This window comes from Schistocerca serialis, chromosome 3 (assembly GCF_023864345.2).
Source record: "Schistocerca serialis cubense isolate TAMUIC-IGC-003099 chromosome 3, iqSchSeri2.2, whole genome shotgun sequence".
Taxonomy (NCBI): domain Eukaryota; kingdom Metazoa; phylum Arthropoda; class Insecta; order Orthoptera; family Acrididae; genus Schistocerca; species Schistocerca serialis.
In genome coordinates, this window is record NC_064640.1 from 865880421 (window position 1) to 866024599 (window position 144179).

General features: G+C 44.6%; 1 protein-coding gene across 1 annotated transcript; it reads left to right on the forward strand.

Annotated features, from left to right (window-relative positions):
• Window positions 1-18151: 18151 nt before the first annotated feature.
• LOC126471277 (activating signal cointegrator 1 complex subunit 2 homolog) lies at window positions 18152-113177 on the forward strand. The gene is made up of 3 exons (XM_050099396.1): window positions 18152-18597; window positions 29245-29427; window positions 113072-113177. Exons 1-3 carry the CDS (start codon window positions 18152-18154, stop codon window positions 113175-113177), a joined length of 735 nt encoding a protein of 244 aa, XP_049955353.1.
• Window positions 113178-144179: the final 31002 nt, after the last annotated feature.

The window sequence follows — 144179 nt, forward strand, 5'->3', positions numbered from 1 at the left end:
TGGGCTAGCGCTTGGATGGGTGAGCATCCGGTCTGCCGAGCGCTGTTGGTAAGCGGGGTACACTCAGTCCTTGTGAGGCAAACTGAGGAGCTACTTAACTGAGAAGTAGCGGCTCCGTTCTCGGAAAGTGAAATACGGCCGGGAGAGCAATGTGCTGACCACATGCCCCTCCATATCCGCATCCGGTGACACTTGTGGGCTGCGAATGACAAGGAGGCCGATTGGTACCGTTGGGCCTTTATGACCTGTTCAGGCGGTGTTTAGTTTTTAGTTTTAGTTCCAAAAATATTGCGTCTGTATGGAGTATGTTTAAGGGCTTTCCAGTGAAACTTCTTCAGCGTAGTCGGAACAACAAGCACATCACCGCCGGGAAAGTCAAGATGGCCTTTCTCTTTCATTACAAGGGGCCGGTCCTCAATGACTTTCTGGAAAACTGTGCCACCTTTATCGCTCAGCAGGACGTGGACACTGCAGCAATTGAAGAGTACCATCAAATACAAACGCCCAGTATTATTGAAGGACGGCATGATTCCGTTGCAGGAACATGCCAAGGTTGTTTCATTTCACTCTACCTAAACAGGAAGATCCTCCTCCCTTTCTTTGTATTCCTATTTACAGCCGTATACAGTGATGCTGTAACTGTCTTATGATCACCGAGCCGTTGTTCTACGCTGAGTCAAAAAGTTCGGGTCTGTTTGCACCAGTATGTTTAAGATTTTGTGGCTCCGTAAACTTTCCCGGCGTAATAATTTGTTGTATTCATATCGGGCGCAGATGACGAGATGTTCCGGCTGGAGACCCGATATGAATACAACAAATTACACTCCTGGAAATTGAAATACGAACACCGTGAATTCATTGTCCCAGGAAGGGGAAACTTTATTGACACATTCCTGGGGTCAGATACATCACATGATCACACTGACAGAACCACAGGCACATAGACACAGGCAACAGAGCATGCACAATGTCGGCACTAGTACAGTGTATATCCACCTTTCGCAGCAATGCAGGCTGCTATTCTCCCATGGAGACGATCGTAGAGATGCTGGATGTAGTCCTGTGGAACGGCTTGCCATGCCATTTCCACCTGGCGCCTCAGTTGGACCAGCGTTCGTGCTGGACGTGCAGACCGCGTGAGACGACGCTTCATCCAGTCCCAAACATGCTCAATGGGGGACAGGTCCGGAGATCTTGCTGGCCAGGGTAGTTGACGTACACCTTCTAGAGCACGTTGGGTGGCACGGGATACATGCGGACGTGCATTGTCCTGTTGGAACAGCAAGTTCCCTTGCCGGTCTAGGAATGGTAGAACGATGGGTTCGATGACGGTTTGGATGTACCGTGCACTATTCAGTGTCCCCTCGACGATCACCAGTGGTGTACGGCCAGTGTAGGAGATCGCTCCCCACACCATGATGCTGGGTGTTGGCCCTGTGTGCCTCGGTCGTATGCAGTCCTGATTGTGGCGCTCACCTGCACGGCGCCAAACACGCATACGACCATCATTGGCACCAAGGCAGAAGCGACTCTCATCGCTGAAGACGACACGTCTCCATTCGTCCCTCCATTCACGCCTGTCGCGACACCACTGGAGGCGGGCTGCACGATGTTGGGGCGTGAGCGGAAGACGGCCTAACGGTGTGCGGGACCGTAGCCCAGCTTCATGGAGACGGTTGCGAATGGTCCTCGCCGATACCCCAGGAGCAACAGTGTCCCTAATTTGCTGGGAAGTGGCGGTGCGGTCCCCTACGGCACTGCGTAGGATCCTACGGTCTTGGCGTGCATCCGTGCGTCGCTGCGGTCCGGTCCCAGGTCGACGGGCACGTGCACCTTCCGCCGACCACTGGCGACAACATCGATGTACTGTGGAGACCTCACGCCCCACGTGTTGAGCAATTCGGCGGTACGTCCACCCGGCCTCCCGCATGCCCACTATACGCCCTCGCTCAAAGTCCGTCAACTGCACATACGGTTCACGTCCACGCTGTCGCGGCATGCTACCAGTGTTAAAGACTGCGATGGAGCTCCGTATGCCACGGCAAACTGGCTGACACTGACGGCGGCGGTGCACAAATGCTGCGCAGCTAGCGCCATTCGACGGCCAACACCGCGGTTCCTGGTGTGTCCGCTGTGCCGTGCGTGTGATCATTGCTTGTACAGCCCTCTCGCAGTGTCCGGAGCAAGTATGGTGGGTCTGACACACCGGTGTCAATGTGTTCTTTTTTCCATTTCCAGGAGTGTATTACGCCGGGAAAATTTACGGAGCTACATCAAGAGCCTCAACGGGGAGAAGATGTTTGAACGTGTAAGGAAGTTTCATAAACTTCGTAAGAAGAAGGGGAAGTTACTGATCGCCCTCGCTTTTCTGCTGGGATGCCGGAATGAAGGTATAATAGCTAAATTTCGCAGAATTGTTCATTACATTGGGACAAGAATAGCCCTTAGTAAGGGAGCCCATTCGTTTTACACGAAGACAACAGGATTTCATATCCAAGGATTTATTTTGTTTGCATTTGGAAGTTTCGGCGTTGCTGTCTGCTGCATCCTGGGATTGGGTTGACAGTTCGTCCTGGAAAATATCAGAGTGGCTCCCTGCAAACGCCGTCAGTAAGCAGTCTTCGAAGTTTCAGCGACTTTCTTAACAGTCTACAATAATGGATGATGGTACTCGTCGACATGTCGTGATCAATCGCACAACCAAACAACTGGACGATGCTATGCTGGCAGTATTAGAAAAGGGATTGAATTTAGCACCTACAACCAGGAATGTTCCCATTACGGAATTCATTTTCGTCGTTGAACAAGCAGTGTCCAGGTTTCCCGACGATCTAGCTGATGAGGTTAGGCAAGAGGTCTCTCATACGTTGCGCCAGGCGCCACCCTCCCGACGTAACATCTCCTCACTTGAAAGAGCCACGATCCGTTCCATCAGAGAAGACCAGGATTTAGTAATTCTTCCAGCATACCAGGGCAATGCAACGGTTCTTCTTTCGCGTGACGATTATGTGGATAAAATGGATCTTTTGCTTGAAGACTCGGCATACCGAAGATCGAAAAACGATTACACTGAACGTAAAAAACGCAAGACGCTTTCACTTTTGAAGAAGAGTTCATTATCTGACGATGTTCTTAAAAAACTTCGACCTGGTGCCGCAGTCCCGCGAGATTATACGGTTTACCTAAGGTACACAGGCGGGGAGTTTCCCTTCGGCCTATTATCAGCACTTTGGGCGTCCCTACCTACAACGTAGCCAAGTATATAGCGTCCATTCTCAGTCCCCATGTCGGAAAATGCGGACACCATATTTCCAATTCTCTGTTTTTTATTCAGCGTTTGAAGTTTTTGGGATTAAGTCCCACGAATTTGCTCGTTAGTTTTGATGCTGTGTGTCTGTTTACCAGAGTTCCTCTTGAAGATTCATTGCAGTTGATTGGAGAAAAATTGGACGAAGAAACAACTAAGCTTTTTCGCCATGTGTTGATGTCGACGAATTTTTTGTTTATTCAAATGTACTTTGAACAAACTGACGGAGTGGCTATGGGGAGTCCATTATCCCCCATAGTCGCCAATTGGTTTATGGACGATTTTGAGGACATGGCGCTGAAGATGGCGTTCTTAAAACCAACTTATATCTGGAGATACGTCGACGATCCGTTTATGGTACGGCCACATGGGAGGAATGCTCTAGATCGTTTCAAAAAGTGTTCAAATGAGTGTGAAATCATATGGGACTTAACTCCTAAGGTCGTCAGTCCCTAAGCTTACACATTACTTAACCTTAATTATCCTAAGGACAAACACGCACACGCATGCCCGAGGGAGGACTCGAACCTCCGCCGGGACCAGCCGCACAGTCCATTACTGCAGCGCCTTAGACCGGTAGGCTAATCCGGCGCGGCTCTAGATCGTTTCCTAGAACATTATAATTGCCTGCATCCCAATATTAAGTTCACGATGGAAGTTAAAAAGGATAGAAAACTTCCGTTTTTAGATGTCTTGGTCCACAGGAGGGATGATGAGACATTAGAACATAGTGTTTATCGTAAGCGCATGCATATGGACCGATATCTTCATGCATCAACTTGTCATCCATCGTACCAATGCAACGGGGCCCTACGTACATTGGTAAAAAGAGCTTACGCCATCTCAGATGCAGATAGTTTGACACAAGAACTGGACCATCTAAAAGCTGTGTTCAAGCAGAATGGTTATACTGACAATCATATCCGTCGTGCTCTACAGACTGGACCTCCGCGGGAACCAACGGAAGATACAAGCAAACTTTTGCGGGGAGCATATCTTCAAAAATAGGTAATATGTTAAACAAATTTAATATTAAAACTGTAACCCGTCCACCAGCTAAGACCAGAGCCCTGTTGGGCTCAGTGAAGGATGATTTAGGTTTGAGAAATCGTCGAGTCTACAAGATTCCCTGCCATTGCAGGAAATTGGACAAGCAGTTCGTACGGTCCACGATCGTTGCGTGGATCATCATCGCCACACTCGTTTATTTCAGCCAGAAAAATCTGCGGTGGCGGAACACTGTCTTACGGAAGGTCATAAAATGTTGTACGATGAGACATAAGTGCTCGCCCCTCCGTCACGGTATTGGGACTGTGTATTGAAAGAAGCCATTGAAATCCGATTATCCGACAATATTATAAACAGAGATAAGGGATATCCTTTGGGTAATAGTTGGAACCCTGTCCAGTTTGACATAAAGAAACAACGGTCCTTGTCTCGGTCTTCAAAAACTGTCAGTAGTGTTTGATATCGATTTATCGTTACTGCGAGCTTTCACCACCAGTGCGCTGTTGTGCCTGCCGCCAGAGGGCAGTTATTTTCGCGCAAACGCGGTGGACCCACAGTTGGCGTATAAAGAAACCGCCGCGGCGTGCTTGATTTCAGTTTGGCGAGATAGTGCGACGGCCTACTCACCTGAAGATGGCGGCCAGGCGACGAGATGTTCCGGCTGGAGACCCGATATTAATACAACATGTATAAGATATTACTTTCATGAGTCGTATCTCTGATTAAATGCTCAAGCTTATTTTCGGATGAGTCACTTGGAACAATTTCACACGATTTCCTGTCTCTACTACCCTACATAATCACTTTAATCTCCTAGTCTGTAGCTGGTAAGTTGAAATCTTCATCTAAAACTGTAACGTGATAAGAAAATTTACGCAAAACATTTCTAGGTTTTCCCCTCAAATGTTCTGCCACTACCTATCTACGCGATTAAGGAAACTATCATTCCCAGCTCCAACCTGTACCTTGCCCTGTCTGATATAATGTTAATACTTCAATTAGTTTATAGGACGTATGCCTGATATAACTTTAGACTGTCAAGGTAGAAGCTGTCTCTCGAGGAAGATGTCCAACAATCTATAGATGCATACGTATGCCAAACCGAAAAACTGGGCACTTGGTGCACTGGTAAGTCTGTTTTTCGTTTCTGCAGACAAGAATATACACTACGCAACAAAACTAAAGAGCCACTTTTTAATCCTGTCATTTTCTCCAGTTGCGTACCACAAGTTCCAAATTTGGATCGAAGGTCTCTGCAACCTCTCTTTATAATGGTGCAAAAGAGTAGCACCATGTGACGTCACCCTCGGGTTCGGCACCGGTTTAAACAGCAAGTTGTTGCCACTAGCAAAAAAAGGCCAGAGATCAGACTCTCATGTGTTGTGTAAGCTGGGTTAATCATGTCACATTGGCACCAAGTTTCAGTACTGCTCTGCTCAGCGTCACGATGGACGTTTCACACCATGGGAAAATCGTCCCTATTTCCCTTGCTCAAATCTCAGCATTTCTCTTGACGCCTCTTACGACGTGAGTCAAACCCGCGACGCCCAACGTAGAAATCACGCAGTTTTCTGCTGAAGGGGGGCGAAGAAAACATTTCGGATACATCGTTGCACAGAATCGACACGAAAATACCTCAGGATGTGTCATAGATAGCATGAATGATTCCACCCCTTCGGGTAATTGAACATGTATCAATAATTACAGATTTCTGTAGTTGTATATATACGTTTGGATGTAGCTGTATTGCGTTCACGTACTGATGGATATTGTGTGGTATGACTCCTGTGGTTGATAGTATAATTGGTATGATGTCAACTTTATCCTGATGCCACATGTCCTTGACTTCCTCAGCCAGTTGGATGTATTTTTCAATTTTTTCTCCTGTTTTTTTTGTGTATTTGTTGTATTGGGTATGGATATTTAGATTAGTTGTGTTAATTTCTTCTTTTTATTAGTGAGTATGATGTCAAGTCTGTTATGTGGTGTTGTTTTACCTGTTATAATGGTTCTGTTCCAGTACAATTTGTATTCATCATTCTCCAGTACATTTTGTAGTGCAAACTTGTATGTGGGAACGTGTTGTTTTATTAGTTTATGTTGTATGGCAAGTTGTTGATGTATTATTTTTGCTACATTGTCATGTCTTCTGGGGTATTCTGTATTTGCTAGTATTGTACATCCGCTTGTGATGTAATCTACTGTTTCTATTTGTTTTTTGCAAAGTCTGCATTTATCTGTCGTGGTATTGGAATCTTTAGTAATATGCTTGCTGTAATATCTGGTGTTTATTGTTTGATCCTGTATTGCAATCATGAATCCTTCCGTCTCACTGTATATATTGCCTTTTCTTAGCCATGTGTTGGATGCGTCTTGATCGATGTGTGGCTGTGTTAGATGATACAGGTGCTTGCCATGTAGTGTTTTCTTTTTCCAATTTACTTTCTTCGTATCTGTTGATGTTATGTGATCTAAAGGGTTGTAGAAGTGGTTATGAAATTTCAATGGTGTAGCCGATGTATTTATATAAGTGATTGATTTGTGTATTTTGCTAGTTTCTGCTCGTTCTAGAAAGAATTTGCTTAAATTGTCTACCTGTCCATAATGTAGGTTTTTTATGTCGATAAATCCCCTTCCTCCTTCCCATCTGCTTAATGTGAATCTTTCTGTTGCTGAATGTATGTGATGTATTCTACATTTGTGGTAGTGTGATCGTGTAAGTGTATTGAGTGCTTCTAGGTCTGTGTTACTCCATTTCACTACTCCAAATGAGTAGGTTAATATTAGTATAGCATAAGTATTTATAGCTTTTGTCTCGTTTCTTGCTGTCAATTCTGTTTTCAGTATTTTTGTTAGTCTTTGTCTATATTTTTCTTTTAGTTCTTCTTCAATATTTGTATTATCTAGTCCTATTTTTCGACCGTATCCTAGATATTTATAGGAATCTGTTTTTTCCATCGCTTCTGTGCAGTCGCTGTGGTTATCCAATATGTAATCTTCTTGTTTAGTGTGTTTTCCCTTGACTATGCTATTTTTCTTACATTTGTCTGTTCAAAAAGCCATATTTATATCATTGCTGAATACTTCTGTTATCTTTAGTAATTTGTTGAGTTGTTGATTTGTTGCTGCCAGTAGTTTTAGATCATCCATGTATAGCAAATGTGTGATTTTATGTGGGTATGTTCCAGTAATATTGTATCCATAATTTGTATTATTTAGCATGTTGGATAGTGGGTTCAGAGCAAGGCAGAACCAGAAAGGACTTAATGAGTCTCCTTGGTACATTCCACGCTTAATCTGTATTGGCTGTGATGTGATATTATTTGAACTTGTTTGGATATTAAGTGTGGTTTTCCAATTTTTCATTACTATGTTTAGGAACTGTATCAATTTAGGATCTACTTTGTATATTTCCAATATTTGTAGTAGCCATGAGTGGGGTACACTATCAAAAGCTTTTTGGTAATCAATGTATGCGTAGTGTAGCGACCTTTGTTTAGTTTTAGCTTGATATGTCACCTCTGCATCTATTATCAGTTGCTCTTTACATCCTCGTGCACCTTTGTATCAGCCTTTTTGTTTTTCATTTATAATTTTGTTGTGTGTTGTATGTGTCATTAATTTCTGTGTAATGACTGATGTTAATATTTTGTATATTGTTGGTAGGCATGTTATGGGGCGATATTTTGCTGGGTTTGCTGTGTCTGCTTGATCTTTAGGTTTCAGATAAGTTATTCCACGTGTAAGTGTATCAGGGAATGTGTATGGGTCTGCAGTGTAACTGTTAAATAATTTAGTTAGATGTGAATGTGTTGAGGTGAACTTCTTTAGCCAGAAATTTGCTATTTTATCTTTTCCAGGGGCTTTCCAATTGTGCGTAGAATTAATTGCTCGGGTGACTTCATGTTGCAAAATTATCACTTCAGGCATTTGTGGTATCATCTTGTATGTGTCTGTTTCTGCTTGTATCCACCGTGCATGTCTGTTATGTTGTACCGGGTTTGACCATATGTTGCTCCAGAAGTGTTCCATGTCTGTTATGTTTGGTGGATTGTCTATTTTAATGTGTGTGTTATCTATTGTCTGATAAAATTTCTTTTGGTTTGTGTTGAATGTTTGGTTTTGTTTCCTTCTATTTTCACTTTTTTTGTATCTTCTAAGTCGTTTGGCCAATGTTTGTAATTTCTGCTTCTTTTCATCTAATTGCTCTATCGCTTCTTGTTGTGAGATTTTACCTAACCTTTTTCGTTTTTTGTCTGATATTTCATTTCTTATAAATTGTGTTAGCTGTCTGATGTCTTTTCTCAGTTTTTCTATTCTGATCTGTAGCCTGTGTTGCCATGCTGGTTTTGTGGGTTTCTTCTGTGTGTTGGTTTGTTCTGATCTCTGCCTAGTGTGTACACTCCTGGAAATTGAAATAAGAACACCGTGAATTCATTGTCCCAGGAAGGGGAAACTTTATTGACACATTCCTGGGGTCAGATACATCACATGATCACACTGACAGAACCACAGGCACATACACACAGGCAACAGAGCATGCACAATGTCGGCACTAGTACAGTGTATATCCACCTTTCGCAGCAATGCAGGCTGCTATTCTCCCATGGAGACGATCGTAGAGATGCTGGATGTAGTCCTGTGGAACGGCTTGCCATGCCATTTCCACCTGGCGCCTCAGTTGGACCAGCGTTCGTGCTGGACGTGCAGACCGCGTGAGACGACGCTTCATCCAGTCCCAAACATGCTCAATGGGGGACAGATCCGGAGATCTTGCTGGCCAGGGTAGTTGACTTACACCTTCTAGAGCACGTTGGGTGGCACGGGATACATGCGGACGTGCATTGTCCTGTTGGAACAGCAAGTTCCCTTGCCGGTCTAGGAATGGTAGAACGATGGGTTCGATGACGGTTTGGATGTACCGTGCACTATTCAGTGTCCCCTCGATGATCACCAGTGGTGTACGGCCAGTGTAGGAGATCGCTCCCCACACCATGATGCCGGGTGTTGGCCCTGTGTGCCTCGGTCGTATGCAGTCCTGATTGTGGCGCTCACCTGCACGGCGCCAAACACGCATACGACCATCATTGGCACCAAGGCAGAAGCGACTCTCATCGCTGAAGACGACACGTCTCCATTCGTCCCTCCATTCACGCCTGTCGCGACACCACTGGACGCGGGCTGCACGATGTTCGGGCGTGAGCGGAAGACGGCCTAACGGTGTGCGGGACCGTAGCCCAGCTTCATGGAGACGGTTGCGAATGGTCCTCGCCGATACCCCAGGAGCAACAGTGTCCCTAATTTGCTGGGAAGTGGCGGCGCGGTCCCCTACGGCACTGCGTAGGATCCTATGGTCTTGGCGTGCATCCGTGCGTCGCTGCGGTCCGGTCCCAGGTCGACGGGCACGTGCACCTTCCGCCGACCACTGGCGACAACATCGATGTACTGTGGAGACCTCACGCCCCACGTGTTGAGCAATTCGGCGGTACGTCCACCCGGCCTCCCGCATGCCCACTATACGCCCTCGCTCAAAGTCCGTCAACTGCACATACGGTTCACGTCCACGCTGTCGCGGCATGCTACCAGTGTTAAAGACTGCGATGGAGCTCCGTATGCCACGGCAAACTGGCTGACACTGACGGCGGCGGTGCACAAATGCTGCGCAGCTAGCGCCATTCGACGGCCAACACCGCGGTTCCTGGTGTGTCCGCTGTGCCGTGCGTGTGATCATTGCTTGTACAGCCCTCTCGCAGTGTCCGGAGCAAGTATGGTGGGTCTGACACACTGGTGTCAATGTGTTCTTTTTTCCATTTCCAGGAGTGTATATTTAGTGTAGTGAGTGCTCCTATATAAACCAGTAGCTGTAACTCTTACATAGTTGTATTTTCATTTATTTTGTTGTGTATAATTGTGTTGATAGTTGTTATTGTTGTTTCGACTTTTGGGTTATTTGGTGGTCTATGCAAGAATGGTCTAATGTCTGTATTTGTGTCTTTGTATTCTATATATGTTAGCTGAAATTTTTCTTCTATATCTAACATGTGTGTCACTTCGTGTACTATTTGTGCTTGTTTTGGTGGCTGTCTTAAGATTTCGTTTTACTCTGATTGTTTAATTGGTGCGTGGTGTTCTTTGTTTGTTTGCTCTGGGATGTTTGAGTCCATTACTGTATTTTCTTCTTCTTCTGATTGCACATTATTTTGTTCCAGTATTTGTTCTACTTGTTGTTTGATGTTTTCTAATTCTGACTGGGGTATCCTGTTATTTTTGATTATTACACGGATCTGATCAGCTAGTCGTTGTTCTGTTAAAAATTTTAATTATGGGTATCTGGTAATAAATTTTATGTATACTTGTGATCTGTATCCAGTTGTGTTGGTTCCTAAGTTTGTTGCTTGGTAATAACAGAACATGAGGTGTCGGTTAACTTCATCTGACCATCTCATCCTCTGTCTTTGTTTTCCTTCTAGAGTGGTTGCAGGAAGCATATCCTGCAAAACACCTCTATTTGGATTTAAATCATTTTCCGTGTGGCTAGCAGTGTCGTTACCATTGTGGACGGGCATAGGGTTCAAGCGTCGTCCCCGACCATGACAGCGCTTGTCCAAGGCTTCATTAATTCTGTCCTGAACCAACTAATCACTCTAAAAGGGGTGTTAGCCCTATTAGTGGTTTCTTCTTTTCGTCGCCTTTCACGACTGGCGGAATATTATTATTACAGGTGAACTAACGACATTAACACAATTCAAGCCTTTATCTATTAAGATTAATTTCTCAAAGCAATAGTAACACAGCAGGAATTCACCGGCAAATGAGTATTCTTGTTCTGAATTTTTCGATACTTTCTAGTCAGATTTAGTGTGAGCTGCCGAGATCTTCACCCACTGATTAAAGATAGTGTCTATTTTGGGTGGGATGACATAATTCAAACTGCAGTGGTTATTCTTGTAGTATTAGGATTTGTAATTGAGCATACACATGCTCAGTTCACATACCTAGGTAACTCACACCTACATTACAGTTGTAGTTACACAATATACAGGGTGTCCCAGAAACGTCGCGGCAAACATCGACAGGTTGTAAAGAGTATCTTGGGGAGCCAGTGCAGGACAGGAACCCGTGTTCGGAAATTTCATTAAACGGCGCTACAGGGCGTTGAAGGTGTGGCTACCGACGCCTGTCACTAGGCCACCACTTCGGCAACAAAAGTAATTTTGTACGCTGACAGGCCACAGTCAGAACACATCGCGCTGTTGTTTGTTATACAGTGATCGCGACTGACTGATACGAACATCAGTGGAGAAGATGGAGCTAGCTACTGCGTATACAGGACTTGTCTCCTATGAATGTCATGTTCTGTTGCCTTCATGGATGACGCTTTCGGACACGGGTTTCCATCAAGAGTCTATTTCCCTCCTGTACACCGAAAAACATTGGAGATTTTAGAGGGTCCCCAGAGAAAAATAAACTGTCGATGGAAAGCTGTGTCTGACACCGTTATCCACAAAGGCAATAGAGTGTCGCATTCACAGGAGACATGTAATATCTATTCATCAGCTAGCTCCATCTTCCCACTGATGATCGCGGCGATCAGTCGCAATCACTGAATAACAAACAACACTGCCAGACGTTCCGTCTGTGGTCCGTCAGGGTACAAAGTCATGTTTGCTGCCGAAGGATGTCCTAGTGGCAGGCGATGGCACCTTTAACTTCGCCGATCTGTAGCGTCGTTGGATGACGTTTCCAGAGATGCGTTTCTATCCTCCATTTGTTTCTCAACACACCTTCTATAGTCGCACGAAGTTTCGCGAAACATTTCTGAGACAACCTGTATACTGTTACCTATGTTACTGCAACTAAATAGTTGAATTGTAGCACAACGTAAATGGGCCATGCAGCCCAAAATATGAGCGGTCGTCAGATAAGGTCAGGACTGTGAAGACAAGGTAAATAAGGGCCTGTACCGAAGCATATACACTAATCAGCCAGAATGAACTACCTATATAAAGCCACCCACGTGACAGCTGTGTCACCTGGTGAGGAATATCTCCTTGACAGACACACGCACGGTGCATGTACTATCAATGAGCCTGCTGCCTATTTGTAGAATGGGGGAGGCGCATGTTCTATCTGCGTCAGACTGACAGAATATTGTGATGGCCTGGAGCCTCCGGACAAGCATTTTGGAAACAGGTCGACTTGCCGGTGATCGAGTAGTGCTGTGGCGAGTGTCTTCAACACGTGGCAAAAGTAAGGTGGAAACACGTCCAGACGTCGTGGGATTGGGCGGCCATCCCTTATTACAGATGTCGAACGTCGTAGGCTGGGCAGACTGGTAAAACGGGACAGGTGGCAAACTGTGGTGGAACTAACACCAAACATTAGTGCTGGGCGGAGTAAAAGTGTGTCTGAACACACACTAGACCGAGCACTCCTAACGATCGACCTCCGCAGCCGGCGACATATGCGTGTGTCAATTTTAACACAACGACATCGGCAACTACCACTGAAATGGGCACGTCCCAATCGGCACTGGATGTTGGGACAGTGGAAGAGCGTTGCCTGATCTGATGAATCCCGACACCTTCTTCATCAAGCCGATGGGAGGGCGCGAATCCCTTGTCTTCCAGCGGAACAGCTCCGTGACACCTGAACTGCGAGACGGAGACAAGCTGGCGGCGGCTCCATCATGCTCTGGAGAACATTCACGTGGGAATCCATGAGTCCAGTGCAGCTCGTGCAAGGCACCTTGACGGTCAAGGGGTATCGTACAATGGTTGCAGACCACATACACCACTTCATAATGATCACATTTCCCAACGGCAGTGGAATTTTTCAACAGGATAATGGACTATATCACAAGGCCAAGAGTGTCACGCAGAGTGGTTAGAGGAACACAGTGAGTAGACTGGTGAAAAAGGAAAGGCGGCGAACTGTAGTGGAACTAACATCATACTTTAATGCTGGACAGAGTACAAGTGTGCCTGAGCACTCCTAACTATTGCCTCCGCAGCCGACAACCGAGGCATGTGTCAATCTTAACGCAATGAGATCGATAACTACGACTTAAATGGGCACGTGACCATCGGCAGTGAATATTGGCGCAGTGGCAGAGCATTGCATGGTCTGACGAAACGCAATACTTTCTTCATCATGCCGCTGGGAGGGTGCAAACCTGTCGTTTTCCAGGGGAACATATCCTTGATACCTCAACTGCGGGACGGAGACAATCTAGCGGCGGCTCCATTATGCTCTGGGGAACATTAACGTGGGTGTCCATGGCTCCAGTGGAGCTTGTTCAAGGTACCATGACTGGGCGTAGACCACGTAGTTCCGTTCATTAAGATCATGTTCCCCGATGGCAATAGCATTTTCCAGCAAGATAATGAGCCACGTCACACGGCCATCAGTGTAATGGAGTGATATGAGGAACACAGTGGCGAGTTCCAATTGATGTTCTGGCCCCAAACTCACCATATCTGAACCTGATCAAACACATCTGGTATGTGACTGAACGTGACGTCAGAGCTCATCGCACCCATCCCCGGAATAGTATGAGAATTAAGTGACTTATGTTTGCAAATGTGGTGCCAACCCCATCCAGCGACCTAGCAAGGCCTCATTGCTTCCATACCACGACATCTCGCCGCTGATGTCCGAGCCAAAGGTGGACATACCGGTAATTAGGTAAGTGGTCATAATGTTCTGACTGATCAGAGTAGACAGTCGCTTTTCTGCGGCTCCTTTATAGAGTGGAAAAGGAATGGTACAGGGTACCGTCTGTCCCACATTGTATGGTAGCCTGTGGAGTTTGTATGTGGATGTAGGTGAAGACGTAGACGAAGAAAGTGTAAGCAGAGAAATGGCATTCTGATACTGCGCACTGGGTAGATCAATCTCTTTTTTCTAAAGGGCCACAGACTCAGTTGCATGCAACGTCTACGTCTACACCTGCTGCTGTCAGCCAATAAGTTTGTTGTATTTTTATGGCTATCTCTTTCCTACGCAGCATAATATCGCAGTCTCAAGACATGACTTGTCCTAGGAGAGTATTTTATAATCAGGCACCTGAATTTGTACACAGAACACAGTACTTCTGTTCTTTCCGCATTACACTGCAGGTGCTGTCAACGGAACCGCCAACACCCCCTTCCCCAGCTGAACTGTCGGTGCAGCTACTGGCCGAGCTATACTGCACACATCCTACTCTGCAGAAGACTGCTGCTTCACATCCCAACGGCTGCACGCAGCAACGTGGGTAGCATAATTGGTCGCCGCTTGCTGCCGCAGCAGCCATGCGTTGCGTGCTGCTCATTACGGCCCGCCGTAACTAGCCCCGAGTGAGCAGTCTGATGAACTCACATGATACCGCCATCGACAGCCTGATCTCTCCACGGAAGCTCAGCGTGTCGAAATTCCAACTCGGGAGCTATTCTCTTTGGAAATCCCATCCGACATAATCATGTTTCGTTTCTTATTTAATCTTATTATGATAATAAATTGAATTTGTTCACTCCGAGACACAGCAGTGGATTTTGGTTAATTGACATTTTCAGTATCCTATCTAATACAACGCCCTCTGGTGAATTTTATTTTGCGGCCAGATGTACTTCCTGACGTCACAGTAGTCGACTTAATCTATCGGGGGGGGGGGGGGGGGGGAGGAAGTCGTGTGGTGCCATCTGCCTGTGAATTGTGTACACTTTGTTCTGTATGCGAGAGTGTGCTGGAAAGTAATGCCTCCGAATTTTAATGTGAAAACTCTTAAGGCTTCATAAATACGACAAACGTTATTAACATTCTACATCTTTTTCTTTATGTCTACATATTTGTAGGATTCTCCCGCTAGAGGGCTCTGAATTGTAGCGGGTAACATGGCGGTATGTAACGTAAGTACGTCAGTGCGTGAGCAACCGCTTACTGTAGTCGAGTTTCGAATTCGAAGAAATCGTCCTTATATGAAGCACCCCCTCCTCCACCATGACAATGCCAGACCACACACGAGCGCTGCAACATCTGCTACAATCCGAGGCCTTGGGCTCGCTGTCATCGATCATCTCCCGTACAATCCCGACTTGCCTCCATGCGATTTTCATCTGTTTCCAAATCTTAAAGAACATCGTTCAGGACTTCACTTTGATACTGATGAAACGGTGCAAGGAGAGGTGAGGCAGTGGCTCTGTCAAGAACGTCAAACATTCTACAGTGAGTGTTATACCGGAGCCAAGGTAACCCCTGAAGGCCAGCAACCTATATAACACCTCAGAGAACGAGATTGTCTATGGCCAAAGGCGTACCCAAAAGAACCAGGATAAACAGCGGGTATTTGCACACAAGATAATGAAAACAGACATTCGGAGTACTACTTCCTCCTGGGGGGCAAGGAGGGGGGGGGGGGGGGGGGGGGGAAACCGGCCGCTGTGGCAGTGCGGTTCTAGGCGCTACAGTCAGGAACGGCGTGACCGCTACGGTCGCAGGTTCGAATCCTGCCTCGTGCATGGATGTGTGTGATGTCCTTAGGTTAGTTAGGTTTAAATAATTCTAAGTTCTAGGGGACTTATGACCACAGCAGTTGAGTCCCATAGTGCTCAGAGCCATTTGAACCATTTTTTTGCTGGGGGGGAGCTCCAGCCACGTCCTGCAGGAAGTATCACTGACTGACTGGAGACAGCTATTTAGGGGCTAGAACCAGGCCCAAAGTTCAGTTCACGCCAGATGCCGACCTCGTGTACTTCAACAGTCGAAGATTATGTCTTCGTCTCGGACTTGGACTGTTACTACTGCGTGAGTGTGTTACCACGAACCTTTGTAGAAAATAAGAAGTGAACTTTTGTTTGCCTCAATTAGGAGACTTTTTTTTGTTATTGTTACCTTTCGTTTGTATGTTCAGACATCAACCTTGTGAACTTACATCACTATTAGTTGTGTTGTGAAAAGTTGCGAATTTTCAGTTACAACACAAGTGATGACGAGTTGGTGCCTGCGTGTGTCTTCCTCATTGCGGAAGAACTCTCAGGACACGCAGGGACGTTTATTTACGGAACACTTGCAAAACCGCACGGATCCTCCGCCCCCTCCGTTTCCCTCTTTCAACGAGAATGCTGAAGACTGAGAAACATACGAGAAGCGGCTCCAGCAGCATTTTCAAATCCACCAGGTTGTCCAGGAGGCTGCTCGTCGTTCCTACGTTTTTCCTGGAACCAGTCCAAAGTGTATGTTCTCTTGACGAAACTCCAACCTCAAGCTCCGAATTCTTTGACTTTCTCCAGGATTTGTGAGGTTCTCGCAGCTTACTATCGACGACAGTTCCACGTGTTGGCTGCACGTGTCGAATTTTAGCAGTGTCGCAAGAAGGCTGGCCAATCCCATCACCAGTGGGCAGCGGAACTGCAAGGTCTCAGCCGGAAATGTCACTTCAGGACACGAGTATCCAAATACACTACTGGCCATTAGAATTGCTACACCAAGAAGAAATGCAGACGATAAACTGGTATTCATTGGAAAAATATATTATACTACAACTGACATGTGATTACATTTTCACGCAATTTGGGTGCATAGATCCTGAGAAATCAGTGCCCAGAACATCCGCGGCTGGCCGTAATAACGGCTTTGATACGCCTGAGCATTGAGTTAAACAGAGCTTGGATGGCGTGTACTGGTACAGCTGCCCATGCAGCTTCAACACGATACCACAGTCCATCAAGAGTAGTGACAAGCGTTTTGTGACGAGCCAGTTGCTCGGCCACCATTGACCAGACGTTTTCAATTGGTGAGAGATCTGGAGAATGTGCTGGCCATGGCAGCAGTCTAACATTTTCTGTATCCAGAAAGGCCCGTGCAGGACCTGCAACATGCGGTCGTGCATTATCCTACTGAAATGTAGGGTTTTGCTGTCATCGAATGAAGGGTAGAGCCACGGGTCGTAACACATCTGAAATGTAACGCCCACTGATCAAAGTGCCGTCAGTACGAACAAGAGATGACCGAGACGTGTAATCAATGGCACCCCATACCGGGTGATACGCCAGTATGGCGATGACGAATACACGATTCCAATGTGCTTTCACCGCGATGTCGCCAAACACGGATGCGACCATTATGATGCTGTAAACAGAACCTGGATTCATCCGAAAAAATGACGTTTTGCCATTCGTGTACCCAGGTTTGTCATCGAGTCCACCATCGCAGGCACTCCTGTCTATGATGCAGTGTCAAGGGTAACCGCAGCCATGGTCTCCGAGCTGATAGTCCATGCTGCTGCAAACGTTGTCTAACTGTTCGTGCAGATGGTTGTTGTCTTGCAAACGTCCCCATCTGTTGACTCAGGGACCGAGACGTGGCTCCACGATCCGTTACAGCCATGCCGATAAGATTCCTGTTACCTCCATTGCTAGTGATACGAGGGCGTTCCGTATTACCCTCCTGAACCCACCGATTCCATATTCTGCTAACAGTCATTGGACCTCGACCAATGCGAGCAACAATGTCGCGATACGATAAACCGCATTTGCGATAGGCTATAATCCGACCTTTGTCAAAGTCGGAAACGTGATGGTAGGCGTTTCTCCTCCTTACACGAGGCATCACAACAACGTTTCACCAGGCAACGCCGGTCAACTGCTGTTTGTGTATGAGAAATCGGTTGGAAACTTTGCTCATGTCAGCAGGTTGTATGCGCCGGCACCGACGCCAACCTTGTGTGAATGCTCTGAAAAGCTAATCATTTGCATATCACAGCATCTTCTTCCTGTCGGTTAAATTTCGCGTCTGTAGCGCGTCATCTTCGTGGTGTAGCAATTTAAAAGACCAGTAGTGTAATCCTACGCGGACGAGATGGTCTGCAACCACCTCATCCAGGCCGCCCCTAACGCGGGTTTCCGGCGCGACGCCCTCAGAGTCGACGATCCTACTCTGGACCAGGTCATTGATCAAGCATTCAAGTACGAAGTCTCTACGGCGGCCAACAAGCGTTTGGAATCCTGGGCAGAAGTAGCGGCCCTACGCGACCACGACGCATCGGAGCCCGTAGCGTCACTGGCGGAGGTCGAAGACGTTGCCGCCGTCCGTTGCGATGACCGGCGCAGGCCATCCTGTTCTGCACAGCGTCGACAGGGCAGCCGCCCTGTGCAGGAATTCGCGCCCTCTGACTGCTCCGGGGGTCCGGCGCAGACCGTCAGTGCACGGAGGCCCCCGCGCTCTCACCAGCGCCGCGAGCCCCTCCTCCTGCCGTCCTGCCCAGAATGCTTTAAGAACTACGCACGGGAATACTGCCCTGACAGGTGGGCGTATTGTGCAGTGTGTACCCGTAACGGACATGTCAGCTCGGTCTCGACAGCCCCCTCCTCTCACAGCCAATGACCGTCGGGGGCCTATACCCATGGATGTCAACCAGGTGCAGTCTTCGGGTTCTTCCAAGCTGATGATCGACGTACAGGTCAACGGTCGGCCGCTGCAGATGCGGGTGGATACTGGAGCAGCAATCTCGCTGATGAACTATTCCTCTTATGCGAAGACTGGAGCGCCCCCCCCCCCCCTTCCGGGCGCCCACACCTCGGTGCCTCCTTATTTATAATAAGCAAGCGATCGCCCTCTTGGGTCAGTTCACGGCTTCCGTCTTGTATAAATCGGTTCGCCGGGAAGTTACCTTCCTTGTGGTTAGCAAAAATGGTTCAAATGGCTCTGACCACTATGGGACTTAACATCTGAGGTCATCAGTCCCCTAGAACTTAAGAACTACTTAAACCTAACTAACCTAAGTACATCACACACATCCATGCCCGAGGCAGGACTCGAACCTGCGACCGTAGCGGTCATGCGGTTCCAGACTGAAGCGCATAGAACCGCTCGGCCACCAACGGCCGGTTGTGGTTAACAATGCGGCCATGGCGGATTTCTTCAGGTTGGATGCCTTCCGGGCTTTTGGCTTCGTTATCGACGACAATGTTCGTCTGATGTCTTCCCAGGTTCCGTTCCCTGCAGTCGATACCTTGTGCTCGGAATGTCTGTTTCCATTATCTTGTGTGTAAATAGCCGGTGTTTACCCTGGTGCTTTTGGGTACGCCTTTGGGCACAGACAATCTCGTCCTCTGTGGTGTTATATGGGTTGCCAGCCCTCAGGGGCTACCTTGGCTCCGGTATAACAGTGAGTGTATCAACAAACTGGTCTCTCGTTGGGAGAGATGTGTTTATCGTTGAGAAATAAATATGTAGATATATATAATAAAGATTTAGAACATTAATAAGGTTTATTTTATTTAAAACGCATAAAGAATCTTCACATAAAAAATTCAGAGTCGTTACTTTTCACCCTTCCTTGTGGTATTGTACTTTAACTGTTTGCGTATAGTATTCTCTGAGGCAGAATGTGGCGATCAGCCCAGCATTTGTCTAAATGAGCGCGAAAATCGGCTAAAATCCACACTAAGACCTGCCCGACGCAGGATTCGAGCCTGCGACCGTAGCGGTCACGCGGTTCCAGACTGAAGCGCCTAGAACCGCACGGCCACACCAGCCGGCCACAAACAAGTAGTTGCATGTTTTAATCGTACAAGTGGTTTAATTATCACCTAGAAAAAACTCAAGCTGCTACCATGAAATATACTGATCTTCTAGGTATTTTTTCACCAACGGCCTTGCCACGGTGCTAACACCAGTTCCCATCAGATCACCGAAGTTAAGTGCTGTTGGGCTTGCCTAGCACTAGAATGGGTCAGAGTGCACCCTGCCCTCTTTGGGCCAATTGAGGAGCTACTTGATCTATAAGTAATGGCACCAGTCACGAAAACTGACTACAGCCAGGACAGGAGTGTGCTGAGCACACGCTCCTCTCTATCTGCATCCGGTGACATCTGAGGTGTGATGATGACATGGTAGCCGGTCAGTACTGTTGGGCTTTCATGGCCTGTTAAGATGCTTGTTTGTTTGTTTGTTTGTAGGAAATTCTTTACATATTCAACTTTTACTTCGACACATTTTTCTCAACAATGGATGAACTGGTGCAGACCTCACTTTTAGAAGCCTGCATTTTGGGTAGCCATGAAACTTTCAATCTCAAAAATCATCTCGTTGTCATTCTGGAAATGCCTACCACGCAAGTGTTCCTTTGTCCGTGGAAAGAGGAAGAAATCACTGTGAGCTGTGTCAGGTGAATACGGAGGTGGCACATTGAAGAAGCGTGTGTAACTGTCAAGTGCAGAATGAGCTTGGCATGGTTGTGGAGTAAAAACGCCCTCTTGGACAGCTTCCCGCGACTCTTCGCCTCCACAGCCTCTCGTAAGCTCATCAGGAGACTATGGCACTATGCCCCTGTGACAAATTGTCCCTTTCAAGAGGAGTCTGTTAGCATGACATTGTGGTAGTCCCAAAAATTACTCAGCATCACCTTACCCCATGATCAAAAGGTCTTCACTTTTCTTGGCAGTGGTAAATCCATATGTCTCTACTGCTTGCTTTACTTCTTTGTCTCAGAGTCATAATAACAGACCCAGCATTTGTGCATGGTGACTGTGCGGCTAAGGAGGCCATAATCATTGACCAGACACAAGTGCAACATTTCTGCTGCTGCCTCAGTTCAACGGAATTTCGTTGGGTGCGAGCAGTTGCGGAACTCTATCGTGTTCTAAATGTCGTATAATAACTTGAAAACTTATATTTGGCTAGTTTTCTGGTTTTTCATCATCACATTGATTGTGATGTGGCGGTTATCGAATACCTGGTCCTCAACTTCTATTGCCAATCTGGGTCTTTCACAGAGAGGTGGTTTACCACTTTGTTCTTCGCCATTCAGAATATTTTGACCACATTCGAAGCATCTGTGGCACCAAATCCCTTTCATATTATTGCTGCAAAATTCCATTTATCGATGCTTAGCTTTGGTCATGCTGCGCTTAGTCTTTTGAATACGTCCTCCAAACGTTGTAAATTCCCTCCCATGTCCTCTGAAAACACTATTTTGTCATCCAGATAGATTAAACATTGTTTTGGTTTCAATCCTCTATGTACACCATCCAATAATCTCTGAAAAGTGGCGTGTGCATTCTTTGAGTCCTAATGGCACTTGATCGATCCTCTGGTTGTGTCCTAATGGCATTTGACGATATTGGAAATGCTCCCTTGGGACAGGAAAAGCTGCCTTTGATCGATCCTCTGGTGCTGCTTCTATTTGATGTTACCTGCTCTTGAAATCCATTGTGGAGAAGTAGTTACACTGAGCCAAATTGTCGACAGTCTCTGTTATGTTTGGTATTGGATATGCATCAGTGATGGTTCATGCGTTGAGGAACCAGTAACCACAGTAAAATCTGTACTTTAAGTGCCATCTGGTGGCTTTTTTTGGGACCAAAATTACGGATGCTTCCCAGGAGCTATCACTATACTCAATAATATCATCAGCAAGCTGCTGGTAGATAAATTATTCCATTATCAGTTTCATACATTTTGGAACTCGATATGGGTTCTTGTACAATGGAACATTATTCCCTGTTGGTATTATGCGTTGCATGAGAAGCGTTGGTGGTAATGGATCGTTTGGATTAAATAAATTATATAAATCAATGAACTGCAGTAGCAAAGCTTCCTTCGCTTCTCTATCATTTCCTTGTATATGTTCCACTTTCTCATGTAATGCAGATGCGTTGACAGTTGCTTGCGGTAGAGGTCCTCACTTGACCAGTCCTAGTCATTTTCCTCCAAAACATTCAAATTATCAGTTAGTAAACCATTTGGCAGATTCAGTTGTCCTTGCCAAAATTATCAAGACTGACTAGCGTCATAAAATCTCAACCCACATCACTGACACTTATTATACCTCTGCGTACAAAATAGTGTCACTTATCCAATTCTCCGTACGTTCCAATGGCTCCACAACACATAATAAATCCTTAGGTAGGTCCTGATCTGTGCTCACTCGGATCAACTTCCCTGTACCTTGCGATAGCATATCACGCGAACTGATCTTTAAAGCCTGTGTCCGCAGCTTATTGGGTATCACCTACATGGCCGGTGAACCTTACGACAGTGAAACACTAGTTTGAATGTACGCTGCAAAAGGTGAATTTTTGTGTGATGTTAAGCAAAAAGTAGAATCCTAAAATAGCATAATACACGCGGCAATACTTCTACATGTTCTCGAAAACTCTTGTTTCCCACCTTAAAACTGAATAACGTTGTCCCCAATGGCTTCACGTCATTGCCACCTACTCCAATTACCCAACAGCCTCTTTCTATCGAAGAGATCCAGAATGACTACTGAAACGTGAGCCCCTGTGTCCACCAGAAATTTATATACTGTACCTTTTACTTTGCGTAGAAAACAACACTCCGTCTCTGCATACGTTTCTGCAGTCTCATGTTCTACTAGGAATGACATCCGACGGTAAGGCACCCCTGTTTCCGTTTAACGACCGGTTATTAGGACGATGCTTGTCCCGTGCTTTAATCCTACAATCACGCGCTTTATGGCCCATCTCTCCACATTCATAACATTCGGGTTGACATTAGTCCCCGACTAGTTCCTGATATGGCCCGTGCACTCTCATGTACACTACTGGCCATTAAAATTGCTACACCACGAACATGACGTGCTACAGACGCGACATTTAGCCGACAGGAAGAAGATGCTGTGATATGCAAATGATTAGCTTTTCAGAGCATTCACACAAGGTTGGCGCCGGTGGCGAAACGTACAACGTGCTGACATGAGGAAAGTTTCCAACCGATTTCTCATACACAAACAGCAGTTGACCGGCGTTGCCCGGTGAAACGTTGTTGTGATGCCTCGTGTAAGGAGGAGAAATGCGTACCATCATGTTTCCGACTTTGATAAAGGTCGGATTGTAGCCTATCGCGATTGTGGTTTATCGTATCGCGACATTGCTGCTCGCGTTGACTGTTAGCAGGATATGGAATCGGTGGGTTCAGGATGGTAATACGGAACGCCGTCCTGGATTCCAACGGCCTCGTATCACCAGCAGTCGAGATGACAGTCCCTGAGTCAACAGATGGGGACATTTGCAAGGCAACAACCATGTGCACGAACAGTTCGACGACGTTTGCAGCAGCATGGACTATCAGCTCGGAGACCATGGCTGCGGTTACCCTTGACGTTGCATCAGAGACAGGAGAGCCTGCGATGGCGTACTCAACGACGAACCTGGGTGCACGAATGGCAAAACGTCATTTTCTGCTTGCAGCATCATGATGGTAGCAACTGTGTTTGGCGACATCGCGGTGAACGCACATTGGAATCGTGTATTCGTCATCGCCATACTGGCGTATCACCCGGCATGATGGTATAGGGTGCCATTGGTTACACGTCTCGGTCACCTCTTGTTCGCATTGACGGCACTTTGAACAGTGGACGTTACATTTCAGATGTGTTACGACCCGTGGCTTTCCCCTTCATTCGGTTCCTGCGAAACCCTACATTTCAGCAGGATAATGCACGACAGCATGTTGCGGGTCCTGTACGATCGTTTCTGAATACAGAAAATGTTCGACTGCTGCCTGGCCAGCACATTCTCCAGATCTCTCACCAATTGAAAACGTCTGGTCAATGGTGGCCGAGCAACTGGCTCGTTACAATACGCCAGTCACTACTCTTGATGAACTGTGGTATCGTGTTGAAGCTTCATGGGCAGCTGTACCTGCACACGCCATCCACGCTCTGTTTGACTCAATGCCCAGGCGTATCAAGGCCGTTATTACGGCCAGGGGTGGTTGTTCTGGGTACTGATTTCGCAGGATCTATGCACCCAAACTGCGTGAAAATGTAATCACATGTCAGTTCTAGTACAATATATTTTTACAATGAATATCATCTGCATTTCTTCTTGGTGTAGCTATTTTAATGGCCAGTAGTGTAACAAAACTCCCTGCAGAAGCATAAACACCACGATCACTCTGTCGCCGATCTTCTCCAATTGTGCAGCAACCCTTATGGCAGCAGATAACTCAGCTGGGTTCTCCATACGTCCTTCCTTGACATATCAGCAGAAATATCCCTTAGAAACACATCCAGAGCCCCATTCGCTGCCTCACGCAGGAACACTCTATCGGCCTCTGCATTCTGCGTTAGTTCATACGTTTGCGAATTCGGTTTCCTAATTCTTAGAGAAAGATTCCACTGATTCACCGTACTTCTGCGATGATCCAATGATTTGTTCCCTAAAGAGCTTCTCGCTGTTCTGCTTCCGATAGCGCTGTATTAGGCCGTTAGACAGCCATCAAACGTTTGGACCTTACTGAGTGTCTCGTGGTACATGAGGTAAGTTCCCACGTCAACCACTAATCTAGATCTAGAGATGTTCAAGAACGTTTCTTCCGACTATTTTCCCAATTTGACGTCAGTGTGTGCCGGCAGGTGTGGCCGAGCGGTTCTAGGCTCTACAGTCTGGGCATAGATGTGTCTGATGTCCTTAGGTTAGTTAGGCTTAAGTTGTTCTAAGTTCTAGGGGACTGATGACCTCAAACGTTAAGTCCCATAGTGCTCAGAGCCATTTGAACCATTTGTCAGCCTGTACATCATTAATAAAAGTAGATACATCCTGGCTGGTTTTCCCGAAAATGGCGCCCTGAGGTTAGCTGCTGGTACACTAAACTCGGTTTTATTTTCTTCTGAGTCCAGTAGTGCTTGGCCCCCAACGGTTTCCCATTGCTCTATTTTCCTACACAATGCTTCATTGTCTTACCCCATTTGCGACATAGTTTGTAACAACGCGGCTATTGGCCCATTCAAAGATTCCACGGTTTCATTCAGAATTGGTGCTCGTGTTTCTCGCATTTGTGTGAACTCCATCTGACGCTTTACCAGAACAGAAAGAAACTACTCACACAATGGGCAAAAACAGGAATTTACCTACACTTAATCTTTACGCCATAGCCCATCGACATTCTGTGCACCGGTGTACTCCGTTACCAACCCTTCTACACGAACTAATGATAGCACACACAGCTTGAACATATGGCAACTCATCCACAGACAAATCACCGTACAGACGCCTCACTGAGTAGACCGAGCGGGGTGGCGCAGTGGTTAGCACACTGGACTCGCATTCGGGAGGACGACGGTTCAATCCCGCGTCCGGCCATCCTGATTTAGGTTTTCTGTGATTTCCCTAAATCGCTCCAGGAAAATGCCGGGAAGGTGCCTTTGAAAGGGCACGGTTGACATCCTTCCCCATCCTTCCCTAATCCGATGAGATCGATGACCTCGCTGTCTGGTCTCCTCCCCCAAACAACCCAACCCAGCCTCACTGAGTGCAAGTAAACTTCTCTAATGTTCTCACGGAACTGAGACAACACTGTAGGTTCCTGCATTCTAACATACGACACTTTTAACATACTGTGAATGTCCCTATGACTCAACTTTGCCATAACAAAATACACAACAAGAATGCAAACAAATACTACTCACTCACCACACTGCATTGTTACGAACTTCAACTTGTCGCCGTTGACCTCGCGTCAGAGCGGCCTAAACAGCCGTCCTAGATGTGTGGGTGGGGCATCAGGCGTAGGCATTTCTACCCATGGCAACCATTAGCTGACACCAGATATAGGACTCCAGTTTCAGTCTCCTACAGTCGTCAGGAGAGACCCCGGCGGGATGCGGTTGTGAGGATCTACTTAAGCTCGAGAGCGCAAGGGAAGCATCATTGACAATAACAAAAACTTTACCTTTTTTCTGCTGTCTCGTCACCTGAATAGTTATTGTATCAAGCATTCCTTAAAAAACTTTGCTTTGTCATTAGTATGACGATATCTGTAAGCTTCCATGATGTCATTCTACTTCGCTTGCAGACTTGGTCGCTCGGTCTTCCCCCCGTGCTGTGATACCTTCCGTGTTTGCCGGAATTCGTTCAGCATTTCCCGCTAGCGGGCAGCCTACTGCTCACTGACACAGGCGGTTTGACTCCTTGGAGCTGTCAAGGTACAACTTGGACGATCTTTTAGTGTCCGCCGGCAATACTATCCTGGGGCGTAACAGGAAGTAAGCTATAGGAAAAGATGGTTAATATGCAGTAAGTACAAGAACCAGGAGGAAACAAAAGACTGGAAGACGAAGATTAAAGAGCTCACATTAAAAGGAATGTGGGTCAGGGATGAAGTCTTTCACCACTACTTTCAATCTGTAAACCGGAAAAGCAGTGACAGCAAATAAAAGAAAAGATTCAAGGATGAGACCAAAGTTCGAGGTGAAAGGATATCAGTGATAAAATTTGCTGATGACGTTGCTATCCTTACAAGGGAACCTCCCCATCGCACCCCCCTCAGATGTAGTTGTAAGTTGGCACAGTGGATAGGCCTTGAAAAACTGAACACAGATCAATCGAGAAAACAGGAAGAAGTTGTGTGGAACTATGAAAAAATAAGCAAAATGTACAAACTGAGTAGTCCATGAGTAACATAGGCCACATCAAGGATGATTTGAGGTCAGGAGCGCCGTGGTCCAGTGGTTAGCGTGAGCGGCTGGGGGGCGAGAGATCCTTGGTTCAAGTCTTCCCTCGAGTGAAAAGTTTAAATTTTTATTTTCAGACAATTACCAGAGTTCAGGCACTCACACATAATCAACTTCGCTCTCCAAAATCCCAGGACATGTTCCGATTTGCTTGGACATATGCAGGATTTGACGGTCTACACAAGGAAAAATTTGAAAACGTTAAAAACATATGTTTTGACAGAGCACAGAGAAAACTGTGCGACTGTGAAACTGTTGCATTCATTTGTTGCAGTTTATGTGACACACTCTTATGTTTTCATCACTTTTTGGGAGTGATTATCACATCCACATCCACAAGAAAACCTAAATCGGGCAAGGTAGAAGAATCTTTTTACCTATTCGCCAAGTGTGCAAGTTAGGTGGGTCGACAACATATTCCTGTCATGTGACGCAAATGCCGTCACCAGTGTCGTATAGAATATATCAGACGTGTTTTCCTGGATCAAATGTTTTCGGTTCCCATTGGAGAGGCACGTCCTTTCGTCTACTAATCGCACGGTTTTTCGGTGCAGTTTCAAAACACATACACTAGACTTATTACAGTGAACAGAGACGTCAATGAACGAAGGCACAAATCATAACTTTGCAAAAATAAGGTAAGTAAACTTTTCGCTCGAGGGAAGACTTGAACCAAGGACCTCTCGCTCCGCAGCTCCTCACGCTTACCACGGGACCACGGCGCTCCCGGACTCAGATTATCCTTGATGTTGCCTATGTTACCCATGAACTACTCAGTTTGTATATTTTGCTTATTTTTTCATAGTTCCACACAACTTCTTCCTGTTTTCTCGATTGATCTGTGTTCAGTTTTTCAAGGCCTCTCCACTGTGCCAAATTATAACTAAATCTGAGGGGGGTGCGATGGGGAGGTTCCCTTGTTAGTAAAGGTGAAGAAGAATTACAAGACCTGTTGAACGGAATTACTAGTGCAATGAGTACAGAATACAAAATGAGTGTAAACCTGGGCCGGCCAAAGGCTGCACAGTGTGCAGACGTGCGGAAGTGCTGCACATGTGCGCACGTGTGCGACAGCGAGCGACAGCGACATCTGTTATTAGACCTGTGTCCTAAATGAACGGCGGCGGCTCCACTTCCCTGTTTATGTGGTACAAGCAAGAGCGCAACGTACTCAGTCTCGTTTACCCCTGGTGACCGTAACTTGAACAGAGAAGTACTGAGAAATGGATGGTACTGAGAAAAAGCAAAGGACGGAAGATCTATGTTGTCAGACGTTTCGATCAAGCATCAGTGATGAAAATCTCCCGCAACTGCTTGCGTTTGTCAGTGATCCGTGCTTTTGTGCCCGATATTAACTGTATCATTTCTCATGACCAGTGATAAACGTGTTTGGATTTATTCCTTTCATAATTAAAAATTATTGTTTACTATCTGTGCATTATTGCCTCATTCTGCTCCATGTTACATTATTATCAGGAAAATTGGTCATTAAACCGATTGTTGTATACTTACATTTAGGGTCTTTTTTTTTAATGTGTGAAGGGCTACGCTCAGCTGAAGTCCATAAAACATAACATCCATCTAATTGTCGGTTATTATACAGATTTCACACGGAACTGATGAAAGATATAGCAATAATGGTACAGGTCATCATCGAGAGGTCTGCGGTTGTCATTCTGTTACGAGGTCAGTGAGGCAGAAATTATGTGGGTGTAGCTGATGGCACCGAGAATTAGTTATAGGAAACCTTGCATTGGTTTAATGTTATTTGAAATCATCACTAAGGCTTGTTGGAAGTCGCTAAGTGCTCTCTTCCTTAAATACTAGATCAAAAACATTACGCGTATTTACGTGCCGTCAGTCAAGCTGCCTTAATAAAAACCCACGGTTGTTAACTGTATTACTTGTCTTACTGGGTTAAATTGTTAACATAAAAGTAGACGTCTCAATGAGTAGACTGTGACAGTATTTTAAATGTTTAATACGCGAAATACCTTCCTATGGTTGGCTTGCAAGCTGTGGAAAGAGCACTAGAATGCGCCGGTGCAGAGTATCTCAGCAAGTGGATAAAGCGACATCTGTGCGTAGAAACATGCACTACGTGAACGCTGACTGCTGCGGCGTGCACGCTGTGACCCGGAAGTTGCACATGTGCAGGAGCACCGCACGCGTGCAGAATTTCTGGCCGGCCCTGGTGTAAACTAAAGAATGACGAAAGTAATGAGAAATAGCAGAAATGAGAATAGCGAGAAGCTTAATATCGAAATTGATAATCATGAAGTAGATGGACGTAAGAAATTCTACTACATCGGAACCAAAATAAGCTACAACAGGTGAAGCAAGAAGGACATAAAAAGCAGACTACCACAGTCAAAGACGACATCTCCGGCGGTACACCGAAAGGTTGCCGCCCTTCGATAGTGCGATTCCAGCGCTCATCGAAGTGCTAGGTGTTCCAGGTGCCAGCCAGCCAGCCAGCCAGCCAGCCCAGCAGAGCCGCCGCGGTCCAGCAGCAGCAGCAGCAGCAGCAGCAGCAACAACGCTGGTCCCGTTCCCGGTCCCGGCCTGCAGCAGCGGTCCCACCGGCAGCAGCCAGCCAGCCAGCCAGCCAGCCAGCCAGCCTCCTGTGGCAGCAGCAGCAGCAGCAGCAGCGGTCCAGCCAGCAGCAGCAGCAGCAGCAGCCCCGGCCCCGTCCGCGGCAGCAGCAGCTGCGGCGTTCCTGCCGCCCGCCGTCGCCGTCGCCGTCGCCGTCGCCGTCGCCGTCGCCGTCGCCGTCGCCGTCGCCGTCGCCGTCGCCGTCGCCGTCGCCGTCGCCGTCGCCGTCGCCGTCGCCGTCGCCGTCGCCGTCGCCGTCGCCGTCCGACCCTGGTCGTCCGACCCTGGTCTTCGTTCGTCTGCGTCTGCGTCTGCGTCTGCGTCTGCGTCTGCGTCTTCGTCTTCGTCTGTTCCCAGTTTGTGTCCTTTCCTTTTCGTGCTGTGCGTTTTTTCTCCCTGTCGTCATGTCCGCCCCCACCACCACCGCCACCACTACCACCACCGCCATCGTCTATACCTCACCTTCCGCCGCTTCCACTACTATAACTTGGTGTGCCCAATCACACCCCCCTCCTTCCATCCCACCTCTCCTCACTCTCCCTTCGCCCTCGCTGTTTGTCGCCCCCTCTCCCCCTTCTTCCTCTCGTTCTGATCCTTTCCCCCCACTCCCCCAGCCTGTCACTGCAGCTCCGGCTAGGGTGGTGGCCCGTCGGGACACTGTCCATGCCCAGCTCTCCCCGTCGCCTTCGCCATCACCGCCACCACCGTCATCATCGTCGCAGTCACCGTCGCCTTCACCGTCACCGTCACCATCTCCGGCGCCGACTGCTGCGTCCACGCCGGGACCTGTCCCTTCCCACCACCTCCCCATCGCTCCCATCCCTCATGTCACCACGCGTCCTTCTGCCGCCGTCAAACGCCCTAGTGGCACCCCCACCTCCTCCCCTCCCAAAAAGGCCCCGCCCCGACCTCCTTCCCCCCCCCCCCACGGTGCCATGGATGTCTCCCCGCCTGGCCCTGCTCCCACCTCCTCCTCCTCCTCCTCCTCCCCCCCCGGTTTATACAAGTATCTCCTGTCCCATCCCGATCCTTCCTTTCTCGAGGCCCAGAACCTCTCCCTCCTCCTCCGCCATCATTTCCCTGGTGCCCCCATCTCTCTCCTTACTCCCAGACGGGATTCTGTTCTCATCTCCTCCCCCAGCCCAACCCTCCATACTGACATCCTCTCCCGTCTCCCCATCTCCCGTTTTGGTCCCAATGCCTCACTTACCCCTGCTCCTTCTCCATCTCCTACCCACCAACCCCAACCCCCGCGTCGCCTGCCGACCCTCACCGCCGTGATCACGCGGTTCAGTCCGTCGATCACGGAGGAGGAGGTGTTGGCGGAGCTCAAGGCCCATCCCACGCTGGAGGTGCGGGCGGTCCGCCGCATTTTCAACTCGGCCGGCCCCACCCGCCTCATGCGGGTTTTCTCTGAGGACGCCCCCTCCATTGACCGTCTCCTGAAGGAGGGTGCCCTCCTCTTCCACCAGTGGTACAAGGTCGACCCCTCCCGTTCCCCTCCTCAATCCCTGCGCTGCCAGAGGTTTCTGCGCTATAATGCGCACCCCACAGCTGAGTGCCGCGAGGCCCCCACCTGCCCGCATTGTCGGCAAGCGCACTTCCTCCGGCAGTGCCCTAACCTCCAATCCCCTCCCTCCTGTAATACCTGCAATCTCCCCCATCCCACCTACTCCCAAAAGTGTAAAGCCCGACCCCCTCCAACCACTCCTGAACTCACCGTACCTGTCCGTCCTCTGGACGCCCCCACCCCTCCTGGCAATTCCCTTCGTCCCCCCCCCCCCACCGCTGAGGACATCATCAGGTTCCTCACCATCGTCCTCCAGAATGTTTATCCCTTTCAGCGCCCCCACACCCTCCAACAGATCTCCCTCGCCGCCCGTTCCATTTTTCACCTTAAAATGTACGCCACCTATTCCAACAACCAGGCCCATTTCACCTTCTCCCATCTTGACACCCTCGTCTAAATCCCTGTCATGGCGCGACAGCACCGTATCCTTTTCAACAACATCCGCTCCCTTCCCGCCAACAAGAACCTCTTCCTGCACACCCTTGCTACCCACCGTGTGGATGCCTTCCTCCTCAATGAAACCTTCCTCCAACCTCACCACTCCATCCACACCTCCCCCTATCTCCTCCACCGCTCCGATAATCCCCTCCCAGTTGCGCGTGGCGGAGTTGCCATTGGTCACCACCACCAGATCCCCGTTCGGCTCCAACCTCTCCTTCCCGACCCCACCGGACACCTGATCCTTAGTCTCTTCTTCCCCGGCCTTCCCGTTACCTGCGCCACCATCTATGTCCGCCCTAACGCCCCTATTCCCTTCGACTTCCTCTCCCACATTGACCGTACCTTCTCCTCCTACGTGATCGTCGCCGACCTCAACATCCATAGTCGTTCCACCGCCCAGTTACGGCGGTGGCATCGGTTCCTCTCCTCCCTTCAAGGCGACCTCATCCCCATCCCCCAGCCCACCCGTCCCGAATCCAACTCCACTCCTGATGTTATCCTCTCCTCCCCCAACCTCCTTGGCCGCATAACGGTGGAAGTCCTGGAGCCTATTGGTAGCGACCATCTTCCTGTCCTCCTCACCGTTTCAGACGGTCGTCGCCCTCGCCCCGACCCTCGTACTGACCCTCCCTAAGTATGTCCACGACTATTCCCGTGCCAACTGGAATGCCTACCGGGATACCCCTTCCACCCAGGTCGATAGCCACCCCTTCACCTACCACCACCCTGACGATGTCACCCATGCCGCCTCCTTTCTCCAGCAGACCTTGTCTGAGGCCGTGGAGGCCCACGTCCCTACTGTCGCCATCCACCCCCACCGTCCTACCTTACCCCCACAGGCCGTTCTCCTCCTCCGTGAATCCCGTCGTCTCTACCGTGCCTTCCTCCGCACGCGTGACCCGGACACAATACGATGCCACCGGCAACTCCAGCGACACATTCGTAATTTGCTCGCGGCTAAGAAACGCCGGGACTGGCGACAGACATGCACCTCTTTAAATGCTACCCTGCCAATCAACTCGTCCAAGTTCTGGTCGGCCTTCCGTCTGCTTACCGGAACTAAACCCTCCCCCTATTATCCTCTTCTCCATGATGATCACCCTTTCCCTGACACCCTTAGTAAGGCCAATCACTTTGCCTCCTACCTCTCCGATGTCTTTTCCATCCCCTATGATCCCCAGTTCGATTACTCCCTCTTCCCGGATGTCCGCGATCGAACTGACACCTCCGTCCCTCCCCTCGTCTCGGGTTTCCAGTACTTGGACAACATTGCACACACGGAACTCAATGCCCCTATCACTACACAGGATCTCATTGCTACACTCCGCACAAAACGCAACACCGCTCCTGGTCATGATCGTGTCACCTACCGTCACCTTCGTGAAGCTCCTGTCTCTTTTCTCTCCACCCTGGCCAGGCTCTACAATGTAGTCCTGTCCACCAGTTACTACCCCGACCTGTGGAAAACCTCCCGTATCCTCATGTTCCTTAAACCCGGCAAACCACCGTCCGCCGTCTCCTCCTACCGTCCCATCAGCCTTACTTCGGTCTTCAGCAAGGTCCTGGAATCTATCCTCACCCAACGCATCCACCAGCATCTCCGCCAGCACTGCCTCCTTCCCGTTACCCAGTGTGGCTTTCGGCCGTCCTTCTCTTCCGACGATCTTCTCCTTCACCTCACTCATCTCCTTTCCGAACAGCTCAATTCCCGTCGCTCCGCAATCTTCCTCTCTCTTGACCTCGAACGCGCTTATGACCGCGTATGGCATTCCGGTCTCCTCTTCAAGCTCCAAACCTTCGCCCTTCCCATTAACTACGTCCGTCTGATCGGTTCCTTTCTCTCCCGCCGTCCTTCCTATGTCACCATCCATAACACCGATTCCTACACCTTTTTCCCCTCCGCCGGTGTGCCCCAAGGCTCCGTCCTCTCCCACCTTCTGTACCTTTTGTACACGGCGGACATGCCACCGCCGTCACCCCCTGTCCACCTTCTCCAGTTTGCCGATGACACCGCCTTCCTTGCCCTTGCCCCCACCCTGCAACGCTCCCAACGCCTTCTCCAATCCCATCTTGACCGGTTCACCGCTTGGTGCAACCAGTGGTTGCTCAAGGTCAATCCTTCCAAAACCCAGGCGATCATTGTAGGCAAAACCACCCCTTCCTTCCGCCTCGTTGATTTCTATCTCACCGTCTATGGCCATCCCATCGCCCTCACTCCCACCCTTAAGTACCTTGGCGTCACCCTCGACCGTCGCCTCTCCTGGACTCCCCATCTCCAGACAATCCAAGCCAAGGCACGTTCCCACCTCCGTCTCCTCAAGCTCCTTTCCGGCCGCACGTGGGGTCTGGACCCCTCCACCATCCTCCACACCTATAAATCCCTCATCCGCCCTATCCTTTGTTATGCCCATCCAGCATGTATCTCCGCTCCCCCTATCTTTTATAAATCCCTCCAAATCCTGGAACGCCATGCTCTCCGCCTCGCCTATCGCATCCGTCTCCCCTCCCCCACACAGATCCTGTATGATCTCATCCCCTTCCCCCACCTCCTCCTTTTCCTTGAAAGGATACGGATCCTGTACACCTCCCGTAAACTTGATCCTCCTCATCCGCTCGTCTCCCCGATCCTCTCCCACCCCCGCCCGCTTGCGCGCCTGTATTCCCATGTCCCGCCCGGTCTCCATCTCTCCACCCTCCTTACCCTCTCCCAAGGTGGCTTCCGCCAGCTCCCTCTCCCTGATGATGCCCTCCTCCCCTCCATCTACCCCTCCTACCAACTTTGATCCTCCCGCCCTCCTCCTGTGCTTACTCCTCTGGGCACCCTCCCTCCCTTTTCCCTCCCTCCTCCCTTTCTCCCCCCTCGTCCCCCGGGCCTCTCCTCCCCTGTCCCTCTCCTCCTGTCCCCGTCTCCTAAGCCATGGCATCCTCTTTTCCTCCCCTCTCCCCCTCCTCACCCCTGTTCCCCTCGTGGCAGGTCCCCGGACTCGCAGACACTCAGTGGACATTTGCGCGCCGGAGATCACCGCCATCAGTGTATCGTGTGTGCCGTCATGTTTAGTGTTCAGTTTCGCCGTCACGCTCCATTGTTCACCAGTGCCATCGTCTTCTTGAGTGTTTGTGCGTCGGGTCTACAGTTCGTAGTGTGGATTGTCATCAAGTGTGAACGGCTTCTTGTGCTTTTATGTTCTTGTGTCTCCTGTTTTTACCCGCCGTTTTTCTAAGTGATGTCTCTTCTTTTTTTATCTCCATGCACTCTCTTCGGCTAAAGAGCAGCGTATTGTGCTGCTGCCAGCCTACCTGATTGTTCAGGTGTCAAAATAACAATAAAGTAAAAAAAAAAAAAAAGAAAAGTCAAAGACGACTTTCTTGGCAAAGACATCTCTTCTAGTACCAATTACAGACCTTAATTTGAGGACGAAATTTCTGAGAATGTACGTTTGGAGCACAGCACTGTACGTTAGTGAATCATGGACAGTGGTTGAACTGGAACGGAAGAGAATCGTAGTGTTTGAGATGTGGTGCTACAGAAGATCATTGAAAATTAGATGGACTGATAAGACAAGGAATGAGGAGGTGCTCCACAGAATCGGCAAGAAAGGAACTTATGAAAAGCAGCGAGAAGAAGAAGGGGAATGATGACACGTGTTAAGACATAAGTGAATAACTTCCATGGTAGTAGAGGGATACGTAGCGGGCAAAAACCGTAGGAGGAGACAGAGACAGGAATACAGCCAACAAAAAATTGAGAACAAAGGGACCAAGTGCTACTTTGAGATGAATTAGCTGGTAGAGAAGAGGAATTTGTCGCGGGCCACACCAACCACTCAGATAAACTAAATCAGAAATAAAGCCGTTCTTAGGTCTGCCTTCTTGTATTTTGTATATAGGATCATTCGGCTAGCTCCTTCGTCTTGGAATTTTGATTATCCCACCATTTTATACATAGGGAAACTAGAATTTTTTGAATTTCCTGCCATTTTATACATAGTGAAGTTGGGCTATGATGTCACGGAGGGGGGGGGGGGGGAAATCTGATAACAGTGCATGGTGCCATCATTTAGGAGATCATCAGAAATCTAGCAACAATGTGTAGTGGACCATAAGGTACTGAGGTATAATACACCAAACTATCGAATTTGCACTTTGGATGTGCTTAAATATTCAACTGAAAACCGTAACGATGTAATATTTAATCACCTGACGGCGAAGACATGTTTTTATATCAATTTCACTGTCAAATTGCATTCGTAATAAGTAATTAAATGGCCCGAAAAATTCAAATTACGAAAATCTAGTGAACACTTAAGCCGAAACCATCTTAATGTTGCCCTAAAGTAGTTGAAAAAGTAAGCAAGCTCAATCACGTCTTCGAAAATGTTGCAATATAATGAGTTACAGAACGTAAACATAAGTTCCTGTCTTTGTACAGCAGACAGATTTAAAACTTCAACTTTATTTACATCTTGCACCAGTGAGAAATAACCTATTATATTCCGACTGCTCGGAGACAGAATCATGATGGCGAACACCACAGGTCGCACACATTTTACAAAATAAAACATATGAACACACAAAATTCCCTAAATTTACTGATCACACAAATTCAGAAGCACATCCTCAAAAATATTCAAAATTGCTCACATAACAGCAAAAAAGAAAAGAAAAAAAGACAATATCAGAAATATGAAAATTCTGCTCGTCCGCTTTTCACTCAGTAAACAACCGTGAATTCGTAGTCCGCCTGTCAACATTCACGTTTCTGATCACAAGAAAAACTATTTAACTGTATTTATAACCGTTTACACTATCCTAACGTGCGTGAAACTACATTATCTTGCTAATGAAAACTATAAAACCCATCAGCTTTTGCCATTCACGTCACATCAGCGAATTCATGCCAGCCAGGCAAGTAACAGTCACAGCTTTCCAACATATACATTGTCAGCAGTAGGTAGCTTGTAGCATTTCACGAGACTCACACTATTTGAATCATTCCAATCGTTTTTCCCACAATGTTCATGGCATTAAGAAATCTGTACTCTTCTCATATTTAAGTGTTCGGCAGTATCTGGCATTCTTTGCATTATGACATAACACAGTCCTGCTTTTTTGGAGATATCTAAGGTTATTATATGCAACCACGTTTTTTAAAATTTTGAGCCGGCCGGAGTGGCCGAGCGGTTTTAGGCGCTACAGTCTGGAACCGCGCGATCGCTACGGTCGCAGGTTCGAATCCTGCCTCGGGCTTGGATGTGTGTGATGTCCTTAGGTTGATTAGGTTTAAGTAGTTCTAAGTTCTAGGGGACTGATGACCTCAGAAGTTAAGTCCCATAGTGCTCAGAGCCATTTGAACCATTTTTTTTTTAATTTTGATACGATTTATGATTTATTTTCTGTACCATGAACTAGTTTTCGAGCACTGCAGGCTCATCATCAGATGGAAATGTTATATAAACATTGTCTGGATTAGCATTATGTGGCAGTGTAGCTATGGCCGTAGTGCTGTCGAAAATAATGGAAATTTAGTGAGGCGGCGTGCAGCGAGGGCGAACTGTTGCAAACTGCAAACGCGTGGCGGCGCGGCGACAGCGCGAAAATATTAAACAGCCACCAAGGGTCAAATTGTCCTACGTGAGCGCGCATGCGCGAGGTATCATGCGACGCGCGATACGACGAACCGGGCCCGATCAGTTGGTTTGATATTTACTCAAGGAATGGACGCGGTTTGCGGTCTGTATTTCAACTTAGAATGCAAGATATTTCGATCACTACTGTGTAGCGACGTTTTATCTATTGGAAGTAGACAAATAAAAATTATAATAACACTATAATATCGTACCGAGAATGTGAGGAAGATGTCACAATAATTGGTACAAGAAGTAAGTACGTATAAAGACTGATTTACACGACGACACTAGGTTGCAGGCAACTGCACTACCGGCCACTGCGCATGCGCGCTGCGCATTTGCCCAACACATTGGTGAAACTAAACACTTTCGGTGAGTTCCAACTTTAGCGACACTTGTTGCATGAGTTTTGGGGTTATGTGTGTTCGTATAGTGTAGACAAACTGATATATGAAGTGGGGAACGGAGAATAATGTTCGCTTTTGGGACATCTGTGCTTTGCATAGGTGTTTGTGGGATGTCAATGATGATTACAAAAATAAGCAACATATTGCTGCCGCTGAGAACGTCATGTGCAATCATAACATAGATGGTTTGACAATATTTGAGCTGCAGGGCAAAATTTATTGAGTTAGGAGCACATATACAACTGTGTTAAGAAAAATACAAGCAATCGTAATCCTAAGTTGTGGAATGCTCTAGTCTACAAGACTAAAATCTCATCGTTCGAGTTGGCCAACTCTTTGTTGAGGAATATTGTTGACAGGAGGGAAGACTATACAAATTCACGAAGCTGCATTCTTTATTCAATATTCATGTATTTAAAACGTCGCTGCACTGCTCCCTATTCACATATGTTAGTATTTTGAAATATTGTTACTGTACAGATCTACGACCAAGAGAGTAGTTTGCAAACCATTCTCCTCTTAATGCGGCCTGCTTCGAATAATTATTGTTGCTAGTGTTAATAATTATTACTAAAACCGTATCTTACAGCATGCCGAGTGTTCTCGATTGTAATGCATGCAACATATGTAATTTCAGTTCTGGCGTCAGTGTTTCATGCATTACAGTATCTTTATTCCTTATCGTATAATTAACTATTTAGAAGAAACGTGAACAGTTCTGGTGACATTCTAGGATAATTAAAAGAACTTCTTGGATTTTTCGTTATAAATTATTTCAGCAAGGATGCTAAACAACTTAGTTGACGTCTTTTCTTCATCCAGCCACGAATCGAAACACGTTTCTTATTTTTTTCTTATGCAGCGATACCACGCAACAAGCTTTAACTACACCACAACCCGTGCGACGTGCAGCTGCCAAAACTTTCATTTCAAACACGAATCAGGGACTCACAAAACGATGAAACTGAAGTGTATATTGGTGTCGTCGTGTCTACAGTCATATATGAAACCACCTGCGTGCAACTCATTCCACGCAGCGAGTGGCGCAACCCAATGTTGTCGTGTAAACTAGGCTTAACAGGCAACAGTTGCACGGAGGCATAAACGTAAAGAAAAAGAAGACGGTCTACGAGCACTTCCCGAATTAGAAAGACAGAATATTAAAAATATGCTTTAGGATCAAGAAGATAACAATGACGAAGACCTTCTCTGGTTCAAGTCGACATTGCCATTTATCAAAGAGTTGCCATTATTAAATAAATTACATTTTAGAATGCAGATGCAGAAGTCGCTACTAAAACATTTGTCGAAACTAAATACGCCACAATTGTGGCACCTAGATTATTTAGATCTTATTAAACTTTACGAAATGTAAAATAGAAAATACCCATATTGTTATCAGAATAAAGAAATAAAAGAACTGGATTACTATTTATTTGTTTTCTTACTTTAAAGTTACCACCAACCTTTGTTAAACGGAAATATGTCACTGGAATTTAGTTGAATTTTGTAGAACGGGTTTTATAGCATCCACAATATAATCAAACGCTGTAGATAGTATTTGAGCATACTCCTTAAACAGCAAACGCTGACATTCCAAATCTTTATACAAATAGTGAAATTCTCCATACATATGCCTTTTCAAATACATGATATTAATTTCAGTCCTTTGTCGTAGACATTGTTTCTTGACTACCTGATAATTTAGATAAAAGTTTTCCATTATAAATCACTTTCGTCTAATAATAATGAATGCGTTGTGATGACCGGGTGTGAGTGCTCAATGTAGAATAATGCGTCTGGTTCCAGGAATTGTTCACAACTGAGCTGCAGGCTACTTGCACTTGACACACTCAGGCAGCGTGCTCGCTACCAGTTTGCTCAAATAAAATTCCCAGTTTCTTTTTTCTCCATACTGTAGTCAGATATGGCTTTCGTTTCAGCTTCAAAACAATTGCAATATGTCAGCTCCGTTTGGTACGTTGCAATACATCACCAAAAATGAGCCAAACGTAAACTAGCCAGCTAGCACGTTATTCACTGTAAACCGCTCAAATTTTACGCGGTACTTTACTTAGAAATTAAGTATCACAAAACATATGATTAATATCGAAAAAATAGACACTTCATCATCAGGTTGTCATGTGAAATTATCAGATAGGAAAAGAGTCAATTTCGTGTGACAGTTATGTTCCTTAGAATCGAATGAGAAGTATTTGATAGTAAAGAAAACACACATTTTTCTCACGTATCGGTAGCAAGTCGGTGCGCGGCTGGGCTACAGACGTAGGACAGGGAAACTGCATCGCACCACTTCGCGATGGATCGCTCGCCTATTTGCGCGAACCCGCGCAGCGCCGCGTTCGCATCAGACCACTCACGTAGGACGAGGTGTTACCGGCAGCGAAATGTTTATGAAACGAAATGATTGCTATGTTTTGCCTCATGGCATCCTTGATGAATTCTTTCTAACAATGGATATTATGCAGGTTGTACACCCATATGCACAGTTTTCAGCTGCACTTGGTTTCGTACTCATTGCCAGTAAATCACACTGGACGTAAGTACAAAGAATATGAACGGACTAGATATCACACTTTGCCCTAGAACGATCTTTAACCTGAGATACAATAGAATAAATATTTACAGCCATTAATAACGGATGTAAGTGAACATTGCAAGCTGCAAGAGTGTTCATATGCATATAATACGCAAATAATATGAATGGGTCACTACGATCTGTAACAGAGCTTTTTTTCGTAGAGCCATGGCACCGTAAATAATTAAGTTTAAAACAGTTTTCATTAAACAAACAAAGTGACATAGTTGTTTCATGAGTAAGAAAATAATAATTTATGCAGAATGATGAATATATTTTTTAAGGTGTTTGATGTTATTTTGGAAATTCTGGAACATAAAGTTCTGAGTTAATTCAGCTTGGTCGATAAGGATTTTCTGATGTGATTTTAGTTTCCGATTGTAAATATCTACCTGCTCAAGGAGATTCATCCGTAACCCTTTTTCAGAAACGTGTAACACATGAAAATTATAAATTAGTGTCGGAAGTTCCATGCGGCTTTTCGCGGATGATGCTGTAGTATACAGAGAAGTTGCAGCATTAGAAAATTGTAGCGAAATGCAGGAAGATCTGCAGCGGATAGGCACTTGGTGCAGGGAGTGGCAACTGTCCCTTAACATAGACAAATGTAATGTATTGCGAATACATAGAAAGAAGGATCCTTTATTGTATGATTATATGATAGCGGAACAAACACTGGTAGCAGTTACTTCTGTAAAATATCTGGGAGTATGCGTGCGGAACGATTTGAAGTGGAATGATCATATAAAATTAATTGTTGGTAAGGCGGGTACCAGGTTGAGATTCATTGGGAGAGTGCTTAGAAAATGTAGTCCATCAACAAAGAAGGTGGCTTACAAAACACTCGTTCGACCTATACTTGAGTATTGCTCATCAGTGTGGGATCCGTACCAGATCGGTTTGACGGAGGAGATAGAGAAGATCCAAAGAAGAGCGGCGCGTTTCGTCACAGGGTTATTTGGTAACCGTGATAGCGTTACGGAGATGTTTAATAAACTCAAGTGGCAGACTCTGCAAGAGAGGCGCTCTGCATCGCGGTGTAGCTTGCTCGCCAGGTTTCGAGAGGGTGCGTTTCTGGATGAGGTATCGAATATATTGCTTCCCCCTACTTATACCTCCCGAGGAGATCACGAATGTAAAATCAGAGAGATTAGAGCGCGCACGGAGGCTTTCAGACAGTCGTTCTTCCCGCGAACCATACGCGACTGGAACAGGAAAGGGAGGTAATGACAGTGGCACGTAAAGTGCCCTCCGCCACACACCGTTGGGTGGCTTGCGGAGTATAAATTTAGATGTAGATGTAGATGAACAGGGTGATCAAGATGGCCAATGTGTGATGCAACGTTGGACTTGTTTCAGCTTTTGAGTCAGAGGTCACCAATAAGGTCTTTTTAGTCAGTTGCAAAGTTTCGCTCTATTTGTCCTACACAGGCACAGGAACAAGGGCAAGTGAGTGGAAAAAAATGGTTCAAATGGCTCTGAGCACTATGGAACTTAACTGCTGTGGTCATCAGTCCCCTAGAACTTAGAGCTACTTAAACCTAACTAACCTAAGGACATCACACACATCCATGCCCGAGGCAGGATTCGAACCTGCGACCGTAGCGGTCGCGCGGTTCCAGTCTGTAGCGCCTATAACCGCTCGGCCACTCCGACCGGCACGTGAGTGGACTTTCGAAGCCATTCTCTAGCGGATTTATTACTCTGAAGAATTTTATTTTCTAGTTTATTGCCTGTAATGAAGGATATTTTAATATTACGTGGTCTGCAAAACTTTCCTGGTTCGAATGACACTTTCCCAAAGAATGGAAGACAGACTAAATTTTGCACTTCATTTTTAGCATGCACTGGCGATGGTTGTTCTTTCAGTTTATTTTGTATTTGCTCAAGTAGGATGTTTATGTTGGCGGAATGGTATCTACTGTTTTGGGCTATAGATTTTAGTATATTCATTTTATTACAGTAATCTGCTTCACTGACAGGGATGTAGAGCATACAGAACACAGCTGACCCGAAGAAAATGATTTTATGTTGGTTCAGGTGGCATAAGGTGCTGTTAATGACAAAATCGGTGGTAGTGAGTTTTCTGTAGATTTGGAAAGTATATTTGTTGTTTTCGTGGTCTTCAGACTGGTTTGATCCAGCTCTCCATGCTACTGATCCTGTGCAAGTCTCTTGATCTCCGAACTACAACTGCAACCCACATCCTTCTGAAACTGCTTACCGTATTGATCACTTGGTCTCCCTCTACGATCCCTTCCCCCACCCCTGACCTAATCCCTTGGTACCTCATAATGTGTCCTATCAGTGAGCCCTTCTTCTTGTCAGGTTGTGCCACAACTTTCTTTCCTCATCACTCAAGTGTTCTGCCCATCTAATCTTTAGCATTCTTCTGTAGAATCGTATTTTAAAAGCTTCTGTTCTCTTCTTGTCTGAACTGTTTATTGCCAACGTTTCACTTCCATACATTTTTATTCTGTGTTAACAAATTTCTGTTCTTAAGAAACGCTTTTCTTGTCATTGTCAATCTACATTTTATATCCTCACTACTTCGGCCATGATCAGTTATTTTGCTGCCCAAATAGGAAAACTCTACTACTTTAAGGGTCTCGTTTCCTAATCTAATTCCCTCAGCATCATCTGATTTAATTCCACTACATTTCGTTATCCTTGTTTTGCTTTTGGTGATGTTCATCTTATATCCTCTTTCAAAGACACTGTCCATACCGTTCAACTACTCTTCCAAGTACTTTGCTGTCTCCGAGATAATTACAATGACATCGGCAAACCTGAAGGTTTTCATTTCTCTTCTATGGGCTGTAATCCCTACTCCAAATTTTGCTTTGGTTTCCTTTACTGCTTGCTCAAAGTGCAGATTGAATAACATCGGGGATGGGCTACAACCCTGTCTCATTCCCTTCTCAACCACTGCTTCCCTTTAATACCCCTCGACTCTTATAACTGCCGTCTGCCTTCTGTACAAGTTGTAAATAGCCTTTCGCTCCCTGCATTTTACCCCTGCTACCTTCAGAGTTTCAAAGAGAGTATTCCAGTCAACATAGCCATAAGGTTTATCTAATTGTACAAATGCTGTAAACGTTGGTTTGCCTTTCCTTAACCTGTCTTCTAAAAGAAGTACACGACTGGCCATTAAAATTGCTACACCACGAGGATGACGTGCTACAGACGCGAAATTTAACCGACAGGAAGAAGACGCTGTGATATGCAAATCATTAGCTTTTCAGCGCATTCACACAAGGTTGGCGCCGGTGGCGACACCTACAACGTGCTGACACGAGGAAAGCTTCCAACCGATTTCTCATACACAAACTGCAGTTGACCGGCGTTGCCTGGTGAAACGTTGTTGTGATGCTTCGTGTAAGGAGGAGAAATGCGTACCATCACATTTCCGACTTTGATAAAGGTCAGATTGTAGCCTATCCCGATTGCGGTTTATCGTATCGCGACATTGCTGCTCATGTTGGTCGAGATCCAATGACTGTTAGCAGAATATGGAATCGGTGGATTCAGGAGGGTAATACAGAACGCCGTGCTGGATCCCAACGGCCTCGTATCACTAGCAGTCGAGATGACAGGCATCTTATCCGCATGGCTGTAACGGATCGTGCAGCCACGTTTCGGTCCCTGAGTCAACAGATGGGGACGTTTGCAAGACAACAACCATCTGCACGAACAGTTCGACGAAGTTTGCAGCAGCACGGACTATCAGCTCAAAGACCATGGCTGCGGTTACCCTTGACGCTGCATCACAGACAGGAGCACATGCGATGGTGTACTCAACGACGAACCTGGGTGTACGAATGGCAAAACGTCATTTTTTCGGATGAATCTAGGTTCTGTTTACAGCATCATGATGGCCGCATCCATGTTTGGCGACATCGTGGTGAACGCACATCGGATGTGTGTATTCGTCATCGCCATACCGGCGTGATGGTATGTGGTGCCATTGGTTACACGTCTCGGTCACCTCTTGTTCACACTGACGCCACTTTGAACAGTGGACGTTACATTTCAGATGTGTTACGACCCCTGGCTCTACCCTTCATTCGATCCCTGCGAAACCTTACATTTCTGCAGGATAATGCACGACCACATGTTGCAGGTCCTGTACGGGCCTTTCTGGATTCAGAAAATGTTCGACTGCTGCCCTGGGCAGCACATTCTCCAGATCTCTCACCAATTGAAAACGTCTGGTAAATGGTGGCCGAGCAACTGGCTCGCCACAATACGCCAGTCACTACTCTTGATGAACTGTGGTATCGTGTTGAAGCTGCATGGTCAGCTGTACCTGTACACGTCATCCAAGCTCTGTTTGACTCAATGCCCAGGCGTATCAAGGCCGTTATTACGGTCAGAGGTGGTTGTTCTGGCTACTGATTTCTCAGGATCTATGCACCCAAACTGCGTGAAAATGTAATCACATGTCAGTTCCAGTATAATATATTTGTCCAATAAATACTGAACACCCGTTTATCATCTGCATTTCTTCTTGGTGTAACAATTTTAATGGCCAGTGCTGTATTAGGATCAGTATTTCCACGCCTGATCCTACATTTCTTCTGAATCCAACCTGATCTTCCCCGAGGTAAGCTTATACCAGTTTTTCCATTCTCCTACAAATATTTCGCCCAGTGTTTTGCAACCGTAACTTATTATACTGGTAGATCGTTAATAGTCACACTTTTTCGCACCTTCTTTCTGTGGAATTGCAATTATTATATTCTTCTTGAAGCGTGAGGGGACTTCGCCTGTCTGATACATCTTGCACACCGGATGGAAAAGCTTTGTCATGGTTGGCTCTCCAAAGGCCATCATTAGGCCTGACGGAATGCCGTCTATCCCCAGTATCTTCTTTCGACTAAGATCTTTCAGAGCTCTGTCAAATTCTTCTCGCAGTATATCTCCCATCTCATATTCACCTCCGTCCTCTTCCATTTCTGTAACATTTCTCTCAAGTGCATCTTCCTTCTATGGACCCTCTGTATACTCCTTCCATATTTCAGCTTTCCCTTCGTTGCTTAAGACTTGTTTTACATCTGACCTCTTGATATTCACAGAACTGCTTCTCTTTTATCCAGAGGCCTCTTTAATTTTCCTATAAGTGTTAGCCACCTTTCCCCCTCTAAGATGCCTCTAAACTCTTAAATTTGTCCTCTAGCCATTCCTGCTTAGCCATATTGCATTTCCTATCAGTCTCATTTCTTAGACGTTTGTATTCCCTTTCGCCTGCTTAATGTACTGCATTTTTATAGTTTCTCCTTTCATCAACTAATTTCAATATAACCTGTCTTATCCACAGATTTCTCCTGGGGCTGGTCTTTTTACTGGGTGACAATTATTGAACTGTATGAAAAAAACGTAAATTAGTTACAAACTACAGCGTGCACCCCCTTTATTCAACATGTAAACGTCACTACAGATATTGGGATTTACATTATGACATGTTCGAAATGCCTGCCATCATTGGCGATGATGTGGCGTAGACTAATAGCGACGTTCTGCATGACCCGCTGAAGTGTCAGAACATCGATGCTGTCTGTCACCTCGTGAATGGCTGTCTTCACTTCAGCAACGGTTTTGGAATTATTGCTGTACACCTTGTCTTTAATATAACTTCACAAAAAGGAGTCGCATGTACTCAGATCCAGAGAATATGAAGGTCAATCGACGCTCATGCCAGTGGCCTCTGAGTATCCCAGAGCCCGAATGCTGTTCTTAAAGTGCCCCTCCAGGACATCAAATACTCTTATGCTTCGATGGAGTCGAGCTCCGTCTTGCGTAAACCACATGTTCTCGAAATCAGGGTCACTTTGGATAATGGGGATCAAATCATCTTCGAAAACCTTCACATACCGTTCGGTAGTCACCATGCCATCAACGAATATCAAAAAATGGTTCAAATGGCTCTGAGCACTATGGGACTTAACATCTATGGTCATCAGTCCCATAGAACTTAGAACTACTTAAACCTAACTAACCTAAGGACATCGCACAACACCCAGTCATCACGAGGCAGAGAAAATCCCTGACCCCGCCGGGAATCGAACCCGGGAACCCGGGCGCGGGAAGCGAGAACGCTACCGCACGACCATGAGCTGCGCACTCAACGAATATCGCACCGATTATTCCGTGACTGGACACTGCACACCATACAACCACCCGTTGAGGGTGAAGAGACGTATCGACCGGGAAATGTGGATTCTCAGTCGCTCAAATGGGCCAGTTTTGCTTATTGACGAACCAATCCAAATGGAAGTGGACTTCGTCGCTAAACCAAACCATACTCACATCACAGTCCTGTTCGCCAATTCTGTGGACTATAGTGTTGGCGAAACACTACAAACTGGAGTTTGAATTTTGTATGGGAAGAGATGCAGGTCTTCAACAACTATTTGTCGCAGTGTCTCCCGGTTGATTCGCACCTGTTGTGCAGCTCGTCTGATCGATTTCCTGGGGCTGGTTTGGAACACAGTGCGTGTCTTCTTGATGTTTTCAGGCGTTTTCAACATTTTTGGATGACCGACATTGCCAACACTCTTATCACGAACACAACCCATTCTCTCAAACTTTCGAATCAAACTCTTGATCGCACACTTGGACCGGCTATTTTCAGCCTTAACTCGGTCACAAACCTCCTTTGAGCCTCAGTTGGGCTGTTATTGCGCGCATAGTCGGCTTTCGCTGTACCGTGACGATATCAAGTGCAAATGGCCGACAACAACAAGGCGCGTGCGTATGTGAATACTAATTCCAATCAGGTCCGGGGGCCAACCGTGGAAAAAGAATGTTCAAATGTGTGTGAAATCTTATGGGACTTAACTGCTAAGGTCATCAGTCCCTAAGCTTACACACTACTCAACCTAAATTATCCTAAGGACAAACACACACACCCATGCCAGAGGGAGGACTCGGGCCTCCGCCGCGATCAGCCGCACTGTCCATGACTGCAGCGCCCCAGACAGCTCGGCTAATCCCGCGCGGCTCCAACAGTGTAGTTTGAACATCCTAAATCAAATCATTCAGGAGTTACGACGATTTTTTTTAGTATAGTTCAATAATTGTCACCTTGTACATGTTTGGTGCCTTCACTATTTTATCTATCACAGTTGCCCATTCGTCTTCTACTGTATTACTTTCCCATGTTCTTGTCTATTGCTGCGTAATACTCCCTCTGAAACTCTCAGCAACATCTGGTTTTGTCAACTTATCCAGTTCCCATCTCCTTAATTTCCTACCTTTTTGCAATTTCTTCAGTTTTAATCTACAGTTCATAACCCGTAGCCGCGCGGAATGACCGTACTGTTTGAGGCGCCATGTTACGGACTACGCGGCCCCTCCCACCGGAAGTTCGAGTCCTCCCTCGGGCATGGGTGTGTGTGTTGTTCTTAGCATAAGTGAGTTTAAGTTAGTTTCAAGTAGTGTGTAGGTCTAGAGACCGATGACCTCAGCATTATGGTACCTTAGGTATTCACACACATTTGAACATTTTTGAACATAACCAGTAAATTGTGGTCCCAGTCGACATCTGCCCTTGGCAATGTCTTAATATTTTAAATCTGGTTCTGAAATCTCTGTCTTACCACTAGACGAGTATAATCACTCTGAAACCTGGTGTCTCCAGGTCTCTTCCATGTGTACAACCTTCTTTCGTGATTCTTAAATCAAGTGCTAACGACGTTAAATTATGCTCTGTACAAGATTCTACCACTCACATCTACTATTTTTCCTTCTCTTCATTTTCCTAGTATGGGATTCCAGTCCCCAATCACTATTAAACTTTCCTACTATTTTTTCTTCTCTTCCTTTTCCTACTATGGAATTCCAGTCCCCAATCACTACTAAATTTTCGTCTCGCTTAGCAATCAGAATAATTTATTTTATCTCATCATACGTTTGGCAACGGCCTTGCCGCAGTGGATACACCGGTTCCCGTGAGATCACCGACGTTAAGGACTGTCGGGCTTGGCCGGCGCTTGGATGGGTGACCATCCAGCCGCCATGCGCTGTTGCCATTTTTCGGGGTGCACTCAGCCTCGTGATGCCAATTGAGGAGCTACTCGACCGAATAGTAGCGGCTCCGGTCAAAGAAAACCATCATAACGACCGGGAGAGCGGTGCGCTGACCACACGCCCCTCCTATCCGCATCCTCACCTGAGGATGACACGGCGGTCGGATGGTCCCGGTGGGCCACTTGTGGCCTGAAGACGGAGTGCATTCATCACACGTTTCTTCAATCTCCAGATCATATAAACTTGTATGACAGTGGTGGATGTGGTTTTCGCGTCTGTCTTGGCTACAATAATGCTTTCACTGTGCAGTTCATCGTAGTTACCCGCATTCTTATTTTCTTACTCATTTTAAACCTGCTCCTGCATTACCCTATTTGATTTGGTATTTGAAACCCTGTACTGACCCGATCAGGAGACCTGCATCTCCTGGCAGGGAACTTCACTAAGTCGCACTATATCTAAATTTAAATTATCCATTTCCTTCCTTTAAATTTTCTATCCTATCTGTCCGATTAAGGGATGTAACATTCAACGCTTCGATCCTTAGAACACCAGTTTTGTTTTTCCTGACGACGACATCCTCCTAAGTAGTCTTCAACCGGATATAGGAATGAAGAACTATTTTGATACCGGAATATTTTACCTAAGGGTTTACCCATACAGTAGAGCTGCATACCCCTGGAAAAAATTACGGTTATCGTTTCCCCTTGCTTTCAGCCATTCGCAGTACCAGCACAGCAAGGCCATTTTGATTGATGTTCGAGGCCAGATCAGTCACTCACCCAGATTGTTGCCCCTGAAATTACTGAAAAGGCTGCTGCTTCTCTTCAGGAACCACACGTTTGTCTGGCCTCTCAACAGATACCTCTCCGTTGTGGTTGCACACACGGTACGGCCATCTGTGTCACTGCGGCACGTAAACCTCCCCACCAACGGCAAAGTCCATGGTTCATGGGGTAGGGGGGATACTGGTTACTGTCACTGTAAACAGTTGTGTCAAGGAAATTAATGCGTTGTGTTAGAATATGCTCTTTGGATGAATTTTACTCATTTCATCAGCTACGTTATTTTGTGCCTACTCTGCGCCTTTGAAAAGTTCTATAGCGTTTATAATTGTATAATGTATAATTTTACCTGTAAATTTTGGACAGATTAAAAAGAAATTTTGTTCTAGGGTATGCATAAATATATCATCAAGAAGGCCTGCAATACTGCTGTCTATTGCAAGATCATTGATTTCCATATAAAAAGTGCCCTTGAAGGAAAAATGCTATGTAAGAGTATAAAATCAAGTAATATGATGTATTCATAAATTTCTGCATTCCTCAGCTGTATGTACTTCATTTAATTCCTTTGTATTAATGAGAGAGTGTGTCCCCAGGGAATATTTATTATATCAAAGGACACAAATGTTGTTGTGGGTGGTACTGCTAGATCTTATGAACTTCTCTTGGTCCTTTGGGCGTGATCTGTTTTTAGTTCTGTAATATCGTTAGCTTCAAAACATTCAAGTGTGTTGTTACTGTAGTCTATTTGGTACACGGCTGTGTTGTTTTTATCTGTCGTTATTGTAAGGCCGTCATGACTGGCTAGATTATTATCTTTGTTTGTAGCAATGTTCTGTTCACTGTGGATTGATATCAGCTCGCCGGCCGGTGTGGCCGAGTGGTTCTAGGCGCGTTAGTCTGGACCCGCGCGACCGCTACGGTCGCAGGTTCGAATCCTGCGTCGGGCAAGGATGTGTGTGATGTCCTTAGGTTAGTTAGGTTTAAGTAGTTCTAAGTTCTAGGGGACTGATGACCTCAGATGTTAAGTCCCATAGTGCTCAGAGCCATTTGAACCATTTTTTTTATATCAGCTCTTGTAATGAAGGCACGTGCCACGTTTACTAGGTCTCCTGCCATCTCCTTCTCCCCCTTTGCCAATCCTCCTGATACAATATTCATTGATAATGTCAGAAATAGTTTTTTATGCTGGATAGTGAAAGCTATGTGCATTTGAATATACAGGGTGTTTCAAAAATGACCGGTATATTTGAAACGGCAATAAAAACTAAACGAGCAGCGATAGAAATACACCGTTTGTTGCAATATGCTTGGGACAACAGTACATTTTCAGGCGGACAAACTTTCGAAATTACAGTAGTTACGATTTTCAACAACAGTAGGCGCTGCAAGTGATGTGAAAGATATAGAAGACAACGCAGTCTGTGGGTGCGCCATTCTGTACGTCGTCTTTCTGCTGTAAGCGTGTGCTGTTCACAACGTGCAAGTGTGCTGTAGACAACATGGTTTATTCCTTAGAACAGAGGATTTTTCTGGTGTTGGAATTCCACCGCCTAGAACACAGTGTTGTTGCAACAAGACGAAGTTTTCAACGGAGGTTTAATGTAACCAAAGGACCGAAAAGCGATACAATAACGGATCTGTTTGAAAAATTTCAACGGCCTGGGAACGTGACTGATGAACGTGCTGGAAAGGTAGGGCGACCACGTACGGCAACCACAGAGGGCAACGCGCAGCTAGTGCAGCAGGTGATCCAACAGCGGCCTCGGGTTTCCGTTCACCGTGTTGCAGCTGCGTTCCAAATGACGCCAACGTCCACGTATCGTCTCATGCGCCAGAGTTTACACCTCTATCCATACAAAATTCAAACGCGGCAACCCCTCAGCGCCGCTACCATTGCTGCACGAGAGACATTCGCTAACGATATAGTGCACAGGATTGATGACGGCGATATGCATGTGGGCAGCATTTGGTTTACTGACGAAGCTTATTTTTACCTGGACGGCTTCGTCAATAAACAGAACTGGCGCATATGGGGAACCGAAAAGCCCAATGTTGCAGTCCCATCGTCCCTGCATCCTCAAAAAGTACTGGTCTGGGCCGCCATTTCTTCCAAAGGAATCATTGGCCCATTTTTCAGATCCGAAACGATTACTGCATCACGCTATCTGGACATTCTTCGTGAATTTGTGGCGGTACAAACTGCCTTAGACGACACTGCGAACACCTCGTGGTTTATGCAAGATGGTGCCCGGCCACATCGCACGGCCGATGTCTTTAATTTCCTGCATGAATATTTCGATGATCGTGTGATTGCTTTGGGCTATCCGAAACATACAGGAGGCGGCGTGGATTGGCCTCCCTATTCGCCAGATATGAACCCCTGTGACTTCTTTCTGTGGGGACACTTGAAAGACCAGGTGTACCGCCAGAATCCAGAAACAATTGAACAGCTGAAGCAGTACATCTCATCTGCATGTGAAGCCATTCCGCCAGACACGTTGTCAAAGGTTTCGGGTAATTTCATTCAGAGACTACGCCATATTATTGCTACGCATGGTGGATATGTGGAAAATATCGTACTATAGGGTTTCCCAGACTGCAGCGCCATCTGTTGTTGACAATTGTAACTACTGTAATTTCGAAAGTTTGTCTGCCTGAAAATGTACTGTTGTCCCAAGCATATTGCAACAAACGGTGTATTTCTATCGCTGCTCGTTTAGTTTTTATTGCCGTTTCAAATATACCGGTCATTTTTGAAACACCCTGTAGGTGAGTAGTGTTGATTTCCTGTACACTGTCTGGTTCCGTTGACTATTGGATTCAAACGTGTAGAGACTAAAACGGGCCATCTTTATGGCTTTCCATATAATGCGTCGTCAATACGTCTATATAAAAAAGTGCCAACTGTAAAAGAGGCTTAATCGAAGTCTTTTCCGCGAACTTCCGAAAAATAACTGGCCATTGCTGGTAGTACTGGAGGTCCTATCGTCTTAAAATGTCCCATTTCCTGATACCTGTTGTTATGCGTCCTTTTAACACATACATGATCAGTGTTATAATTTTCTGAACAAACTGGCTCGCTAGAGCTGCAAAATGTCTTCAATTACCATGTTTGTAAACAACGACTCCACATCCAGACTGACCATAACATCTTCACTCAGACCCTTAGTTATTTCAATAAAGGCCTCCAGAACGCGTACTTGGTGATCACACACATGCTAATATCCGGCCGTTGTGGCCGAGCGGTTCTAGGCCCTTCAGTACGGAACCGCGCTGCTGCTACGGTAACAAGTTCGAATCCTGCCTCGGGCATGGAGGTGTGTGATGTCGTTAGGTTAGTTAGGTTTAAGTAGTTCTAAGTCTAGGGGACTGATGACCTCCGATGTGCTTAGAGCCATTTAAACCACATGCTAATAATGATTCAAACATTTAGAAAGTTTGAGACTTGAAGATACTACAGTGTTGTAAAATGGTCCCGAGCAGCGCCCAGTCTTTATGAATATTTGACAGCCTATAAAGTTTAGGTTGTCGAAAGAGGGTTGTGGTGAGAAGAGGGGGGAGGGGCAGAGGAGGGAGAAGAGAGCAGACGTGGAAATAAGCCCGTGACAGCGTGATCTAGGAGTTTTCGTTCTCGACATGCCATACGGCTGATCGCATCTGAGAACAGTAAATGGTGTTCTAGCACTCGTGACATCAGTTCTTGCATGGAGGAAACAGCTGCAATATTCTGCCTATCAGCCGGAGAGATGAGTAAGTTATCATCTCATACGCTCAAAGATATAAAAGATAAATTTTCGTTAAATTCAGTTCATTCACTCAGATCTGAGTTAGGTGTCTCATTGTTCTATCACTCTTAGAGTAAGAGCAAATTCGAGCTCTTTGTTCAGTGCCAACTGACACTTTAATCGAAATATTTATTCTTCAGCTCAATATCTTTTTGTTATTCACAGTTGGATGCAATTGCTTAGTTCCTGTGGCATGGCTGAAAAATGCTTTTTTTTTTATCTGACAGATATCTTTTACTCAAGCCCATACCCTGCTGAACCCAATCAGAAAGAGGACACTCCCCCATTAAAAACAAATGGCGTTGCACCTTATGATCCATTTAGATTTCATGACCAACATTTTTCTGTGGCGGAAACCACAGGTTGTGCTCTTGTTACAGACCGTACCGAAACAGGACGCATCTTCTCAGAGCGCAGCACCTAAAGGCCGAGCCAAAAAACTCTTTATTATTCTTCTGATGAACATCAGGCAAAAAGTAATAAAGAACCAGGACATTCAAAAACTGCTGCTCCCGTTAATCCGAAACGTTGTCTAAGGATTTTCCATTTTAAACCATTGCCTAAAAGAGGCTATGACTGAAAGGAATGTCAGAATGTTTAAAGTTCAAGTGTTTTAATAACGTTACCTGCAAAGGCAACATTGGTTGTAAGGACGTGCACAACGTGGAACAAGAACATTTAAGACAACAGAGAAACTTCCAACGAAGATATAGTACAGGCCTCTGCACATGATCAGATTTGGGTTGACTGTCGACCAAAAGAATGTATACAATGTTGCAGATGCTAGACCTGAGTTTTGTTGTTGGAAATCCCTGCTTTAAGTTTTTGTTAATTTTCGGCACAATAATCCATTCACTAAATACTATTCAATAGGAAATATCCTGCAGTGTTTAGTTAATATACTGTTTTATACATTACAATGATGAAAATGTATGTATTGTTTTTAAATAAAAATTTATGGAACTAGGCACTATAACAAGAAATCAGATCTAATACTTGCAAAGAAAAACAAACCGCCGGCGGGTGTGGCCGAGCGGTTCTAGGCGCTTCAGTCTGGAACCGCGCGATCGCTACGGTAGTAAGTTCGAATCCTACCTCGGTCATGGATGTGTGAGATGTTCTTAGGTTAGTTAGGTTTAAGTAGTTCTAAGTTCTAGGGGACTGATGACCTCAGATGTTGAGTCCCACAGTGCTCAGAGCCATTTGAACCATTTGAAAAACAAACCGTCTCCATAACGGAGTGGTTAACACTGACGCCGATCTCTTCTGATCGTTTCCATTTACTAGAATTCGGGCATTGGCTTTCGTCCTACTGAACTGCGCTGCGTAGTTGTAATATTACTAGTGAAAAATTATATATACGTCAGGGAAAAGAATACTTTGAAAATTTATAAGGTAAATATTGAACGTGTTTAGTTTAAAAAGGTGTTTAACATACATCCCAACAAATAAAACTAAAATTATCATTTTCTAAACAGGTAATTAAACATTTTCACTTATTTTTTAACTATGTCTGAGGAAACTCACATTGGTGGCGATCCTGCAGCTGTACTAAATTTACAAAATTTAATCGCAATTGCGTATCCTTTCTGGCATTAGCTGCATTAGGTATGAAGATATGTTCATAGCTAATGCAGCTAGTATGCGAAATATTCGGCAATTGCGAATGAATTTCATAAAATTATATTTTTGTTTGTGGCAACACAATGTTACAAAATTTTGAGCCCGTTTATCTTATTAGTAACAGGTTAGTTGAAATATAACCCACTATGTCTAGCGCCTTAACACTCGCCCTTCAGGAGAATGATGCAAAGTTTCCACACCCGGCGAGCAAGATAGCAACAAGTATAAAGGGCTGCGGGCTTAAAAGGAGAGAGACGAATTGCACGCTAGGGGGCTGCGTATACTCGCTAAAGCGGCCACTGTGATTATACAGATTCTTGGAAGCTTATCCAACTCCTTTTCTTTCTCCATAATAGAGCTCGCCATTCCTGGACGTTTTCAAATGAACCCGTCTCTACTTTGCAATGAATTGCTGCAGTATGCAGAAGCCGCCACTCGCATTACTGCATAAATATCTACAGGTAATCCTCCATCATTAAAGACATAAAATAGATAATACACTCTTTATCGTTAACTCATCATTATAATTCGTCACAAACGAATTGAATCGTGTTCCCTGCACAGAAATTGTATGTGAACGTGGAAAAAAAGTGCTTCAGTAATGGCTATATTGAATATAACTTTACTGAAAATCAAAATTTAATAAGAAGTCCGTCAACAGCAAGACGAAGTTCAAGAAATGTACGCTACAGATGATTCCCAAACATATTTTTATTTCTGAATTTATGTATGATTTCAGTTACAGATGCTGAGCCTTGCATATGATCAATCGCCAGAACATTTCCAAGACATACCTGTCAGTAACGTGTAGTTTCTACAGAATCGAAGTACACGCAGGAGCTCATAGGACATACTAACGATAACTTATAAATCTGATGCACTAACATACTAAAATGAACTTTATTGTGGTTAAAAACCTTCTACAATTAGTTATGTAAACAAAAAGAAATGCTCAATTGAAAAAAATTTCACCTGGTTATATATTGTTATAATCACCGTACAGGATAACTTTGTTAGTCCCAAAACGTTCCCAAAAATGACCCATTTTGTGGAAACAGCGTCAATCGGACATGGCATTTGGGAAATATTCCTTGCGGTAGTTGGTGGTGATTTAAGCTATACAGTCTTCACTGTGAAGTGTTATGTAACTTTTGCTACAGAAAGTACACCATAACTTTTTATAACTTGTAAATATTGAAGTCGGATTCATCAGTTTCAAGAAATTGCGATGCGATCTTGAGCTAACAGACACGTATTCATAGTCTCTGGATTTCCCAACGGCTTTGACAGCAGTTGCCTACAGAGCATGCAACCCACCTAACGTTCAATGTTTGCGTGTAGCCTACAGCTCTGTGAGCACTTGCGTAGAACTTTGCCGGTAGAAAAACAAGACTAAAGCCAGTTCAGCCCTCAGACAAGCTTAACTAATTTCTAATGAGACGACTGCGTGTTTTCATTTGTGCAAGCTGGTTGCCGATGGAAAGGAAACTAAGTAAATTTTTTTGACCTAAGCAAACAATGGTCTTAATATAATTCACCTACCGCCCTACTTTGTTTCGACAAAATAGTCTCAAGTTGCTAACGTATATTTTAGCTTTAAGCACAGCAAAGAAGGTGGTAAAACTGCTTTGTTGCCCGTTGCGAGAAACCGTAGCGTAATCACACGAAGTTTCCAACACTTTCCGTGATAATTTCTGTAGTTTTTTTGTAAATTCGTGATAAGATCTTATGGGACCAAACTGCTGAGGTCACCGGTCCCTAAGCCTACACTCAACTTAATCTAATTTAAACTAACTTACGCTAAGGACAGCACACACACACACACACACACCCATGCTCGAGGGAGGACTCGAACCTCTGACGGGGGTAGCCGCGGTGCGAACCGTGACAGGACGCCTAAACCGCGCGGCTACCCCGTGCGGCTGTAGTTCTTTTCTTTTGTTATTTATTGAAAAATATATTTGAAAAAGTCCTTCGTTTCGTTCACGGTCTAGAACTGTTTATGCCTTAGTTAGCAGTTACAATAAAATATTTTTATGTTACTCTCAATATAGGATGGTACAGCAAAGCTCTTCTACTCAAATGTTTCCGGAACCGTTAACCCAGTAAATACCAGTGGTTTCTGCCTGAAACCACCATTTTATTGATTTTGTTTTGAAGTGCAACTGCCTCTAGCATGAGACTGCCGATGGTGTTGCAAAACAGACACATATAATGCTACACTGAGATATTTCTACGAATGTAGTGAATTGTAACAGTCACTTATAGCGTTGAAAGCAACAGTCGACGCGGAGCTTGAGCTACATGATTGAAGGAGTTTGTGACATGAGATGTTTTATAGTAGCCACATTGAGAAGAACCTTCACAATGGAAGTCAGTAGATGTGAAGATATTGTAAATTAAATTTGAGTTTGTATTACTGTGTTTATGAGTTTCGAAATGAAACCACTGGAACAATATGATTAATTTAATAAGAAATTTATTACGTTTTAGACCCATTTTTGCTTGTTGGTCAGGAATATAATTTGCTGTAGACGTTATTAGCTCATTTCGAGCTCACTTACGATTCGTGCAGTTGTATCTAGGAACAGTGTGAATATTCAAATGTGTGTGAATTCCTAAGGGACCAAACTGCTGAGGTCAACGATCCCTAGACTTACACACTACTTAAACTAAATTAAACTAACTTATGCTAAGAACAACACACACCCATGCCCGAGGTAGGACTCGAACCTCCGAAGAGAGGGGTCGCGCAATGAAAAACGCGAATTTGCATTCTAATATATCACATGAGATGATAGATGGTTGAAAATTGTATGTCGTAATGGTTTCGAAGAGAAACCACGTTCTTAAAATAATTGATTCTCTGCTTTTCGACAGTTTCTTCTTGTATTAGTAACTTACTATGATAAAGGTTAATTCCGTGAAAAATTTTAAAATTATATTCGAATTTTTACTGTTGGGACTCAGAGGATTGTACTTGGGTATTAATAACCGCTTCATCTATATTTAGTCCCTTACTATTGGATCACTAACGGTTTCGTAGCACTAAAACATACATCTTCAGGTGAACATATGACTAAAACATTACAGCGGAACAATCATATACCATACGTTCACCTGAAGATGTGGCTTTTAGTGCCACGAAACTGGTAGTGATCCAATAACTAAATAATAAATACAGCTGAAGCGGTTGTTAATATCCAAAAAAATGGCTTTGAGCACTATGGGACTCAACTGTTGAGGTCATTAGTCCCCTAGAACTTAGAACTACTTAAACCTAACTAACCTAAGGACATCACACACATCCATGCTCGAGGCAGGATTCGAGCCTGCGACCATAGCAGCAGCGTGGTTCCGAACTGAAGCGCCTAGAACCGCTCGGCCACAGCGGCCGAGGTCTGAAATATTGTAGTTATGTTTTCACCTAGATAAGTTATGAAAAGGAAATCACTAAATGACGCATAGTATCTTTTCAAATCTATATTAACTTCAGCAATATCGGTATCAACTTCAAATGGAACTATAAGTGTTTCTGCTGGTACTGTCGTAGTTCTAAAACAGACAACTAAACAGCGTTTCACTCTTCAAACTCGATAGCCAACTTGGTACTAATTACAGTACTTATAACTTAGGGTTTCTCTGTTCTGAAGATATAACCGAGTGCTGTTCCTTATGGAAGTTTGTGAATACATTCTCAAATAAGGAAATACGCCACCTCGGGTAAAGGAGAAATCGTGTTACACTACCGGTATATCTGTGTGTGTATGTGTGTGTCTGCCGTTCACGAGTGTCGAGAGAGTTTGAAAAAATGAAAGTATTTTAGACAACCAGAGAAACTACATATGCTACTTCTCTGCGGAGAAAGCAAGACGAATGCAATGAGAACACTTAAGCTGTACTTACAAAGGTATCACGACAAAGGCGTCCAACAAGAAAGACACTTCTTCAAGGTGCCAAAAACTGCTATTGAAAGTATACCCGACTACTGGGCAGAGATTAAGGAGGAAGGCTCCAGTGAGCGGAGCAAACCAGATACACTGACGGGAAAAAGATCGCAACACCAAGGAGGAGTTGTGCGACGTAAAAGAAAATTGGTAGGCGTATTTGTACATCTGAAAGATGATGTCTGTTCTAATTTCACACCAGCCCCGTAAGTCTGCCGCTAGTATCGCTACTATGAGGATGCGAAGCAGGTTTGCTATAAATACGCGCTCTAGTGGTCGTAAGCTTTAGTTACCTATGAGATTGGTCGTGCTGAGTTGATGTTAGTCAAGAATGAATTTAAGGCGACAGTGACGTCATTATCTACACCTCTCTGAGTTTCAACGAGGTCGTGTAATGGGGCAACGAGAAGCTGGATGTTCGATCTGCGATATTGCAGCAAAGGTTAGCAGGAATGTAGCCACTGTACATGACTACTGGCAGCGGTGGTCACGGGAATGTACGGTCGCAAGTAGACACGATTCGGACGCCACGTGGCCCTACTGAGAGGTAAGACCCTCGTAATCCACTTACGTCTCTGGCGCATCGTACTGCATCTGGAGCAGCCATCTGAGCAGCAATAGACACATCAGAGACACAACAAACTGTTAAAGATCGATTACTGGAAGTAGGGTCGTACAAACATACCGCCGTTTGAGTCTCGTACAGGTTCCCGTATGGAGGACATAGTGAAAGACATCCCTGGGGTTGTGAAGCAGCTGAATGGGTTGAAAATAAATAAATCGCCAGGTCCTGATGGGATTCCAATTCGGTTTTACAGAGAGTACTCTACTGCATTGGCTCCTTAGCTTGCATTTATCGCGAATCTCTTGCCCAACGTAAAGTCCCGAGCGACGGAAAAAAAGTGCAGGTGACGCCTGTATATAAGAAGGGTAGAAGGAAACATCCTCAAAATTACAGACCAATATCCTTAACATCGGTTTGTTGCAGGATTCTCGAACATATTCTCAGTTCCAATATAATGAATTTCCTTGAGACAGAGAAGTTGCTGTCCATGAGTAAGCACGGCTTTAGAAAGCATCGCTCCTGCGAAACGCAACTCGCCCTTTTTTCATATGATATCTTGCGAACCATGGATGTAGGGTATCAGACGGATGCCGTATTCCTTAACTTCCGGAAAGCGTTTGACTCGGTGCCCCACTGCAGACTCCTAACTAAGATACGAGCATATGGGATTGGTTCCCAAGTATGTGAGTGGCTCTAGAGTAATAGAACCCAGTACGTTGTCCTCGATGGTGAGTGTTCATCGGAGGTGAGGGTATCATCTGGAGAGCCACAGGGAAGTGTGGTAGGTCCACTGTTGTTTTCTATCTACATAAATGATCTTTTCGATAGGGTGGATAGCAATGTGCGGCTGTTTGCTGATGATGCTCTGGTGTACGGGAAGCCGTCGTCGTTGAGTAACTGTAGGAGGATACAAGACTAATTGGACAGGATTTGTGATTGGTGTAAAGAATGACAGCTAACTCTAAATATAGATAAGTGTAAATTAATGCAGATGAATAGGAAAAAGAATCCTGTAATGTTTGAATACTCCATTAGCAGTGTAGCGCTTGACACAGTCACGTCGATTAAATATTTGGGCTTAACACTGCAGAGCGATATGAAGTGGGACAAGTATGTAATGGCAGTTGTGGGGATGGCGGATAGTCGTCTTCGGTTCATTGGTAGAATTTTGGGAAGATGTGGTTCATCTGTAAAGGAGACCACTTATACAACGCTGGTGCGACCTATTCTTGAGTACTGCTCGAGCGTTTGGGATCCCTATCAGGTCGGATTAAGGGAGGACATAGAAGCAATTCAGAGGCGGGCTGCTAGATTTGTTATTGGTAGGTTTGATCATCACGCGAGTGTTACGGAAATGCTTCAGGAACTCGGCTAGGAGTCTCTAGAGGAAAGGAGGCGTTCTTTTCGTGAATCGCTTCTGAGGAAATTGAGAGAATCAGCATCTGAGGCTGACTGCAGCACAATTTTACTGCCGCCAACTTACATTTCGCGGAAAAACCACAAAGACAAGATAAGAGAGATTAGGGCTCGTACAAAGGCATATAGGCAGTCATTTTTCCCTCGTTCTGTTTGGGAGTGGAACAGGGAGAGAAGATGCTAGTTGTGGTACGAGGCACCCTCCGCCACGCACCGTATGGTGGTTTGCGGAATACGCATGTAGATGTAGATGTAGACAGCTCCGAATCAGGCGCCTGTAGTGTGTATTCCACTCACCCCAAACCGCCGCTATTTGCAACTTCAGTGGTGTCAAGCGAAAGTTCATTGGAGAGCAAGGTGGAGGTTTGTTGTGTTTTCTGATGAAAGCTGGTTCTGACTCGGTGCCAGTGACGGCCGTTTGTTGGTTAGGAGGCGGCCAGTGGAAGGCCTGCAACCAACATAGCTGCGTCCCGGACATACTGGGCCTAACACTTGGACTTATAGTCTGGGGTGCGATTTCTTACGATAACAAGAGTACTCGCACGGTTATCCCACTCACCCTGACTACCAATTTGTGCGTCAGTCTGGTGATTCGACTTGTTGTGCTGCCATTCATGAACAGCATTCTAGGATCTGTCTTACAATAAGAAAACGCCCGCCAACATACCGCTGTTGTGACCCAACATGCTCTGAAGAGTGTCGCCATGCTGCCTTGGCCTGCGCGATCACCAGATCTGTCTCCAGTCGAGCACATAAGGGACACCATTGAACGACAACTCCAGCGTCATCCACAACCAGCATTAACCGTCCCTTTATTGACCGACCAAGTGCAACAGACGTGAAACTGTACCCCACAGGTTGAAAGCCGGCACCTATAGTACACAATGCAGGCACTTTTGCATCCTTGCACTCAAAATTCTTGAGGTTACACCGGTTTTTAATGTACCAGAATTACATACTTACAATGGCTTACCTCGCGCTTAATTAACCTGTGATCTTGCAATGTTAATCACTCGAATATGTTGCCTAGACAAACGTATTCCAGAAATTTCATGGCGCAACATTTCTGTTGAGATTTTTTCCGTTAGTGTAGATGTTCTGGCAGCTGTTGCATTATCCAGGTGTTAGCTCCAGAGAAATTTTGAATGCTTATGAAATAATAGCAGAACTAAGACACCAAGGCATAACAGACATTGGGTGCATGCAAGCTTTGATTTAAATCGATGAAATAAGTTGAAAATAAGTACCAGACTGAAATTCGAAACTCGGGTCTCCCGCTTACTAGACAGAAGTTCTGACCACTGCCACATCCGGACACAGCGGTCATTGCAACTGCACGGATTACTCAAACTCGCCTTAACCAAGTTGTTAACTTATCTACAAACTACTACTGTAGTTCCACTTGCCCTGCGGCATTTTGCCAAGTCCCGTAAGAGTTAGAGGCTAGAGTGCGTCTGCGCTGAAGATATCGTTGGCCGTCTCACCTTAATTATAAAGAGTGTCTGTTCGTTCGGACATGCCCAAAAGCCAAAAGAACAGATTATAGGATGAGTCAAGAGGAAAGGCACATGCTTTGACGGGTGATACTAGAGGTGATTCTAAACAAAAAAACTCCTGATTAACATATGCCCTTTTCTTTACCATTTCCTGTAAACCAATGAAAACAACTAGGCACGGGAAACGTGTAGCGTCGTCCTTATTAGTAAGTTCACTTGCGCATGGTGCAGTTGTTTACTTCAAGCCTCAGTCCGACAGTGCTTGTCGTAGTGCACGGTACTATAGTGTTGTTACGTAAATATCAAATATAGTTTTGTGCAGTGAAAATGCCACGGATTTTCACAAAAAATGTTTCAGATGGCTCCGAGCAGTATGGGACTTAACATCTGAGGTCATCAGTCCCCAAGACGTAGAACTACTTAAACCTAACTAACCTAAGGACATCACACACATCCATGCCCTAGGCAGGATTCGAACCTGCGACCGTAGCCGTCGCGCGGTTCCAGACTGAAGCGCCTAGAAGCGCTCGGCCACAACGGCCGGCCGGATTTTCACATATGCAGAGTATGCTGACATGGTGTTTGTCTATGGTTTGTCCAATGTGAATTCCAGAGCTGCTGTGCGAGAATAACAACAACGATTTCCGAATCGCAGAGTGCCAGATAGCAGGGTGTTTAGCAGTGTGTTTCACGGATTGCGTGAGCGTGGTACGCTTCCCAACGTAAATGTTGTCTCTGAACGTCCCGTACAACAAACTCTTAATGAAGTTGAGAACATTCTTCAAGTAGTGGAAAGCAACCCTACTACTAGCTCTAGAAGAATTGCTGCCCAACTTGGTAGTCGACAAACACGTGTGATATGCACAGTACACGATCACGGTCTGTATCCCTTTCATCGCCAGAGTGTACAATACCTGCATGAAGGAGATGCTGCCACCCGGCAACGCAGAACCCATTTATTTTAATGATTGCCATCCCATTTCGCTTATCACATCCGCGACGCTCTCTTTCCTATTTCACAATAGTATAAGACGAGCTGGCCTTCTTAGAGCATTTTCGAGGTCATCCAAATTTCCTATCTGATAAGAATCCCACACCGTGCAGCAACACTCCAGAAGGGGACGGATAAGCGTAGTGTAGGCCATCTTTTTTGCAGATCTGTTGCATATTCCAAGTGTTCTACGAATAACACACAGTCCTTTATTCGTCTTCCCCACAGCTGCAGCATGGGCGGCTCCTGGTCTACGGAGACTTGTATCAAGAACGACACATAGTGTTTACTTTTACATAGGGAGTTTATATATGTATCTAGTTTCTAGTGTGGAACAGTCATCTCGTTTTCCAGAATCCATAAGTCACTGCTTATGACAATACTCTGGAATAACCATGGTCTCAGTGTCCACATATGAAAAGTGTCTCATTCTGTCAATATGAATTACGTATGACATTTTATTCTGTGATTCCTTACATCATTGTTCCATTGGACTGTATAACAAACGATCCTGCTCCCACATATACTACTGGCCATTAAAATTGCTACACTAACAAGAAATGCAGATGATAAACGGGTATTCATTGCACAAATATATTATGCTACAACTGACATGTGATTACATTTTCACGCAATTTGGGTGCATAGATCCTGTGAAATCAGTACCCAGAACAACCACCTCTGGCGGTAATAACGGCCTTGATACGCCTGGGCATTGAGTCAAACAGAGCTTGGATGGCGTGTACAGGTACAGCTGCCCATGCAGCTTCAACACGATACCACAGTTCATCAAGGGTAGTGACTGGCATATTGTGGCGAGCCAGTTGCTCGGCCACCATTGACCAGACGTTTTCAGTTTGTGAGAGATTTGGATAACGTGCTGGCCAGGGCAGCAGTCGAACATTTTCTGTATCCAGAAAGGCCCGTACAGGATCTGCAACATGCGGTCGTGCATTATCCTGCTGAAATGTAGGGTTTCGCTGGGATCGGATGAAGGGTAGAGCCACGGTTCGTAACACATCTGAAATGCAACGTCCACTGTTCAAAGTGCCGTCAATGCGAACAAGAGGTGACCGAGATGTGTAACCAATGGCACCCCATACTATCACGCCGGGTGATACGCCAGTATAGTGATGACGAATACACGATTCTAATGTGCGTTCACCGCGATGTCGCCAAACACGGATGCGACCATCATGATACTGTAAACAGAACCAGGATTCATCCGAAAAACGACGTTTTGCCATTCGTGCACCCAGGTGCAACCAGATGGTTGTTGTCTTGCAAACGTTCCCATCTGTTGACTCATGGATCGAGACGTGGCTGCACGATCCGTTACAGCCATGCGGATAAGATGCCTGTCATCTCGACTGCTACTGATACGAGGCCGTTGGGATCCAGCACGGCATTCCGTATTAACCTCCTGATCCCACCTATTCCATATTCTGGTAACAGTCATTGGATCTCGACCAACGCGAGCAGCAATGTCGCGATACGATAAACCGCAATCGCGATAGGCTACAATCCGACCTTTATCAAAGTCGGAAACGTGATGGTACGCATTTCTCCTCCTTACACGAGGCATCACAACAACTTTTCACCAGGCATCGCCGGTCAACTGCTGTTTGTGTATGAAAAATCAGTTGGAAACTTTCCTCATGTCAGCACGTTGTAGGTGTCGCCACCGGCGCCAACTTTGTGTGAATGTTCTGAAAAGCTAATCATTTGCATATCACAGCATCATCTTCGCGTCTGTATACGTGATCTTCGTGGTGTAGCAATTTAGTGGCCAGTAGTGTGATTTATTATGAGGATGTGTCCTGCCGTTTGGCAGTTGTATATCAATCAAATGTTTTTTGTTATGATCTGAAAATCGCTTGTAGACAAGCCAAAACTAGCAGTCAATAAAATTACATTTGCGATCTTGAGTATTAAGGGTGTTTCTGAATTCAAATCTTTATTCTATTTCTTCCCACTATTTCAGTCCAACGTTGGCTAATGCTTTTTTTGAAACTCTCCATAATCTCTGGATTCTTCAATTTATCCAGGTCTCATTTCCTTAATGTCTTCCATGTTGTATTCTCTTTAGCCGCTTTTATGTCGTCTAGTTGTCTCTGTAGGGCTGTACCTTGTGAAGCTAGGAGAGGATGTTGGTTGGTGCGCGGTATCCTCGTTCTATAACACAAAATGCACGCAATTAATAACTGGATTGTTTCTTCGTAAAGAAAGAGCTACTTAACTTAAGTTTCCATGTGCTGTGGTACAAGCTCTCTTCTGTATAGCCCACGCAGCCTCCACAGCGTACAGGCTAACTAACTGGGGTAAAAGGCTCGAACTGGCTAAACTGACTGGCTAACTGGCCCTCCGGTCCGTGGCGGCGACCCTCATAACTGGCGGTTGAGAGAGCGTTGGCGGCACGTTTCCAGCGAGTCTTGTCGTTGGCCTCTTTCGATACTCTCGTAACCTCTGTGTTTCTTGGTGTGCTGGCGCCATCATATACCACCCACCCCACCCCCTCCCCCCTCCGAAATTCGGCACCGTTGTCGTGTAGTGAGGATGCGAACAGCAGCGGGGAGGGAGGCAGAACGCTGGACGTCGTGATGGGCCTCGAGCCGTGACTGTAGAGGACGGTGGACTCCCGAACTCACCCCATCATCTCCCTTTATTCCTAAATATATGATACATAAACAACCCACCACCTTCAACAATTAGTGGGTCCTAATTGATACAATTCAAGTGTTATTACTAGAGCTTACTCTATGGTTAGTTCTTCTGCTCACACTATGGGCACTATTGTTATGTTTAGATTATGTTATCTTATTTCTACTTATGCTAATCTACTTCTACCTGCAGCGTTACAGGTGTGCCAGCGTTGTATAAACCTGCATTGTTGGCCGTGTTCACCGAGCTAATCCGGGTGAACATGCCCCTGGCACCGGGCTGGCCCAATTGTTGATGGCTGCAGTACTATACTAATGTTGCTATCCTAACTTATCCTACATCTAACCTAATATTTAACCTAGTGTCGAATTCGGTGAGTGTCTGAATCGGTAAGAAAGGTGCACCATCCCCCTAATCACAGACGTGGCGGGTTCCAGCCGTGAAGCGGCTGGCGAAGTCCACGCCACGGCGGAACGGGACATGTGCACGGAGTCAAGTCGGTAGTAATGTGAAGTCTTAATTGTTGTTCCTTAGGAATTCCTCTATGACTTTGTGTGAGATCTCGTTTGCCAATTTGTTCAAGATTGAGAAGTGGTTCTCATGCCTGAGCAGATGGTACGTGTCATGGTTGGGTAACTCATGTAATTGTGCCGCTACGTCGTCGAAGAGGTGGCACTCATACACCACATGTTCTGGGGTGCCTGGTGTGGCCCCACAGTCACACGCTGGTGTAGCCCATTTCCCGAACCAGCATAGGTATGCTTAGGGTCCATGACCCATAAGAAAGTGCAGCAGTCCTCGTGAAGGTTTGAAATATTTTAATTGCAGTCGCTCCCTGATATTGGGCAGTAGTTCATGTGTTCTGCGACCGGTTTCTTCATTGTCCCATTCATCTGGCTTGAAAGGCAAAAGAAACATCATCCAGAAAACTGCTTCCAGGGCACACGTCCAGGCCTGAGGGCGTGTGCTGGAACGACGGTGACGGCGGGTCCAGGTCCATGGGTCGGCGAGCGGGGACGTCGGGGCCGAGGCCGCATCGTCCTTCCGTTTCTCCTGGGGTGCCTTGGTGGCACCAGCGGGCGGCCGCGAAGGCCGCGCGGTCCAAAAATGCTTCAAATGGCTCTAAGCACTATGGGACTTAACATGGGACGTCATCAGTCCCCTAGACTTAGAACTACTCGAACCTAACTAACCTAAGGACATCACACACATCCATGCCCGAGGCAAGATTCGAACCTGCAACTGTAGCAGCAGCGCGGCCCGGACTGAAGCGCCTAGAACCACTCGGCCACAGCGGCCGGCGCTGCTCGGTCCTGTGAAGCCATGGATCTGGAGGAAGAAGAGCAGAATCACGGGGCAAATGACATGCGCGTATTTGGTTTTGGTGACGGCACTGCAAACCGCCGGGACCTGCAATTAAGTATCGGGTGATCAAAAAGTCAGTATAAATCTGAAAACTTAATAAAACACGGAATAATGTAGATAGAGAGGTAAAAATTGACACACATGCTTGGAATGACATGGGGTTTTATTAGAACCACCCCATATTGCTGGACGCATGAAAGATCTCTTGCGGTCGTCGTTTGGTAATGATCGTGTGCTCAGCCGCAACTTTCGTCATGCTTGGCCTCCCACGTCCCCAGACCTCAGTCCGTGCAATTATTGGCTTTGGGGTTACCTGAAGTCGCAAGTGTATCGCGATCGACCGACATCTCTAGGGATGCTGAAAGACAACATCCGACGCCAATGCCTCACCATAACTCCGGACATGCTTTACAGTGCGGTTCACAACATTATTCCTCGACTACAGCTATTGTTGAGGAATGATGGTGGACATATTGAGCATTTCCTGGAAAGAACATCATCTTTGCTTTGTCTTACTTTGCTATGCTAATTATTGCTATTCTTATCAGATGGAGCGCCATCTGTCGGACATTTTTTGAACTTTTGTATTTTTTTGGTTCTAATAAAACCCCACGTCATTCCAAGAATGTGTGTCAAATTGTACCTCTCTATCTACATTATTCCGTGATTTACTCAGTTTTCAAATTTATACTGACTTTTTGATCACCCGATACATACATGAGCCAATGCGTTCCTGGATTACACCTCTTTCCCAGCACTCACGGTTGCCATAAACCCTGAAAATAACAAGAGCGTGCGGCGCAAAGCGATACTTGCGGACCATTGGCGGTGCCGGATGCTGTGGTGGGTGTAGCAAGTGTAGCAGCGTCGTATGGCGGCGGCCATGCAGAAGTTCCGCCGGTGATGGTCCGTCTCATGGGTGGGAGCGGCAAGAGGCAAGGAAGAGTTGCAGCGCCTGTTCCCGTGTGTAGGTGATGAGAAGCTTGGCCACTGTTGCTGGAAAGTGCGTACGAAGCGTTCTGCTTCTCCGTTGGACGGCGGGTGAAACGAAGCACTTGTTAGATGACGAATGCCCTTGCGTTCTCAAAACTGTTCAAAGTCACGTGAAGTGAACTGTGGTCCGTTGTCCGATACAATTACTTCTGGCAAACCTAACTAAAACATTGAGGACAACGCTTTAATGGTGCGACGTGATATGTTAGAAGCCATAGGCACCGCAAATGGTAACTTGCTAAAGGAGTCTACCACTATGAGCCAACGAGTGTTCCAAAACGGTCCTGCAAAGTCAATATGCACTCGTTGCCATGGCGATTGAGTCTTAGACCAAGTTGATGATGGATGTAGTGGAGCGGATCGGTTCTTCGCGCATGTGCGACACTGACGTCATCTGTTCAATGTGGGAGTCCATGCCCTGCCAAGTACAGTGACGGCGCGCTCACTGTTTAATGCGAACAATTCCCCAAATTTCTTGGTGGTGCGCCGGCCGCTGTGGCCGAGCGGTTCGAGGCGCTCCAGTCCGGAACCGCACTGCTGCTACGGTCGCAGGTTCGAATCTTGCCTCGGGCATGGATGTGTGTGATGTCCTTACGTTAGTTAGGTTTAAGTAGTTCTAAGTCTAGGGAACTATTGTTAAGTCCCATAGTGCTTAGAGCCATTTGAACGATTTTCCTTGGTGGAAGAATCGCTAGACATCCTTTTGAAACACTTTGGGAATAAGCACAAGGGATTGTCCACTGTTTTCAACTAGAATCACACCCTGTTGAACTGAAAAGCATTGCCGACATGCAGAATATCGGCGCACAACTTAGTTCTGGATACTGTTCAATGAACGAGGCCAAGACGTGCGAATATAATGCAACAAAATCTTGAGGTCTGGGTCTGATTCCGTGGCCTGTGCAATTTTTCTGTGGTGTAAGGGAAAAGGTTCCAACATTTCAGAGTCCTGCGCATCGATTTGGCAACAAGATGCGGCAGATGCATCAAAATTAGAGTCTGGGTCAATCGAAAGGCGAGATGGGGCGTCTGTATTGCCGTGCTTTGCCAAAGGTCTGTACACAATTTCATACTGATACTGCGAAAGCAACAAAGCCCAAGTTGCAATTTTTGAGCAGTGCGTGTAGGAAGCGGCTTTGACGGATGAAAGAAGGGCTGCAAAGGCTTATGACATGTCACTAAATACAACATGCGACCATAAAAATAGTGATGGAATTTTGTCACACTATACACAATAGCAAGAGCTTTTTCAATTTGAGAATAATTGTAGTGAGTTCGAGTTAACAACTTTGAGGTAAAAGCAATAGGTCTGTTTTGTTCACCAATTATGTGTGAAAGCACAGCGCCGGATTGCGAAACTGCTGGCTTAACAGGGTCGAAATGCACTAAACATCTGTTACTAAGCAAAGCGTTTTTGAGTTTCTGAAATGCGTCTTGATAATCTTTAGTCCACACAAAAGGCACATTTTTGCGACGCAAGCAGTGCTATGGAGAAGCGATCTGAGCGGCATTCGGTATGAACGGAATGTAGTACGTCATCTTGCCTAGTACTGACTGCAGTGCAGACACATTGCGTAGAACCGGCAGGTCACGGATTGCAAGCAAATGAGATTGCAGGGTGTGCACACCCTGATTCTTTATCACATGATATAAGCACTGTAGTTCAGTCTGAAGAAAGTCACACTTTTTGAGACGACACTTGAGTCCTGCGTCTGACAACACTGGAAAAAAAGAGTGTTCCTCTGCTGCACGATCTGAGACGACAATATCGTCGAGGTAGTTTGAACAAAATGGCACTTTAGCAGTAAATTGTTCCAAGTGACGTTGAAAAATGGCGGGTGCGGAAGCACTGCCGAAGGGTAAATGCAAATAATCGAACAGTCCTAAGTGTGTATTTACAACAAACACTTTCTGTGATTCTTCACCCAATGGAGTTAACGAGTAGGCATCACGCAAATATATCTTAGAAAAGTAACGTCTTGCACCAATACTGTCCATGAGTTCCTCAGGGCGAGGTAATGGGTCAGTGTCAACTACTGTCGGTGGGTTGACTGTAGACTTGAAGTCAACACAAATGCGAAGGCTTAGGCAACAAAACGGGTGGATGGGCCCATTGATTAGCTTGAATGGGACTAATTACACCATTATCTTTCAATTCTTTCTATCCACTTGCTACTTTGTCTCTTAAATCAATTGGAACGGGGTGGGCTCGACTACACTTTGGCTGTGCTTTGACTTTCAATGTAACAAGCGGTACAAAGTTATTAGCTTTTATCATTCCCTCGGTCAGTAGTTCAGGAAATTCTTTAAGCAAGCCAGCTACACTGGCTTTCGGATGAAAAGCCGATATAGAAAGTACCGGGTGATCAAAAAGTCAGTATAAATTTGAAAACTGAATAAATCACGGAATAATGTAGATAGAGAGGTAGAAATTGACACACATGCTTGGAATGACATGAAGTTTTATTAGAACCAAAAAAATACAAAAGTTCAAACAATGTTCGACAGATGACGCATCATCTGATCAGAATAGCAATAATTAGCATAACAAAGTAAGACAAAGCAAAGATGATGTTCTTAACAGGAAATGCTCAATATGTCCAGCACCATTCCTCAGCAATAATGTTGTGAACAGTACTATAAAGCATGTCCGGAGTTATGGTGGGGCATTGGCGTCGGATGTTGGCTTCCAGCATCCTTAGAGATGTCGGTCGATCACGATACACTTGCGACCTCAGGTAACCCCAAAGCCAGTAATCGCATGGACTGAGGTCTGGGGACCAGGGAGGCCAAGCATGACGAAATTGGCGGCTGAGTACATGATCATCACCAAACGCCGCGCATCTGTCGGACATTTTGTGAACTTTGTTTTCTTTCGGTTCTAATAAAACCCCATGTCATCCCAAGCATGTCTGTCAATTTTTACCTCTCTACATTATTCCGTGGTTTATTAGGTTTTCAAATTTATACTGACTTTTTGATCACCCGGTGCATTGTCTTGGATGCTAAGCTCAAACAAATGAAAGGCGTCTAAACCGAAAATGTTCTCATTGTCAGTAGACTTCAGCATCGTAAAATTCACTGTCCTGGTGCGACATTTTTATGTAGCTAGCAAACTACACTGTCTAAGCACTGGAATTTTCTGACCGTTGTAAGCAGTGAGGTGCTTGCTACATTTAGAAAGACGTGGTGAGATCTGAGTTTCTCCTGGCGTATACAACTTTCAAATAACTTCCGGGAATTCAGCCAGGTATCACTTTCAGCAACCGCCGATATTTCGGCGGGAGAACACCCCGCCATAGTTTGCCTTGAAAATGGCGGGGTGTTCTCCCGCCGAAATATCGGCGGTCGCTGAAAGTGTTACCTGGTTGAATTCCCGGAAGTTATTTGAAAGGCGTGGTGATATTAACTGTTCGTACGTAGCATGATTAAGCAAGGGTACTGAGGTACAGGCAATGCGTAGTGAGACAAATAGTTTGTTAGAACGTTGTTGCACAGCACTAGGGTGAGAATGAGGCACAACCTTAATCTTACTTTTCTCAGAACCTGTTGAAGGTTTGTAAAACACAACGTCCACTGCATTTGCACAAGTCTGTTTTTTCTAGGAGCGGGCAAAATTGGCGTGTTTGTGCAGTTGTAAACAAACTGCTTGGACATGGCCTTTTTTTTCCACACGTGCAACACGTTGCGTTACATGATGGGTTATCTTGTCTTCTATGGCGAGCAAAATATCTGGAGCAAGACTTCACTAACAAGGGGAGGCCGCCAATTGTGAAATTCAGATTCGATTCATACTGCGCATAATAAAAGCTCATGGCCAGAGGTGTAATGTGGCAAAGCACCAAGATGCACTTCTCAGCCGTTGTCGAGAAAATCTACAGTTAAAAGTAACCGTTGCGGTGAAATACTCTCTACGATTAATAATTTTCTACAGCGTGGTGGCGCAGCGGTAAGCGCTCGGGTTCGTAAGCCGAAGGTCACCGGATCGAATCTCGGGCCATGCAATTTTTTTTGTTATTAGTTTTTGTTATTCATATATATATATATATATATATATATATGAATAACAAAAACTAATAATAAAAAAATTATATATATATATATATAATTCCCGGGAATCAGTTGCAACAATTATGCATATAATAAGATGTTGAAAGTCGTTTGTCGTGGAAAAACTGGCTACTTCAAACATCATTATGTTTTCCGCAAACAAAGTTGTATTTCACAAATGTTATTAATTGTCTTCATAATGTTAACCACGTATAGTTAACGAAGACGTAGAAACGATATTCCCAAACGAATACTTATAGCGTAAGTCAAACGTTCGAATTTGAATAGAGACCCCACGAACACAAATTTGCTGTGGCAGGTATGAAATATAAACTCCGTTACTTGCTCGTTACACTTGAAGGACAGATGTTGAATGGGCCGAAACGAGCAGCCGCATAACAGCGTAGTTGCCTGCTAACTTCGAAAGAAGGTAGATGCGGTCCCTAGCGCAACTTATAACATCGTCGAAAATCAGTGCGGACGTGAGAGCTTTGGTACACCCTGTTAAACAAACGGAAAAATGGAGGCGCTGCAATTGGAGAGCGATCCGCCTTCACCAACATGCATAAGCAATACATTAATGTTTGAATTACAAAAAACTAATAATAAAAAAAAATTGCATCCGGCGACCTTCGGATTACGAACCCGAGCGCTTACCGCTGCGCCACGACGCTGTAGAAGATTATCAATCGTAGAGAGTATTTCACCGCAACGGTTACTTTTAACTGTCGATTTTGTCGACAACGGCTGAGAAGTGCATCTTGGTGCTTTGCCACATTACACCTATGGCCATGAGCTTTTATTATGCGCAGTATGAATCGAATCTGAATTTCACAATTGGCGGCCTCCCCTTGTAAGTTCACAGGTCTGTTTACATGGCCTCGCGGGCTTAGCCGAGCGGTCTGAGGCGCTGCAGTCATGGACTGTGCGGCTGGTCCCGACGGAGGTTCGCTTCCTCCCTCGAGCATGGGTGTGTGTGTGTTTGTCCTTAGGATAATTTAGGTTAAGTAGTGTATAAGCTTAGGGACTGATGACCTTAGCATTTAAGTCCCATAAGACTGCACACACATTTGAACATTTTTTTCTGTTTACATGTTTACGGGGCTGTCCAGGTGGCTGCGTACGCGCTCGCTGTTGTGGCCGATTGGGGCGGTGGTGAGCAAGGGGCGACTCGACTCAACAAATCGGGGCCTGGTCAAACTTTTCGGCCACTATTGCACCTAAATCATATTGCTCTAAGATTTGCAACACTTGAGGAAGTTAAGAATCAGAGTACTTTTGGGTCTGTTCCCGTACTCCACTATCGGGGACATCGAATGTTATATACCTTCTCGAATTGTGAGGTCACTGCAAAAGTTGCCACTGATACACTTAAATTTGCACTTAATGCCCCTTAATTCTGGATAACACTGACGGCACGTATGTTCCGGCTTTTTCTGCAAACGAAAAACCTGATATCTGGCTACAGCTACTTTAACTTGCTGCTCATAGTTCTTGGTTAATGCAGCGATTACTTCATCATAGCTGTGTTCGTCGGGAGACGCCGTTGGGAATTGTTTTTGTGTTAACCTAATCAGTGGGGAGCCAGCAATCGAAAGAAAGTATTGTAGCTTAACAGTACCTTGAACGAGATGAACTGCACAATGGGTTTGGAACTGTGTCAGGTACTCGTGCCATTCATCTTCTGTATCGTCAAATTGTCGGAGCGGTGAAATGTTGGGCTGCGGCACTTACTGGGCGTGTCGGTCGGCCTGTTGTGCGGCCGCCGTTGCTTGTACAGTCAGAAGTCGTTGTACCGTCGTCAGCAAGGCGGCAATTTGTTGCTTCTGAAACTAAAAAGCTTATGTTAGATCCATTACATCGGCCGTCTGAGGCTGAGGCGTGGGAGGAGGGGGCGGAGTAGCCATGGTTTACACAAATACGTTATAGCAGAAAAGCAAGCAAGCAAAGCTTCTGAAAAGAGAAACGGCTCCCCTCCTGGAATACATGCAAGAACACAACAACTTATTTGCAACTAGAAACCCCTTGCAATCTGAAACACGAGAGAAGCAACCAAATTTTTCTTCACATCTAAGTCTACATACATACTCCGCAATCCACCATACGGTGCGTGGCTGAGGGTACCTCGTACCAAAACTAGCATCTTCTCTCTCTGTTCCACTCCCAAACAGATCGAGGGAAAAATGACTGCCTATATGCCTCTGTACGAGCCCTAATCTCTCTTATCTTATCTTTGTGGTCTTTCCGCGAAATGTAAGTTGGCGGCAGTAAAATTGTACAGCAGTCAGCCTCAAATGCTGGTTCTCTAAATTTCCTCAGTAGCGATTCACGAAAAGAACGCCTCCTTTCCTCTAGAGATTCCCACCCTGAAGCATTTCCGTAACACCCGCGTGATGATCAAACCTACCAGTAACAAATCTAGTAGCCCGCCTCTGAATTGCTTCTATGTCCTCCCTCAATCCGACCCGATAGGGATTCCAAACGCTCGAGCAGTACTCAAGAATAGGTCGTATTAGTGTTTTATGAGCGGTCTCCTTTACGGATGAACCACATCTTCTCAAAATTCTACCAATGAACCGAAGACAACTGCCATTGCATGCTTGTCCCACTTCGTATCCCTCTGCAATGTTACGCCCAAATATTTAATGGACGTGACTGTGTCAAGCGCTACACTACTAATGGAGTATTCAAATATTACAGGATTATTTTTCCTATTCATCTGCATTAATTTATATTTATCTATATTTAGAGTTAGCTGTCATTCTTTACACCAATCACAAATCCGGTCCAAACCATCTTGTATCCTCCTACAGTCACTCAACGACGACACCTTCCCGTACACCACAGTATCATCAGCAAACAGCCGCACATTGCTATCCACCCTATCCAAAGGACCATTTATGTAGATAGAAAACAACAGCGGACCCACCACACTTCCTTGGGGCACTCCAGATGATACCCTCACCTCCGATGAACACTCACCATCGAGGACAACGTACTGGGTTTTATTACTTAAGAATTCTTCGAGCCACTCACATACTTGGGAACCAATCTCATATGCTCGTACCTTAGTTAGGAGTCTGTAGTGGGGCACCGAGTCAAACGCTTTCCGAAAGTCAAGGAATATGGCATACGTCTGATACCCTTCATCCATGGTTCGCAAGATATCATGTGAGAAAAGGGCGAGTAGCGTTTGGCAGGAGCGATTCTTTCTAAAGCCGTGCTGATGCATGGACAGCAACTTCTCTGTCTCAAGGAAATTCATTATATTCGAACTGAGAATATGTTCGAGAATCCTGCACAAACCGATGTTAAGGATATTGGTTTGTAATTTTGAGGATCCGCCCTTCTATCCTTCTTATATACAGACGTCATCTGCGCTTTTTCCAGTCGCTCGGGACTTTATGTTGGGCAAAAGATTCGCGATAAATGTAAGCTAAATGAGGAGCCAATGCTGTAGAAATGTTCTCGTCGCCACTGTTGTATTCTTTTTAGCCGCTTTTTGTCGTCTTGTTGTCTCTGTAGAGCTGTATCTTGGAAAGCTAGGAGAGGATGTTGGTTGGTGGCACGTACGCTCATTGTGTAGCACAAACTGCACGCAGTTAATAACTGGCTGCTTTATTCATAAAGAAAGAGCTACTTAGGTTTCCATATGCTGTGGTACAAACTCTGTTCTGTGTAGTCCACGTAGCCTCAATGCTGTTGAAGTAGAAGTCCGCTATGTTCACTATAAGGTCTCTGTGCTAGAGGCTAACTCTGCGTCTCCGTCTCGCTGACACGCTAGAACTCCACGGAGTACAGACTCGAACTAACTGGCTAACTAACTGACTCTCCGGTCCGCTGCGGTGATCCTAAATACTGGCGGCTGAGAGGGCGTTGGCGGCGTGTTTCCAACGAGTCTTGTCGTTGGCCTCTATCGATGTTCTCGTAACCTCTATGCTGCATGGTGTGCTGGCGCCAGCATACGCCATCACATTCCCTGCCCGCAATTCCTTCAGCTGGCAGGTAATGTGATGGCGTACGCTGGCGCCAGCATTAATTTGCAGTTCATAAACAATAAATTACGCTCAGAATCCACATCTGCCCCAGAAAATGACTTACAGTTTAAGATCTGGTTTCGAAATCTCTGCCTTATCGTTATGTGATGAATGTGTAGTCTTGGTGCGTCCCCAGGTGTCTTCCATGTATGCAACCTACTTTTATGATTCTTAAAGCAAGCACTAGCGATAGATAAACTATGCTGTGTGCAAAATTCTACCAGACGGCTTCCTCTTACATTCCTTCCTCGTAGTCCACATTTTTCCAATTTTTTCCCTGCTCTTACTCTTCGTACTACCGAATATCAATCCCCCATCACAATTAAATTTTTCTCTACCTTAGATATCCGAATAATTTCTTTTATCTCATCATACAATCTTAAAATCTCTTCATCATCTGCGGAGCTAGATGGCACATAAACTAGCACTATCGTGGTGGGTGTTGGTTCTGTGTCTATCTTGTTTGCGATAATGCGTTCACTATGCTGTTTATAGCACCTTACTCATATTTCTATTTTATTAGTCATTTTAGGCTTGCCTCTTTCTTAGACGTTCTTCATTCTGTGTTAATAACCTTTTATTGACCTGACCAGGAGTCTTGTTCGTCTTGCCACTGCGCTTCACTAATTCCCACTATGTCTACCAACTGTTTTTAAATTCTCCAACCTGTATACTCGATTAAGGAATCTAAAATTCAACACTCTGGCCCGTATAATGCCAGTTTTGTTTTTCCTGACGACAACATCCAGGTGTTCCCGCCCTGAGATCCGAAAGGAGCACTATTTTAACTCTGGAATATTTTACACATGGGGATGTCATCATTATTAAGTCATACAATAAAGTAGCGTGCCCTCGGGGAAAAATATAGTGCCCTAAGGAAGGAGAGACACACAACAGTCAGTCGCAATCCCATTCTTTTTTATTACTCTTGCGTACCTTGATTTCTGCTGTAAATAGCAATCTTCAGTGCATTTGAGCTACAATCCAACAAACTCGCAGCAGTACATGTCATCGTGTCATCGTATCTGTATACAGGCAGAAGGTAATTGAGTAGTTTCCTTCTGCCTGTACATCGATAAGATCATATGGAGACATGTACTGCCGCGAGTTTTTTGGATTGCAAGTGAAATGCACTGAAGATTGCTATTTAGAGCCGAAATCTGGATATGCAAGAGTAATAAAAACTAATGGGCTTGCGGCTGATAGCTGTGTAGCTTTCCTTCCTTATAGCCTACGGTCGCTGCATTTATGGAATCAAAGTTGGTTAATAGCGGCACTAGTTTGCCCTTGCTTTCAGCCGTTTGCAGCATCAGCGCAGCAAGGCCATGTTGGTGAATTCTACAAGGCCAAATCAATCAATTATGCGGACTATAGCCCTGAGGCTGTTGACCTCCTTCTGGATCCATGGGTTAGTCAAGCCTCTCCACAGATACCCCTCCGTTGTGATAGCATCCACGGTGCAGCTACCTGTATTGGTGAGTCATACAAGCCATCCTACGTCGGCAATGTCCATGGTTCTGGCAGGAATTTTAACTTGTTTGCACAATTTACAGATGACGAAAGGTATATTTTTCCTTTCGCATCCAAAGAAAGACACAAACCTTTTCCACAAGCAGATGAAAACGAATATGGTTCAGGGTCTCATATGACCCGTCATTGACTAATGTGATATCCTACATCTGGGTGCAGTCTCTAAGAGCTACTGATTTCAAAACCACGTTTTATGTTTCTGGATGGATTACATAATCACCAAACGTTTCTGTAATCACACCATCCTTTCCTACACGGATGTAATAGATGGTTCCTCCAGATAAATAGCGACCGGTTCTGTGCCCCATCTCTACCCCGTCCTAGCTAGTGCTCCGTCTGTAATGCCGCAATGACTTCGTCAACCGGACACTGCGTCTTCGTTTCATTGTTTACGGGCGACACAAACTCGAACCTGAGGAGACGTCTTTGAAATATGGTAATTTTTCGAGCTAGAACAATGAGTGGTGGAAGTTTACAAGACAAAAACATATATGGCCACAAACAAGACTCATAACTATAACTAACCCTTTCGTGGTTAAAATTTATTTAAAAAATAAAAGGTCAAAAACTGTCTTCCATTATGATGGGTAATACACATTCAATATGAAACAATATTTAAGTCGAGCAATTCTGAAAATCTGTAAGGTGTGACACGCGTGCGCCACGAACCTAACTAGGTCGACGTTTTCATTTGAACGTAGCATTACAAATTTCAATATTTGTTTGTAGGATGATTTTATCACAAAGCAAAATATGGAGAAAAGTATTACAAATCGGAACCGAAACACATTTATTCTCGTGAAAACGAAAACATAAGATTTCAATATGACTTTGACCTATTTTTTCTAAACTCTAGGACGTCTGCTGTGACCTATACGTCTCACTAAGTGCAAATCATGTACAAACCAGCAGAATTACAGGGAAGTCTAATAATGTTAAAAAACAATGCATAGAATATGTAAGAAAACTCAATAGCTACTTTAGCTACTTGGAACGAAGAATATGATGATTTGAACTGATTTTCGTGAAACAGACGCACTGTGCCAGCTTTAAAACATATGCTGTCCAATTTGACTGCTCACAGCGTTCTACATAGCCACTCCACGGTCCGTAGTTTTTTTTTTTTTTTTTTCAAATTCTGAAAGCTTCTCGGTTGACGGTAGGACTAGACAGATGTGGTATAAAGACGTCCTAACACTCTGAACTGCATATTGCTTTAGTCTTTAGCGGGACATATGGTCCTACCAACCACGAAATGGTTAATGAGAACCTTAAAATTGTAAAGGAAAATAAATCAGTATCGTACGTAACATAATGTTTGAGACTGTGACCGCAGTAAAACAACACAGTAACCAAATATAAGCAAAGAAGTTCTACAATATAAAACAAAGACGAGAAACTGCTCTTGTAATGTGACATTAGCACTGCTTCACTCATAAAGGAGTATGAACTCACAGATTGATTTTCCATACAGACTCTCAATGAGAGACGAATCTCCGACAGGAAAATTTTTGTTTTCTGCCTTCGTATAGTGCAGTTACAAAAAAAATGGTTCAAATGGCTCTGAGCACTATGGGACTCAACTGCTGAGGTCATTAGTCCCCTAGAACTTAGAACTAGTTAAACCTAACTAACCTAAGGACATCACAAACATCCATACCCGAGGCAGGATTCGAACCTGCGACCGTAGCGGTCTTGCGGTTCCAGACTGCAGCGCCTTTAACCGCACGGCCACTTCGGCCGGCGGTGCAGTTACATTCAGTGAGGAAGTGCTCATACAATAACTTGGGCTTTTGATGTTCGTGACAATTAGTATTGCTTTCAGTGCTACCTAATAGACACTACAGCTAGTTTTTAGTTTCTTTTTTCATATTCTGTGCGCATTGTAAATTTATTTTCGTAGATTTATGCTACCTACAACACAACGGTCGGGTAGTTCAACCATTTGTTATTGTGGCCTGCTTGTAATTTCACGGTGGGTGGAGACAGTGCTTGTTGTATGTGGGCAGAAGGGGATTTGGCCGCTATCCAGATACGGATAGAAGCTGCAATGGTCACTGTCGACAGATTTCAGGCTGTTGTGCTAAGGTGCAGCGACGCTAGGTACCTGTGGCGAAAACTGCAATACCTCTGATGCCGCTAGGATCCCCGGGAAACTAAGATGTCACTGCATCTTCAAATACTCAAGATTTGACAGATTAGGCTAAGTTGAGATGTAACGCTCATTGACGCACGCTAATGCCTGATTTAATTTCAAAAGAGTTCGTATGATGAGCGGTAGAGAGCGTTAGTCCACACAGTTACTCTCTCGCAGTCTGGTCCGGTCTCAGAGATAATGTGACCTGGGGTTCAGTGGTGGAGCTACACTATTCATATAATAATTGGAAAATCTACTTTATCTTGGGTAAATTCTCAAGTATGCAAAGTTATTTGGATGAAATTAAAGGACAGTGTAACTCTAATACCATATAAAGAAAAATTGATTGACCTATCTAAAGGATGTGAAAAGTACGCAATGTCTCCTCATTGCATCGGAGTTACCGATAGTAAACATATATGAATACAAAATCCAGAACATTCATGTTCCTTGAAGTTCACTTATAAACTCTTTTTTTCTCTAGTGCTGTCGGCGTTATGCGACTCTGACTATCGCTTTATCTGGGTAGACATTCGCACTTATGGAAAAGACAGCGACTCAAGAATTTTCAGCCGGCCAGTGTGGCCGTACGGTTCTAGGCGCTACAGTCTGGAACCGCGCTACCGCTACGTTCGCAGGTTCGAATCCTGCCACGGGCATGGATGTGTGTGATGTCCTTAGGTTAGTTAGGTTTAAGTACTTCTAAGTTCTAGGGGACTGATGACTTCAGAAGTTAAGTCCCATAGTGCTCAGAGCCAAGAATTTTCAAGGATACCGTTCTATATGAAAAACTAAGTGTAAAATCTTTGGTAGTACTGAAACAAAGACCTTTAAACGAAAACTACAACATGGCACTTTCTTACGCGACCGTAGGCGACGTAACATTTGGTTGATAGAAAATTTAACGAAACCCTACCATGGAAAGCGGCTGACTTATGGAAAAAAGATATTTAACTCTCGGTTAACTTTAGCACGTAGATACGTTGAGTGTACTTTTGGTATAGCGTGTAATAAGTGGAAAATTCTACATCGCCCTTTATATGTTAGTGTAGACTGTGCCGGACACACTGTAAAAACGTTTACAGCGCTTCACTGCTATTTTCGAATGAGAGATAGATTCAAATACGTAGACATCTTAGAAGAAAATCTCACAAGTATAAATGCTAACCACAATGGACGACCCATTTCATCGGCGGATCATATTAGTCCTAAGTTTACCAACTATTTTGTTAGTGCAGGCAGAGTCGAAAATGCAGATCGCATGACAAGAATGAAAGTGTACTTTTTTACAGTACTGCTCTTCTTGCTCATAGTTTTTTCTTTTTTTCTAATCATTTCCCTCACAGAAAGTCAAAACCAACTCTTCCCAAGCTCGCCGCCAGAAAATTTTATTTTTCTACACTTCGGACACTATGTTCCAAAATTCTGGCCGTTTTTCTATTTCGTTCGTTAGCAGCTCATGCCTTCGGTTTCACTTATTTTTGCTAACGTCCAACAAAGAAAAATAACAGATGCACACAGAAAATACATCTGGTTACGATGGAAACACACGGCCAACGGAACAGTACACGGGAGCCATTTATCTTTCTAACTGCACGTCGGCGCGCGTTCGTCTGCGTCTAGAGACCTTTTCCGCTAACGCCTGTCGAAGCGACTTAACGTACGTTCATTTTATCGGCTGCAAGTTGATGTTGGATGTCTGAATGCGTGACTTGAAAAAACGCGTCAGGTTTCCGTCATCTGAATTTAGCCTTAATGGAGTACTTTTACGTGCAATATTTTGATGACAAGTACAGTCGTCTTTGTTGCTGCGGGCCGCGCGGGTTTAGCCGAACGGTCTCAGGCGCTGCAGTCATGGACTGTGCGGCTGGTCCCGGAGGAGGTTCGAGTCCTCGCTCGGACATGGGTGTGTGTGTTCGTGCTTAGGATAATTTAGGTTAACTAGTGTGTAAGCTTAGGGACTGACGACCATAGCAATTAAGTCCCATAAGATTTCACACACTTTTTTTTTTTTTTTTTTTTTTTTTTTTTTTTTTTTTTTTTTTTTTTTTTTGCTGCTGTCTGAGTTGTTATACGTACTCACTGACTACATTCCAACCAGCTTGTGAAGTACTGTTGTTGCCACACCACTGTTTGTAGCCTAGTTCGACCCACGACTGCCGCTATTCCATTTGATGCTCAGTTTTTGTTCTGAACCCGCACTATTTTTTCTTGAAATACGCTTTCCCTCAGCATTTGCCAGTGCTCGTAAATGAGATGGACGACGAGATCTAAGAAAACTGAGTGTTGGACCCAAGACTTGTTCAAATTGAAATCTCATTCACGATTTATAAGTTTTCCCGAGATTTCTATCCCTTAATTAGACTGTCCCAGAAACTTATCGTTTCCACAACGATAGTTGTGGTATTTCATTTCATAATTATATTCGTGAGAGTGCTCAGCGACAAATGATTTACTTGGTTGTTTTCGTTGGATATGTCGCTCGCTGATGTCCCTTGCACCTCCTTCTACTGTTCTAATAGTCTGTCTCATGTAAGACATGCCACGGCCACATATAGTGCGGTACATACACAGCTTTCGGAGACCTAGAGCGTCTTTAACAATACTGGGAAGAGATTTTACACATTACAGGGAAGACATTTTACCGTTTTTACGGTGACAAAATATACTGAATGTTACGTTTCCGTAGGACGTAGGACTCTACCGGTCATTCCGGAGATTGGGCCAGAGTAAGACCGATCAACGATTCTTGTCTTCTCTTTTTAAGTTTTCAGTCTCAACTTCTTTCTCAAGCGTTGTTGGTTTTAATTCCAACTCCCACGCAATCCGTCGTCCGATTGTATTGTATTGTATTGAACTGGGGACCTAGAAACGACGGAGAGGCTTCGTCCCCGCTGTAGCCTCAGTGGTATACAACCCCACAACAGGCTACAGCAGTCCACTTACCCCACACCGAACCCAGCGTTATTGTGGGTGGTAGAGTACTTATGGTGTACGCGTACGTGGAATAAGTGTTTGCGCAGCAATCGTTGACATAGTGTAACTGAGGCGGAATAAGGGGAACCAGCCCGCATTCGCCGAGGGAGATGAAAAACCGCCTTAAAAACCACCCACAGACTGGCCGGCTCACCGCACCTCGACACTAACCCTCAGGGCGGATTCGTGCCGGAGACCGACACGCCTTCCCGCCCAGAAAGCAGTGCGTTAGACTGAACGGCTAACCGGGCAGGCTTCGCCCCGATCACTCATTCCTTCGTTAAACTGTTCGTAGATTCTGTAACTCTTGGATGTGCTCTCGAACCCTGGCAGCGTTCGAAAGCACATCATTAATCAAACACGGCGCGAAAACCTGAGAGTTCGCAAAGATTTGATAGGTTTACCACCAACCGAGGATGGAAGATGGACAGCGGAGTAATCGCAAATCTTTGGACAGAAGGTGAGAAGACGAACATAAGAATTGGCCTCTTCGCTGTTCTCTTCCGCCTTAACAACAAGTACGAGGTGCTACCCCGTGTTGATATGACATCTGAGCCAGCACTAGATGGAGCCGACAAGTCCGGAAGTAAGTCTACTGTACATTAGGTATGTTTGCTGGGAGTTATCTTCCGAAATTTTGTATTTGTCTAATTGAACACATGATATTGTGAAGTAAAAATGTCAAGAAAGCTCTAAATCTCATACCTCTGACAGGTCAGTAAATTAACAGATGTACTGTATGAATCAAGTGTTTCAGAATTCTGTTGTATCTCAAGTAAAGAGATTAGTGACAGGAAAACGTACTGAAAGACAGGCCTTTCCAGTAGTTCTCTTTCTGGTAATGCTGAAAGGAAGTTACCCATCAGAAGAACGGCTACTCTACATTATTTAGGTCCGTTTTACACTGTAGAAGTTCTCTGAGAATAATCGTTACACTGTTGTTTTTCGAGAATGGATGCCAACATTCGTCTGTGTAGCAACATTCAATATAATATTCTTTCTCGTTTACCTTTATAGCATATCTACATGGGGTCGACAAGGCTATTATCGGATTTGACATTGTTAACGCTAGAGAGTGATCGGATTCCATACCCTCGACTATCCCTTTGCGTCGTGCGACGGAATTTATGTATAACAATTGTCTGCATGTAGTTTTATCCATGAGAAAGCGTGCGAACGTTTTCTAAATGTTTGCTAATGCTGTAAGTGATGTGGGACATGGATACAACCCCAGTACTCACCTATTCAGATGTGCGAAACCGCCTAAAATCTAGATACAGGCTGATCAGCACATCCCAACCCACCTGCCAGAAGCAAGGTAGCGGCGTGCTAACACATGTGGCTATCCCGGACATGTGGAGCTCAGTTGATGACGTCAGAGGTTTACTTGGAAGATGTAATGGTTCGTTCGCCGTTGTCTTCAACCATGAAAGCAGATCCTGCCTGCACTACAGTGATGGTCCTTTGCATGCACGACATAGAGATGGTAAGCACTGTCTCGTAGAGTGCATTCGTCCAAGACGCACTGGCTGCACCCCAGGCCTTATTGTCTGGGGTGCGATGAGCTACAACTCTAGTTCACCTTTGGTGTTTCTGGAGGGGACGCTAATCAGCGCTCGGTAGGCACAGAATGTTGTTGTGCCAGTCCTTTTGAGGTTTTTGCAACAGGAAAGTGAAGTGTTGTTCTGATAATGCTCTTGCCCGCATCTCGTGGCCGTGCGGTAGCGTTCTCGCTTCCCACGCCCGGGTTCCCGGGTTCGATTCCCGGCGGAGTCAGGGATTTTCTCTGCCTCGTGATGGCTGGGTGTAGTGTGCTGTCCTTAGCATAGTTAGGTTTAAGTAGTTCTAAGTTCTAGGGGACTGATGACCATAGATGTTAAGTCCCATAGTGCTCAGAGCCATTTTCTGATAATGCTCACCGACATACTGTACATAAGACTTGAGAGAGGACAAGCTACTCTCTCACCTATTTTTCGCATACGGAAAATTATTAAAGATTATATTGCAACCTGATGCACCTTAAGCGAGACTCCAGAATGCTAACAGCCTGAGCAGACGTTGATGGAGCCTGGTAGGGTGCTAAAAGCATGAGGTGTTTTTATGATTCTTAGGTCATAGAAACAGCTTGTTGGGAGTTGAAAGTAATTGGCGGCGGGCCCATTCCTTAGTAAATCTTGCCAGACCGGCTTACAGCCATACAAGGTAGACAGAGCAGCCCCTCATGGAGACAGGGCTCCAGCAGAACAATGCCGCAATACCTGCCACAGTGCCAGCAGAAGCCTGGGATGGGGCGTCAATCTAAAGGAACGCATCTACACAGTACAGTCATAATCCGGGCATTGTGTGCAGAGCCATGTGTAATAAAAATTCACATGTTTTCGACTTCACCGATAGTACAAGTAGGCCAGTTAACGACTTCCCTCGGCCTCTGTTGTATAAGAAAACTCTGGCATCTGAGAAACGTTTAAAGATAGAATCTTTATTACACATCATAGCTAGGACTAACAAGCTCTAAGGCACAGGTGATTTAGATAAAGATCTTTGAGATTGTATCTGTTCACTTATTGCTGTGGGAAAAGACACAACTTCTGAAAAAATCATCTCTTCCCCCTCTGCGAAAACTTAAAAGAGCCAGCAATTGGCGGTTTCTTTTTTTTTTTTTTCTTTTTTTCAGAGACGCAGGTTTCTTAACTCTTGCCCAGGTTGGACATGAGTTTGTGCTGTCGTGCAGGAGGGGAGATTTAGTGCCTCTAGAGCCTTGTGATTGGCTCAAGACGGGGTGAAGGCAGTGTCGTTCGTGCACTTTGTGGGAAAACGGAAATTTTTTCTGGAGAGGTGCGAAGCACTTGGGGTGCGTGAATTTGGTCTGGTAAGCACTTCTGGTCGAAGCTCTGGCATGTGTGGTTGGTACTTGGGACTTGTCCTGAGATAGACTTCACTTGCGAGTAGTTCAGACTGGGCAGCCCGTGGTGAAGTTCTTATTGTAACAACAGTGTGACTTCAAACATCTCAAACTACTCATTTGCGGAGGGCACACTCATTCGTTTTTTGGTTTACCCGTCTTGACGTATTGCATCCTTGTGCACTCTGTCATATAAGTGAGCCAAATTGATCCTTGGTACGACCAGCGAAAGGGTGTGTCACACACTGAAATCTACCGTCATTTCAGAGCTATGGTAGAGAGTTAATTTGCGATCCGTCTGCCTGATCGCTAGACCATGAGATTTTTGCATTTCTTTTGTGCCCGTGATCGATTCACAGGTGCCGCCTCCACGTCTCACCTCTTCTGCCACACACATCTCGCCAGCTGCAAGTCACGTGGCCAAACGAAGTAAACAGGGTAATGTATTGCAGCTCCGGCATTGTCAGGGCATACAGATCACAATCGCCACTTGCTTTCAGCTGCACCTACGTAGAGAAACTTCAGAAGATTTGATGAAGCAAAGTCTGCTCAGCGTCAGATAATTCAGCTTGCGTTATCCACGTTTTTAGGGCCAGAGTACTTGACTCACTGATCACCTAGTTAAACTGTCTTAGCCAACCAGGATCCACCCGGTGAAGTATTAAAGTGTCTCTTAGTTGTTTAGGGAATTGAATCAATAATTCGTTTAGCATAATTTATATATGATTTCAAAAAAATAAATGTTGTTAGTACACTAAATTTTGCCAAAATTCTCAATCAGTTGAATAGTCCAAACAAGGTACCTTTCAGACTCAACGTGCTCTGCAAGACGTGCAGCAACATCCTTGGTTAGCACGATCTCCGGACTTGTCTCCAATTGAGCACGTGTTGGATATCACGGCACGAGAAGTGACTGGTGCGACTTGTCAACCAACAACTCTTACCGAAATACATGAACAGGTTGAGCAGACAGTACTCGTCATCTGTACTGTCGACTGGGTGCCAGAGTCAGCTTCTGCGTTGCCGCCCATGGGGGCTACCTCATGTACTAATATGGGTGTTTCAGCATGAGTCGACACCTGGTACTTCAGAACCGTCTGTAAATGTAATCGATTCATGTACTCCATATGCAGTTTTCCATCAATAAATCTTGAGTGAATTGGAAACCTCTAAACGGGTGTACTAATTTTTTTCCGGCAGTGTATATGTATGTATAGATTGTGTTTCTGTTTGATAAGTATCTTACTTCTGGAAATATGAACATTCTACAAAGAAGACTAAGGAATATTAATCATTTTTCGATGTGTTTCAAGAGTATATGGAATTTTAACGTATTACAGTTATATATCGTTATTGGTAGAATTAGCTTTACTTTGTGCTAATGATGCTAGAGCTGCTGAATAGGACGTTTGCATCAGAGAAATTTCAATTCAAACTTTTTTTTTTTTAAGCAATTTCGCCGGGTATATTTAGTTAACGAATCACACTGAGATAACACAAAATGTCCGTACGAATAGTGTTGATCTAATTGGTTTTTTTTTTTTTTTTGAGCTTCTACTGCAATTTTTCATGATTAGTGGGATGCCCGTGATATAAATGCACTATTCGGATTGGTACCTATATGAGCAGTTTCGTGGGAGTAAATGTGATAAGTGATGACGCTCTACCAATGCTTGAACTCATGAACACTATCATATGAGATGTCATGAATAATTATAAATAACTGGTACACACAAGCTAAGGACAGGATGGCCGCTGTTTACAGATAGCTGTTAACTGACAATTTCTTCACCCAAACAGTATTGCTGATGCAGTGGCATGTCGTAAGGAACATTGCACCGAATTTTTTAATCAGATAGGCACTGCTATTTCATATTTATTCGGCAATACCAGGCTCTCGACTCTCAATAAATATGCCCTTCCTCGACGGGAATACACGTAACGTACGAGTGCGGGTTGTGACACATAGACGACGACATATGTAAGTTTTGATCTAGTCGTGATTCGTGCACAAATAGCCGAAGCGGTGAGGATGCCCACTGGCGTAAAGTGAGAAATTCAGGTGTGAGTCCTGATCTGGCACAAATTTTCACTGTCATCATTCCAATATAAAAGCGTTGGTATTTCGTATTTACAGTTGCGAATACATGTCCTGTATTTCTGGACAGTTGCAGTCGCTGTAGTGCCTGTTCCTTTGGAGATACGTGCATGTCCGGCGGAATATTGCATTGTACTTCTTAATAATACAGGCACTTCTGTTTCGTATGGACTAGATGGGGAAGCCTAAAATACATATTAATCCAAGGCTGCATTACATGTTGAACTGTATAATGGTCTCAACGTAAGACAAATTCAGCCTTAAGATAATAGCAGTATGAAGTGATTGTAATTGAATTTAAACGTGTAAACCCATCTACATCTACATACATACTCCGCAAGCCACCTTATGGTGCGTGGCGTAGGGTAGCCTGTACCACTACTAATCATTTCCTATTTCCTTTTCTGTTCACTCGCAAATAGAGCGAGAAACGACTGTCTATAAGACTCCATACGAACGCGAATCTTTCTAATCTTATCTTCATGGTCCTTACTCGAAATGTACGTTGGTAGCAATAGAATGTTTTACAGTCAGCCTCAAACACCGGTTCTCTTAATTGCCTCAATAGTGCTCCTCGAAAGGAACGCCGCCTTCCCTCGAATGATTCCTATTTGAATTCCAGAAACACCTACGTAATACCTGCATGTTGTTCGAATATACCGGTACCAAATCTAGCAGCCCACTTCTGAAATGCTTCGATGTCTACCTTTAGTCCAGCTTGGTGCGGAAGTATAGCTGTGATGACGGGTCGTGAGTCGTGGTTGGGTAGCTGAGTCGTTGGAGCACTTGCAGTGGGGTGCAAAAGGCACGAGCTCGACTCTACGTTCGGCACACTGATTTTATCTGCTACAAAGTTTCAGCATCATTCGTGTTCTGTGCTTCGCGAATTGACCCACAATTACGCTGGTGTCCCCGTTATTGAATTCCGAGCCGGCCGGAGTGGCTGAGCTGTTCTAGGCGCTACAGTCTCAAACCGCGCGACCGCTACCGTCGCAGGTTCGAATCCTGCCTCGGGCATAGCTGTGTGTGATGTCCTTAGGTTAGTTAGGTTTAAGCACTTCTAAGTTCTAGGGGACTGATGACCTCAGAAGTTAAGTCCCATAGTGCTAAAAAAAATTGAATTCCGAAATATAGTAGAGCTATTACAGCTAGAAAGAAATAAAGCTCTATCTGATAAAATGTGACAAAAACATTACTTTAAAAAACACATAGTACACTGCCTAACGAGCTTTTATCGGTGCAATTTCATTCACACTTTTAGATGAGGATGTAAGGTCTTGTAATAATACGAGAGTTATTCAGAAAGTAAGGAACGATCAAACGAGAAATGGAAAACACAGTGAAAATCTGATGAAGCTTTGCACAGATGTGTTGGGCACTCTGTCTAGTAGGCCCGTCGATCGCATGATGTCGCTCTTTTCATTTCTGAGCTCACAGTGAGAACGCAAAGATGGCTAGAAATTAGCGCCTCCCTCCAAGTATGAGGGCGTGGCGAAAGATTTCGCCTGAAGCTATGCAATCCACGTAACATAACTGTCATGCGGTTCGTTCTACATGACAATTCTCTGCCGCACTCTGCAGGGTCAATGCAGATGCTCCTGCAGCGTTTTCGATAGGAAGTGTTTGATCACCCACTATACAACCTGTAATTGGCTACCCCTGAGGTTCATCTCTGCTCAAATGAACCGCTGGCTACGAAGACAATATTTTGACACAGACAACGAGCTGCAGTCCAGAGCAGAAAATTGTCGAAAAGCACTGGCGGCTGTCTTCTATAACGAGTGAAACGTCCCCTTAGAAAAATTTATGAATTACAGTGCTGATAAACCTCTTACATCATTTGACTTTCAAACAGCTGAGCAGAACTGAACGTACTCAGACATTTCTTCTTTACTTATTCTGATCAACTCTAAACTGACACACAATATTATTTGGCGTAACGCAATCTGACTTTCAATAATACCTACAAAAGAATGGCCCTGACTAACAATAACCTATACCTTTCATGAATCACTTACCTCACAAAAATCTTCGTTACTCGAACTACTGCAATACAGCGAGCGCCAATACTGCCAGCTAAATAAAAGATTCTAACTACTGAAGGCAGTAACTACTGATGGGCATAATTAGCAAATGAAAGATTTTGATAGAGAAGAAACAATGTATTTACCATAATAATATTCAAAAGTCATCATATATATATATATATATATATATATATATATATATATATATATATGATATACAGTATTACAAATTTACTCTTTCTGATGGAAACACGTCCAGATCGTCCGCTCTCAAAATTCTGCCATCTCTCTCCCCACATCAAATGGTTCAAGTGGCTCTGAGCACTATGGGACTTAACATCTGAGGTCATCAGTCCCCTAGAACTTAGAACTACTTTAACCTAACTAACCTAAGGACATCACACACATCCATGCCCGAGGCAGGATTCGAACCTGCGACCTTAGCGGTCGCAAGGTTCCGGACTGAAGCGCCTAGAACCGCATGGCCACCGCGGCCGGCTTCTCTCGCTACATCCACCACTGCTGGCGACTCACCTCGAACTGCGCAACGCTACGCGCTGTTCACATCCAACTGCCCAACAGTACAATAGCAAATATTCCAACAATGCAAACCAGCCACAGACTGCACACAGCACAGTCAGTGATTTTCATACAGAGCGCTACGTGGCGTTACCAACGTAAAAACCTAAACAGAACACGAGGAAATCGAAAAGTTGGTACATCGCTACGACAGATGTCTAAGTCTGAGCGGCGACTGTGTAGGGAACTAACTGGAAGGTGTAGCTAAGCGATGCAAATAAAACAGTTTCGATTTTCACTGTGGTTTCCATTTCGCCACCTATCGTTCCTTTCTTTCCGAATAGCCCTCGTACTTATTCCACGTATTACTATCACAGTCCAAAAACAGCTTGATAACCGAAAACACATACCCTGTTAAACCTTATCGACAGATGTAGGACTAACCGAGGTAGCAACTTTGGAAGGTCTGACCGTAGAACACGCGTCTGCGGCGACCGTGTGTGTCGGATGTAACTCGAACGGAACAGCGGCTGCAGCACGCGGTGTGGCTGAATGCTGGCAGCTGTCTCACACCCCACCATCACCTTCCGCTGTACAGTCAGATCCTTCAAAAGATATCTACAGTTTGGAGCTGCAGTCAGCGCAGCCATATACTGCACATTACGTCTGTAATGCGATGGAAAGCGTTGGTTCTTTTTCTGCTACGAAATAAAATTATTTTACGAGATTATTCGATATTCTTTTAATCGGCATATATTAACAGGAAGAATAGGCAGTACTTCAGCATAGCAAAGCGATCATCGCTATAGAACGTCTCTCTATGATTCTTACGTGTGCGTAGCGGTATAGTCACCCAGCTGCTACGCCTGTGCGGAGTTCTGATCTACCAGAATGTTGAACACAGTGCTAAAGTGTGGTTCACGCCGACTGAGTGCGATGAGTAATGCCGTGATCGATGCTCAGATAACGAATTAGTATGGCCCATGACATCCTCCAGACATCGTCCTACTTGGCATTAAGGTCACTATCTTGGAGATACGTATACATGGGAATGCAACACTCGAGGTTGTTCTGGAGACTCCTCCAATTATTTACTTCATTCAAGTGTTGTCAAAGGGCGCTGATGACCTCGATGTTGAGCGCCCATAAACCCCAACACACACACACACAAGTGTTGTCAAGTGTTATCGAATTGGGCCAAGTAGTTAGAAAATTAAAAATTTCACGAAATTACTTGTTTGCTTCTCTGGATGTACAGTCGTGGACAAAACGAGCGAGACCCCTCGCCTTTTCGTTATGCTGATCCGCACAGCTTTAAAGTCTGCTGCACAGCATAACAGGCAAGGCGACGAAGTGCTACCAACATACTATGCAAGTTCGCTCAGCTGATTTGCTGAGATAGCTAGGAGAAACTCGCGCTTCGCAGACGCCACAGCATCGTCTGCCACCACTTCGCGGGAAACGAAATACCTCAAGTATAAGTCAATGTGTTGTATTCGCATATCTGTGACTACGACTTGGATCTAAAGTGTGGTTATGGATAGTACGTATGCCCAGATTGCGAATCTAACATCATGAATAAAGACAAGGGGAAATGAATTAGGCGTCCTTCCTCTTCCGTAACATCAAATATATTTTAGTTATTCTTTCTTAAATGGACTGAGCAGAAAATCATTCACAAGAAGTGAATAACTTTTTAGTAACAACAGATGATATTAACAGCTTGCCGGCGCGGGTTAGCCGTGCGCTCAACGGCGTCATATCGCGGACCGCGCGGCTCCCTGCTCCGTCAGTTCAAATCCTTCCCCGTGCATAAATGTGTGTTAGGTTAGGTAGGTTGAACTAGTTCTAGATCTAGGGGACTGATGACCTAAGCAGTTTGGTGGCATAGTTCTTAGAGCCATTTTTTGACCTTTCGCGTAAATTTTATTTACATAAATGGCCTATCTTTAGATTACGTTGACATAGCTCACTTTTTGACACCACCCAAGGACCGTATACCGCAGGAACTGCGATACATTTCCGCTTATTATGTCCACCCGTACTCCAGGTAACGGATTTTAAGGGTTGGGTAGACAAATAGACGGCCAAGAAAGTGAGAACACAGTTACTGAAGATGAGGGCGGCATAATAATTTCCCCTACTCTTTATTCGAAATGTTCCAGTTGAAGTCGATGCATCAGCATATTAATCGTAGCTACGCTTTCGTCCAAATCACGTTTACAGGAATGCAAATAAAATCCATTTGCCTAAACACGTGGTAATTCAGATCCCTCTATTAATGCCACAGCGTTTTAGATGTGCGAGCATACCCATTGCTAGCTACCTTATGGAACACTTCGGCTAATGAACGTTTTCTGGCTGTGGCACGTCTAATAGAGAATTCGAAACATTGTAGAACACGTTTGGCAGCTACGTCGCCGTTTATTACCTGGGGTGGTGCAGAATTATCCTACTAAATTTACTCGCTAATAATAGTTTTTTATTTCGATAAACATCTCGAATGACTGTCACATAAGAGGTGACATAAAGGTAGACAATTCATATTTTTGAGTCCAGACTGCTCTATGCAACAGAAACTGCAGATCATTTTGCCATTTTCATTGCGAAATTGCCGGCTTATTCATGTCTGGGGTAATAACAGAGGGCTGTTTGCCTGGTTTGTATGCTGGCGTAGTGAAAGTTGCTTGCTACTGCAAGGGAGGTCTGGTTTGTTTTCGGTTCTAATCTCGATGGAGGCATATAGACTATCAGTAAAGGAATTTTAAGAAATTTTCGCGCCCCCAATACGTTTTATTGCTACCTTTATTCTGTACCGGCGCCCTGTGGATGTCGATATGAAACTCTTGTAGAATTTCATACTTGTTACTGCCTACTTTTTCCGCTTCTGTCAATAATTAAATTGACTTAAGTGTAGCACTGAATGATTTTTAACTGAATTTCGTTATGAATCTTCACTCATTGCTAAATTTGCACACTTTCACGGTAGGTCAGCAACGGTAATCCAGTATGACTGGTCTGAACGTTGACACAGACAATTTCGCGGCCGAATGCGCATAATATTTTGCTAATTCGTAACGATCTGGGGTACCTTGTCTTACTAAAACAGTATTCTCGATAAGCTGAAATTCATTTTTATTAGTGCAGTTCATACTAATTAGCGTTTCGTCTTTCATTTATATCTTATATTTAGTTGTTGTGGTTAACACACTAATCAGCATTAATATAGTCTTACACATGATTGAAAACAGTCTGACAAATTTCGGATCGTTTTCAATTTCACGCCTGTGCATAGTATGTTGTTAGCACTTCGTCGCCTTGCCTGTTATGCAGTGTAGCAGACTTTAAAGCTGTGTGCATCAGCATAACGAAAAGGCGAGGGGTCTCGCTCGTTTTGTCCACGACTGTACTTTAAAACTACAGCAGATACATGACTGGGACATGTTTTATTAGATCCACCAGACCAATGACAACAAAATAAATTGAAATCCTGCTTTACTGAACCTCGTACAGATTTGCGATGGCTTCATATTGGCGAAGTTGCTAAATTTCAGGCAAAATCTTTTATTAGCCATAACTCCGTTACTAAACATTTGCGGACCTATGTTTATATGAACTTTTTTCTTTAGTTTTACTTGCAGAATAACATATAAAATATCTCCACATCATCGTGAATCACCCTGTATTACTGAATGTACCTGCAAAGTTATGCACTGTACAACATATAGTTCGGGAGATATGACGTTTTCTACGTGTGGGTTTGATTTGTTAAAGAATCGGACGTGGGGCTTTGCTGGTAAAGTAAGAAACGAACAAGTTGTCGAAGAAATAAGCAAGGACAGAAGTGCGTTGAAGACCCTTCCCAGAAGAAGAAACAGGTTAGTGGGACATCTGCTGTGGTATAGCTAGTGCTGCAAAGGGGAGCAGAGGGGAAAAATAGAAGTAACAGGCAAAGGCTAGAATATTTAGGACGTAACAATTAAGTAGAGATGACAAAGTTAGCCCAAGATTTGGAAACGTGAAGGACAGGATCAGGCCACTCACGAGACTGATGACTTCAAAGAGAGATCTTGCAGCTAGAATCGATGGAAACGTTGTCTTTAGAAACACGAAATACGTTTCTTACAGGAAGAATTTTCACTTGTCTGCAGCAATTCACACAGCAACGCACTAATTATTATTTCTATTTTACTTATTTGTCAGCTTCCGTGGTATCATGCAAAACAAACGTACGTGGTCATGGATCAAGTCAGTACATAGCTTACGCCAATTTGATCAGAAAATTTACAAACAGAAGACCCTGGTATCCCGAAGGAAGCTGTATATATTCTCTCAGTCCTAAGAATTTAAAATGCTCGACTTCGATGACTATTCGATCACATTTGGACACTAAAAGTCTGCTTTTACAGAACCGTTTTGTAAAATAATCAGACGTATGAAGCTGTTTTACACAACGGAGTAGAAAAAAAAAAGGTTATGGCTGCCTATAGCACACACCGTCGATCGACAGCAAAGGCTATATACTAAATTGTTACTTGGACTGATTTAGCGGTGACGTGATTGGCGCGTAAATAATTGGATTGGCTTGGATTGATTTGGGGGAAGACACCAAACAGCGACATCATCGGTCTCATCGGATTAGGGAAGGAAGTCGGCCATGCCCGGACAAAGGAACAATCTCGGCATTTGCCTAAAGCGATTTAGAGAAATCACGGAAAACCTAAATTAGTATGGCAGGACGCGGGTTTGAACCGTCGTCCTCCCGAATGCGAGTCCAGTGTACTAACCACTGCGCCACCTCGCTCAGTACGCGCGCAAATGATATCACACTGCCTGTAGCTGTCAAACCGGGGCGTATGTGTGTCGTGGCGATGAGGGAGGTCACTTGTGCTGTTGGCGATGTATTGTGCCTCTCTTTCCTTCTCCTGCAAGTTATGAAACCATCTGTTAACTAACTGCTATACACCTTTCGTCATAAGAATAAACCTCATGTAAACATTACACTATGTATTCTTCCACGTTTGCTGGAACCTCATCGGATTTCTTTTACGTTGAGCGGAAGCCAAGCTGTCTCGAGTACAGTCAAGTACGATAATGAGAATATGTTTCAAGCTGTGCGTTACGCGTACGTCGACTCATCGATAATACGGAGCAACAGCTTTACCGCCGCATTTAATTTGGACAGCACTGGCCAGGCAAGTGATCCAACTAACCTGCAGTGATGTGAACAGTTGCAGTAAGGACGTAACAAGAGACGAGCAGAGAAACAATATAGCCTTCAATGTCATTTAATTTTTGAACAGAAGGAAATAACATATGGCAAAACTCAGGTGATACGCTTCTTAGGTGACCGGACGGAAAACACTACGTGTTCCCGATCATAGCTAACATAGTATTGTAATTAAAAACAAGAGCGATGAAATTTCCTGACTTGAACAAGGGTAATTTTCTGCATGAGCTATGTGTGGTATAAAAGGGCGCTGCTGAGCTTTCACCAAGTAGTTGAACCAACTGGAGGTATTACAGTCGTCTGGTAATCTCTGAACTCCATCCATATAGGAGTACATTTCTGTATTGCTACGTTAATAATGAGGCAATCAGTAACAGAATCCCAAGCCACCAAATAGTCCATATTTCCTCCTCCTCTTTTATGACGTGCTGTTCTGCATTTCGCCATATGACGTGTAACAAAGCTTCGTGCATTAGTTCCACTACGTCTGGCAGCTTAAATGTCTTCTTATTTCTCACGACAAATCCGTTAACTTGGCACCAGATCAATTCCACGGGTTTCAGATTGCAGTGTTAAGGTGACAACTGTAAAAATGTACCATTTGTACAATGTGCTCGACGCCGTGAAAATGATTGTTATTCCATGTTTCTACTACACTGATCGCCCTGGCTCGTGTGAGACCATATCCATCCTACAAAACAACGGGCATACTCAAAGAGCATTTAATTTTTGATTTCTTAACTTCAACAATATTTAACAATCTATCACAAAATATTGATAACTAAGAACGTGTATTTGCAATGAAAACCAGAATTTCGCGTGCGATATGTAATTAGAAACTAGAAGACGTGCATTTTTTCTTAAAAAATGATGGTTAATTATGAGTTAATTACCATTTATTTGAGCATTTCCTATACGCCAAGCATATAATTATAATACTATCCGTTATTTTTATTACATACTGTTTCTCGTAAAACGTCAAAGCTTATTTCTCTCTGTAATCACGTGATAAACGTTAACAACAACTTGTTTGTCGCCATTAGCGGCATGCCGCCTGCATGTTTCACTACCAAGCAGCAAGCATCTACATCTACATCTACATCTATACTCCGCAAGCTACCTGGCGGTGTGTGGCGGAGGGTACTTTGTGTACCTCTATCCGTCCTCCCTTCTATTCCAGTCTCGTATTGTTCGTGGAAAGAAAGATTGTCGGTATGCCTCTGTGTGGGCTCTAATCTATCTGATTTTATACTCATGGTCTCTTCACGAGATATACGTAGGAGGGAGCAATATACTGCTTGACTCCTTGGTGACGGTATGTTCTCGAAACTTCAACAAAAGCCCGTACCGAGCTACTGGGCGTCTCTTCTGCAAAGTCTTCCACTGGAGTTTATCATCTCCGTAACGCTTTCGCGATTACTAAATGATCCTGTAACGAAGCGCGCTGCTCTCCGTTGGATCTTCTCTATCTCTTCTATCAACCCTATCTGGTACGGATCCCACACTGCTGAGCAATATTCAAGCAGTGGGCGAAGAAGTGTACTATAACCTACTTCCTTTGTTTTCGGATTGCATTTCCTTAGGATTCTTCCAATGAATCTCAGTCTGACATCTGCTTTTCCGACGATCAACTTTATGTGATCATTCCATTTTAAATCACTCCTAATGCCTACTCCCAGATAATTTATGGAATTAACTGCTTCCAGTTGCTTACCTGCTATATTGTAGCTAAGTGAAAGGGATCTTTCTTTCTATGTATTCATAGCACATTACATTTGTCTACATTGAGATTCAGTTGCCATTGCCTGCACCATGCGCCAATTCGTTGCAGATCCTCCTGCATTTCAGTACAATTTTTCATTGTTACAACCTCTCGATATACTACAGCATCATCCGCAAAAAGTCTCAGTGAAATTCCGATGTTATCCACAAGGTTATTTACATATATTGTGAATAGCAACGGTCCTACGACACTTCCCTGCGGCACACCTGAAATCACTCTTACTTCGGAAGCATTAGCAGTGTCATCCATTTTCACGGTACGGATTAACAGCGTTTACAGAGACTGTGACTACACGATTTTTTAAATAAAAATTACTTAGCTAATTTATGATTAAGGAAAACATTGATGGCTGTTAATACATCAGAACGTCTTAAAGTTTCATTTACAGTGACATAGTAATCAGATATCTAACACCTACTTCCAAGAGCGGAACACACCAGTGTACGAGAGCTACGGCTGCTGATCAGTCATCGCGTTTGTGTTTGTTTAATTAGGATTATTCTTATGATGAACGAAGTAGAGAACTCTGCATGTACAATTTGTTAGTTACCTTTGAGACTGGTGACTCATCCTTATCTGTCATTTGAATGAGAAACCAAAATAAACTTAGATGGAATATTACTTCATTATACGGCAATAATCTTACATCTGGTGCAGTAAAATCATATTTCAATGATACAGTATTTTCCAAATAATTGTTTCTTATACGTTCTTAATTCAACTTATATGGCGTTCAGACGATTATTACCAACAACATACTTTGGTATTTCATTCCTGAATTCAACATTTATGTATTTAATACTTTTGGGTGTAACAGGTGCAGACTTCGGTAATGTGCCCGTACATGAATATATTCACTGCTCTAAAACATTCAACTGTACTGAAACTGTATGAATGTGTTACTGAACTTTGTTTTTTCCCGTGTCTTGAATTCACGTGTGCTGTAGTATTAATAAAATCAGATTATCTGTCACATTCATACAGTTTCAGTTAACGTCATTACCATCATTTCTCCAAAATTTAATTGTCTACAGCTTCAGTTGAAAACTTTGTGCAGTTGTCTGGAATTTAAAAAACACATTGGGCCAAGTGGTTGATAAATTAAAAATTTTACGAAATTACTTATTTCCTTCTCTGTATGTTATGGAAAACTACTGCAGATACACGTCTAGGATATGTTTTATTACATTCACCAGACCAATAACAACAAAAGAAATGGAAATCGTGCTTTACTTTAACCTCGTACAGTTTCCTGATGGCTTCATATTAGCGAAGTTGCTAAAATTCAAGCAAAATCTTTTATTAACCTTAACTCCATAACTAAACATTCGTAGACTTATGTTTATATGAATTTTGTCTTTAGTTTTACTTGTATAATAACATACTAAAATATTTGCATATCTTCGTGACTCACCCTGCATATGAGGACACTGACTGCAGAATGTGTTTCGAACAAAGTTAACATTAGAGAAGAAATTAATTAAAACGTCGTACTTGATGCTGCAGTGTTGCTGCACGAAGAGGGAAAATGTAGCAAGCGAAAACCTTTTTGCCTTTCATCATTTTGTAGGGTAGGTCAGCGAGATAAAGTACGTAAAGGTTTTAAATTATGTGCGTAGCTAGTCGCAAGTTGCTAAAAGTGCTCTCAATTTCAAATACTGGAAGAATATAGGTATGGATACTACCGTGCCTTCAGTTACGCTACCTGAAGACATAATTACACGAATTTGCTAACTGTAATACTTAAATCACTGTATTAAACCGTGGACATAAGATTATAGCTGTTAATGACTAGATTATGACAGCATTTTACGTTTTTAAGCTCGGTCAATAACTGTATGAAATGCTGAAACTCTGTTCCCTCTGGAAGCCTTGAGATAGTCAACCTGCAACTGTAACTGTGCCCGGATTAGCCGTTGGGTAACATACGGTCCTGGTAGATGCGTCCACTTAATCATTTAACACTATTCGGTAGCAAAATGGTTCAATTGGCTCTGAGCACTATGGGACTTAACATCTATGGTCATCAGTCCCCTAGAACTTAGACCTACTTAAACCTAACTAACCTAAGGACATCACACAACACCCAGTCATCACAAGGCAGAGAACATCCCTGACCCCGCCGGGAATCGAACCCGGGCATGGGAAGCGAGAACGCTACCGCACGACCACGAGCATTCGGTAGCAACTCATTTCAAATAATACAAGGTTCTTCTTCTACGGACTTCTGACAGCCCACATTTCACTTCCATGCAATCCTGCGCTCCAGGCACACACATTCAGGAACTTAATTCTCAGTTCCACATCAGTATTTCATACCACAGCACTTTTACTGAAGAAATGTTTCTTCGCCCTTTGCTACTTTTGATATCTATCTTTTTCCAGGGATCCTGTGCTGCTGCCGCAATGTGTTCCAGCATTAATAATGTATTCTGGAAGTGTATCCATTACACTTACATCGAACTTTTTAGCCGCATTATACCTCAGTTATAGTGCAAATATTACCTGATACAGTGCATTACACTTGGAGGATACTGCGTTCAACGGCATTGGTATATATTGGTTTGTGCATTCAGATACGACTGCAATAGTTCCATATATCTATCCGATAGAACACTCTGTGTGATATTCGTTTTTCTCAGTACACTACATATAGCAGGACGGTGATAGCGTTGAAAGTGACTTGTGGAAATCACAATCAATATAGAAAGCTTGCTCATCGTTGACAGTGAAATACAGCAGATGTGAAACCATACTTTGACAGTCTTACACTATCATCACCAACTCTGAAACTGCGTGATGTCACCACCCATGGGTTGATACAGTGGGTGGTATATGTTTCACTTCACGATTGCGAGTATTACATTCTGAAATACTGTAATACGAAACTAGTTCATCTTAGCTTTATTTATTGTTATTCCACTTCAGCGATCATGTCTAAAACACTCTTTTACATTGCCATTCGATAGGACGCTCCGATCCTGGTCTAGTGTTTGACATTCTTTTAATCAATATGCATTGACATGAACAAAAAAAACACTGTAAATGCAAGGTATTAGCATTGTTGTACATTTCTGCTATTCCTGAGTAGTCTCAGCATTACGGTAAACCACTAATAGTGATAGCGTTTGAGAGCTGTACATTTTGGTCACACAGTATGATTCCACTCTGTTCTGAAACTTCTCTCCGTAAACCCATACAACAATTTCAATGTATACTGAGAAGTCTTTTTAAAACTTCCACTGTATTTGTAGTGGCTTTGGGCTAATGATCTTTTTCATTCACAGTTCCATGTGATCAGATTGAGATCACATTAACCATTTCAGACTCTCTGGATACAATTGCGTACGTTAACTTTTACTGTATCTTAGCTGCAACAAAGGTCTTTTTTCCCAATGGGAACCTGAGGTACACATTTGTGAACGTTCAATCTTTTCATCATGCGCAAATGCTACCAACTGTTGGACATCACTTGCGGCGTCGCATTGCATTACAAACCGTATTAAGTTCCACTCACTTGGTGGTGAATTTCCTCATACACGCACGCCTCATTGACGTTACTGACACGCAGTTCTCAGCCGGAAAAAGCTACAGAAAAAACATGTGTACAAATCTTAATCTTAAGGCGTACTAAAATTGTTTTGTCGGTCGAAAGAATAGTTAAATTAAAGTATTTATCTGCGTAATATTTCACTCTATTACGATAAGCTTACATACACCAGTTAGTAATCAAGCCTTACACTAAGCTTTACAAAGTCTGACTGGAACCGCGCAGGTTCGAATCTTGCCTCGGGCATTGATGTGCGTGATGTCCTTAGTTTCGTTAGATTTAAGTAGTTCTAAGTTCTAAGGTACTGATGACCTCGGATGCTAAGTCCCATAGTGCTCAGAGCCATTTGAACAATTTTTTTTACAAAGTCTGAAAAGTTCACGCGCACACCTCATTCATAGCCGTAGTAAGTTCATAGTAATCCTTCACCGAAATTTTACAAACGGATTGTTTCTTTTAGATCTGCTCGCGCACATGTTGCTATTATCAGTCTCACGGAACAAAGTGTTCAAGTTCGCGAGTAAACAAAACGCCACGCGATATTTAAATGTTTTAAACGCCACCAAAAGTTCTGAATTTCACCCTGTGCAGTAACTCGAATTCTCTTCCACACTCAACGGCACTTCTAAAACATTTTAGTACGTAAATATCACAACATTAATAAATTTCAACGGAGCACATATCAATAGGTCTGACCACTACGAAATCAAAGCCCCGATTCCACTCATCTCTCTCCACAAACGAAGCTTCTACTTCCCAAAAAATTGGCAAATATGCTAATTTCTGATTGACGGAGAGACATCACAGGCAATCGGAAAGCAGTATCAAACCCGTTGACTCCCGCGCATTTATAGAGAACCAAACAAAACTCATCACTGAATCGGAAGAGTAAATTGCCCTACATAAACTTAGGAAACCCAGAAATATACAATTCCCTCTTAACAAAACTATTTTACCGAAGTCATAATCTCATTTTCCCAGTACCATAAACTGACGAAATAGTTTATAATAAATTCCCTGGTACGAATAACTAACATACACGTAATTCTCGAATTACTTCACTGTATAATATAAAAATTGACATGGAACAGTACTTAATATCAAACCTTCATTCACTCTCATAATTAAACACAATAATAGTAGTAATTAACAAACAATTAGAAAATTAAAAAAAACGGAAGTAAAATTGACAGAATTTTGACTGCAGCTCAGTGTCTGTCAGCTAGTGACCTCTATCATATCGCATAGAAACTACACACACTCAAGCCATAGGACACCACCTGTCTTGAGAGTGACTCATACTGTACACCCGTTCACAGATCTCCCATCTCAATAGGGACGATGTAGAGGCGCTAAGCCTCGCACTATGAAAATATCAGCAAGTCATTGTAGCAGTGCGCAGCAACTCGTGACCAATAGTATACACGGATGTGGTTGGTTCGCTATATTCCTCTGTGTAATTGAATATTGTTAGTGTTATTTTGCATGGCAACTATTGAACGATCATTTTGCTATTTATTACAACAGAGAATATTTCGTAATTCGTTATTTTATTCCATAAAATGAAGCCAAGAGAAAAAAGTATGTTTTGAAAATGGGTACATATTTTTCTATAAATCTTGCATTTAAAATCATTAAAAAATCATCTCAGAGCGTTAAGACATAAAGAAAACTTTTCTGTCCCACAGAAAAAATTCAAGTCTGAAAGGTTTAATTTTTAGTGATGTGACTGAGATTATGTGCTATATGGAACTTAGTCTAAATGACATGGTTTTCATTCCCCTGTACACCACCTTATCAGCGGCTATGAAGTTGTTCCAGGGTGAAACTCTTTGGCCATAAGAATTAGGAGTATGATGGCTAGTGCACCAGCATTAAACAGTACATAAATAGTACATCCCAGCTGAACTTCTGAAATCTGGAGGAGCAAAACTTAATCAGGAGTTGTATAATCTTGTTTTCAAACATGTACGAGCAGGGTAAAATTCCTACAGACTTTGAAAAAAACATTATGATCCCCATTCCAAAGAAGGCAAATGCTACAAGATGTGAAAATTATAGGACGCTCAGTCTAGTTACTCACGCCTCTAAAATAGTAACCTCAATTATCCCAAAACGCATAGAACAAAAAGTCGAAGCTACACTCTCCGAAGATCAGTTTGGATTCCGGAAAGATAGAGGAACCAGAGAAGCAACATTTGCTCTAAAACTAATAATAGAGAAACGACTAGATAAGAACCTGACAACATACATAGTTTTCGTAGATGTAGAGAAAACCTTTGATAATGTTAAATGGGATAAGATGTTTGAGGTACTCAAAAAAGTAGGAACAGACTATAAAGACAGAAAACTGATATGTAACCTGTACAAAAACGAGACAGCAGTTATCCGTGGACGGTCAAAACAAGAAAAGGTGCAGACACGGAAACGCGTCCGACAAGATTGCGCAGTATCCCCTGTTATCTTTAACCTATACATTGAAGAGGCGCTGAAAAAAGTAAGGGAAAATTCACAGACAGATGTAGTAATTCATGGCTAACGAATAGACATGATAAGATATGCCGATGACATAGCTGTCCTAGCTGAAAGTGAAGAAGATCTTGTAGTCCTACTGAATAGAATGGATAAAGCTATGGGGGAAGAATATAATATGAGAATTAATAAAGCAAAAACAAAAGTAATGGCGTGCGACAAAAGTCCAAGTTCATGTAGGCAATGAACTGCTTGACCAAGTTAATAAATTTACTTATCTGGGCAGTAATATTACAGGGATGGAAAGAGCAATGCAAAAGTGACAAGTAGAATTGCTCAGGCAAAGGCTGCTTTTAACAGGAAGAGAAACATCTTAACATCTAAGAGCATCAGCCTTGAAATCAGGAAAAGATTTTTGAAATCATATGTGTGGAGTGTGGCATGGAAACATGGACTCTCGGGACAGAGGAAGACCAGAAGCTAAATTATTTTGAAATGTGATGCTATAGACGCATGCTCAAAATAAAATGTGTCGACAAGGTCACAAATGAAGCGGTTCTGGAAAGAGCAGGTGAGAAGAGAAGCTTCTGGAGTTTCATTGTTAAAAGAACAGTGCAATTTACGGGCCATCTATTATGACATAAAGGACTCCTGAACACAATCATAGAGGGATATGCTGAGGGAAAAAGACCAAGAGGAAGACCGGGGCTTAGGTAAATGGATCAAATCGTGATAGATGTGGGATGTAACACCTATAAAGAAATGAAGAGAAAAGCTGAAAGACGCACATAATGGAGACAAGCTGCCATTGTAGCTGTTGCAAACCAATCCTTGGATTGACCACTACAGAAGAAGAAGAAATAGTATACACATTAATGTTGGTTATTCAAACTTTTCAAACAGCATCATGCTTTCTGCATACATTTTTTGTGGTGGCTGCGCAAATTTGCCTAACTCCTTGAACCAGGGTTTAATATGTATAATGATTGTGTATTTCTAAGAGATGATAGAGTATACCATTTGTTTGGGTCCATGAAAATTCTGACGCATCCGTGATCACATACAGACTTACACCTAAGAGACTCGCATTCGGGAGGACGACGGTTCAATCCCGCGTCCGGCCATCCTGATTTAGGTTTTCCGTGATTTCCCTAAATCACTCCAGGCAAATGCCGGGATGGTTCCTCTGAAAGGGCATGGCCGACTTCCTTCCCCATCCTTCCCTAATTCGATGAGACCGATGACCACGCTGTCTGGTCTCCTTCCCCAACCAACCAACCATCCAACTTACACCTAAGAGACATTAGTAATAATAAGTAATTCCTCTTCACTGTGTTGCCAGGTTTCAGGTGCTTATAAAACAGGCCTACAGATGCTGTTTCATCATTTGCTGTTTTATATCATGTGGAATAGTCTTTAGTTTAATTATTTTGCATGTCAGCCTATGTTTATATAAAATAACAATCTACTCCACAGTTCACATTTGTGTGGCTGGTGCAGGGATTACAGGCCCGCTGCACGTTTGTTCAAATAACATAATAAACTAAACTAAACTCCGCCCGAACAGGCAGTAGAGGCCCAACGGTACTGACCGGCCGCCGTGTCATCCTGAAACCACAAACGTCACTGGATACGTATATGGAGTGGTATGTGATCAACACACTGTTCTCCCGGTCGTATATCTGGTTACGAGACTGGAGCCGCTACTTCTCAATCCTCAGTTTGCCTCGCAACGGCTGAGTGCACCCCATTTGCCAACAGCGCTCGGCAGGCCGGATGGTCACCCATCCAAGTGCTAGCCAAGCCCGACGGCGCTAAGTTCGGTGATCTGACGGGAACCGGTGTTACCACTGCGGCAAGACCGTTGGCTCAAATAAAATAATGTTCATTAGAAAATGTGACATGACTTGGGTGTCTAGCGGTTTGGAGAAATAAAAGCAGGAATAATCTACGAGGTGCATTCAAGTTCTAAGGCCTCCGATTTTTTTTCTCCGGACTGGAAAGAGATAGAAACATGTGCATTGTTTTAAAATGAGGCCGCGTTCATTGTCAATACGTCCCAGAGATGGCAGCACCGTACGGCAGATGGAATTTTACCGCCAGTGGCGAGAATGAGAACTGTTTTAAATACTTAAAATGGCAAGGTTTCGTTACTTGAACAGCGTGCAATCATTCGTTTTCTGAATTTGTGTGGTGTGAAACCAATTGAAATTCATTGACAGTTGAAGGAGACATGTGGTGATGGAGTTATGGATGTGTCGAAAGTGCGTTCGTGGGTGCGACAGTTTAATGAAGGCAGAACATCGTGTGACAACAAACCGAAACAACCTTGGGCTCGCACAAGCCGGTCTGACGACATGATCGAAAAAGTGGAGATAATTGTTTTGGGGGATCGCCGAATGACTGTTGAACAGATCACCTCCAGAGTTGGCATTTCTGTGGGTTCTGTGCACACAATCCTGCATGACGACCTGAAAATGCGAAAAGTGTCATCCAGGTGGGTGCCATGAATGCTGACGGACGACCACATGGCTGCCCATGTGGCATGTTGCCAAGCAATGTTGACACGCAACGACAGCATGAATGGGACTTTCTTTTCATCGGTTGTGACAATGGATGAGACGTGGATGCCATTTTTCAATCCAGAAACAAAGCGCCAGTCAGCTCAATGGAAGCACACAGATTCACCGCCACCAAAAAAATTTCGGGTAACCGCCAGTGCTGAAAAAATGATGGTGTCCATGTTCTGGAACAGCGAGGGCGTAATCCTTACCCATTGCGTTCCAAAGGGCACTACGGTAACAAGTGCATCCTACGAAAATGTTTTGAAGAACAAATTCCTTCCTGCACTGCAACAAAAACGTCCGGGAAGGGCTGCGCGTGTGCTGTTTCACCAAGACAACGCACCCGCACATCGAGCTAACGTTACGCAACAGTTTCTTCGTGATAACAACTTTGAAGTGATTCCTCATGCTCCCCACTCACCTGACTTGGCTCCTAGTGACTTTTGGCTTTTTCCAACAATGAAAGACACTCTCCGTGGCCGCACATTCACCAGCCGTGCTGCTATTGCCTCAGCGATTTTCCCGTGGTCAAAACAGACTCCTAAAGAAGCCTTCGCCGCTGCCATGGAATCATGGCGTCAGCGTTGTGAAAAATGTGTACGTCTGCAGGGCGATTATGTCGAGAAGTAACGCCAGTTTCATCGATTTCGGGTGAGTAGTTAATTAGAAAAAATCGGAGGCCTTAGAACTTGAATGCACCTCGTACTATGTGATTCATCTACATGTGGTAACTGATACAGGTCGTAGTACGTTTCTTGAATAAGGTTTATAAATGGTGGCACAATGTAAAATTAAACATGACATCAGTACAATGGTTTCATAAAGTACAGAAATGATATCACACTGCCTGTTTCTGTGTAACCGGGGAGCATGCAGATCCTGGAGTTGGCGGAGGTCGCTTGTGCAGTTGGCGATGTATCGTGCCTCCCTCCTACTCCTCCTGCAAGTTCTAAAGCCACCCGTTAAGTCACTGCTAGAATGTTGCGTGTAACATGCTCTATTTCCTTCGTTTTTGTATTTGTTACCTTACTCACTGGTGACACATATTTATCACGCATTTGAATGAGAAATAAAAAAATTGTGGTGAAGTATTATTATATTACACAGGGTGTTACAAAAAGGTACGGCCAAACTTTCAGAAAACATTTCTCACACACAAATAAAGAAAACATGTTATGTGGACATGTGTCCAGAAACGCTTAATTCCCATGTTAGAGCTCATTTTAGTTTCGTCAGTATGTACTGTACTTCCTCGATTCACCGCCAGTTGGCCCAATTGAAGGAAGGTAATATTGACTTCGGTGCTTGTGTTGACATGCGACTCATTGCTCTACAGTACTAGCAACAAGCACATCAGTACGTGGCATCAACAGGTTAGTGTTCATCACGAACGTGGTTTTGCAGTCAGTGCAATGTTTACAAATGCGGAGTTGGCAGATGCCCATTTGATGTATGGATTAGCACGGGGCAATAGCTCAAAAATGGTTCAAATGGCTCTGAGCACTATGGGACTTAACATCTGTGGTCATCAGTCCCCTAGAACTTAGAACTACTTAAACCTAACTAACCTAAGGACATCACACACATCCATGCCCGAGGCAGGATTCGAACCTGCGACCGTAGCAGTCGCGCGGTTCCAGGGCAATAGCCGTGACGCAGTACGTTTGTATCGAGACAGATTTCCAGAACGAAGGTGTCCCGACAGGAAGACGTTTTAAGCAATTGATGGGCGTCTTAGGGACCACGGAACATTCCAGCCCATGACTCGCGACTGGGGAAGACCTAGAACGACGAGGACACCTGCAATGGACGAGGTAATTCTTCGTGCAGTTGACGATAACCCTAATGTCAGCGTCAGAGAAGTTGCTGCTGTACAAGGTAACGTTGACCACGTCACTGTCTGGAGAGTGCTACGGGAGAACCAGTTGTTTCCGTATCATGTACAGCGTGTGTAGGCACTATCAGCAGCTGATTGGTCTCCACGGGTACACTTCTGCGAATGGTTCATCCAACAATGCGTCAATTGCATTTCAGTGCAAATGTTCTCTTTATGGATGAGGCTTCATTCCAACGTGATCAAATTGTAAATTTTCACAATCAACATGTGTGGGCTGACGAGAATCCGCACGCAATTGTGCAATCACGTCATCAACAGAGATTTTCTGTGAACGTTTGGGCAGGCATTGTTGGTGATGTCTTGATTGGGCCCCATGTTCTTCCACCTACGCTCAATGGAGCACGTTATCATGATTTCATACGGGATACTCTACCTGTTCTGCTAGAACATGTGCCTTTACAAGTACGACAAAACATGTGCTTGATGCACGATGGAGCTCCTACACATATCAGTCGAAGTGTTCGTACGCTTCTCAACAATAGATTCGGTGACCGATGCATTGGTAGAGGCGGACCAATTCCATGGCCTCCACGCTCTCCTGACCTCAACCCTCTTGACTTTCATTTATGGGGGCATTTGAAAGCTCTTGTCAACGCAACCCCGGTACCAAATGTAGAGACTCTTCATGCTCGTATTGTGGACGGCTGTGATACAATACGCCATTCTCCAGGGCTGCCTCAGCGCATCAGGGATTCCATGTGACGGAGGGTGGATGCATGTATCCTCGCTAACGGAGGATATTTTGGACATTTCCTGTAACAAAGTGTTTGAAGTCACGCTGGTACGTTCTGTTGCTGTGTGTTTCCATTGTATGATTAATGTGATTTGAAGGGAAGTAATAAAATGAGCTCTAACATGGAAAGTAAGCGTTTCCGGACACATGTCCACATAACATATTTTCTTTCTTTGTGTGTGAGGAATGTTTCCTGAAAGTTTGGGCGTACCTTTTTGTAACACCCTGTAAATCATTAATCATACACTGAGTGCAGCTATCTTTCACTGATACAGTATTTTCCAACGGTCTAAATTCTACCTGTATGGCGTTCTAACCAGCAGGACCAACAAGACACGCTACGGTCGCAGGTTCGAATCCTGCCTCGGGCATGGATGTGTGTGATGTCCTTAGGTTAGTTAGGTTTAAGTAGTTCTAAGTTCTAGGGGACTGATGACCTCAGAAGTTAAGTCTCATAGTGCTCAGAGCCAGTTGAACCAACAAGACATTTCAGTATTCCATCCAGAGGCGGTTTAAGGCCCAAGCGACGCAAGGCGATTGGGGCTCCATGCTGAAAGCGGCACCAAAGGCGCACAGTTCTAAGATTTTTATACAGGATATGTCCCAATTAGCAGCGGCCATCTGGGGCGCCAAGCTGACAGGGGCGGCAGGTGCGCCCAAGTGCAAGGTTTGTGTACAGTACGTATAACATTAATAGTGAATTCTGACACTGAAAGTTTGTGCGGGTAAAGGGGGAGGCTTTTGACGAAAAACGCTCTCGAACTAACCCTGATCCGAGCCCTAAATTCTACATGTATGGATATAATAGTTATAGGTACAACAGGTGCAGACTTCGGTACTGTGTGGATACATGAATTTATACACCGCTCTAAGTCATTCACAAGTATACTGTGCTCATGCACATAACACGCTACATCATTATACACAGCTTTAACACACGGTTACCATCGGCTCAGTCTGTCAAACACAACTGATAATGCGCTCCCTCGGTTACGAAATTTGACAACAATTGAAGGATGTAGAGCCTCCAGATCCAACATCGAGTGTGGCATTCCCGTAGACATCTACACTATGTGATCAAAAGTATCCAGACACCCCCAAAAACATATGTTTTTTATATTAGGTTCATTGTGCTGCCACCTACTGCCGACTACTACATATCAGCTACCTCAGTAGTCATTAGACATCGTGAGAGAGCAGAATGGAGCGCTCCGCGGTACTCACGGACTTCGAACGTGGTCAGGTGATTGGGTGTCACTTGTTTCATACTTATGTAAGCGATATTTCCACACTCCTAAACATCCCTAGGTCCACTGTTTCCGATGTGATAGTGAAGTCGAAACGTGAAGGGACACGTACAGCACAAAAGTGTACAGGCCGACCTCGTCTGCTGACTGACAAAGAACGCCGACAGTTGAAGAGTGTCGTAATGTGTAATTGGCTGACATCTATCCAGACCATCACACAGGAATTTCAAACTGCATCAGGATCCACTACAAGTGCTCTGACAGTTATGCGGGAGGTGAGAAAACTTGGATTTCATGGCCGAGCGGCTGCTCATAAGCCACACATCACGCCAGTAAATCCCAAACGACGCCTCCCTTGGTGTAAGAAGTGTAAACATTGGACGACTGAACAGTGGAAAAACGTTGCGTGGAGTGACTAATCACGGTACACAATATGACGATCCGATGTCAGGCTGTGAACATGGCGAATGCCCGGTGAACGTCATCTGCCAGCGTGTGCAGTGCCAACAGTTAAATTCGGAGGCGATGGTGTTATGGGATGGTTGTGTTTTTCATGGAGGGGGCTTGCTCCCCTTGATTCAGGTCAGGACTCTGTGCAGGCTAGTCCATTACAGGCATGTTATAGTCATGTAACCACTCCGCCACAGGCCGTGTATTATGAACAGACGCTCTATTGTGTTGAAAGATGCAGTCGCCATTCCCGAATTGCTCTTCAACAGTGGGAAGCAAGAGGGTGCTTAAAACATAAGTATAGGCCTGTGCTATGATACAACCACGCAAAACAACAAGAGGTGCAAGTCCACTCCATGCAAAACACCACCACACCATAATACCTCCGAATTTTACTGTTGACACTACACACGCTAGCAGATGACGTTCACCATGCATTCGCCATACCTACACCCTCCCATAGGATCGCCACATTGTGTACCGTGATTCGTCAATACACATAACGTTTTTTCACTGTTCAATCGTCCAATGTTTACGCTCCTTACACCTAGCGAGGCGTCGTTTGGCATTTACTTGTCCGATGTGTGGCTTATGACCAGCCGCTCGGCTATGAAATCCAAATTTTCTCACCTCCCACCTAACTGTCACAGTACTTGCAGTGAATCATGATGCAGTTTGGAATTCCTGTGTGATGGTCTGGACTAATGTCTGCCTGTTATGTACTATGACCCTCTTCAACTGTTGGCGGTCTCTGTCAGCCAACAGACGAGGTCGACCTGTACGTTTTTGTGCTGTACGTGCCCCTTCCCGTTTCCACCGCACCATCACATCTAAAACAGTGGAACTAGGGATGTTTAGGAGTGTGGAAGTCTCGCGTACAGGCGTATGACACAAGTGACACCCAGTCATCCGTTCACGTTCGAAGTCCGTTAGTTCCGCGGAGCGCCGCATTCTGCTCTCCCACGATGAGGTCGCTGATATGGAGTACCTGGCAGTAGGTGGCAGCACAATGCATCTAATATGAAGAACGTGTGTTTTTTGGGGTGTACAGATACTTTTGACCACATAGTGTATATGACTGTTAAGTATGGAGCTATTGAATCAGCTATGAAAGGATCCTAGTTAGTGTACAGTCTGAACCAGAAGACATGCTTTTATTAAGTGATTTAAGTTGCTTCACTACTCCGAGGATATCTACTTCTAAGCTACTCATGTTGGCAGTTGATCTCGATTCGAATTCTGCATTATTTACTCCGTCTCCTTAGGAGAAGGAATTTCGGAAGACTGTCTTTAACAACTCTGGTTTGGCAGCACTGTCATCGATAGTATTTCTACTGCTATCGCGCACAGAAGGAAATGAAAATTTCCTGCCGTTAGCATATTTTACATACCACCAGAATCTCTATGGATTTGTTGTGAGGTTTTGAGACAAATTTTCGTTGTGAAAATTATTATAAGCAGCTCGTATTGAATTCCGCTCTACATTTCGAGCTCTTGTAAGAGATCGCCGATCTTGGAGATTATACGTTCGTTTAAATTTGTATACTTTTCTCGTTGTTGCGCAAGAGTGTCCTGACCTACTTTGTGTACCAAGAGGAATCAGCTCCGTCGTTAGTTAACGTACACTACTGGCCATTAAAATTGCTACTCCACGAACATGACGTGCTACAGACGCGAAATTTAACCGACAGGAAGAAGATACTGTGATATGCAAATCATTAGCTTTTCAGGGCATTCACACAATGTTGGCGCCGGTGGCGACACCTACCTCGTGCTGACATGAGGAAAGTTTCCAACCACTTTCTCCTACACAAACAGCAGGTGACCGGCGTTGCCTGGTGAAACGTTGTTGTGATGCCTCTTGTAAGGAGGAGAAATGCGTACCATCACGTTTTCGACGTTGATGAAGGTCGGATTGTAACCTATCGCGATTGCGGTTTATCGTATCGTGACATTTCTGCTCGCGTTGGTCGAGATCCAATGATTAGCAGAATATGGCATCGGTGGGTTCAGGAGGGTAATACGGAACGACGTGCTGGATCCCAACGGCCTCGTATCACTAGCAGTCGTGATGACAGGCATCTTATCCGCATGGCTGTAACGGATCGTGCAGCCACGTCTCGATCCCTGAGTCAACAGATGGGGACGTTTGAAAGACAACAACCATCTGCACGAACAGTTCGACGACGTTTGCAGCAGCATGGACTATCGGCCCGGCGATCATGGCTGCGGTTACTCTTGACGCTGCATCGCAGACAGGAGCGCCTGCGATGGGAACTCAAAGACGAACCTAGGTCCTCGAATGGCAAAACGTCATTTTTTCGGATGAATCCAGGTTCTGTTTACAGCATCATGATGGTCGCATCCGTGTTTGGAGCCATCGCACTGAACGCACATTGGAAGCGTGTATTCGTCATCGCCATACTGGCGTATCACCCGGCGTGGTGGTGTGGGGATGCCATTGTTTACACGTCTCGGTCATCTCTTGTTCGCATTGACGGCATTTTGAACAGTGGACGTTACATTTCAGATGTGTTACGACCCGTGGCTCTACCCTTCGTTCGGTCCCTGCGAAACCCTACATTTCAGCAGGATAATGCACGACCACATGTTGCAGCTGCTGTAAGGGCTTTTCTGGATACAGAAAATGTTCGACTGCTGCCTTGGCCAGCACATTGTCCAGATCTCTCACCAACTGAAAACGTCTGGTCAATGATGGCCGAGCAACTGGCTCGTCACAATACACCAGTCACTACACTTCATGAACTGTGGTATCGTGTTGAAGCTGCATGGGCAGCTGCACTTGTACACGCCATCCAAGCTGTGTTTGACTCAATGTCCAGGCGTATCAAGGCCGTTAGTACGGCCAGAGGAGGTTGTTCTGGGTACTGATTTCTCAGGATCTATGCACCCAAGTTGCGTGAAAATGTATTCACATGTCAGTTCTAGTATAATATATTTGTCCAATGAATACCCGTTTATCATCTGTATTTCTTCTTGGTGTAGCAATTTTAATGGCCAGTAGTGTATTTGGTATAAATCTCTCTACTGCTGCCGATCTTCCTGTACGTATATGCCGATTAATCGAATTTCGAATAACCTGGTAAAATAATTTTATCTCGTTGGTGGAAACAAACCAACGCTTTCCATCGCTTTACAGGCGTGATGTGCAGTATACCGCTGTGCTGACTGCAGCTACAAACTGCAGTTATGTTCTGAAGCAGCTGGCAGAGCTGTGGCCGTGGTGGAGGGAAGTAACACGGCTGCCAGCATTAAGCCACACCGCTGCGGCGGATGCTGACAAGTACACGTGTTGCGGCCACTATTCCGCTCGTGTGGCATCGGACACACACGGTTGGCGCAGAAGCGTGTTCTGCGGTCTGACCTCCGTAAGTCGCTACCCTGCTCGGTTCTACACCTGACGACAGAGGTTCCGTTATGAAGCCGTTTTTGGACTGTGATAATAATACGTAGAATAAGTGTCATTACAAGACTCTACATCCTAACTGTGAATGAAATTCAGGTCGTTCAATGAATTCGAAAGTAAAGTTCTATGTACTGACTTGGCAGACAACCCTAAGAAATTTTGGTCTTATGTCAAAGCGGTAGGTGGATCAAAACTAAATGTCCAGACACTCTGACCAAAATGATACTGAAACAGAGGATGACAGACTAAAGGCCGAAATACTAAATGTCTTCTTCCAAAGCTGTCTCACAGAGGAAGACTGCATTGCAGTTCCTTCTCTAGATTGTCGCACAGATGACAAAATGGTAGATATCGAAATAGACGATAGAGGGATAGAGAAACAATTAAAATCGCTCAAAAGAGGAAAGGCCGCTGGACCTGATGGGATACCAGTTCGATTTTACACAGAGTACGCGAAGGAACTTGCCCCCCTTCTTGCAGCGGTGTACCGTAGGTCTCTAGAAGAGCGTAGCGTTCCAGAGGATTGGAAAAGGGCACAGGTCATTCCCGTTCTCAAGAAGGGACGTCGAACAGATGTGCAGAACTATAGACCTATATCTCTAACATCGATCAGTTGTAAAATTTTGGAACACGTATTATGTTCGAGTATAATGACTTTTATGGAGACTAGAAATCTACTCTGTAGAAATCAGCATGGGTTTCGAAAAAGACGATCGTGTGAAACCCAGCTCGCGCTATTCGTCCACGAGACTCAGAGGGCCATAGACACGGGTTCCCAGGTGGATGCCGTGTTTCTTGACTTCCGCAAGGCGTTCGATACAGTTCCCCACAGTAACAAAGTAAGAGAATATGGACTATCAGACCAATTGCGTGATTGGATTAAAGAGTTCCTAGATAACAGAACGCAGCATGTCATTCTTAATGGAGAGAAGTGTTCCGAAGTAAGAGTGATTTCAGGTGTGCCACAGGGGAGTGTGGTAGGACCGTTGCTATTCACAATATACATAAATGACCCTATGGACAACACCAGAAGTTCATTGAGGCTTTTCGCGGATGATGCTGTGGTATATCGAGAGGTTGTAACAATGGAAAATTGTACTGAAATGCAGGAGGATCAGCAGCGAATTGACGCATGGTACAGGGGATGGCAATTGAATCTCAATGTAGACAAGTGTAATGTGCTGCGAATACGTAGAAAGAAAGATCCTTTATCATTTAGCTACAATATAGCAGGTCAGCAACTGGAAACAGTTAATTCCATAAATTTCTTGGAGTAGGCATTTGGTGTGATTTAAAATGGAATGATCACATAAAGTTGATCGTCGGAAAAGCAGATGCCAGACTGAGATCCATTGGAAGAATCCTAATGAAATGCAATCCGAAAACAAAAGAAGTAGATTACAGAACACTTTTTCGCCCACTGCTTGAATATTGCTCAGTAGTGTGGGATCCGTACCAGATAGGGTTGATAGAAGAGATAGAGAAGATCCAACGGAGAGCAGCGCGCTTCGTTACAGGATCATTTAGTAATCGCGAAAACGTTACGGAGATGATAGATAAACTCCAGTGGAAGACTTTGCAGGAGAGACGCTCAGTAGCTCCGTACGGGCTTTTGTTGAAGTTTCGAGAAGATACCTTCACCGAGGAGTCAAGCAGTATATTGCTCCCTCCTACGTATATCTCACGAAGAGACCATGAGGATAAAATCAGATAGATTAGAGCCCACACAGAGGCATACCGACAATCTTTCTTTCCACGAACAATACGAGACTGTAATAGAAGGGAGAACCGATGGAGGTACACAAAGTACCCTCCGCCACACACCGTCAGGTGGCTTGCGGAGTATGGATGTAGATGTAGATGTAGAAATTGTACCGAAAATATCTCAATAAACAGTTTAATATGTGTTTGTTTAAGGTAATACTGATGGCATATTTTCTTTACATATGATAGGGCTACTACACATATCAGAAAATGGTTTGCATCACCTCGGTTCCTAGAGTTCCGGAACCTGTACAGAATATTGGAATAGAGATCAACATAAACATCATTTCCGCCCTTTTACCATACAGTTAGACCTTCAGAGGTCCAGATTGCTGTACACACCGGTACCTCCAACACCCACTGGCACGTCCTCTTGCACTGATGCATGCCTGTATTCGTCGTGGCGAATTATCCACAATTTCATCAAGGCACTGTTGGTCCAGATTGTCCCATTCCTCAACGGCGATTCGGCGTAGATCCTTCAGAGTGGTTGGTGGGCCACGTCGTCCATAAACAGCCGTTTTCACTCAATCCCAGGCATGTTCGATAGGGTTTATGTCTGGAGAACATGCTGGCCACTCTAGTCGAGCGATGTCGTTATCCTGAAGGAAATCATTCACAAGATGTACACGATCGGGGCGGGAATTGTCGTCCATCAGGACGAATGCCTCGCCAATGTGCTACCGATATGGTTGCACTATCGGTCGGAGGATGGCATTCACGTATCGTACAGCCGTTACGGCACCTTCCATGACCACCAGCGGGGTACGTATGCACCACATAATGCCACCCCAAAACAGCAGCGAACCTCCACCTTGCTGCACTCGCTGGACAGTGTGTCTAAGGCGTTCAGCCTGACCGGGTTGCCTCCAAACATGTCTCCGACGATTGTCTTGTTGAAAGCATATGCGACACTCATCGGTGAAGAGAACGTGATGCCAATCCTGAGCGGTCTATTCGGCATGTTGTTCGGCCCATCTGTACCGCGCTGCATGGTTTCGTGACTGCAAAGATGGACCTCGCCATGGACGTCGGGAGTGAAGTGGCGCATCATTCAGCCTACTGCACACAGTTTGAGTCGTAACACGACGTCCTGTGCCTGCACGAAAAGCATTATTCAACATGGTGGCGTTGGTGTCAGGGTTCCTCCGAGCCATAATCCGTAGGTAGCGGTCGGTCATCCACTGCAGTAGTACCCCTTTGGCGGCCTGAGCGAGGCATGCCATCGACAGTTCCTGTCTCTCTGTATCTCCTCCACATCGCTTTGGTTCACTCCGAGACGCCTGCACATTTCCCTTGTTGAGAGCCCTTCCTGGCACTAAGTAACAATGCGAACGCGTTCCAACCGCGGTATTGACCGTCTTGGCATGGTTGAGCTACAGACAACATGAGCCGTGCACCTCTTTCCTGGTTTTAGGACTGGAACTGAGCGGCTATCGGACCCCATACGTCTATTAGGCGGTGCTCATGTGTGGTTGTTTACATCTTTGGGCGGGTTTAATGTCATCGCTGAACAGTCAAAGGGAATGTGTCTGTGATACAATAACCACAGTGAACGTCTGTCTTCAGAAGTTCTGGGAACCGGGGTGATGCAAAACTTTTTTTGATATGTGTATATTTTGGAATTCGAAAAGGAGGACACTTTCTATATTTTAAAATATTCTGTCTGGTTAGCATTTCTGATCGTAGGAAATAACTAAATGTTTTTAACGTAATAGCCGGCCGAAGTGGCCGTGCGGTTAAAGGCGCTACAGTCTGGAACCGCAAGACCGCTACGGTCGCGGGTTCGAATCCTGCCTCGGGCATGGATGTTTGTGATGTCCTTAGGTTAGTTAGGTTTAACTAGTTCTAAGTTCTAGGGGACTAATGACCTCAGCAGTTGAGTCCCATAGTGCTCAGAGCCATTAACGTAATATATGTTTGATGTAGTGTGATACGTTATACGAAGTCATACAATCAGCGTAATTGTGGGTCAGTTCACGGTGTACAGAACATGAGTGTTTTTTTGGTCGTGTGACTAGGTCCTCCCGTCGGGTAGTCCGTTCACCCGGTGCAAGTCTTTGGATTTGACGGCGATGGGGATGAAATGATGATGATTAGGACAACACAACACCCAGTCCCTGAGCGGAGAAAATCTCCGACTAGCCGGGAATCGAACCGGGGCCCTTAGGATTGACATTCTGTCGCGGTGACCACTCAGCTACCGGGGGCGGACAGAACATGAGTGATGTTGCCTGTCAGTCTGTGTTCATTTTTTCTAACCATTATAAATGGATTATTGTTTTTGAAATTTCATGCAGACAAGATCACGTCATTGTGATTAAGCATCATGAAAGGTGGCTACACTGAGCCACTGCGCCAGAGTTTGCGCCAAAGAGTATTATTAAGCCGCCTCCACAGTGCTTGTCGAGAGCTCGTAGAAGTCAGTGCCTGTTAAGAACTCGTGGAAGACAGTGCTTGTCGAGAGCTCGTACTAGTCAGTGCCTGTTAAGAACTCGTAGAAGTCAGTGCTTGGAGAGAGCTCGTGGTAGTCTGTGCTGAGATGTTGTAGCAGAGAGTGTTTGTTGAGATGCTTGCTGAGATGTGATATTGGAGAGTTCTGGTTGAGATATAATGTAAGGATTAGAATGATTTTCATCAATATAAATGAGGTAATTAACTCAGTTTGTTTTTATTTTAGTCTCCTAAATAATGCGTCATTACAGGTTCAGTCAACAAAGCATCTGGCGTGTGTTCTTGTATTAGAGTGTAATTCTGCTTTCCTTACGCAATTATCGTATTTCTAATTTTCTTTTATCACGTCAGTAAAATTGGTATTTAAAAATTCTTGTCTTGTTCAAGAAGAACCGTGCCAGATGTGTACGTTGAGTCACACTCCCACACACGGAACAATTACATTTGTGCTTGGGTTTTGTAGGTTTTATAGTTGCTGGGGACTTAATTAATTGTGTTAACGAAAAATTTCATTTCATTCTTGTTGTTGTTTTTTGCAGTCAGATAGCGTAATAATACTAGTCAGGGCCAACCGATTACGAGACACAGCGTAATCGGACATACAGCTACCAAAAATAAAAAGTATTTTCAATCTTATTTAATTAAGCCCCCATGCAATCATAATTCCCCAATGGTGGCAGAGCCCATATGTAAACCTGGGATAAGTTACCAACTGCCAGCTACCTGTTTTCGACAGCCATCTTGTGACGTCATTGTCCGCCAAAGTCTACCATCAATCTGTCACAGTCTCCCATCGGTCCGACGTCTTTTCCCCACCGTAATTTTTCTCCGCACCCATCTCTCTTTTAAACTAAGGCAGGTGAAATTGCATTATAATTAGGTTACAGTAGAGCGTCGATTATCGGAACGTCGGTCAACAGGTCGACCGCTTAATCGAAATGTTAATTGCTGCACATACCGCCTTCTCCACGCTACAGTCAACCCATGCTCCTCTCCTCCCCAGACCCCCACACTGGCCAACTCCACCGCACCAATGCTGAATTGTTAAAAACAGTAACCGCCTGCACTCTGTTGCGATCACTTGTGTCAACTTTGTCATGTAACCTTGCGATCTAAAATGGTTAAATGTAAAAATGTTGTCCTTTCTACGACAGATAAACACGAAACTAATAAAAGGTTAGAGAAAGTTGAATCTGCAACCAAGTTATCTAATAAGTACGAGTGCAAGGTTGGTAAGTGGACGTCGTAAAACTATGAAGCTCGCCACGAACATGGATCCAGATGAGGCTGTTTACACAAAACAGATCAAAAGTATAACCTCTCTCTTGTTCTATGTGAAAAGGCAGTTCAAGTTTATCTAAATCTTGGAGGTTTGTCGAATTGTAAAACGAGAATTGGCTGGTTGAAACGCTTTAAGTGTATACATAGTATTCTTTAACAACAGATAGAAGCAGAAAAACTGTCTGTTGATTCTTCAGCAGCTGATTCTCTCAAAATCAAGCTATGGAACGAAATTGAGGGAAGAAAATTATGCTCTCGAAAACAATTGCGATGATGATGAAACTGAGCTCAGTCGGGAAGCTTTGCCAAGGAAAAGTTCTTAATTCAGGTCGTGAATTAGCAGCATTTGGTCTTAAAATAAGCAAGGATGGTATGACTGCTTCAGCTTGTGCTAACACTGCTTGTAGCCACCGACTGCCTATGCTTGTATTTGGTAAAAGTAAGTACTGCGTTGTTTTATACACGTTATATGTCTGCGATACGTGTTGTTTACACCTCATAAAAGAGCACGTGGATGGATACTACTATTTCCACGGTATGGTTTAGCGAAGTTTTTATACCCTGTGCAAAAGCTCATCACTTAAGGAATGGCAAAAGGGTGAAAACATCATTGCTCTTTGATAACGCACCATCGCATCCCTCATGCGATATTTTAAACGAAAATGACTATTTCAAAAAGGTGATGCTTCTTCCACCTAACGTAATTTCCTTATTACAGCCCTTTAGTCAAAGCGTTACCGAGATTTCCAAACGGTATTACAGAAAAGAATTAGAATGAAATTTTCACTCTACAGCGGAGCGTGCGCCGATATGAAACTTCCTGGCAGATTAAAACTGTGTGCCGGACCGAGACTCGAACTCGGGACCTCTGCCTTTGCCTTAAAGCTGTGAGGACGGGGCGTGAGTCGTGCTTGGGTAGCTCAGTTGGTAGAGCACTTGCCCGCGAAAGACAAAGGTCTCGAGTTCGAGTCCCGGTCCGGCACACAGTTTTAATCTGCCAGGAAGTTTCAGAAAGGAATTGTTACATATTAGGAAGCTGTTGTTAGGAGAAGAGGAGGAGAAGAAAGTCTGTTAAGAAATCATTAAAATAATAATTTGAAAGATGCGTCGTATTTGATCAGAGAAGCATGGAATAGTGTAAAGGAACAGAATTTAATAAAAACTCGGAATAAAATTTTGGATATGGCAGAAAGAACAGAATGATATGTTCTAAATGTTCAATGTGCTAAAAGAACACAGTTGCCATGAATATGATGAAGAAGACGATGAAGACTGAATGAGTGTCGACCCTGCAGATCTAGGGAACCATATGATGCAAGATAGAGAAACTGTAAACCTCATCACTGATAAAACTGACGCCGTCAGCACCTCATAAACTGGTGGTCCATAAAACGAAGACGAAAATATACCAGCTGCTTCTGAAGCATTTACACGTGTAGATACTGCTTTTCGATGGTTCGAAGCTCAAGGTGAAAGCGATCATTAACAGATAACTGTCCTACAAAGAGTGCGTGACTTAGCTGTTGATAAGTGGGTAGGCTTGTTAGACAGGCCAAACCTAAGGAATTTTTAAAGCGTTAACTCTATACATATGTACTGTACATGCAGAATGAATATTTATTAAATACTTTTTGTATATTGGGCTGTACTGCATCCATTGCTAGTGTAGTTGCCTTTGAACTAATAAAATAGATTCATGTGTGATCTTAGGCTTTTCCGGCGATTTTACTGTTTGTACTGTTCTCGGGTCTCCAACCGGGTGCAGTCGTTTTCAAACCACAATATTTCGACAGCGTTCCTTGCCGTTATCTTCAGGTGATACCTGCAGACTGAGGGTCTCCGCTGAATCTCCTCTCCTTTATACTCTGATCGCTCCCCACCCCTTCCCCCGGGACCTGCCGCACGCGGCACTGCGTGGGATGGTGGTGGGGAGGGGCGGGCCGCTGGCTGCTGGATGCGAACTGTGGACCATCAGATGTCCTGTGGCCTTCGTCGAGCACGGAAGTCGCTTTGGGTCGGCGCTGTGCTTTTACTTGTCTGAGTGCTGGGTCCCAGGCTTTGCTGAGGTTGAACCCGGCGTGTCTGTTGATCAGCCCATCAGCTACACGTATTTCAATCGCCTCCTTCAGAACATAGTCCCAAAAAGACGAGGCCTGCCGTAAAACTTCCGTTTTCGCGCACTCCATAGTAGAGACGCCGGGTTCAATCTCAGCAAAGCCTGGGACCCGGCACTCAGCCAACTAAAAGCACAGCGCCGACCCAAAGCGAGCTGGCCGATGTGGTCGAGCGGTTCTAGGCGCTTCAGCCTGGAACCGCGCGACCGCTACGGTCGCAGGTTCGAATCCTGCCTCGGTCATGGATGTGTGTGATGTCCTTAGGTAAGTTAGGTTTAAATAGTTCTAAGTTCTAGAGGACTGATGACTTCATATGTTAAGTCCCATAGTCCCTCAGAGTCATTTGAACCCAAAGCGACTTCCGCGCCCGGTGAAGGCCACAGGACATCTGATGGTCCACAGTTCGCATCCAGCAGCCAGCAGCCCACCCCTCCCCACCACCTCTCCACGACGCGGGCGAAGGGGTGGGGAGCTATCAGAATATAAATGGGAGGAGATTCAGCGGAGACGTTCGGTCTGCAGGTATCACCTGAAGATGACTGCAAGGAACGCTGTCGAAATATCGTGGTTTAAAAACGACTGCACGCGGCTGGAGACCCGAGAACAGTACAAACAAAAGAAATTCATGTTATTGTAAACATGTAATTTTTATTGGTAAATTGGAAAATGAAAGTATGCAATTCGATTATCCAGATAGGCAGATTTTCCAAACACCCATGTCCCCCAGATAGTTCGGATAATCGATGTTCTATTGCACTTTGAATTTCTTGCGGAGTTCTGTTATGCATAAAGGATGAAGTACCATAATTACCTGATGAGCTGACATGTAGATCTGGAATAAGCTGCAACCTTTTTACGCCGCCATTTTTTTAAATGCAATCTTATGATGTCATAGCCTGCAATCTTTTTTCTGATACCATCAGAACTTCGTAAATGCTTACCCGCGAGTAATTTTGCGATAGCTGGGACTTAAATTAACGTTTAGACATTCTGAAAATCAGAACTCATATTTTGGGAACACACATGATGTGAAACTATTCTGTAAAACTCTCATTAAATGGTGTACCTGTTTATAAATATTCCTATTTTGCCGGCATGATAATGTACACACTAACTTTTTACACTACTGGCCATTAAAATTGCTACACCAAGAAGAAATACAGATGATAAACGGGTATTCGTTGGACACATATATTATACTAGAACCGACATGTGATTACATTTTCACGCAATTTGGGTGCATAGATCCTGAGAAATCACTACCCAGAACAACCACCTCTGGCCGTAATAACGGCCATGATACGCCTGGGCATAGAGTCAAACAAAGCTTGGATGGCGTGTACAGGTACAGCTGCCCATGCATCTTCAACACGATACCACAATTCATTAAGAGTAGTGAGTGGCGTATTGTGACGAGCCAGTTGCTCGGCCACCATCGACCAGGCGTTTTCAATTGGTGAGAGATCTGGAGAATCTGCTAGCCACGGCAGCACTCGATTTTCTGCATCCAGGAAGGCCCGTACAGGAACTGCAACATGCTGTCGTGCATTATCGTGCTGAAATGTAGGGTTTCGCAGGGATCGAATGAAGGGAAGAGCCACGGGTCGCAACACATCTGAAATGTAACGTCCACTGTTCGAAGTGCCGTCAATGCGAACAAGAGGTGATCGAGACGTGTAACCAATGGCACCCCATACTATCACGGCCGGTGATACGCCAGTATGGCGATGATGAATACACACTTCCCATGTGCGTTCACCGCGATGTCGCCGAACACGGATGCGACCATCATGATGCTGTAAACAGAACCTGCATTCATCCGAAAAAGTGACGTTTTGCCACTCGTGCACCCAGGTTCGTCGTTGAGTACACCATCGCAGGCGCTTCTGTCTGTGATGCAGCGTCAAGAGTAACCGCAGCCATGGTCTCCGAGCTGATAGTCTATGCTGCTGCAAACGTCGTCGAACTGTTCGTGCAGATCGTTGTTGTCTTGCAAACGTCCCCATCTGTTGACTCAGGGATCGAGACGTGGCTGCACGATCCGTTACAGCCATGCGGATAAGATGCCTGTCATCTCGACTGCTAGTGATACGAGGCCGTTGGGATCCAGCACGGCGTTCCGTATTACCCTCCTGAACCCACCGATTCCATATTCTGCAAACAGTCATTGGATCTCGACCAACGCGAACGGCGATGTCGCGATACGATAAACCGCAATCGCGATAAGCTACAATCCGACCTTTATCAAAGTCTGAAACGTGATGGTAGGCATTTCTCCTCCTTACACGAGGCATCACAACAACGTTTCACCAGGCAACGTCGGTCAACTGCTGTTTGTGTATGAGAAATCGGTTGGAATCTTTCCTCATGTCAACACGTAGTAGGTGTCGCCACCGGTGCCAACCTTGTGTGAATGCTCTGAAAAGCTAATCATTTGCATATCACAGCATATTCTTCCTGTCAGTTAAATTTCGCGTCTGTAGCACATCTTCGTGGTGTAGCATTTTTAATGGTCAGTAGTGTACTTCTAGAACGCATGTGGCGCCTTCTTTAGTGATTTTACCACTGGTGTCTGAGAAGGGGGTTGGGGATATGGTGAGAGAGGTTGGGAATGGAGTGAAATGGACCTTGACAGTTTGTTTGTATAAATATGCATAAATGAAAGTGTTTCAGGATGCTCATAGCTCCAGTAATCTTGGGATTATTTAAAATTTCACCTTTGGTTCTAGTCAGTTGGTTTTGAATTTCGCTTTTTACATTGTTCCATGTGATCCAAGAATGTAAGGTGATTCTATTGATTGGTCTACTGTTGAGTTAGGTTGTTATTCCTGTGAGGATGTATATGTAGATCTATTATGAGATGAGAATGTCAAATTATTCAACTCAGGGAAATGTACGATCTATGTAAATTATGGGTATGGAAACCCCAGGCTCCCAACTGTTGACAGCCTCACTTCCTTTCTTCTGTTATTTCACTGTTCTGTCTCCGTGTGAGTAAGGCTTTCTACTGTCTGCGTGCTTGTTGACAGACAAGACTAATGGGTTGTACATTGCGTTATAGTGAATGAGCGCTAGAGGCAATGGAAGAGTATCCGTGATCACTACAGAAACCAGAGAAAAGAAGGAATAGGGATCACAGGATCCGCTGTAAAAAAGAACATAGCCAGCTATTGAACAGCCTGAGATTTCTAGAATGTACGTGAAATGAAAGCAGCGCTTCTCAGATTTTATACCACACTGGAGATATTGACTTGTTACATATTGTCATTTTGTCATTTGGAGATAGTGAGTGGAGCTGTCGGCGCTAGAAAATGGAGTTCCAAGTGGAGAAATCGGAACATTTTCGACATATTCTACTGTTTGAGTTCAATAGAGGCGTGACAGCAGCGGAAGCACCCAGATACATTTGCGCCGCCTATGGAGATTGGACAGAGCACGGCAAGAAAATTGTTTTCTCCTTTTAAAGAGGATTATTTGGCATTAGTGACTCTGCACGTTCAGGAAAACCTTCAGGGTTTGATGAATTCCGTATAAACGTATTACTCCACAGTGATCAACGTCATGTACCCGAGAACTGACAAATGTGATGACTTCTTATCATTCCACCATCGTGTGACATCTGCGTGCATTGAGGAAGGTTAAAAAATCGGGTATATGGGTACCACATGCTCTAAGCCAGGATCACAAACATCAGCAGCATCTCTGCTTGCTCATCATCAACTGGCTAGTGGACAACACCGACCATTGCTACCCTGTATCGTTACTGCTGACTAGAAAGCAATGGTTGAGCCCAAACAAAGCAGCAACTTCCCGTACAAAGACCTGTATGCATGCACTAAACATAATGTTATGTATCTGGTGGAACTGCGACGGTGTGGTGTACTACAAACTGCTTCCCCAAGGTCACTGCTCACATTTGTTGTCAACAACAGAGATGTCTTATAGACGCAATCCAAAAACAACGACCAGGAAGACTGCCTGAAGTGATGCTACTCCAAGATAAAGCCCGTCCGCATTCTGCTAGACTGCTGAAAACATTGTACAAGGGTTGAGCTGGGAAGTCATTCCGCACCCACCTTATTCACCTCATCTTGTGTCCTCAGATTTTCAACTTTTCTGCTCTCTATCAAACAACCTTCAGGGATGAAAATGCTATCCGAACATGGCTCGACGAGTTCTTCGCCACAAAACCACATTACTTCTACAGTCACGGAATCGAAAGGCTACCCCAATGTTGGCGGATTGTTGTAAATAGTGAAGGAGAATATCTACATCTACATTTATACTCCGCAAGCCACCCAAAGGTGTGTGGCGGAGGGCATTTTACGTGCCACTGTCATTACCTCCCTTTCCTGTTCTAGTCGCGTATAGTTCGCGGGAAGAACGACTGTCTGAAAGCCTCCGTGCGCGCTCTAATCTCTCTAATTTTACATTCGTGATCTCCTCGGGAGTTATAAGTAGGGGGAAGCAATATATTCGATACCTCATCCAGAAACGCACCCTCTCGAAACCTGGCGAGCAATCTACACCGCGATGTAGAGCGCCTCTCTTGCAGAGTCTGCCACTCGAGTTTATTAAACATCTCCGTAACGCTATCACGGTTTCCAAATAACCCTGTGACGAAACGCGCCGCTCTTCTTTGGATCTTCTCTATCTCCTCCGTCAAACCGATCTGGTACGGATAGCACACTGAAGAGCAATACTCAAGTATAGGTCGAACGAGAGTTTTGTAAGCCACCTCCTTTGTTGATGGACTACATTTTCTAAGCACTCTCCCAATGAATCTCAACCTGGTACCCGCCTTACCAACAATTAATTTTATATGATCATTCCACTTCAAATCGTTCCGCACGCATACTCCCAGATGTTTTACAGAAGTAACTGCTACCAGTGTTTGTTCCGCTATCATATAATCATACAATAAAAGATCCTTCTTTCTATGTATTCGCAATACATTACATTTGTGTATGTTAAGGGACAGTTGCCACTCCGTGCACCAAGTGCCTATCCGCTGCAGATCTTCCTGCATTTCGCTACAATTTTCTAATGCTGCAACTTCTCTGTATACTACAGCATCATCCGCGAAAAGCCGCATGGAACTTCCGACACTATCTACTAGGTCATTTATATATATTGTGAAAAGCAATGGTCCCATAACAGTCCCCTGTGGCACGCCAGAGGTTACTTTTTAACGTCTGTAGACGTCTCTCCATTGATAACAACATGCTGTGTTCTGTTTGCTAAAAACTCTTCAATCCAGCCCCACAGCTGGTCTGATATTCCGTAGGCTATTACTTTGTTTATCAGGCGACAGTGCGGAACTGTATCGAACGCCTTCCGGAAGTCAAGAAAAATAGCATCTACCTGGGAGCCTGTATCTAATATTTTCTGAGTCTCATGAACAAATAAAGCGAGTTGGGTCTCACACGATCGCTGTTTCCGGAATCCATGTTGATTCCTACATAGTAGATTCTGGGTTTTCAGAAACGACATGATACTCGAGCAAAAAACATGTTCTAAAATTCTACAACAGATCGACGTCAGAGATATAGGTCTATAGTTTTGCGCAACTGCTCGACGACCCTTCTTGAAGACTGGGACTACCTGTGATCTTTTCCAATCATTTGGAACCCTCCGTTCCTCTAGAGACTTGCGGTACACGGCTGTTAGAAGGAGGGCAAGTTCTTTCGCGTACTCTGTGTAGAATCGAATTGGTATCCCGTCAGGTCCAGTGGACTTTCCTCTATTGAGTGATTCCAGTTGCTTTTCAATTCCTTGGACACTTATTTCGATATATATATCATTGCTGGCTCAAGTCTCTGTTATGTATATCTCGTCTGTGTTTATTAAACTTATGGAAAAACGCTACGAACTTGTGTACCAACCTAATAGAAGTACGAGTTCCAATGGAATTGTGGAGTCTGAGGTAGCAGCAATGAGTGTGGGCTTTACGAGAGTGACTAAGTGTGGGGATAACAACATGGGTGATTTAAGTGCAGTAGTATCTGCTCAATAGGGTTCAGGAGGAAAGAGAACCTGGGCCAGATACACAGGGAAGTGTATGTGTTGGTAATTATTGCGTGGTGCAGAATAAAACTGCAGACGATGTTATTTTTACGTACTACAGGGAATGGACAAGAAGTTGTTGATAGTTATGTTGGAGATTTTGTGCCAGAAACGGTGCAGACACACATATTTCGTCAGAAGCAGAGTGAGCGGAGGAAGAGAAAGAGAAGACGAGTCTGTAGAGTGGATGATTAAGTAGATAGGGCTGAATCTGTCCAAAAGTGTACGCCAGAGGCTAAGAATGTGTGAGAGTGAGTGCAAGTACTCGCTAACAGCCCTGCAGGGCAAGCAGCTGATGTGCGAAACAAACTGTTTATAGGAGAGCCGAGCTCCGGTGCACATGACGAGTATGAAATGGGTGAAGGCTGCAACGCAAGCCGGAAAATATATGTTCTGACCGAACTTCATGCCAAAGTTAAACTTCGGCGGCAGAAAGCTGTTCTCACAAGGGAACCTCCCCATCGCACCCCCCTCAGATTTAGTTATAAGTTGGAACAGTGGATAGGCCTTGATAAACTGAACACAGATCAATTGAGAAAACAGGAAGAAGTTGTGTGGAACTTTGAAAAAAATAAGCAAAATATACAAACTGAGTAGCCCATGGGCGACATAGGCAATATCATGGAGACAGTTGGCACACGAGCGCCGTGGTCTCGTGGTAGCGTGAGGAGCTGCAGAAGGAGAGGTCTTCACATCAAGTGAAAGTTTTACTTTCTTTATTTTTGCAGAGTTATTATCTGTCCGTTCGTTCATTGACGTCTCTGTTCACTGTAATAAGTTTAGTGTGTGTTTTGCGACCGCATCGCAAAACCGTGCGATTAGTAGACGAAAGGACGTGCCTCTCCAATGGGAACCGAAAACATTTGATCGCAAGGTCATAGGTCAACCGATTCCTCCACAGGAAAACACATCTGATATATTCTATACGACACTGGTGACGGCATGTGCGTCACATGACAGGAATATGTTGTCGACCCACCTAACTTGTACACTTGGCGAATGCGTAAAAAGATTCTTCTACCTTTCCCGATTTAGGTTTTCTTGTGACTGTGATAATCACTCCCAAAAAAGTGATGAAAACATAAGAGTTTGTCACATAAACTGAAAATAAAAAATTAAACTTATCACTCGATGGAAGGTATGAACCAAGGACCTTTCGTTCCGCAGCTGCTCACGTTACCACGAGACCACGGCGCTCATGCGTTTCCGGCGTCCTTGATGTTGCCTATCTTCCCGTGAACTACTCAGTTTGTATTTTTGGTTATTTTTTCACAGTTCCACACAACTTCTTCCTGTTTTCTCAATTGATCTGTGTTCAGTTTTTCAAGGCCTATCCACTGTGTCAACTTATAACTAAATCTGAGGGGGGTGCGATGGGGAGGTTCCCTTGTCAGTGTAGAGCTGTCACGAGGTGCGTCTAGTATACGAGACAAACCACTTGAAGTCTTAAATCGTCTACAAATATATTAAGGAGTGATTCGCATGGTACATTGCCATCAGGCATCGGGAATTTGTTTCCAGTGAGCAATAGCACCGGAAAAGCAAGCATTTCGAGAGGAATTTAGTTTGTAAGGAGTGCTGTAGTGAGAGGAATAAATGGGATTAGCTGTTGAATTGTTGTGAATGGTGGTGCTGTACGTCGTTTTCTTGTGAGAATGAATTTGGTAGTATTTTGTCTTGGGAAACATAAGAACTGTTGTCACAAGGACAAAGTTCCGAAAGTTATTCCAAAGAAAAGGATTAAGAAAAGACTGGATAGATAGATGAGATGCAAGCATAAGAGTTTATTGAAGTCAGGCCTTGTTATGTTGAAATTGATATGTTTAGGATAATTTATTTAGAAAGAAGAGAGTAATTTTGGTTTCCAATGAGAAATAGATATTTTTGAAGTTTTTTGGTTAAGGGTGGAAAGAGGCCTATCAATGGAATATGTTTCGTTGTATTTGAATAAATGAGCAGGGCAAGGTACCCTTGAGAAATGTTGTGAGCTTAAGCACCATGAGTGAGGGATGAAAGACAGGTTTACGGAGTCAGAAATTTATATAGTAATTCGTGTAGTAGTGGAGAGGACCGATTTAGTAAGACGTCCAAGCCAGCTGCCGCCAATGCTGAGTTCCCAGTGAGACTTGGCACCACCGCAGTCCGACACCTGCCAGATGGCAGCAGGTCATTTCCCGTGCACATCTGTCTTTGCGAATCGCCGCAGTGACAAGAGCAGTGTGTGGAGCCGTGTGGCCTATACAATGCCGAAGTAAGTAGCGTGCTCCGGACATCAACAGCCATGGTCTCTAAAGCCCCTATTACACAATGCGCCTAAACTGTACACCTATGCACCAAGCGTGTATATCTGTAACTACAGGCTGGTTGACGTAGACCTATTACACCATCCACGCGGAATATACCTGGCGCAAGTGCGCAGTAGACAATGATTACGCGCGAAACGCAAACAGAACGGTCTAATCTCTTGTAAAGTCGTTCGTTCTACTGTGCGAAACACAATTGGGACCATATGACTATTGGAACGTCATTTGTTCAAATTATTTATGTGACTCAAGGTTCCTACTTAATAAGAAATTGTTTTTTTATCATTATTTATTAAGTAATTGTAATTCTCTTAGGTAGGTTACTACTGTACTGAATTACATGTTCAATGGTAAATTTTATATTACGACACTTGCTTACACAAGTACATGTATTTACACCCATTTGTTTTTGCAGTTATTGCCCTTGCAGTGACAGTAAATCTGCGGAATAGGCAGAACGACGACGAAAACAAAAAACCAGACGTTGTTGAGTTCGACCCTGACTGAAAAGAAGGGACAAAGGCTATTTAAGAAAGAAATGAGACTCGAAGGTCCACATGAATTTCGGAGCTTCGAGAAGCTGCTGCCTATGATAGAAGATGGAATTAGTAAGTGTGACGCAGTCATGACGGAGGCTGTCTCACATTCTCGAAAGTAAGAATTCAGTCATATGTTTATACGTTTTGTGATCATTCGAGCCTACATCACGAATAAAATACATATAAATGCCCTGTTACGTTCCAGGCTGGTTGTGACATTACATTTCCTGGATACTGGGGAATCTTTTAAAAGTCTGGCTTTTAGACACAGAATAGCACAGCTCACCATTTCAAAAGTTGTTGTGGATACATGCACCGCAATCTGCAACAGTTGAAAGGACCAATACTTAAAGGAGCAACTTGTGTTATTTTTCCAAGTTTGGACTATATACGAGAGTTGGAACTTTAATAGTGGCCGCTCTTTATTTACAGTTCGTACAAAATAGATACGTGTTTCAAAGTTTTACTGGCCTTCAAAGTAGTCACCAGCATTGTGTATAACCTGCTGCCAGCGATGTGTAAGTCTTAGGATACTCTCAGCAGTGCCAGTTGTGTTGACACTTCGAGCGACGCGGTCTATTGGCCGACGAATTTGTAGCAGATCTGAAGCGAATGCCGTGAAGTGTTTCCTTCAGTCTAGAAATCGAGTTGAACTCGGGCTTGAGTCAGGGGTGTGCAGTAGGTGGTATAGCACTTAGCAGCCCCATCAGTCAAACAAATCAGTACCAGCTTGCACTGTACGTGCTTGAGCATTGTCCTCTAAAATGGTGGTCAGGTCCTGCAGAAAGTGTCATCACTTCTGTCTCTAAGCTGGTCGTAGGTTGTGTTCCAAAAATGAACAGCATAGAGACAGAAGTGATGACACTTTCTGCAGGACCTGACCATCATTTTGCAGGACAATGCTCAAGCACGTACAGTGCAAGCTGTTACTTATTTGTTTAACTTATGGGGTTGCTAAGTGCTACACCACCTACTGCACTCTCCTGACTTAAGCCCTCGTGAAGTTCAACTCGATTTCTAAACTAAAGGGAACACTTCACGGCATTCGCTTCAGAACTGCTACAAATTCGTCGGGCAATAGACCACGCCGCTAGAACTGTTAACACAACTGGCACTGCTAAGAGTATCTTACGACTTCCACATCGCTGGCAACGGGTTATACGCAATGCTGGTGACTACTTTGAAGGTCAGTAAAACTATGAAACACGTATCAATTATGTACGAGCTGTAAATAAGTAGTTGCCACTATTAAAGTTCCAATCCTCGTATATATATCCGCTACTCAGAGTTTTGCAGTCCTCGTCTGTTGCACTGGGCCAAACTGCACGGACTTTCTACCCTATCACTGCCAGTTTCTCTTTTCTGGCAGGCTGAAGTAAAGCAAGAAATGCAATCAAACCGAACATGAACTTTCTTAAACTAAGGCATTACCATACAAATCGAATATCACCATTTAATGTTATATGTATATTCTTCAGAAAGAAATGATTGCCAATGTACCTTATTACGACAGCAGGTCTACGTACACCCTTCCTCGCTGTATGCCTGATTTAAGATGCCTAACGCCTCTTTGCTCCATTTCATTTCTAGAATATAAAGCAATCAATAGAAAAAATACTTTTACAAACAGCTAGTATGAAAGTCTGCAACAAAAAAAGTCTATTTCTGTATTTATGAAACCCACTTATTGAAAGAATGTGGAAAATCCTCAATACGAAAATCTGAAATTAGCCACTAGCCGCCTAACAATAAGCAAACAACAAGCAGAAAGCACTGTGGTACACCTTTCTGCGCGTGTGCGAGTTATTGCTGCCTACTATGCATGTGTGGTTTGACGGCAGGTTAGAACTGCTCTCTATTTTGGTGCACGGATAATGTGTGTGCTAATTTTTGTAGTTTCACCCATTCTACCGCTAGATGGCTGTCACACTAGACCAGTACCATTCGTGGCTTATCATCGTATAAAGCCCCTATTACATGATGCACGTAACACGTACACCTATGCACCAACACCACAAGCGTGCGTATCTGTAACTACAGGTTGGTTCACATAGACCTGTTACACCATCCATGCGGGATATACCAGGCACGCAAGCGCAGTAGATGGTGATAATGCGCGAAACTCAAATAGAACTGTCTGATCTCTTGCATAGTCATTCGTTTTACCGCGCGAAACACAAGGGGGACCATGTGACATACTGGAACGTCATTCGTTGAAATTATTTATGTGAGCTCAGGGTTCCTATTAAATAAAAATTTGTTTTTTATGATTATTTGTTAAGTAATTGTTATTCTCTTATGTAGGTTACTACTGTTCTGAATTACAGACTCAACAGTTAGTATTATATTAAGCCAATTGGTTATAAAGGTATATGTGTTTATACAGCATTTTGCATTTAGAGTACCCACTTGTTTTTGTCGCTGTTACCCTGGCAGTGACAGTAAATCTTCGGAATAGGGCAGAATGACTACGAAAACAAAAAGCCAGACGTTGTTGAGTTCGACCCTGACTGAAAAGAAGGGACAAAGGCAGGGTATTACATTCACTGTTTATGAAAGAACTGAGACTTGAAGGTCCACATGAATTTTGGAGCTTTGTGAAGATGGACATGGCCACTTTCGAGAAGCTGCTGTCTATGATAGAAGATGGAATTAGCAAGTGTGACACAGTCATGACGGAGGCTGTCTCACATTCTCGAAAGTAAGAATTCAATCATATCTTTATATGTTTTGTGATCACACCAGCCTATATCACGAATAAAATACCGCTAAACGCCCTGTCACGTTCCAGGCTGGTTGTGACATTGCATTTCCTGGATATTGGGGAATCTTTTAAGAGTCTTGCTTTTAGCCACAGAATAGCACAGCCCACCATTTCAAAAGTTGTTGTGGATACATGCACCGCAATTTGCAACATTTTAAAGGACCAATATTTAAAGGAGGAACTTGTGTCATTTTTCCAAGTTTGGACTATATATATATATATATATATATATATATATATATATATATATATATATATATATATTAGCAGATATATATATATATATATTTATATTTCTGCTACTCAGAGTTATGCGGTCCTCGTCTGTCGCTCTGGGCCAAACTGCATGGACTTTCTACCCTATTACTGCCAGTTTCTCTTTTCTGGCATGCTGAAATAAAGCAAGAGATGCGATCAAACCAAACATGAACTTTCTTAAACTAAGGCATTACCATACAAATCGAAAATCACTGTATAACGTTATATGCATATTCTTCAGAAAGAAAAGATTGGTGACTTATGATAGTGGATCATACATACACCTTTCCTCGCTGTATGCCTGATTAAGATGCTTAACGCCTCTTTGCTCCGTTTCATTGCTACAATACGAAGCAATCAATAGAAAAAATTCTTTCACAGACAGCTTGTATAAAAGAGAGTCTACTGGCAAAAAGTTTTTTTTCTGTATTTATGAAACCTTGTAATTGAAACAAAATGCGTAAAATCCGCAACAGAAAATCCGAAGTTAGCTACTAGCTACCTAACAATAAGCAAATAACAAGCAGAAATCACTGTGGTATACCGTTCTGCGCATGCGCGATCTATCGCTGACCACTGAGCATGCGCGGATTGACGGCAGTTTAGAACTGCTCTCTATTTTGGCGAGCGGATAATGGGTCTGTTAATTTTCGTAGTTTTACCCATTCTACCGCTAGACGGCCATCGTGCTAGACCAGTACCGTTCGCTGCGGATGGTCGTGTAATGCCCGCTTAATACCCACTTAAGGGTTGTCGGCCTACCAGGAGCCTGCCGTCAGCAAATCAGCGCACCTGTTCAGCAGCCAGGACGGAATCTGCCGCCCATACGTCAACGCTGGCCAGGGACTACAGAGAGGCAGGGTTGCCTCACTACATCATATACTGAAGTCAATAAAAGTCATTTATGACTGTCAACAGTGTTTCCACTGGGCCCACCAGCCCACCATTCACCACCACCACACCCTTTATTACTTAGGGTTGTTTATCTATAGCCAGTTCTAATTTGTCGTCCCGATGGTCGCTGAAAAATTTGACTTAGTCACACGTATGTACAATATTAACATGGCTTGCGTTATAGAATAACGTAATACACTATTTTTTCTAGATCTTATAATTAAATGATTCCCTGAGACATTGATGTCTCTTCGTTATCTGTTCTGTTTGGATGATTAGAGAATGGGTTCTGGTACCCGAAACCAGTCATCAATTCAATAAAAAGATCTGAATTTCGTAATTTTGGTTGTTTTCTACATCAAACTGTCTTTGAAACTTGCCCTAGTTACACTTTAGCCGGTTTTGGTGTGCTACTTACACAGTGTAGGTAATGGTGTGGTTTGTAGTTCCACTGCTGAGTTCAAAAATGGTTCAAATGGCTCTGAGCACTATGGGACTCAACTGCTGAGGTCATTAGTCCCCTAGAACTTAGAACTAGTTAAACCTAACTAACCTAAGGACATCACAAACATCCATGCCCGAGGCAGGATTCGAACCTGCGACCGTAGCGGTCTTGCGGTTCCAGACTGCAGCGCCTTTAACCGCACGGCCACTTCGGCCGGCCCACTGCTGAGTTCAAAAATGGTTCAAATGGCTCTGAGCACTATGGGACTTAACTTCTGTGGTCATCAGTCCCCTGGAACTTAGAACTACTTAAACCTAACTAACCTAAGGACACCACACACATCCATGCCCGAGGCAGGATTCGAACCTGCGACCGTAGCAGTCGCGTGGTTCCGGACTGAGCGCCTTAACCGCGAGACCACCGCGGCCGGCACTGCTGAGTTCTCTTTTCACTAACATATGGGATGCGCTGACATTCTATGCATGCATTTGGTAAGTATTAGTAGCGTTGTGTTTCAGGTGTTTTCGTTTCTCAGTTAATGATACTTCCGCAATGGTTTCGTTGTTCCAGTTACATGTAATCTGCATGCTGCCTCCCAATGATTGTGGTACATAAGTATTTGATTAGTGGGTCTTTTCGTAAGCGCAGCTACACATTACATACTTTTTAGCCTGCTATTTTCAGCTTTCTGCCTCCCACAAAGTGTCTAATCCTTTTGTTTTTCGGTTTATTTATACTCCGTCCCTTCTCTCCGACAATTTTAGGTTCAAATGGCTCTGAGCACTATGGGATTCAACTGCTGTGGTCATAAGTCCCCTAGAACTTAGAACTACTTAAACCTAACTAACCTAAGGACATCACACACATCCATGCCCGAGGCAGGATTCGAACCTGCGACCGTAGCGGTCGTGCGGTTCCAGACTGTAGCGCCTTTAACGGCTCGGCCACTCCAGCCGGCGACAATTTTAGGCTAAGGGTGACCTAATTCAGTTACAGTTGCAAGGTACCTGTTGTGCGGGCACATATGGGTATTCAGTCTGATGAACCATACATGATAGATGCGCTTGCTTGTTAGTTAGCTTTGACATGAACACTTCGACCTGCTATGTATTGGAATGTTCATTGGAGATGATATATGTTACTAGAAACACATTTTTGCTTGTGACATAACCATTCATCACTTCCTTAGGACCACGTATGCCTATAAATCCCCACGTGAACTCATACCTGATGGATTAGAATTTCAAATTCACTTAAGAGCGACCCACTTTATATTTTAATATTACTGTTTCTAGTTTTAACTATAAAAAGAAAACAGTTTAAGCGCCATTGAGCTAATCCTTACGCCGGCCGTTGTGGCCGAGCGGTTCTAGGCCCTTCAGTCTGGAACGGCGCGACCGCTACCGTCGCAGATTCGAAACCTGCCTCGGGCATGGATGTGTGTGACGTCCTTAGGTTAGTTAGGTTTAAGTAGTTCTAAGTTCTAGGGGACTTATGACCTCAGATGTTAAGTCCCATAGTGCTCAGAGCCATTTGAACCATTTTGAGCTTATTGTTACATTCATTAGTATGAGTGTGATAAGTGAAGAATCTTTCCCTACCTTGGAGAAAGTTGACAGGCTCTGCAGCCTCAGACAGCCAAACGCACTTGGTGCATCTGTCTGGTTTTTGCCGCTAAGCCTGGCCACGCAGCCATCACAAGAAAATTAGCTGCGTGTCCTGTCGTGTATGTGTCACTGCCATATGGATTTCACCTTCATACACCCAGTTGGGCCTATACATATTTCTACACTGAACAAAGCTAAATTCTTCTCACATTCTCCACTAGAAACTATTCATTGAATTTTTGACCAGTGTTCCTAATGTATTTTCCTAATTTTATAGGGCAGTTTATTGTACCGAACTTTGTAGCTGAAGTGCGGAGTTGACTAGCTGGCCAGATCCACGATAGAACAATGCTTTAATCATCATTCGAAATAAGATACTGCCTACCTTTCGCACTATTTCAATGCGTTGTGGTTCCAGTCAGCCTCCGCGATAGCTAATTGCCTCAAAGAGACTCGATGGTTACTTGCCATCGGAAATCCCCTAAAAATCGAACTACAACTACGAAGACTGGTCGAGAGCTCTGATGGAGCAAATGTTATTCAATGTTTCTGAACGAAATGTGAATTCAATTTAGCTGAGCTTTTTGTCTAAATGACTAAAAAAAATATCTTCTACTGAAATTCGAAGAGTGCCATTTTTCCAATAGACTATGTATAACTTTTTTTAATTTTTTATTCTTCACACTGCCGGTTTCGGCCATTGCCCATTCTCAAGTGTGTCTCTAGAAACATACGAGGCTAAATCCTCGTTTCAAATTTAAAAATCACTTGCCATGCGTAATTGTGCAAACCACAGTCGCCAAACGTCCTTATCTAGCAATATTTCCTTCGCAACTGTATAGACTCAATCAACGAACTGCCACGTTTATTGAGTCTGTGGGGCTCACGCAGAAAAAAAATTATCAAATTTACTGAAATGTTTCGTATTTTATGTTATCCTTCTGCAAACTCAAACACTAGATGGATAATCTTGACTGTAATTTAATTGTAGCACACCAGCTACTACTACAAATTTCTATTGTGCAATGTGACAAAAACAGTTGTTTAAGTTAATAACTACTATAGAAAAATCTGTCGTGAAAATTTACTTTAACTGTATAGAATTATCAGTAAACGTAAATAAGAAAAACGACCAATAAATTTGCTCATTGTTCATTGTTGCGCTGACAGAGCGTTCAATGTCATATTCTTACGAAATTCATGACACAAGTATTTGTCGTAATTGCAAACTTCAAAAAAGCACGTTTATATACGCAAATTATTATGTGAAATTACTTGAATAGTGGAAACAGTTTAAAGCAGTAATTTTAACTTATTCTATTTTTTCAAACTTGCATTACATATTTTGAAATACTGACTGAGCTTTCAGACACTTCTGATATTGCTAATAAACGTAAGACTTCCCTTGCCTTGAATATGTAGACAGTGAGTTACTGCAGCTGAGATAATATGGCAGATGAAGAATGTCTACACATCTTATTATGGGTGCCTGTATTTGCAACAAGACGTTGTTGTCGTCGCCGCCATTATGCCTTTGGTAGGCGTACCCGACGTTGCTATCGTTATTAGTTCGGTAACTCTTGCATTCCTCAACTTAAGCAACAAAGACGACTTTCCGCCATCGACTGTTGCTGCCACTTCCGAATATTGGCACTTCTCGCACTATTCACAATTATGAAAATAACTTAAAATACAAAACGCGATTTGCATCCGCACCCTCTGCCAGTCTGTCAGCAACTATCTTTTTCCCCACTTTTGCACACAGCTCAGTCGCGCAAGTTCGTCTTCTCTGACGAAAGGAAAACCCAAAGTGGATCACCTTCATAATTGTATTTACTTTATTCTGCTGATTGAAAACTATTAAAGCTGAGACACCGTACGTCAGTTTCTTTCACTAAATGACAATTAATAGTCAGTTTAAAACTACTAACGTTTAGTGCATATCATACAGGGTGACAATTATGAAATAAAATCGTCATAATTTCTGAACAGTTTGCGTTACGACGTTCAAAATGCACGGTTGGCCGCGGGGCCTAATGGGAATTAGTATGGGCATGCATGGTTTGGATTAGCGAGAAAGCCCACTTTCAATTGGATGGGTTCGTCAACAAGGAAAACTGGTGCATTTAGGGGACTGAGAATCTGCATTTCAGATTTGAGATGTCTCTTCACACTTCTATTTGGGATGCATTGTCCAGTCACGGAATAATCAGTGCGATATTTCTTGATGACGCTGTGACTATAGAACGGTACTTCAAGGTTTTGGAAGATGATTTCATCCCCATTGTCCAAAGTGACACTGAGCTCGACAAGATGTGGTTCATGCAAGACGGAGCTCGACCTCATCGAAGCTGAACAGTTTTTCATGTCCTTGAGGAGCCCTGTGCCGACCTTTTTGGTTCTGGGCTACCCAGAGTGCATTGACATGGACCTCGATTGGGCACCATATTCTCTGGATCTGAAGACATGCGACTCTTTTTTGTGGGGCTATATTAAAGATAAGGTGTACAGCAATAACCTCAAAACCATTGCTGAGCTGAAAACAGCCATCCAGGAGGTCATCGACTGCATAGATATTCCGACACTTCAGCGGGTCATGCCGAATTTCGCTATTCGTCTGCGCCACATAATCGTCAATGATGCCAGGCATATCGAACATATTGTTGTTGTTGTTGTTGTTGTGGTCTTCAGTCCAGAGACTGGTTTGATAGAGCTCTCCGTGCTACTCTATCCTGTGCAAGCTTCTTCATCTCCTAGTACCTACTGCAACCTTCATCCTTCTGAATGTGCTTAGTATATTCCTCTCTTGGTCTCCCTCTACGACTTTTACTCTACACGCTGCCCTCAAGTACTAAATTGGTGATCCCTTGATGCCTCAGAACATGTCCTACCAACCGATCCCTTCTTCTAGTCAAGTTGTGCCACAAATTTCTGTTCTCCCCAATTCTATTCAATACCTCCTCATTAGTTATGTGATCTACCCATCTAATGTTCAACATTCTTCTGTAGCACCACATTTCGAAACCTTCTATTCCCTTCTTGTCTAAACTATTTATCGTCCACGTTTCACTGCCATACATGGCTACACTCCATACAAATACTTTCAGAAACGATTCCCTGACACTTAAATCTATACTCGATGTTAACAAATTTCTCTTCTTCAGAAACGCTTTTCGTGCCATAGCCAGTCTACGTTTTATATCTTATCTACTTCGACCATCATCAGATATTTTGCTCCCTAAATAGCAAAACTCATTTACTACTTTAAATGTCTCATTTCCCAATCTAATTCCCTCAGAATCAAGGGATTTAATTCGACTATATTTCATTATCCTCGTTTTGCTTTTGTTGATGTTCATCTTATATCCTCCTTTCAAGACACTGCCCATTCCGTTCAACTCCTCTTCTAGGTCCTATGTTGTCTCTGACAGAATTGCAATATCATCGGTGAACCTCAAAGTTTTTATTTCTTCTCCGTGGATTTTAATTCCTACTCCGAATTTTTGTTTTGTTTCCCTTACTGCTTGCTCAATATACATTGAATGACATTGTGGATAGGCTACAACCCTGTCTCACTCACTTCCCAACCACTGCTTCCCTTTCATGCCACTCGACTCTTATAATTGCTGTTGTGGTGTAGCAAGACAGCCACGCCACGGAAGTAGCCGAAAGGCACGCGTTTAGTTTACGCAGGCAAGAGATAGGTCTGTAACAGGATACGTAATGAACGCTATAAAGAAAAGTACGTAGCTTCTGGAATACTTAACTTTAATCCATCCTTGGTACATCGCTATTGATGATATAAGTGAGACTCCATAGATACATGCAATGTTACTAAGGCGCCTTGCTAGGTCGTAGCCATTGATTTAGCTGAAGGCTATTCTAACTATCTGCTCAGCAAAGGAGCGAGACTTCGTCAGTGTAGTCGCTAGCTACGTCGTCCGTACAACTGGGGCGAGTGCTAGTCCGTATCTCGAGACCTGCCTTGTGGTGGCGCTCGGTCTGCGATACCTGACAGTGGCGACAAGCGGGTCCGACATGTACTAATGGACCGCGGCCGATTTAAAGCTACCACCTAGCAAGTGTGGTGTCTGGCGGTGACACCACATTCCTCCCCCGCAAATCGGCGAACGGTCGTGTTATAAGGCTTCCGCCCGCCGTGGGGAGGACCCCATGTTGACGTATGCGATGAAGTGGGGAGCCTAACAACAGGCGAGGCAGTGCCACCCGCACCCGGCCATTAGGTCCGAGGGGATCTAGGAAACGCCTGAAAACCTAGTCCAGGGTGCACGTCAACATGCGGTGTATGCGCCCGTAAAGAGACAGGAGGGGCAGAAGGGTCGACCTCCATTGCGTCGGGGTATCCGACGCGCGATGACGCCATGTGGTCCGGAGCGGGCAAGAGGTCCATGGCGGAGTACAGCTGGTCACGGGAAGCGATCGGCGGCGCGTGACCCAGGGAGGCGCTTGGCGGTTGCAGCGAAGCGTCCACTGCGGGCGGCGCCGGCTGGAGGACAGGCGGCGGCGGCGGAGGCGGCAGCGGCGCGTCGCCATGGGGCAAAATGGAAGGCATCGTCGGTAACACCTGGGGATGAGGCGAGCCAGTAGATGGGTCCCCAGGGCGCTGACCGGACGGCACCGTCGCTGAAAGCAAACGGGGAGCGGCAGAACCCGTGCGACGACAGAGGCGCAGCTGATTGAGATGCCGACGCACCTCACCAGAGGCCCCCAAAACCAAATACATCGCGCGGCCGAGGCAGCGAAGAATGCGCCCTGCGAGCCAACACCGTGAACCTCGATAGTTGCGATAGAATACAACGTCGCCTGGAGCAAAAGCAGAAGGCCGCCGCTGCACAGGAACCTGATGCGGCGGGTGCAGCAAAGACATCAAGGTTCGATGAGGACGACCGTGGAGCAACTCAGCCGGCGAGCGACCATCTCGGGGCTGAGAGCGATACGATGACAAAAAGAGCAACAACGCGTCCTCCCGAGAATGCGACTCTTTCAACTTCAACATCCATGACTTGAAAGTCCGGACCAATCGTTCAGCAGCACTGTTTGACTGAGGCGAAAACGGTGCGGATGTCAGATGGTGAATACCATTGGCCCTGCAGAAAGACTGAAATTCTGCAGACATGAATTGTGGGCCATTGTCGGAAACAATAGTCTGCGGAAGACCTTCAATGCAAAAGATAGCAGACAACGCATGGATGGTGGCAGATTGACGTCGTGGAAGACATCCGGACAACAAAAGGAAAATTACTGAAGGCATCTACCAGAACCAACCATCGAGCATTCCAGAATGGACCAGCAAAATCGATGTGCAAGCGTTGCCAAGGGGAAGTGGCTTTTGGCCATGCAAAGACTTTCCGCGACGGTGTGGATTGTTGTTCGGCACATGCCATGCAAGAAGAACACATATTCGCAATCGCAGCATCGATTCCGAACCAAGTACAGTGCTGACGAGCAAGTTGTGTCGTTCGCACTATATCCCAATGTCCTTGGTGAAGAAGCCGTAAAACAGAGGACTGTAACGAATGTGGGACCACGACTCTGGACTGATCATTATCAGAACGCAACAACAAAACACCACGTCGAACAAAAAGTCTCTCCTTGTGAGCAAAAAATCGGCGAACCAGCGGATCCTCAATCCGCGACTTCGACAAGGGCCATTGAGTAGCAACAAAACGCAAAACGGTAGCAAGGACCGCGTCAGCAGCTGTGGCTGTAGCTACACGACGAAAATCAATCGGAAACGATTCGACCACTTCATCGGTTTCGAATCAATGAACATGCAAACAAGTTCGGAAGAAGCGAATGCTATATCCTCACATAGACGAGTAACACTGTCTGAAGGCACAGTCTGATTCACTGATAGGACCTGATTTACTATAGACATGTTAAACAATTGAAATAAATCTAAACCAAACAAGTTCACTGCAGTAGAAGAACGAAGAACGTAAAATGACACAAGTTTTGTTTGTCCCTTGTATGTTACAAGAAGAGTGCACTGTCCTAACACAGGGATATTCTGACCGGAATAACTATTTAACTGAACATTTGCGGCACACAACGGAGGTTTGCCCAGTTGTTTGTACGTGTCGTGATTGAGCAATGAAACTGCAGCTCCGGTATCGAGCTGGAATGGTATGACCTTGCCATTTAAGTCCAAATCTACAAAAAGTTTATTGTCCTGCTGACGGCAAGAGCGACTGTCTCGTGCAATTTGAACTGACACTGGTACAGAAGCACTTGCGACTTGACGCGATTTCCGGCGACATCGACGCACAGTATTTGTGGACGAACACAGTCACTGTTAGAGACAGTGGCATTGGACAAAGTGGAATTAACTACTTGAATGTCCATGGGCGAAGGTTCACGAGCCTGAGTATTCTTGGTTCGATTCCGGAGCGAAGCAAAGGGCCTGGAATGGTTGTGAGTGTCTGATCTGAGCTTTTGCTGGCAAACACTTTGAACATGTCCTTTCTTATTACAGAAAAAGCAAATAGCTTGGCGTGACGGGCAATTTTCACTCGAATGTCTAGTAGCACACCGTGGGCATGATTTCACTGCATTTGTATGCTGGCGCGGCACACGTGGAGAGCTAGGCGGCAGCTGCGCGGACGAGCGCGAGGGCTGTTTATCGGTCCGTGCAACGTGCCCGGCGGGCCGGTTAATGTGACACACGGCCGGCGAAGTTTCAAATGATTCCTGTGCAAAGTCAAGTGTGTCTTCTCTATCTAATATGTCTATCACTTGCTGAAGGGAGGGATTAACTAGTTTCAAAATCTGTTCCCGTATACGAACATCAGAAACGTTCTGTGCAATTGCATCACGTACCAAAGTATCTGAATAAGGGAGTCCACATTCACACTCAAAAGCACAATCCCTTGTAAGGCCTTGCAATGTTGCAACCCACTCCCTATTAGTTTGACCGGCCGTACGTTTTGTACGAAAGAAAGTATACCTTGTTGCAACTACATTAACTGTTTCTTTGAAATAGGCATTTAAAGCAGACAAAATTTCTTCGTAGGACAGAGTTGCTACGTTGCGTCGGGGAAATAATTTCACTATCACACGGTACGTTTGCACCCCTACACACGACAATAAATGAGGCTGCCGCTCGTTACCTTGAATTCTGTAGGCGGCGAGATGAAATCCAAACTGGCGTGACCACTCTGTCCATGTTTCTGTAGCTCGTTCATAGGAACGAAATGGGGGTGCAACTGCATGTTGTGGCTGCGGTAGCGATGAAGCAGTGGCGGCCGCATCGTTTTGCAGTGCACGTTGACCCTGGACGAGCTGTCCAAGGGCATCCAATAACGCCTTCGTCTGCTGATTCTGCAAGCGATAAAATTCGGACAGTACATCTGGGGATTGTGGCGAAGCCATGACACAAGCAAATGTAAGCAAAGCAAGTATAAAGAAGATGACCGCTTTTACGATCGTCGCCAACTGTTGTGGCGTAGCAAGACAGCCACGCCACGGAAGTAGCCGAAAGGCACACGTTTAGTTTACGCAGGCAAGAGATAGGTCTGTAACAGGATACGTAATGAACGCTATAAAGAAAAGTACGTAGCTTCTGGAATACTTAACTTTAATCAATCCTTGGTACATCGCTATTGACGATATAAGTGAGACTCCATAGATACATGCAATGTTACTAAGGCGCCTTGCTAGGCCGTAGCCAATGACTTAGCTGAAGGCTATTCTAACTATCTGCTCGGCAAAGGAGCGAGGCTTCGTCAGTGTAGTCGCTAGCTACGTCGTCCGTACAACTGGGGCGAGTGCTAGTCCGTATCTCGAGACCTGCCTTGTGGTGGCGCTCGGCCTGCGATACCTGACAGTGGCGACACGCGGGTCCGACATGTACTAATGGACCGCGGCCGATTTAAAGCTACCACCTAGCAAGTGTGGTGTCTGGCGGTGACACCACAATTGCCATCTGGCTCTCCCAAGGCTATCAGTAGTTCTAATAGAATGTTGTCCATTCCCGGGGCCTTGTTTCGACGTAAGTCTTTCAGTGCTCTGTCAAACTCTTCATGCATCTTCATCTACATCCTCTTCCATTTCCATAATATTGTCCTTAAGTACATCCCCCATGTATAGACCCTCTATATAACCCTTCCACCTTTCTGCTTTCCCTTCTTCGCCTAGAACTGGGTTTCGATCTGAGCTCTTGATTTTCATACAAGTGGTTCTCTTTTCTCCAAAGGTCTCTTTAATTTTCCTGTAGGCAGTATCTATCTAACTCCTTGTGATATATGCCTCTATTCCCTTGTATTTGTCCTCTAGCCATCCCTGCTTAGTCATTTTGCACTGCTGTCAATCTCATATTTGAGACGTTTGTATTCCTTTTTGCCTGCTTCATTTACTGAATTTTTATA

Excerpts from the sequence above, each read along its gene's own strand:
- LOC126471277 (XM_050099396.1), top strand. The coding sequence starts at position 18,152 with ATGGTCTGCAACCACCTCATCCAGGCCGCCCCTAACGCGGGTTTCCGG. Across the intron at positions 18,598-29,244 it reads CGGGAATACTGCCCTGACAG|CCAGCCAGCCAGCCAGCCCA; the intron begins GTGGGCGTATTG and ends GGTGCCAGCCAG. Across the intron at positions 29,428-113,071 it reads CAGCAGCAGCAGCAGCAGCG|CTACAAACTGCAGTTATGTT; the intron begins GTCCAGCCAGCA and ends TGCTGACTGCAG.